This window comes from Lytechinus pictus, chromosome 19 (assembly GCF_037042905.1).
Source record: "Lytechinus pictus isolate F3 Inbred chromosome 19, Lp3.0, whole genome shotgun sequence".
Lineage (NCBI taxonomy): Eukaryota > Metazoa > Echinodermata > Echinoidea > Temnopleuroida > Toxopneustidae > Lytechinus > Lytechinus pictus.
The window spans coordinates 11,015,061-11,159,239 of NC_087263.1; the positions used below are offsets into that span (position 1 = coordinate 11,015,061).

At 36.2% G+C, this 144,179-nt stretch overlaps 2 protein-coding genes and 1 long non-coding RNA gene across 5 annotated transcripts; 1 reads left to right on the forward strand and 2 right to left on the reverse strand.

The window, feature by feature from the left end:
* Positions 1-529: 529 nt before the first annotated feature.
* Positions 530-69,122, reverse strand: LOC129282742 (centrosomal protein of 290 kDa-like). 3 transcript variants are annotated; one of them, XM_064113649.1, is made up of 49 exons: positions 68,975-69,122; positions 61,364-61,497; positions 59,025-59,161; positions 57,651-57,804; positions 56,487-56,542; positions 54,761-54,904; positions 53,403-53,456; positions 51,628-51,780; positions 50,168-50,350; positions 48,963-49,052; positions 48,406-48,528; positions 47,198-47,321; positions 46,045-46,214; positions 44,918-44,988; positions 43,542-43,719; positions 42,846-42,934; positions 41,108-41,264; positions 39,789-40,019; positions 37,932-38,096; positions 36,397-36,552; positions 35,478-35,597; positions 34,354-34,452; positions 33,400-33,549; positions 32,491-32,571; positions 29,552-29,725; positions 28,846-28,960; positions 28,115-28,314; positions 26,685-26,843; positions 26,051-26,183; positions 24,193-24,395; positions 23,167-23,280; positions 21,988-22,182; positions 19,634-19,822; positions 18,100-18,234; positions 16,773-16,994; positions 15,536-15,601; positions 14,725-14,832; positions 13,877-14,076; positions 12,785-12,998; positions 11,737-11,982; positions 10,965-11,063; positions 9,775-9,897; positions 8,635-8,777; positions 7,104-7,230; positions 4,952-5,095; positions 3,440-3,715; positions 2,263-2,424; positions 1,427-1,633; positions 530-789 (listed from the first exon to the last, which is right to left on the reverse strand). In XM_064113649.1, exons 3-49 carry the CDS (start codon positions 59,115-59,117, stop codon positions 595-597), a joined length of 6,990 nt encoding a protein of 2,329 aa, XP_063969719.1. In that variant the 5' UTR covers positions 59,118-59,161; positions 61,364-61,497; positions 68,975-69,122; the 3' UTR covers positions 530-594. The 3 variants fall into 3 exon arrangements, with proteins under 3 accessions (XP_063969719.1, XP_063969717.1, XP_063969720.1); XM_064113647.1 differs by lacking the exon at positions 61,364-61,497 and having other exon boundaries at positions 68,975-69,119; XM_064113650.1 differs by lacking the exon at positions 61,364-61,497 and having other exon boundaries at positions 68,985-69,113.
* Positions 69,123-70,417: 1,295 nt separating this feature from the next.
* Positions 70,418-73,265, reverse strand: LOC135157601 (uncharacterized). Its single transcript, XR_010296596.1, has 3 exons — positions 72,829-73,265; positions 71,616-71,742; positions 70,418-71,072 (listed from the first exon to the last, which is right to left on the reverse strand). It is a non-coding gene; the product is annotated as an uncharacterized LOC135157601 (long non-coding RNA).
* A 43,547-nt stretch (positions 73,266-116,812) lies between these two features.
* LOC129282743 (sphingomyelin synthase-related protein 1-like) lies at positions 116,813-141,966 on the forward strand. The gene is made up of 4 exons (XM_064114069.1): positions 116,813-117,192; positions 134,983-135,130; positions 136,971-137,121; positions 138,586-141,966. The coding sequence occupies exons 1-4, from the start codon at positions 116,813-116,815 to the stop codon at positions 138,909-138,911; spliced, it is 1,005 nt and encodes a 334-aa protein (XP_063970139.1). The 3' UTR covers positions 138,912-141,966.
* Positions 141,967-144,179: the final 2,213 nt, after the last annotated feature.

A 144,179-nucleotide genomic window follows, 5' to 3' on the forward strand; every position in this document is an offset into this window, starting at 1 on the left:
TTTTGGAAGCTCACATCATCAGGTACTAATGCCTTGGTCACATTTGCTCTAGGGCGGCCGTACGGCGAGTCGAATACAGCCGTTTTATTCATTTTTATACAAACCACATTATGTAGCTCGTACATAAAATGTTAAAACGGCTGTTATCGATTCGCCGTACGGCCGCCGTATAGCAAATGTGACCAAGGTATAAGCATGAATAAGCGATTCGCCGGAGCAAAATTTTTGCGTCCAGGTTCTTGTCCCTTTGAATACTTGTCACGCCTTCCAACCAATTAATTACGGCACACATCGTCACTCATTATACTAGTAGTTGCACCCTCACAACATTTCACGGCAAACAATTGAGGTAAGGAACTTCTCTACACGCGCCAATAAATTCCTCTTGGCTTGCCAGCCCAATGCCCGGGAACAATAGAAGTGCCAGAACGCGACTGCACGGGCTCGTTATGTCGCTCCGCGATGATCGCAAGGGTGCTCTATTGATATGCAAATTCAACCTCATTAACTTCGTGGCGTGCAAGCCCGTGCATGAAAAGTAATGAGGGCGTGCAAACGCGTTTGTACACCCCTCCCGGATATTGACGTCCCGCCTTATTGTACTCTCATGCATGATTCTACAGTTTTACAAAACACGGTCAAGTTTTTAACCTTTTTCTCTAAGTCCTTTTCCATGCCCCTCATCTTTTCTTCATACATCCGAGTCACGACGATCGACTTCCAGCTCTTACTGTCGGCCCCTTCCAACTTTGGCCCTCTCGCCTGCTCTATAGAGAGTTTCTCTTGGATCTGTAATGGAAAGAAGATAAAAAGTAATACATGGTCCCCATTAGAATGATGGTATTTGAGAAGAATGCTCCTCAGGGAGTGGAGAAAATGCAAGTCACGATAGACTACCAGCTTTTACTGTTGGCTCCTTCTAACTTTGGCCCTCTAGCCTGGTGGGTGTTTCAAAAAGCTTTTTGCAAGTTACAAGCAACTTTATTGACAAGTGGTGATCCTTATCTTGAGGCAAATAAATCCGTACCAAATTTTCATTGGTGTGAATGAAGCTAGAAAGGATCACCAGCACCAGTTGTTCGTAAAGTCGCTCGTAACTTACAAACTGTAGCCAAATAAAATTTGACAGCCTCTCCAAGAAACAAAGCACTTTAAATTCTTTAGTATTTCAGCTAGGTCATTGCCAGGGGGAAGGAAGGTTGTTTTGCCACGGTAGAAGGGGGGGGGGGGGGTGAGGTGAGGGAGGGGGGGTAAGATGAAGTACACGTTTGACTCATTTGACTTACAAGTAATTAGGAGTTACATGATCAAAGACCCAGACCTCTCATTTGTTTTTTTTTTTATACTTTTTTTTTCCAGGGAGCATTGCCTATATTATAAGTTTAAGTTAACACAGAATACCTGACCAAGCCAATGGGAGACTCACCTCATCCAGTTGCCTCTGCAATCTGTTCTTGTCCGTCGTGACCTCTGCCAGGTTGACCCTCATCCTCTGACCCGAGTCGACCTCTCTTTGAAGCTGTTGCCGAAGTCTTTCATTCTCTGCCATGGCCTTGGCCACGCCCTTCTGAGTGCTCTCGTATCGGGTCGAGAGCTGACCTCCGACCTGGTGCTTCATCTTTGCTAGTTCCTCCTAATAAATAAAGGAATAGGAGTAACAAAAGATCAGTGATATAGTTGCACAATATGATTATGACAGGGAGTTGGGAGTAACTCCCTGATTATGATATGGAATTATTGTGATATTGTAACTTAAAAGATTAGACAAAAATGACATTGGCATTCCTGCCAGCTCTGAAACCCAAGAATGAAAATGGGGACAATGAAGAGTTTCCTAAACATTATTACATAGAACAGACAGATTTTTCACAAATATACATGTAGGAACATGGTATGTTGAAGTGGCTCTTTATTTCACCTTATCTACATCTAATCAACATCATCTCTATGATCATCAACACCATCGTCTTCCTCCTCCTCATCACCATGATCATAATGATGACCATCATTGTCCTCATCATCGACATCGTCATCAGCATCATTATCATCATCATCATAGTCATAATGAACATATTTGTCATAATCATCAACATCATCATCATAGTCATCATCATCACCACCATCGTCTCCATCATCACCACTACCACCACCACTATCACCATCATCATTATCATCACCACCACCACCACCATCATCATCATCATCACCATCATTATCATCATCACCACCATCGACCATCATAATCAATGACATCATCCTGACCTTTAATTCTTTGTTCTGAATCTTGAGTGTATGAATCTCTGTCTGAGTGGTGACGCCAGGAGCCTTCTTCAGCTGTTCATTCTCTTGCTGAACTCTCTCTACAACCTTCTTCATCAGCCCGACGGTCCTCTCGAGCTCTGGGATGGACTTTCCACTTGTACCCTGTCGAGAAATATCCAAGAATAATAATCGATTGAGTTTGATAGGTAGGTCTGGGAGCCGTCTTAGAAAGAGTTAGGACTGATCCAATCAGCCTTAAGTATATGGAAATCCAGCAATGTCATATTTTTTTTCTGCAGGAAATTTGCACAATGTCCCTTTGTAAACAATGAGAAGCACACTGAATTTTCAAGAAAACTATGAATGTATGAATATACATGTACGTCATATCTAGAAAATATTTTGAACAAACATGCATTTTAGATGTTGACCTTGCTGGCTCTCCATATTTGAGGTTGATCGGATCAATCGTAACTCTTTGTGAGATGGGGCCATGAAATCATACAAGCATGCACTGTACAGGGGTGTTTCATAAAGGAGCTACAAATAATTACACTAAAAAACATTTAGGCAGGACATTATACAACCAAACAAGGCTTAACAAAAGTATAGTGAGGAAATATTCATCCGGGATTGTACTGGCAAGTATGATATTTCTCCCAAAGGGTTATTTTGACAGTCAAGCAAGAATAATTTCGAAATAAACGGCTGGTATACCTTGCTTTATATTCCTCAAGTATGAATGAGAAATCTCCGCAGTCTTATCCTAGGGGTCCGAATCCCCACTCCGGACCATATTCTTTCAGCAACCGAGCTAAGCAGAATCGGACCAGGGTCTGTGTCACTCATTGCCAGATTTGCTCAATAAAGACAACATGCTGGTTGTTGTGCCAGAATAATGGCGAGAGCGCCAAAAAGCTTTCAATGCATGCTCAATGATATATTGAGCATGCCCAGATCTGATCCAGCCAATAAAAAAAAACCCATCTTTGGTCATGTGAACACTGACTGACCAATCATTTATTTAGGATACCCATGAATATTCAGAGTGATATAATGTTAACAATTTAAGAGCAAATGATATATCATTTCAAAGATTACAAATTGCTTTTCAAACTTTATATAATTTGGACTTAATCATTGGTGATTTCATGCTAGTTGGTCATAATGATTTCACCTTCTTGGTAGTTCCACCGCTCGAGGTACTGGCAAGTTTACTGGCTGCAGCTCTGCTCTTCTTCCTTTCCTTCTCAAGGTCGGACTTCAGAGCTTCGTTGTATCTCTCCAGATCATCCACCCTTTGTTTCAGTCGCGGGACGTCCCGTTTGGCTTGCTCCGCCTCGAACCTCAGCTCCAGGTTCTCCTGCGACACCTCCAGGAGCTGACGCTGGAGCTCCGTCTCCCTCTCTGCCGATCTGAGGCCAGGAGCACTGGCCGAAGTTCTGACTTCATCCTGGAGAACAGAGAAAGGCACATTGAGCTTAAACAACAGAGCTACCAAATTTTATATTCACCTTTCAAAAAGAATTTACTGAGGAAGGAGGGAGATCGTTCTGTACCCCTTAACACAAAGGTCAGCGATTGATCGCTAAATGAGATCGCCTATCAAAAATACTGATGCATGCGCGTTTTGCTCAGTAGACAAACTAAGAGCCAATCACAACCGTTCTTTCAAATTAGTGATTAATCGCTAACCTTTGTGTCACGGGGCGCAGGACTACACATAATCCAAGGAAAACAGTCAGTTTATGAATAAGGGAGATATTGATCATCTGTCATTTTTCACTAAACAAAAAACAGTCTATTTTCAGAGAGTCTCCCTGACAATCAGGGAGACCTGACATTCCTGAATCAGGGAGCGTTAAAGAGGAATACGACTAAAGGACAAGTTAAGGCCCTGTCACATCATTCCATGCAAGCCTTGCGGGTGAGTTGCAGGTGATTGCCCGCAACTCACCCGCAACAAAGTTTTGAGCATGTTCAAAACTTTTCTGTGTGCAAATAAGACTTGCATGCTTTTCTGCGGGCAACTGCTTCTGAGATACGTGCAAGATACTGTCAAAGCTGGCGACCTCCTGATAGCTGAAATAGTCATCCACAAGCCACACAAGGGTTGCACGGAACAATGGGACAGGACCTTTACTATAAAAGGGAAAAAAATAGGAGCAGGTTGTTAGAAGTTAAGACAAAATAAGACAAATGATAAGAAAGCTGTGATTTTTTTAGAAGTAAAAATATTGTAATCATTATGCACATGGGGATTTTGATTTAGCAGCATTGATAATGTCATTGTGATGGAGTGTAGGGAATACTCACTTTGCTCTAATACACAAAATGACTTAGGGGACGTAGCAAGAAAATATTTGCAATCAATTGTAAATATTCTGGTGATCCATTTTAGTTGTAGCAAATCACACCACACCCCTTGTTTGAAGAAGCAGATTAGCAATCAATCGCAAATTGTTATTTAATTGCAAGACATATAATTGATTTAGGGACCAAAAATAGACTTATAATTGATGGCAAGTTTCTTGTAACGCCCAGTAAGATATCGTTTCCTTCAAAACTTTTACTCAGAATCAAAATTTTTCTTCCAATAGAACATACATCATTATACTTTTGATGTTATATTTGATTATTTCCATCGGTGTCACACCAATATACCTTCAAGATAATTTTTTGTACTTACTGTTGCAGTGATTCTTTCTCTTTCAGAGATATCAAGTCTCCTCTGAAGGCTATCTAGCTTCTCATTCAGAAACAGGTTCTTCTGTTGCAGGTCTTGGACTACCGATCCATGGCCCAGGGCTTGCTGTCTTCGGAGGGACGAGATCTGTGAGAAATTATCCAAATTAACAAAATTGATTCAGAAATAAAGGAATGAGAGCAAGTTGAAAGAAAACTTGACCCCTAGATGACCTTTGATCCCATCATCCTCATGAACACACATGTGGTATTAACCCATGATTATTTGAACCATGTGTAATCATAATTGATGCAGAAATGAATACATAAGAGCAAGTTGAACCAAAGTTTGATCATTTGACCCCTAGATGACCTTTGATCCCATCATCCTCATGAACACACATGTGGTATTACCCAAGGATCATTTGAACCAAGTGTAGTCATATTTGACGTAGAAATAAAGAAAATGAGAGCATGTTTAGCAAAACTTTTAAAAGGATGGACATGACCTCAAATCATTTTGGCCTTTTGAACCCTAGATGACCTTTGACCCCCATCATCTTCATGGACACCAATATGGCATTACCCAAGGATCATATGTACCAAGTGTGAATATGATTGATGCAGAAATTAAACAAGTGGAATGCCTCTGGCCGTCTCACCTGCATCACGCGATTCAATATAGCAGCAGTGCTGATTTTGAAAACTACTATAACTCGCACAAGATGTTCAGTGATACTTGGTTACTCTTATTTCCACGTTTTATGAACTAGACCAATACACTTATAGAGATATGATGGCAATTCAACAAATACCCCCAACGTGGCCAAAGTTCTTTGACCTTAACATGACCTTTGACCTTGATCATGTGACCTGAAACTTGCACAGGATGTTCAGTGATACTTGATTACTATTATGTCCAAGTTTTATGAACTAGACCAACACACTTTCAAATTTATGGCTGTAATTCAACAAATACCCCAATTTGGCCAAAGTTCATTGACCCTAAATGACCTTTGACCTTGATCATGTAACCTGAAACTTGCACAGGATGTTCAGTAATACTTGATTACTATTATGTCCAAGTTTCATGAATCAGATCCATAAACTTTCAAAGTTATGATGGTAATTCAACAGATACCCCCAATTCGGCTAAAGTTCATTGACCCTAAATGACCTTTGACCTTGGTCATGTGATGTGAAACTCAAGCAGGATGTTCATTGATACTTGATTAACCTTATGTATAAGTTTCATGAACTAGGTCCATATATTTTCTAAGTTATGATGACATTTCAAAAACTTAACCTTAGGTTAAGATTTTGATGTTGATTCCCCCAACATGGTCTAAGTTCATTGACCCTAAATGACCTTTGACCTTGGTCATGTGACATGAAACTCAGGCAGGATGTTCAGTAATACTTGATTAACCTTATGGCCAAGTTTCATGAACTAGGTCCATATACTTTCTAAGTTATGCTGTCATTTCAAAAACTTAACCTCAGGTTAAGATTTGGTGTTGACGCCGCCGCCGCCGTCGCCGTCGCCGCCGCCGCCGCCGTCGCCGCCGTCGGAAAAGCGGCGCCTATAGTCTCACTCTGCTATGCAGGTGAGACAAAAAATGAGAGCAAGTTGGGCAAAAACTTTTACAACACTTTTGTATCAGACTTACAGACCGAAAAACTAACAGACTAACTTTCTTGATTGTGATTGGCTAAGAAGCACTGTTATGGTAGCTGTAAGATAAAACGTCTGACAAGTCCTTTCATGAAATGCTCCCCCGATAATCAAAGATTCTTTATAGTTTGAACCATTCGATTGTTTAACCTGGCGAACAATAGAATGTGGAAAATAATGGTATCCATTCCAGGCCCCCATCTTACAAAGAGTTACGATTGATCCAATCAATCATAACTCTATGGAAATCCATCAGTATCATAATTTTTTTCTCTAGGAAATTTGCACAATGTCATTTGAAATCAAAGAGAAGCATACTGAATTGTCAAGAAAACAGTTAATGTATGAATATACCTCGAAACTAGAAAATATTTTGAAGAAACATGTATTTTAGATGTTGACGTTGCTGGCTTTCCATAGTTGTGATTGATTGGATCAATCGTAACTTCGGTCTGGTATGTCTACAATTTTTTTTGGTTACCTCTTCTTCCAAGCGATAGTTCTTCCGTCTCAGGTCCTCCATGTCCGCCAGCGTTGCGGATGAGGTTTCCACTGCTGCAGGTTTCTTGAGTGTTTCACCGCGGACACTTGATTTCTGCCTCTCACTCCTTTATAGAATACAAGACAAAGTGAGAGATAGAAGGGGAAATGAGAAGAGAAATAGATGAGGGAAAGGGGGAAGGAGGGATGAAGGGAGAGAAAGAGAGACAGAGACAAAGCAGGAAAGAGTGGGAAAAAGAGAGAGAGAGAGAGAACATGTTAATATCTACAAGTTCAGGGTTAGGTCTATCTGCTTTTTAATCTTGGACTCTTGTATGAAAAGCAGACAAGGGGGATTCTGTATGGTGACACAACATTTGCTCCATCGACAATTGCCTTGGGCTTTATTTTGTCTAAGATATAGGGTAAGGGTTAGTATTGCAGTAGGATTTTATGCTAGGTTCAGGGTTAGGTTTAGGATAGGGTATAGCGTCATATCTAGAGTTGAAGTTGGTCATTTCATTAGTGTGTGGGATTTACAGTGAAGCAACTGTCGCTGGAGCAAATGACATGGAACATTCTGTATAACCAAGATCCGGTCCTGGTCTTACAATAAACATTTGTCATCCAATAGTAACTACCTTGATGACAGTGCTCGACAGCTAATCAAAGTCATGGTTTCTGTGCTAGTTATCATGGGATGGCAAAGTTACTGTAATAGCAACTTTTACCGCTCTGTCACATGGTTCCGTGCAAGCCTCGCGATGAGTTAATCACTCACAGCAAGTTTAGAGCATGTTGTACAACGCCCACTTAGCTTGTTGTCCGCGAGCAAATGAGAGGCTGAATGTCAAACATTCGTACCGTTGCACACAAGACGTACCGTTGCACGGCTTTAGGAGGTGACGTCACAATACGATTTAATTCATTGCGCTCAGTAAAATGAAGGCCTGTAAAATATAAGCCTGCTGGCTAAATGCGCAATGCTGCCCAAGGTCATGTGCGCTTGTGGGATTTTGCTTTTCGCTTTCAATTTTTTTGCTCCCTTTTCATAGATGACTGCAGGGAAAAACTTTTTTTTAATATTTTCGCTAAATTCCGAGGCGTTGTACAACACAAATAGCGAATATTCTTATTCGTGCAATGGTGTGAGATTTTGCATTCGGTGAAAGAAAGAGACGCTCTATTCAACTCGGCAAACGCCTCGTTGAATAGAGCATCTTTCTTTCACCTCATGCGAAATCTCGCACCATCGCACTCATGCCTATTCGATATTTGTATACTGGCAAATCAGACTTGAGCACGCCCCTGCGAGATGCTGTCAATGCCGGCGACCTGCAAGTTGTAAATTAAAATAATCATGCGCAACTCGTACGCAAGGCTTGCACAGAATAATGTGACAGGGCCTTAAATGCCATGGGGCCATGATCAATTAAAATCAATGTGACTTTAAAATTGATCTTATCATTGTGCTTATGTGCACAAATCAACTCCAAGATTGCTACACATGATGAAAGATTTCTGTAACTCACCTACTGAGGGTTTCCTTCATCATCTTATTGCTTTTCTGCAGCTGTTCGATTTCTTTATCCTTTTCCCTGAGTTTGGCCTTCAAAGATTCTAATCTCTTTTCCCATTTCTTGCTTTCCTCCCATTTCGCTACCTCCACAGCCGACTGCAATCAGAGAGAGAAGGAAACAAAAGGCATTGGGTGATTTCAAGTTCAGTGTCGACTTTTGGTGTTGGTGTTAGGTCATTTTTTACACGAGTATAACACCATTCATAGAATGAAGATGGTCCTGAAAAGTCACTCACTACATGTAGTTGTTGAGGTGATCTGGATCAGTTCTACAATCTCTGAATAAGTTCTGGAGCTACATGTAGGGGAAGCAATCCAAATTGTGCTTCCACAGAGATGCCAACTTCTTTTGTTGATTTTCTGCCATTTCGTGTCAATATCAACCCATCAATACGCCGAAATCACACACCGATATTCCACCGCACGACTCAACAAATCCAGCTGCCGCGAGCGGCCGAGCGCACACGCCTCGCGAAGCTAGCCGGGCCTACCGGCCTGGTGCACAGTGGATTCCCGTTGGGCATATCACATGCACCAGCTTTTCGCTGCTCCTTATTTGTCTGCCTTACACACAGAATTTAGTAGCAGCGAACGTAATGGAGTTACTACATGCTAAAGTTAGCAGACGATACATGTACCTCCAATCCAATTTGATCAATGCAAAAAAATTGTAATTTCGGGAGGATAAGGATGGTTATCGTAAGGGCGGGAGTTGGGATGAATTTTCGGGAGCCTCCCGATTTCATCGGGTGGGTTGGCATCTCTGCTTCCAACACCAACACCAACACCGGACTTGAAATCATCCAGTGAGAATGTAATTAAACATTTCAACAATTTCTGACATTCTAGGACCCCCAGAGCAGAATTTTCCATAATGAATGTATGCATCAAATAAAGAGAATAAAGCCTGCTCTGCAAGGTTATGAGCATGTGCATGTTGAAAAATAGTCAAGTCCAAGATTCACATTGTATATGTGCCAAATGTGCACTTTATGTTCAAGACCTATGTACAAGATTAATGTTTGTATGACACTTACTGTAGCCATCTCTGTGTTTGTTTTCCTTTTTCTGGAAAGTGATAATAAACTTTTACCTGTTCTTTCTTACTGCCCGTCTCTGTCATTTTCTTGCTGCTGATGAGCTGAGCTTCAAGGTGGCGGACCTTCCTCTTCAAAGCAGATACCTCGTCAATATCTCCCACATCTCTCTCTGGTTCCTTCATATAAATAAAAAATTTTAAAAGGCATGACATAACGAGAGCTGCCAACCTAAGTGGACAAAATTTTCTGTGAAAAATACTATTTTTGCCACACATACATCACTAGAAAAATGTTAACAAGGAAACTAGCATGCCAGTGCTAAACATTACTACTAACTTTAAAATTTACATTTTACAAAATATACATGCATGTATATGTGCATTATCTATATTAGCTTCTTGTCCATGTGTCCTTGTTATTACTGTACCTTTGAATATTTGATGCAAATTCCTTTGCTATTTTGGCTATCGAGAAACATTTCACTTAGATGGTCTGCTCATAAAAACGGCAGGACACGAAATCTAAATAGTGTTTTACACATATAAATTACGGCATACATAACACACACAATTAGAAAGGAGAAAAATCAAATTTTATTGAGATAAATCCTACTGTCCTATTCTCAAGCAAAAATCCTACAAAATAGGATGATGGTGATGATGATGATGTTTGTCTTTCGCCGGCGAAGACGACCACACCTTCAAAAATTTTGTGGGTATGAAGATGGCTCGATAGACCACTCTTCACCCGAAAAAGTATGTTGCAGTGTGGGTAAGCAAAAACAAGCAGTGGGGCAGGCACAGCAATGGAGCTTGCTTTGTCTTCTCGAAGCTGGCCTGTTTGTTCTTGCTTGTCCACATGTCTCGACTCATAGCCACACACACCAGCCCTAACCATGGTGTGCCAGGCAGAATGGCTGATTCCTCCCAGGTGTCGGGGTTTATGCCACAGCACTTCAGAGAAGCTTTTAGAGAGTCTAAGTCACTTCTTCTGACCACCATGAGAGCACTTTACTTCTATTAGCTCGCCGTAGAGAAGTCTCTTTGGCAACGCTCGTCTGCCATTTTGTGGACATGACCTGCCCATCTGAGCTGAGAGCGCTTGAGTATTGCATGAATACTTTTCATCCGAGCTCTCAGCAGAACTTATGTGTCTGGCACATTGACAAAATAGGATAAAATTCTACTGGTTGGCAGCTCTGCATAAAACTTATACAAAACATACTAAGTAAAGTAGACCCCACCTGTTGTGTTGTTTGAAGCTTCAAAACCTCAACTTCTCTGTCCAGATCATCTCTCTCTGACTCCACCTTGGAAACTTTCTTTGTCTTCTTTACTAAATCCTGTAAAAGAACCATCACACATAAACAAGTGAAGGTTTCCATGGTAACAGGAAAGTGGCGTCACACTTTCCTGCTATAACTCTTTTGCACTCTCATTACATAATCATACAAGTAGCTATGGTGACACAACATTTGCTCCGGTTTGAGTTTCGATTGTAATAGAGTTTTGGGTTCAGAATAATGTACAGATAAGGATTAGGGTTTATTTAGTTTGGGAGGACAGGTTTTATGTTTGGCTTTTCGAGCAGATTTTCCATCAGGGCAAATGTTGTCAGAGCACATGCCATTGAACCGTAGCTACAGTCTACTATAAATGGCAAAACTCTCTAAAACCATTGAAGTTAGATCTCCAAATCAATCACAAGTTTTGCATTCACATGATTGCTGCTTACAACTAAAGGACATGTATGAAACTAATGCTACAGCCATACTTACTGTAAATGAAAATTGCAATCAATCAAAAATAAGTTTCTTGCAAAACCTCCTTTAGCACCTGAACACTCCAAACTGGGTTGTCTTTTGGCACAATCCCAGCTAAGTTCTTTTCTCTTATCCTCTCATTTCAGCTCAGACAAAATTAATGTGTAATGCGGAAGGTGAAAGTCGCAGAGTGGCAATCCAGACAAACGGACGGGAAAAGGCATGTGTAAAGGTGCCTCAGATTAAGACTCACCTCTTTGACCTCATCCAGTTCTTTCGTCAGACTGGACACCTGAACCTTGAACTTCTTGACCTCTCTTCTAGCCTGGTCAAGTCGGCCCTGGGTCTCCTCCAAGACGTCTTTAATCTTCTTGGTTTCCTTCTCAATCAGCTTCTGGACGTTGATCTGTTGTTCCTGCTCCGAAGCCTGAGCCTTTGCATTCTGCTGGGCCGTGTCTACCATGTCTGCACGTAGCTGCAGCAATGCCTTGCTGAGCGACTGTAGATTGAAAACACCACACAGAAATGAAGGCATGGGACTAGTTGTACAAGTCCACTACAACAACAAATCAATTACAGTGAAGGATCAAATAAGCTTGTCGGACCTTCGAGCTTCAACCCCATTACCCCCAAAATCTGAACAGTTCTTCAATTAGTGCAAAAAACAAGATATTTTAACGTGTATATAAACATTTGTGACCTTTGACCCTGATAATCCAAAATTTATGAAAACTCTGCTATAACCACACTTGGGTCAAGCTTAAAGAAGATCCCTTTTTTACTCATACTTTTTTTATATACATGAATCTCAAATGAAAATGAGATTGGGATATCAAAACATAATGTGCTTATGATAATAATCATGATGGTCTTGGAGATATGAATCGGACGGTAAACTGACGATTTGTCTATTGCCAACTGGTCCACTCATCGAAGGTCTACCTTCATTTAGTCTAATGCCATTCTGTCCGTCAACATTTCGTCTAACAGCCATTTGGTCCATCACTTTGTCTAATCACCAGTTCGTCTATGACCCTTACGTCTCACAACCAGTTGGTCTAATACCAATTTTCTTTTCATTTGTTTCGCCCAATCAACACTTAGTCCATCTAGACCAAATGGTATACGGACTAAATGGCTACTGGACCAACTGGTTACTAGACAAAATGGTGAGTGGACCAAATTGGCAGTTAGACCATGTGGATAGTGGACGAACTGATGGTAGACCATATGATAGTAGACGCATTGGTAATTGGACGAATTTGTTTTAGACCAATTGGAAATAAACCAATTGGACAAACCTTATGCTGCTTCTCCTTGAGAGAGAGCTCATTCTTCAACCGATCAACCATGTTCTTCATGGTGGTCGTAGGTGCCTTGGAGTTTGCTGCCCTCTGTTGTTCAAGCTCCGTTTCCAATCGTTCAATCTCGGCCTCTTTGTCTTTGATGGTCTCGAGATGGTTGGAGATCTCAGATTCTAGCTTCGTGGTTTGTTTATTGTGCTCTGCAATGAGCCTAAAACAAAGATGATATAAAGATATTATAATAATAATAATAATAATAATAATAATAAAAATAATAATAATTATAATAATAATGCTAATACTTATACTAATAATAACAATAATAATAGTAATAATAATAATGATAATAACATAGCATTTATGAGGCACCGATTATCTGGTTACCTATTCAATGGCACACTATATATAAATATATTTATCCCAGTTCTAGCTCCAGCCACTGCTAAAGGCACTTGGTACATTCAAGGAATTAATCCTGCCAGGTACCCAATCATCTCACCTGGGTTGAGTGCAGCACAATGTGGATAAATTTCTGGCTGAAGGAAAATACACCATTCGAACCCATGTCCCTTTGATTGGAAAACCAGAGCCGTAACCACTAGACCATGGGATAATATGCAATGTACATTGTACAGTCAAGACACCCGCTTCAAGATATGCTTTTTACTAAATTAGATATAAGTCCATTGTTACATTTTTAAAAAGCTATTATACGAAACCTGGTTACCGCAACTGAAAACAAACACATTCAATTCACGATACATGAATAAGTATAAGGGAATTTTGTGTGAAAAAAGATTTCAATATAGTGCTATTATACCAAGTTCAAGACAATTGTTAAACAAATACCATGCAAATCAAGTTTGTAATTGTAGAACAGCTGGGCAATACTGTGCTATATAGGTTTTTATCCCTAATATCTCTATCATACTATCTTTAACTGCACATACCAATATGTAATTTTGATCTTCATTTCTGTATATTTAATGTGGATCTTAATAATTTGTTGTATCATATTTTACTGGCATTGTGTAAACATGTACAATTCAGTCAGTGACTACCAATTCTTTTTTTTTGTTGCAAATTTACTTTTCAGTTTTCCTCTGGAAGTCCTTGGTCTTCCTGTTGAGGACATCCTTCCATTTCGCCACCTCTGTATGTGCAGCCTTGAGCTTTACTGACATAGCAGCAAGGGCATTATCCTGCTGGGCAACCAGGTCTTCCAACTCCTGCAGTCGGGCAAACTCCCTGCTGCCAGGGACCGGAGGGGCAGGCTTGTTTGCTAGGTCCTGAATTAAATTTATCGATCCAAAAATATGAATAGATAAACTAGCAATATATATCTTAGCAAGAAGTTCTGCATTTCAACATCAGAAACTCTTCCCCAAATGCAGAGCTGATAAAAAAAATTGTGAAAACATCCTATTCTTTATTTTTATACTAATTTCAAGCCACAAATCCTATCTTTCTTTAAAATTTTGAAAAAAAATATACCAACAATCATCATTCTTATAAGCCTCAATAATCAAATTTTTACGGTAAAAATCATATTTAGTGTCACTTTGCCCTTAAAAATATAAAATATTACTAATTGGAAGCTCTGCTTATGTCTTTGCAAAATTATAATAACTTAGTCTTTCTAATGAGGTACATTGTACGGGTTAACATCGGTTTTATTTGGATAATTCCTGTCAATTTCCAATACTGCTTCCTTTTTCAAGAACTCAAATCATTTCTCTCTAATTGTATTGCAGTGTAACAATGTCGACATAGCCCAGGCTATATACATATGTAGGGTTAAATTGAAAAATGAAATAACATCTTATAGCAGCCTTTTTATACTTATTAAATGCATGACCATTCATTTATTGTTATGTATGTTCTTTAATCTTTGAATAAAAATTAGGGGAAAATTCAAAACAAAAATTAAAACATACCATAGCAGCCTTCTTGAACTTATTGAATGCAAGATCATTCTGAGCATGTAACTTGAGTTGAAGATCGTGTATCTCAGACATATACTTTCCGCTCTCATCAGCAGATTCCTAAAATGAAAATAGTACCACAAAGGTTAGTGATTGATCGCATTTTGTAGTCAATGGAATCAGGGAAGTCTTCCATGACAAGTTTTGATTTTCATTGATTTTCATCAACGGATGTTAAAAGTTACCAAAATCCTTGCATCTGATTCGCTAAGAGCAAATTCACCAGTGAAAGTCACAGACAGAACCGGTCATGAAATGCTCCCCTAATTCCTTCCCGCAATGAAGCCAATACACCCATCCCACCTCAGCGACCTCCCCTTCAAGTAGCAAATCATTTAACAGCCCCCATTCAACATGTCACCCCCAAGCAGCTACCCAAACAAGATATAGTGGATAAAATAGTTCCATGACCATTGCTCCGGCGACTATTGCCGTGATAGAAAATCTGCATGTTAAGCCGGACATATAACCTAACTTCCGAAACGAAATAAACACTTGTCATTTTCTATACATTATTCTGAAACAAAAACACTATTACATTTCCAACTCTAACCCTATGGCCTCTGAGATATTAGAACACGAGTAAATGTCGCAGGAGAATATGTTGTGTTGCTGGGCAAAATATGAGCATGCACTGTGCAGTATAGTCTACAGTGAAGCTGTCGTATTCAACATCCCCACTTTATAAGCTCATTAATACTATGCATTAACATAGAAAAAAACACACACAAAAAGATATAAAAATTTCTTTTGATCTTCTTACCTTTCTTGATTGTTCCAAAAGTTCAATATACTTTTGCAAAGCTTCCTCCTTTTGCTGTATGCGATTCTGCATTTAAAAAATATGAAAATGGATTGCACATGTGATACCATCTAAATGCAATGGATTGTCCCTGCAAGATTGGAAGTTTCAACTGGAAAAGTAACATCATCATCATCATTATCATCACCACCATGATTGTCACTATCCTCATCATCACTATCCTCATCATCATCATCACCACCCTCATCCTCATCATAATCATCATCACCATCATAACTATTATCATCACCATCATCATTCCCTTCATCAACATAACTATCATCATCATCATCTTCATCATCATCGTCATCATCATCATCATCATCATCTTCATCATCAGCATCAACAACACCATCATCATTCCCTTCATCAACATAACTATCATCATCATTGTCATCATCATCAGCATCCTCCTCATCATCACCATCATCATCATCATCATCATCATCATCATCATCATCATCATCATCATCATCATCATCAACATAACTATCATCATCTTAATCATCATCACAATTTTTCTATTATTTTATATTTTTATCATCATACTAATGACCACATCTGGGTCCCATTTACACAAAACTCAGCAACTGATTGTGGTCTTGATTATTTTTTTTTTCACATGTTAGTCAATGCAATCAATCATAAAGATATTCTTCTATGATGATTGCGAAGGTTTGTGTTACGAGGGCCCTGGTTGTTTTTACCTGTAGACCTTCTATCTGGGTCTGGGCAACTTTCCGCGCTTGCTTTGTGTTCACACGTCTCATACGCTCACACACATCATTATTTATCATCACCATCACAACCATCACTAATATCTTCACCATCATCATCACCATCAACATAACTAATGTATCATCATCACAATCATCATCATGATTTTTTTTTATTATTTCATATTTTTATCATCATCACAATCATCATCATGATTTTTTTCTATTATTTCATATTTTTATCATCATGATGGGGCTAAGAAAGCATGAATGCTTGTAAGCAATCAACCAGAGGACAGACGGCTTAAGATTCTCTCTAGGGGACCTGGTAATGAGGATTAATGCCTTACAAAAGGGCACTAGTAAGCGCACCAAGTGGGAATCGAACCCGGGTCACCGGAATTCAAAACCCCCGCTCTACCGACCATGCTATTGCGCCTCCATCATACTTCAGTATTAACCACATATGGTTGAGTTCATACCTGTAGACCTTCTATCTGGGTCTGTGCGACTTTCAGCGCCTGCTTGTGTTCACACGTCTCGTGGATCTCCTTGAAGCGGACCCCTTCTGACATAGCATCCTTGATGACCTCGTCTCGGTCTGACGATGCTGGTAGTCTCATTCTCAGCTCGTTGATCACTCGGTCTCTGGCAAGGAGATTGCTCTCAGTCTCGGTGAGACTCTTCTCTTTCTCCAACAGTTTCTATGATAGAGTGTGATAGTGGAGACAGAGAGTGATATACAGATCAAGATAGAGAGAATGGAAACATAGAGACAGAGACAGACAGAAAAAGAGACATGTATTCGGTGACAGAGAAGACATACACAATGAGATAAAGGGATACAGGCAACTCAAACTTTTACCAAAATAATTGTACTGATAAATGTTCTCTAAAAATGGTCACTACACTTCCCGTTACATTGGAATTGTAGATGATAATAAAAAATAAAACACATTACTTCAACCTTTACCACAGCACAGAGGTTTAAAAATAACATGACATACAGTACATGTAAGACATGTGGATACTTACACTGTATGACAAAAAGAATTGATGCAGCAGCAGAACACAGTGCTAAAATTGGATCACACTTTGAATTTACTTACAATTAGATCATTCATCAGCAACCATACCATCTACAACAAAGATCAGTTGAATGTAGAATACCAGTTTGGAAACTTTAACTGCAATGCTCCCCAAGGAGTGAAGAAGGTGCATGCATTGTAATAATAATCCACTTTTATATAGCGCTTAATACATCAGAATGACATCTCTAAGCGCTTTACAGATAAATTATAACCCCGGTCATCGGATCCTGGCATGCCCGCATACAATGTATGCACCTTCTCCACTCCCTGGGGAGCATTCCAACAAGAGTTCCAAGACTCAATTGCTAGGCATACATGTACTACATAGGCTTTCGCATCCTACCGGGTACCCATTTAACACCTGGGTGGAGAGTAGAAAAGTGTGGATTGATGCCTTGCGAAAGGATGCTAGGCCATGGTGGGATTCGAACACACGACCCTCTGATTACAAGGCGAGTCAGAAACGCTACACCCCAACGCTTCCACGTTGTGTGTAGGTAAGCAAGAATCTAATGACCAGGGTAATAACAGAAATGTCAAGCACTTAGAGATATCATCCCAATGCATGAAGCACTATCTAAAAGTGAAATATCATTATAAGTAAGATTTTCAGCCAGCAATTTTGCAAGCTACCTTTTACTGCCAAACAGGTAAATTTCTTCCTGATTATGAAGGAATGATGTTTGTGGGTGTGTCTGAACAAGGCTTTAATACTTACCTTTTGCAGTGCCTTGATCTCTGCCCTTGAGTCTAGGATAGTCTTAACATGGGTCTTAATGGTCCTGATGGAATACTCCAGCTGATTGGCTACAGGAAGACTAGGGTCTGGTAAGGAGCCTGTCACCTCCTCAAACTGAAACAGAGATATAAGAGAAGAGGGGGAAAAAATTGTGAAAGTTTGAAAATGAGAATATTCAATATTTCATATAATAAAATACAAAAGAAAGTGAGTGGATGACGTCGTCAGTCTCCTCATTTGCATACCGACCAAGATGTGCATATAACTGTTTTGTGTAATTAAGTGAAACTTAAAACTAGCACATCAATGATGTGGAGCTTATCCGGCATCTCGCAACAAAATTTAACACAATTTTAATTTCAGCCCAGTTGACACTGTAGCGAATTATATTGGTGACATAAATTGAGGATATAGAATTGAAATTGATGAAGAAATGACATAGAAGCATTTTTTGTGATCTATGAATAAATTTCATATAAATAAAGCATAAATAACTTTCTAGTCAAAATTTCTCAACTCTGTGTAGAACCTTGATGAACCTCATGTAGCTCTCAGATGGAACAAAAATAATTAAATCAATCAACAAATAAATAAGTATTTTTTGTGAGTTTTGAAAATATATGAATAAATTAGCATATTTAATGAGTTTCAAAATTATGTGTTCAAATTTTGTATCACCACCTTGAGCTATCATATAAAGCAAACAAAACTGAAATTGATCAACAAAATGAAGATTTTTTTTTTGTGATTTATGAATAAATTTTGCATAAATTAGCAATAAGTTTCTAGACAAAATTTCAAAATTTTGTGTATAAATTTAGTGAACCTCATGCAGCTCTACCAGATGGAAGAAAAAAAATCAAAATCGGTCAATAAATAAAGAAGAAGAAGCATTTTATGTGAATTTTTTAAAATATGCATAAATTAATTTCGCATAATTTAGCATAAAAATTGTTCTAGTCAAAATTTCAAAATTCTGTGTAGAATTTTGGTGAACCTCATGAAGCTCTACCAGATGGAAGAAAAAAAATCAAAATCGGTCAATAAATAAAGAAGAAGAAGCATTTTATGTGAATTTTTTAAAATATGCATAAATTAATTTTGCATAATTTAGCATAAAAATTGTTCTAGTCAAAATTTAAAAATTCTGTGTAGAAGTTTGGTGAACCTCATGAAGCTCTACCAGATGGAAGCAAAAAATTCAAAATCGGTCAACAAATAAGAAGAAGCATTTTTTGTGAATTTTGAAAAATGTGCATAAATTTGCATATTTAATGAGTTTCAAAATTCTGTGTAGAAGTTTTGAATCCCCCACCTAGTGCTATCATATAAAGCAAACAGAATTGAAATCGGACATGAAATGGCGAAGAGAAGCATTTTGAAATTGTGGACAGACGACGGATGCCACGCCACGGCATAAGCTCATCTGGCCCTTCGGATTTTAGTCCGTTCTCTTCCTTTCCTCATGACATCTCAAGTACATTTTATTTCTGTGCTTTCATTCAAGCTTTACCTTGACCGCAGCATCAGCAATCTCTCTCTGTTGCTTCTCGAGGTTGTCAATCATCCTTTCAAGCTCCGCCTCCCTTTGTTCCCATAGCAACTGTCTCTCCTCGGCCTGTCTGTTGATGTGGACGTTCTCCTGCTCCAGGCTCGTGACGGTCTGCTCGTGGGTCGTCACCATGTTCTCAAAATACTTCACCTAGAGGGGGATGCAAAGAGAATGGAAGTATTAGACCTGTCCAAGTCTTACACATAATAACAACGATGCTAATCAGAGAGCCCCTCTTTCCTTTATTTTTTGCTACACCCCCTCTCTATTCTCACCTTTTCACATCTTACTCTTGCCGTTTTTGCTCCCCTTTCTTGCTCCTCACCTGCTTTTTTATATATATATATAAATTTAATCTGTCTTATTACATGCATCTGCTCATTCTATTTCTTCTAATACTATTATTGCATTTTAAACATAATGTTTTTTTTTTTTTCTTCTTTAATGGTCACTGCATGTTATGTATTTATTTATTTCTTTGTTATGTATTTAAAAAAAATGTAAACTCACATTGTTAGTCTTCGGACTTTTTGATGAGTATTGTTTAATAAAACCGAATTGAATAGTCAAAAGACTCTCTACGCACTCTAAAAATTTCAACAGTGGGGGGAGGGGTCTGACCATGCAAAAAAAAATCACAATCAGGGTCCCTTCACACAAAGGTTAGCGATTAATCATACACTTCATTTTCACAATTGATTGTACATTGTAGTCAATGCAATCGATCGTTGAAAAATGTTCTACAATCATTGCTAAGCTTTTGTGTCATGGGCCCCTGATTTTTACGTTTTGTACTGTTCTGGACAAAAGTGGGAAGGGTGGGGCTGAAGTCCTCCCCAGTGCCATGGTCCCTGCAGTGTATGTATTTATATTGGTGGAGGGAAGAGTGAGGAGATGTTGTGAGGATGATCTAAAAGTTGCATCTTGGTTTATATGGTTATATGAGTTCTTATATGTACTGCAGGGAGAGGTGATTCCGGAGGGTGTTTCATAAAGCTGTTCGTAAGTTAACCCTAATTCTCCCGGGGGGGGGCCATAATGGCCCCCCCCTCGACAATTTTCGCGATATATCTGCTGCGCAAAATTTTTTGACCTCGCCGCTTACCGACTTTTTACTTTCAAGTCTCGCGCAAATTTTGAGACCAAATTTGTGACACCCGGGTACACGGTTACGACATTACGCAACATTATGTAAGTGCATGTCAGACCCAAAATTGCTCATAAACGTGATTTCATGTACAAATCCAATGCAAATTGTGTATTTAGCCAAAATTCATAAATGTATCATTATTTCTACTTTTACTGATTAAACTTAATTAATTTTGCCTTGTGTATGGTCAGAATTAAGTCTGGAACGATTTCCATTGAAAAAACAATAAAAAACAAAAAGTAAAAAAACAAAGAAATACATAAGAAATTCATAAAACAATAAAATACATAAGAAATTGATTTCCAAACCAAAGTTTTTTTAATTGCGATTGTTAAGAATGCTACAAAGAATATTTTTACCAAAAATTAGCATTCTAGGAGCTTTATTTAGTGAATTAGAGCAAAAAGTATGATTTATGCATAAATTAGCATAATTAATTTATATAAAATAAAATCTCATTATTTTGGAAAATTTAACCATACAGCCTTGTAGATTACATCGCAAACTACCAGCATGCAAATTTTTGCGTCGCTCGCTCGATCGGTGGCCGAGATCTTAGGGGGGGGCCATAATGGCCCCCCCCGGGAATGACAAGAATCAAAATACCCCGGGAGAGTGAGGGTTAAGGGTGACTTTAAAAACAACTGTTGAGGCTTTCTAAATGATCACCAATGAACACTATAATGGTGAATATCATTTACCACAAGACAGGATCACCAGTCGTTCTTAAAGTCGCTCTTAAATTACGGACAGCTTCATGAAACAGCCTCCTGGACTATAAAACAGAATTGTGATTGGTCCAACCAATCTTAACTACGGAAAACTGTCTCTATCACAAGACCAGTCACTTATTGCAGCTAACAGGTAAATTTGCGGATGACTGGAACTAAATGACTTGTTCTATTGACCAGTCTTGGTTTTGAGACGAGGATGGTTTATCAAATAACAAGGATTCCTGTCACTATCATATAAAACAAATAATGCACATCCATTTTGATCAGGTATTGGAATAATCGCGTCCTTTGAAAGAGTCCAAATGCCATTTGCTATGCCTCTGGCATGTTAGAGCTGTTCCAAAAGTAGATGTGTACCTTGTGTATTAAATTCTTACTAATGACCTCGAAGATGTGCATTATTTTATACTATTGTACATTCAAATAGATACCTGCTGCTGTAGCCTGGTAATCTGTCTATTTAGTTTCATATCTTGGAGTCTGGTCTCTTGCATTTTAGCGTGCCACTCTGCCACTTTCGCTGCTCCCCTGCTGTCCTTGAGAGTCTGCATGAGTTCCTGCAGTCCAGAGTGTTTCAGCTCGAGGTCAGCGAACTGCTCAGACACCTTTTCCCTCTCATGCTTGAGCTAATAGGATAGAGATCATATTGTAAAAACTAGAGGAAAAGCATGACATTTCAACATGAGCAAATGATCAACTCACCTCATATTTATAGTAAAAAAAGACAGTGAGCAAAGCTGTGCAAAACAAGACAAAATTCACTGCTTTGTAGCCATTTTTTCAGACAGGGCTGTGTCATTACAACAAAACATACATGTACAGTTGAGGCCATAAATTTACATACACCCATGGAATTCAGTGAAATTTGTTTGCTTGCCAAACATCGTAAAAAAATTTACTATATCTTCAGAAATATAAATACTACCATGACGAATTTGGTATCAAATGAAAGAGTGTATTAAGCTCTTTCACATGATTGGGATTTTGTTGGGATTAGGGTAAATTTCAGGTGGAAATTTCTTTAAAGAAAAGTAATATTCATAACAAATGTAATCGATTGTTTATTATATTTTCAAACATTGATTCATACAGATATATAAATGTCAAATTTATGAATTATATTACATTTTCTATCATATGTCACCACTGAACAAAAAAGTGTAATCTGAAATGTTTGTGTTGAGAAGTAACTAGCACAAATATGAAATGTTTTTGTCAAGTTTTTATTTCCAATTTGTCTAAAATATGAAGATTTTTTGGAAAAAAAAACCACATAAATATTTTTCAGCTCCTGATGACAAAGAAATGTGATGAAGGGGGATGATATCAAAATTCGTCATGATAGCACAAATATTATGTAAGATTAATACATTTTAAGATGTTTGGTAAGTGTCAACTTTTCTTTGAATTTCCTGGGTGTATGTAAACTTCTAGCCTCAACTGCATATGCATATCAGGGCCCGATAACAAAGCTTTTTTTAATAGAGATTGATCTACGGGCTGATTTCTATGGTGGAGTGCACTGACTATGTCAATCATAAAACAGCCCGACAATCAGTCCCTAAGCTTTATGTTAGGTAGATTTATGGCACGTTCGGTTGGGCACTTACGACTTTCATTTCTTTTTCCATCCTCTCCTTATCCAGCCTGAGTTGGATCATCGCTTTAGAAAACTTTTCCTGTTCTTCCAGGGGAACGGCTCCACTGAACTGTCTTCTCAAACCCTGTAAAGTAGAGAAAAGGAATTTCCCTCGGAATGAATCCTCTATTTTCAAATTATATTAATTTCACTTAGCTGTCTACATTTATTCAGCACAATAACCATGGCAGAGCAGCCGTTATACACTCAGCTTTTCAAAGAATAGGAGTGAATCTGTGTCAGATCCTTTTTGCTAAAAGAAATTAAAGCCGTAGGCTTCAAACACATAACCCTCTGATTGAAAGAAGAGTCGAGGTGCATCATATCTGACCCTTCCTATTTAAAATGAAAATCCATATTAAAATTGTTCAAAATAGAAATGTGAGAATAGAAATATTCCGAATATTCATCTTGCCCAATTGATCGTGGGCCCGGCAGCTACTGTGCAGAGCCATATTAACGAGGCTCTATCCCTTTAATGTCAAACGTCAGAGTAGCGGCAACTCCCATCTTTTTTTTTATTTTTGTATGATGTGGCCAGGGTTTGAACTCCCGACCTCCCGGTTGTGAGACGGTTGCTCTACCAACTGAGCCAACACGCCTGTCATTTATCTCCTCCATATCTACATCGTATTCCTCCAATCACCCTATCAATCTGATAAATTCTGCTTAGACACCCAAATGCTCCTCTAATCTTAAACCTAACAAAATAGTGAACATGCTGACAAGTATATTCTGTTATTTCCACAGGCTTCGTACAATGACTGTTCCGTTTCATTAGGTACAAGGTAAAGATTAATAATTATAAAAAGTATATAGTAAGTGAATTAATTGAATGGCTATCCTAAGATGTCTAGCTTCAGTCCTTGAACCAACCCAAGAAGTGGATAGATTCGTTGCAAACATCCAGAAGTTCCTCTAATCTTAACCCTGACACTGTTTAGATAGGGGGGGGGGCTGGTAATGAATAACAAGAAGTCTATAACAAATGCATTACTTGGACGGTTCTCCTTAGATGTCTCGCTTTATTCCTTGAGTCAACCTGGCAATGGTAGAGACTCTGCGCTTTCTCATCAAGCTGTTTCTCCAACCTCAGAACCTTGGCTTCTAGTTGTCTGTTCTTCATGGTAGCAGCCTCCAGCTTCCTGACCGCCGTACCCTCGCTCACCTGAAGGGCTACGATGTGATGGTGAAGCTTACCTGATGGGAAGAAGAGAGGATAGTAGAAAGATGGATGGATAGATAGATAGGATTGATTGATAGATAAATAGACAGACAGACAGACAGACAGACAGACAGACAGATAGATAAATGGTTTGAAATATGAATCAAAACATTTGCTAGAAGATTGTAACATATTAACTCTTCTTGCGTTGACCCGTTAACCCCTCTGTGTGTTGCATTATTTTAGCAGTGAAACCTTCTACGTGGTATAATTCCCTCTTTTATATACATGTAGAGGGCTAGGCGTACAACTTTTATCTGAATATTCTAAAAAGGAAATGTTGTGTATAGCAAAATTGTATAGTTTTTCTTGTAATGTATAAATTTAGTGCGTTATTAATGTAATCTGGGAATGCAATAAAGCATAGTATACTATTTTTTTTTAAACTCTTTCTTCGAACATTTTCAACAAAACTATAATCCTTTATTTTGCTTCTGCCAGTGGCATGATTTTTTTTGTATTCACCTGGACAGTTCATTACACAAGCTATCTATTGATAGCAAAATCATGATAATCCATTCAAAGTATATCTGATGAAAGCACCTCTTTCACATGAGTCATAATATGATCCTGACCATGGTATTGTTTGTAAAGAGGGATTGATTGATTTTCTTCTCTCTTCTTTTTAACACTTAAAGTTTGTCACTACGCTGCTGAGAATTTTCTTTTTTACTCAAGTCACAGTTCTTTCCTAATACACACAGAGTGCATTAAGTCTACTGTACATACACACATACACAATAGTGATGCGTACATCACATTGTACAGTGTTCACACAAAGCATTTCTTTACAATAAACCAATCAAAAGTTACTGTGAGTTGAGTTAGCATAGTCCATGCAAACCACTCTTAAAGGACAAGTCCACCCCAACAAAAAATTGATTCGCATACAAAGAGAAAAATCCAACAAGCATAACACTAAAAATGTCATCAAAATCGGATATAAAATAAGAATGTTATGACATTTTAAAGTTTCGCTTCATTTCACCAAACAGTTACATGTATATGCACATCCTGGTTGGTATGCAAATGAGGAGACTGATGATGTCACCCACTCACTATTTCTTTTGTATTTCATTATATGAAATATTCTAATTTTCTCCTCATTGTCAAGTGAAACAGTTATTAATTCCTCCCTGAGCATTGTTTAATACTATATAATTCAAACAATAAAAAACAAAAGAAATAGTGAGTGATGGACATCATCGACTGACTCATTTGCATGTCACTTAGTTGGGCAAATCACTGTTTTGTGAAAAATAAGCGAAACTTTAAAATGCCATAACTTTCTTATTTTACATCCGATTTGGATGAAATTTTCAGTATTATGCTAGTTTGATTTTCTTTATTTATGCCAATCAACATTTTGCAGGGGGGAATCGACAATTAAGGTGGCACCTTAAAGTTAATGAGGCAAAGGAGGAATCATGACCATGGCAGACAAAGAGTATATTATCAACCATTGGGAATGAGTTATATATGTCAGGGTAGTTCATGGTTGTCGGCTTTGCCGATGAAGTTTTTCAGGGTAGTCGGCGCCAAATCACCATGACGCGTGAAAGAGTTTATTATCAATCATTGGCAATGAGTTATATATTATTTTTAGGTAAAGAACCTCAGTGCTCGTTACCTATAATGGCTTTCTCATCACTTTGGGTCTGTATGTCTAGGAGTTGTTGCCGTAGCGATTGGACCTCCTTGTCTCTTGAGACCTGCTGTGCTTCCAAGGCCTTGGACTGGAAAGAGGCTACATCTACCATTTCCTATAAACACAAGAAGGGCATTTTAATTATAAAAGCATAGACCTAGTCCATACTCAACAAGAAGTGAGGGTAAATTGCCAATTCATCTACTGCCAACTCGTCCACTCATCATATGGTCTACCTTCATTAGGTCTAATGCCACTCCATCCATCAACATTTCGTCTAAAGGCTGTTTGGTCTAATTATCACTTCGTTGAATCGCCTGTTGGTCAATGACCACTTCCGTCTCATAACCAGTTGGTCTAATATGAATTCAATTTTCATTCATTTTGCCCAATTAATAATCAGTCCAATTAGACCGAATGGTATGACTAAATGGCTATTGGGGCAACTAGTTCATAAACAAAATGGGGAGTGGATGAAATGGCAATTAGACCATGTGGATAGTGGATGAACTGACGGTAGACCAAATGACAGTAGATGAGTTGGTAATTGGACGAATTGGCATTAGACCAAATTGAAAATAAAACAACAAAAATTTAAGGCCTCTCAAAACCTTACCTTCAGCTTATCATTTTCATTTCTTAGTGCGGCTGCCGATCTTTCCAGCTCAGTGATATTTCTCTTGTCGATGTCACTAGCTGCTTTGGTAACGCACTGCGATAGTTCGTCTCTCAGCTCCTGTTCACTGCGCTGCAACTCAAGGTTAAGCTTCGTCAACTGGAAATAACATGGAAAATCAATGTTACAATGCCAGCATCTGGAGACTGTTGCAGAAAGATTTGCAATCAACGCAACTCCCAAAATCAATGTGACTCAATATCAAACCAATGAAACGCGAGTCATAGGGACTTGCGATTAATTACATGCACTGCGTTTGCTAAATATAACAATAATATTTGAAGTTTATATAGTGCATAATAGTCAAAACACAATAGTTTAAACATAACTTTTTCTGCAGCAGGCCTCAGGTCTGAGAAGAACTCAACAGGGACAAAATATTGCCACTAGGGTGATGATGACACAAGGAGGATATGTGTGTATGAATTTGAATTGTGTGGATTACCAATGAAAAAATCCGCTTATAGAGAGTTTTCCCGTAGTAAATGCGTAAAGTTCAGAATAAAGTATAAGAGGGACATATCACGCTGTTTGGGTATGGGAAAAATTAACAAAGAATAAAAATACAATTACTATGATCATATCCCTATCATCACCAGCCCAAAGACCACTCCACCATTGCAATCTGAACAATGGAGGCATCGTGGTCTAATGGCTATGACTTTCGTCTCTCAATCTGAGGGACGTTGGTTCCATATCAAGCCATATTGTGTTTTCCTTCAGCAAGAAATTTACCCACACTGTGCTGCACTCAACCCAGTCGATGTGAATGGGTACCCGGTAGGAAGAGATTCCTCGAATGCTTGAGCGCCTAGGTAGCCGAGCTAAGGCTGGGGTAGTAATAATAGCAGGGACCTCTGGGAGAAAAATTTTCTGAAGGGTGCCTACCCTGGGTAAATATACATTTATTATTATTACAATGACAACCACCATGACAACCATCAACATTACAGGGTTCCCAGCTTTTCAAGAAAACAAAATTCCCTAATTTTTCCCAGATGAAGTTTAAAAATACCCTGATAATTATTTGAACCCATTCCCGGTTTCGCATGCTTTTTAAGTTGTTGCAGTGAATTACATGTATTTTCAGTATAAAAACAATAATGTAAAACTAATTAGTACCACCACAACCAGTCATTCAATGGATGTTGTTTTGATATGCAACAAAATATAACTGAGTCTGACTGACTTCTGTGCTTTCGACTTTGGGGCTGATCAGAATTTCCCTGATTTTTCCCCCATTTGAGGCATTTTCCCCTGATTTGAGGTATTTTCAAAATCAAATTCCATGACTATTCCCTGACTGGAAAAAAGTAAAATCATTTTCCCTGATTTCCCTGATGGGCTGGGAATCCTGCATTATGACTCACATCAGCAAACTTCTGCTCCAGCTCGGTGTTCCTCATCTCCATCGTATGCAGACTGTTCCTCATCTGATTCTGCATCCTGACAGCATGCTCCGCCCTCTGCCTCTCATTCAACTCCTTCATCTCCATGGTAGTCAGCCTCTTAGCCAATGAGAGCGTCTCGCTCCCAGGGTAAACACTTCCTCTTTTCTTCCCAAGAGCCTCTGTTTGAAGACCAAACAGACAAAAAATGATTTAGTGATTCTTCAGGTACCGAGACATACATTTTTTTAATCTAAAAAAAAAAAAAAAAATCCAATAGAGAGAATCACATAGTAAAAATCATAATATATTTCCTTGCAAATAATTTTAACAAAAGTAAAGATGGAAACAAAATAAAAATTGCTTGTTCTAAGTATGAATTATCACATGAATTAGAAACACATATCTGCATGAATCTGTCGCCGTATGGTCATGCAGAAAATCAGCTGCAAGCCAAAATTGGTAAAGTTACTGAAAAGTACATTTTACATGTATCAGAGATATGAGCAATCACAAATAAAAAGAGCTGAAAAAAACCTAAAGACTATTGAAAAAAAGCAAAAATTGAAGATCTCTCATACCTTTTGTACAAAGCAAAGCTAAAATAAGCTGAAAATCAAAAGCAAAATAGCTGAAATAAGCTAAAAGCCAAACTCTTACACCCCGGATTCATGCAATGGGGCCCAGACCAACATTCCATCCAGGATACATACCTTGTAAGTTTCCGTAATCTTGCATTGCTTGCTCTAGGGTATGTAGTTTCTCTTTCTCCATCGTGAGTTCTCTCTTCAGATTGTCAAGATCATCTTCAAGCCTTTGGTTCTCACCCTGAACATAATAATAATAATAATAATAATAACATTCATATAGCACTTAATAAAATGTTTCTAAGCTCTGCATACCATTAACCCAGCTTTCGCATAGCTTCCCTGCTCGGACGCTCGAGCATTCAAGGAATTTCTTCCTACTGGGTACCAATTTACTACACGTGGGTGGAGAGTGGCAAATGTAAAAAAATGCCCTGCCAAATGATGCGATGTGATTCGAACCCTACACTTTGTGGTTCAAAGTGAGTAGACTTATCCACTAAGCCACAACACCTCTACAAATAAGATACCAATGTTTGATTATACAATGTGTCTCAGAGAGAAAATAAAGGAAACCTGTTTTCAGAGATAAATATCACAATCAACAAACATGTTTCGATTACCATTTTGACACTAATACTAAGAGTGAAATCTTCTCTTTGATTTGAGACCAAATACTCAATGAATCATTCACGCATGGGATATAAAAAACGATAAATAATGAGGAACATCAGACCCAATTTCAAAGTAGGGCATTAACTATATTTAACTTTGAACTTTATAAAATTGGATCTCAAGATTCTTAAAGAGTGCAGGGAGCACTAAGTCTCACCTCCAGCTGGTCAATGCGAGTGTTTCTAGTAACCAATTGATTGTCAGTCTGTAGTAAGTCTCTGTACTTGGCAGCTAATTCATTGAACTGCCTGTTGGCGGAGGCTAACTCGGATGCAGGCACGCTGTCATCGAGAACCCTCTGCAAAGCAGCAACTTTGAACTGGGAAGCCTCCTGTCAAGAAAGAAGAGGAAACCATAAATTTCTGCTTTGCCTGCACTCACTTTTTGCATAATGGGGGACCTAAGGCTACACACTCTGTTAATGAATAAACTTAAATATTTGTTTCCTGATCACATTTTAAAAACATTATATTCTACACTTGTTTTATCCCATATGAATTATGGAATATTGGCCTGGGGTAATTGCAATACAACCTTAATTAATAAAATATTCACGATACAAAAACGAGCAATTAGGGTGGTTAATCAAGTTGGTTTTTATTCCCATACAAACCCATTATTTTTCCAAAATAAAGTACTCAAAATTTCTGATATATATGCATTTCAAGTTGGTATATTTATGTTTCAGCTTTCAAGAGGTGAATTGCCTGATACATTTGTTTCTATGTTTCAAAGGAACAATCTAATCCACACATATCCCACCCGGCTAAGTGACTCCTATCACCTTCCGCGTACTCGCACTCTCCTTGCTCAAAGAACTATCGCATTTGAAGGGCCCAGGTTTTGGAACGATCTTCCCGATGATATGGTATATAGTGCATCACTTATTATATTCAAACGTAAATTGAAAGCGATGCTTATCAATTCTTATAATTTCCCTTTGTAAACTTTTATATTCATGCACTTTGTTAATACGCTCTGGCCGAGTAATGAGTAATAAATAATTGTCATAGAGTGGCGGACTCTTTTTTATTTATTTATTATTATTATTATTTTTTTTTTTATTCCTTACACAATCGTCACATTTTTGGCATTACCTTGTTATAATCAATTTACTTACCTGTCCTCTCCTCATTAAGACCGATTTTTTTTCTGGATCCTGCAGACTTAACAAGCCTTGCTTTTTTATGCAGGTTCCCTCATATTTCACTCTTTTAAATTGTCTTTAATTCCAAATCGCTATTTTCTTTAATTTGAATTAATTGTTATGCCTTGTCTGATTTGTATTCTCATAGGTTTTCTGATATTGTTTCCTAATTTTGTTTGTACTTGTGAAATATGTGAAATAAAATAAAATCAAATCAAATCAAAATGAACGATAAAAACTACGGCAATTTCAATATTGGAACCGACTAACTTACTCCAATTTGTGATAAACATTCTAAAGATCATTAACCAAGAAGAAAATATAATGAAACTCAATAAACGAAAGTCCTGCCATGTTATCCGAACACCTCTTGATTTTGCCCCCCCTACTTAGAAGGGGTCCTAAAGCTCCGCACCTGATTTATCATGCAAACGAATAGTATTTTCCTGTTCCTCAATTTCTTAAACAAAGTATGTATTACTATAGGGAATTATGTACTTAAAGTGAATGTAACTCCAAAATTAAAAACAGCTGTGGGTTTTCTCTGCACTTCAGAATTCATTACAGCCTCTGTATAAAAATTGAATAGGAATCATTTGTCACACTGCAGTCACAGCTCTACACAGAGAGCTTTAGGTCCCACGTAGCTTTAGAACCCCCTACCATATATACATGTACATGTACTTTTCATCTGATCTCACCCCAATAATAAATTTAATATCCATTTGCATAGTCAGAGATACCAACCCTACAGGATGGTTGTCAGTATAAACATTTACCACATTTGTCAGGTGCAAATGAGGTGTTCTCAGCAACACATAACAACGCAGAAATTTCTCATGTGAAAATGGTTAAAAATGCACAAAAAACATATTACATGTAGTAACTCTATTACAAGTGGAACGCCTCTGGCCTGCATTATGTGATTCAATATACCAGCAGTGATGCCTTTGAAAAAAAAAAAAAAAAAATCAAGCCCTAGGCCGGGCGTCTAAGATAGGTACGGACAATACAATATAGCGCTCACTCTTCGCCCACTTCTACCACCAAAGTCTTATTTGCTTGAATGGATATTGGGGGCGTCTCGAACACGATTATCCGCCATCGAACTACCCCCACAATGCATAGCCGTGTGCATGATATTTAAACATCAAATACATCAGCCACATGTTTTTGTACGACACAAGACGCCGGCAGTCCGTCCATTCGTGGCATCAGTGATTAGTGGGCGAATGGCGTGTGTGAGTTTGCGGAAGTGCCACCCATGAAAGGGAGTATTTACGCTATTGGCATTACAACATATTCGAATTTTCGTTGACCAGAACTATGTGTTTGTATACCGCATTTGCGGAGTGATATGTGTCAATCCGTAGAAAATACGGACTGAGAGACAGGGACGGATGGCATCCCTGGCATAAGTACATCACAAGAAGCTAATAAAAACAGTTGAAATATACAAATAGCGAATAGGCATGAGTGCGAGATTTCGCATGAGGTGAAAGAAAGATGCTCTATTCAACGAGGCGTTAGCCGAGTTGAATAGAACGTCTCTTTCTTTCACCTAATGCGAAATCTTGCACCATTGCACGAATAAGAATATTCGCTATTTGTGTTGCACGCCTCGGAATATAGTGAAAATATGAAAAAACAAGAGTTTATCCCTGTAGTAATCTATGAAAAGGGAGCAAAAATACTGAAAGCGGAAAGCAAAATCCCACAAGCGCACATGACCTTGGGTAGCATCGCGCATTTAGCCAGCAGCACCTTCATATTTACTGAGCGCATTGAATTAAATCGTATTGTGACGTCACCTCCTAAAGCCGTGCAACGGTACATTTTGGATGGTACAGTACGTCTTTTGTGCAACGGTACGAATGTTTGAAATTCAGCCTCCCATTTGCTCGCGTACAACAAGCTTAGCAGGCGTTGTACAACACTGGTTAACATACCTTATGGCGTTGAAGATATCCCATTCTCTCTGTGATGGCGCTCTCCATCTGAACCATCTCATTACGAAGCTTGTTCACTTCCTGACAAAGCAGAGAACAGTTGCATATAAGGGTCAGTAATATCAATCAATACCCGAGTATTGTCTAGTGCTAAAGTATCACAAATGTCTGGGGATCATTGAATATTTTTTCAGTCATTAGATTTTATACTTAAACATTTTGAAGCCATTGGAATTCAAATTTCAGCCATATCTAGCGCCTTATCTCTGTCATTTTTGTTAATTTTATTTAAAATAGCCCCTTCGGCATTTAATTTACAAATGAAGTAAATGTATATAAGAAAGCTACATACATGGAAGGATTATACCCGGACATTTTCAGTCCATTATATGCTTGAGCACAGGTATCATCTAACAAGACCCCCCCCCCCAAAAAAAAAAAAATCAGACAAAATAAATGTTGATGTAAAATTTGCTAAGTTATCCAATAAAACACATATAAATTTTGATCCCTCACTTAATAACTTAACTGTTTTAGGATACACACATTCATATAATCTGGTAATGAATCGGAATAGTGACAGACACATTTTATTTTTCACTTATTTTATTTTTTTGTTTATTTTATTTTTATTATTATAAATTATGAATAGTGTTTTTTTGTATTTCTATCTTTCATTTTGTAAATTCTACCTTATTTATTTATTCATCTATTTATTCTGAATTTATTTTATTTATTCATCTATTTATTATCTTATTTATTTATTTCATTTTATTTATTATTTATTCATTAATTCCATTTTATTCTTTATTTATTTATTCATTTATGAACTTTTATTCATTTACTTATCTTCTTTTTTTTTGGGGGGGGGGAGGGGTTAGCAACGCTAACGATATGCTTTAATCTCACCTTCCTTAGTGTAGCCTCTCCCTCCTGGCAGGATGTGAAGCGTCTGGTCAGTGCTTTCTCATTCACCCTCAATACAGTGACCTTCCTAGTCGACTCTGCAAGTCTCCTCTGCTGCTCGTCACCGTTAGCTTCTAAAGATTCCAACAGACGCTGTGAGATTGTGATGAGAACAGAATATCAAAATTTTAGCTTCTTTCTGGGGAGCATTCCATAAAAGGAATTGTCTGACGTTTTAACTGACAAGTCCTGTTGTATCCAGTAGTTACCATATGATAGTAACAGAGATACTCGGCCAATGAAAATCAAGTAAAGTTGTCAGGGGGGTGTTTCATGAAGAGTTACTTATGACTTAGAGTTGCACTTAAATGCCTAGTTCCATGTGGTATAAAAGGCATGACTGCATTGGTCAGATCATGCCAAGAGGATGCGCACTACTGCTTAATGATCAACAAGGTAGCTCATTGGTACATATCGGCATTTAAGTGTAACTTAAAGTCCTACATGTAATTAAATCTTTGTGAAACACCTCCCAGATCTGACAAATAGTCGGACAGATGAGGTTAATGAAACACATTACTGGCAGTTATAATCTTTATGAATTATCATGATCACCCAGAAACACAGTGGCCCATATTCTTCTGAAAACTCTTTTATTCAACTCTTAGCTCTTTATGCGCCTTGAGCACTCTACAGAGTGTATTTGGCGCTTCATAAGTCACATTATTATCATTATTATGAAATCTGGTTTATTAAGTCCGGCCATGGTCTAACCTTGTGTTAAACTTATGGGAAGCTGAAAATTTTCTTCACATTTCATGTTTGTCAATCATGCTTATTTTGTTCTATCACCATACCGTAATGGTATCCAAAAATAATTAAGTTGCATTCCCAAACAGCTACAAAAATATTGAGCCAAAAAAAAAAAACATGATGGGAATTAATAAAAGCACCTACATTGAATTCTTGTTGTCTAGCTTCAAGGTCCTCTGCACTTTCCATTAGCTTCTGCTTCTCTTCCTTCCAGGATTTATCTTGCTGCTGCCATCCATCAACCTAATTCAAATTCAAATTCAAATTCAAATTCAATTCGGTTTTATTAAACAATACTCATCAAAAAGTCCGAAGACTCACAATGTGAGTTTACATTTTAAAAAAATACATAACAAAGAAATAAATAAATACATAACATGCAGTGACCATTAAAGAAGAAAAAATATACATTATGTTTAAAATGCAATAATAGTATAAAAAGAAATAGAATGAGCAGATGCATGTAATAAGACAGATTAAATTCATATATATATATATATATATATATATAAAAGCAGGTGAGGAGCAAGAAAGGGGAGCAAGAACGACAAGAATAAACATGTGAAAAGGTGAGAATAGAGAGGGGGTGTAGCAAAAAATAAAGGAAAGAGGGGAAAAAGGAATGAATGAGGAAAAAAAGAAAGACCCCCTAGTAAACAATAAATTGCAGATTACAAATATAATAATTATGTGTAACAAAAAAAAATAAAAAAATAAAAATAAAAAACCTGAAAAGGGCATTGAATTGACTCCTGTTAATGTAAGTCTCCCTCGGCTAGACTGATCTCCCCGATCAGGATATCTAGGGCCTGTTGAAATTTGTAACTATACGTTTGTAACTTGGCAAGGTAATCAATGTAAATCTGCCATACTTGGCGCCAATCTATCTTGCTTGACATTAATTACTCTGTTTATCTACTCAAGCATTTTCAACTAATTTAATTTGCAAGTAGACGGCCGCTCTACCAACTGAGCCAACAAGATGCAGGATAAGAGGAGAGCAAGACTCCCCATCTAAGAAGCTGGCTGGCCAATCTAAGGCTGCCTCCCCGAATCCCTACGAAACCATTTACAATACTTTATCCTGGTACTCCTGATAGAGTAAGCCTTGTTGATGGCGGAGCACCTACTCAAGCATTTTTAACTATTTAATGTGCAAGTGAGCCAACAAGATGAAGGATAAGAGGAGAGCAAGATTCCCCATCTAAGAAGCTGGCTGGCCAATCTAACGCTGCCTCCCAAAATCCCTACGAAACCATTTACAATACCTTCTCTTGGTATTCCTGATAGAGTAAGCCTTGTTGATGGCGGAGCACTGCAAAACGTCTTCTGTACGTCTGAAGAGCTGTCTCACACTTCCCTAGCTGGTCTTCCCTGACAGACAACTCCTTTATAACCAAAAACAAAATATGAAATTCAAACAGCAAATTCAAAGAAACACTTTCACTGATGTACCTGTCAAAGATAGGGGACTACAATCTACAAGCCTGGCTTTTCAGCAGTCCCCTCCATACCCAACCTGTTATACAAATTGCCTGTTGTACATTACGAATTCATTGTATGCTGTACATTTGTTTTAAAATGCATACTATGTTACTTGAATTGAATTTGTTCGTTGGATATAGAAATAAATGAAATCAAATGATCTAACAGATATATTGGGCTCCGTCTAAAGCAGTATATACACAACAAAGAGTTGGGATAGATTCATATGAAATACAAAATTTGATTGATTTTAATTGTAAAGGTTTAAGAGACAGAAATTCAGATAGATTTAGATTAAGATTGATTTGTATTCACTACAAAGCTTTGAGAAACGGGTCCTTGGTTGTTCAGCTTTGCTCAATGGTTCAAGTCCCTTAGAATGGCAAAGGGGTAAATGGCATCATAACTGTCTTAATCACATCATCTCCATGATCACCACCACCACCACCGCCGCCAACACCACCAACACCACCACCACCACCATCATCATCCCCATCATCACCATCATTGTCATCATCATCATCATCATCACCATCATCATCATCATCATCATCACCATCACCATTACCATCATCATCATCATCACCATCAACACCATCACCATCACCATCAACATCATCATCATCACAATCACCATCACCATCAATATCATGACCAGGACACCACACTTTGCTCTATAATTTCAAATCAAATCTGACTTGCCTGCAACGCATGCACAAGTTGTTCATTCAGAGAAGCGATGATCTCTGCACTGGACACAGCCAGACCTTGCGGTAGAGCCGTTTGATGAAGGGTCATGACCCCTGCCCCTTGACCCAGGTCACGAAGGTCCTTCAAGTCTTGCTGCAACCTTGTAATCTGAAAAAAATAGAGATAAATATATATAATTTGTATTGCATATACAGTATATAGCTTGATATTAATAATTTGGCCCAATAATTCTATTTTTTTCAGCATTCTGTCTTTGTCAGTTTACAGTATGTGTGTGTGTGTGTGTGTGTGTGTATAAAGATATATATATATATATATATATATATATATATATATATATATATATATATATATATATAAGTGTGATCAATCTTGGTGGTGTACGTAGTATACAGGTCTCCTTCATAATTATATTTGCGATCAAGAGTATGGAGGGGGCCGTAGCAAGATCAGTACCAGTCTTGGTCTATAAAGCAATAAAAATTCTAAATTTTTGGGGAAAATTAATAGGAAACTGTTTTGAGTGCCACATTCCCACTGATGTTAGGAAAAAAATATGAGAACTTAGACCAAGGAATTAGTTGATAAATTGGGTATATTTTAGAGTTGAAAGTAGTATCTATGACCCCCCCCCCTCCCCTCTCTCTCTCTCCCTACAGTCCTAAAACTAACTTTGTGGGAACCAGTTTAGTGGAAACTAGTTTAACATACAATAAGAATGGTCGAAACGGTCTTGGAAACAATCTTCAAAATCAGTTTGACAAACCATCTTGCGATGTAATTTTTCAAGACCACTTTGCCTCGTTGGGTGAGGACACCAGACCTGCCAACCTCTGGGAATGAAAAACTGTATTCTGTGATAAAAAAAACTGTATTTTCCCCCCCAAAAGTGTATTTAATAATAAATTGCTTGGCGCACTCACTCATCGCGGCGCTCAAGCTGCATGCAAGCTTAAATGCGCATTGCTCTTGCAGATGAAAAAAAAAACATTAAAACATGTGTATATCTTCAGCCTGGTTTTAACAAAATGATTGAAAAAAAAAACAAGTTACCTGAAATTACATTGATCTAATAACCATATTTGTGCACGTTTTATGAAATAGAGACATATAGAGATTATTTTTGTCAATAAATTACGATTTAGTTTTACAAAAAACGTATTTTTCAAAGAAAAAACGTACTGCCGTATTTTGGTTGCAAACACGTACTAAATACGGCTAAAATGTACTGGTTGGCAGGTCTGGGACACCACCATTCTTCTGGAAGCGATCTTTGCACATTCTAGGGTCACTACTCTACACACACAGTGTATAGAGTGCCCACACTGCGATGTCAAATATTGCGTGGAATATCTGACCCCCCCCTGAGAGCGTTCCCATTGAAGCAAGACCGCTTTACGTGAAGTGGTTCTGAAAACATCTCTCGGGCAATCAGATGGATTGCTAGTAAAGCAATCTCCCAAACTGGTTTACTGAACCGGTCTCCACGAAACAAGTTCTCGGATTGTAATGAGGGTCTATCATACCTTAGTTTCTGCTCTATCAAGAGCCACGCTGGTTTTCTCTGCCTCATTCCTAGCCTGTCTGAGTTCTCTTCTAAGTTCCTCGTTTCGTCCGGTGAGTTGATCGACTTGGGCCTTCAGGTACACCTGGGCTTCATACGCCTCCTTGGAGTCTTTCGATTCGAACAGCTGTATGCACAATAGTGAAACACAGTTACCATAACTAATTATGATGACTTAACGGATGATTATAATTGAAAGCAATTGCTGTAAAATAGGAGACTTGACAATTTTTTAAAATTTGAAACTGAAAATGACTGTGCTCAGAGTTTTAATACTCACATTCTGTTTTTAATATTTGAAAAGGACACAGTAAAACACAGGAATCATGAATGTAATAAATTAAGAATTTGGATGATGATTATAATTAATAACAATTACCATAATGTTAGGACTTGCAAATCTGTGAAAATTTCAAACTGAACATGACTCTACTCAGAATTTAATTAGGCATATTCTTTATCATTATGATATTGATGATTTAAGAGTCGGTAACAATGACGAAAATAATAATAACGTTTCCTAGCTCCAAAACCTATTCTGAGTTTACACATACAATCTAGAGGTTTCATGACATTTGTTCTGGCAAAAATTGCTCTGCTCTTAATTCCACACACTAATCAAACGTCCAACTTCAACCGTGCCATTAACATTATACCCTACAATAAACCTGACCTAATCCTTAAACAAGTGGAACGCCTCTGGCAGTCTCGCCTGCATTACGCAATTTAATATAGCAGCAGTGCTAACTTTGAAAACTACTATAAAATAATCATTCACAAAAACATCATTCATATAATGACATAATACCACGTTCATTGACCATAAATGACATTTGAACGGAGACTTAAGACTGTCAACTACACCCATGTCCACATTTCATTCACTCTATCCATAAACTTTCAGAGTTAGGATGGTAATTCAACAAATACATGTACCCCCAACACGGCCAAAGTTCATTGACCTTTAACGACCTTTGACCATGGTCATGTGACCTGAAACTCGTACAGGATGTTCAGTGATACTTGATTACTCTTATGTCCAAGTTTTATGAACTAGATCCATAAACTTTCAGAGTTAGGATGGTAATTTAACAAATACCCCCAACACGGCCAAAGTTCATTGACCTTAAATGACCATTGACCATGGTCATGTGACCTGAAACTCGCACAGGATATTCAGTGGTACTTGATTAACCTAATGTCCAAGTTTCATAAACTAGATCCATAAATTTTCAAAGTTATGATGGTAATTCAACAAATACCCCCAACTTGACCAAAGTTCATTGACCCTAAATGACCTTTGACCTTGGTCACGTGACCTGAAACTCGGGCAGGATGTTCACTAATACTTGATTAACCTTATGCCCAAGTTTCATGAACTAGGTCCATATAATTTCTAAGTTATGATGTCATTTCAAAAACTTAACCTTCGGTTAAGATTTTGAAAATAATTTTCCCAACATGGTCTAAGTTCATTGACCCTAAATGACCTTTGACCTTGGTCATGTGACCTGAAACTCAGGCAGGATGTTTAGTAATACTTGATTAACCTTATGTCCAAGTTTCATGAACTAGGTCCATATACTTTCTAAGTTATGATGTCATTTCAAAAACTTAACCTTAGGTTAAGATTTGATGTTGACGCCGCCGCCGCCGCCGTCGGAAAAGCGGCGCCTATAGTCTCGCTCTGCTATGCAGGCAAGACAAAAAACCCTATTGCAACCTTAACCCTATATCTTAGACAAAATTATGCCCCGGGCAGTTGTCGCATGAGCAAATGTCGTGGTCACCCAGAATACGGGCCAATGGCTTTACTCACAAGACATAGTCTCTCAAGGGTTGGTCCCAAGACCTCTGGATCCACTGCTCCTCCTCCGCCTCCTCCTGCCTGTCCCTCTTTCAAGACCTGGAGAATCTCCTTCATACTCTTCTCCACCCTCTGGTTGTCGTCGGTGAGCTTCTTGTTCTCCGCTTTCATTTCGGTCAGCTGGGTCCGTAATCTCTCCATGGCTTGCTCCGAGCGGGCCACTTCCTGCTCTAGCTGGTGGGTCTAAGATTATAATAATAGCTGGATTTATAAAGTGCTTTTTGCCTGAGGATACAAAGCGCTGCTATTATTACCCCGGCTTTAGCTCGAGCTACCGTCACCGGCGCTTAGTGCATTTAAAAAAATTATCCTGACGGGTACCCATTCACCTCACCTGAGTCGAGTGCAGAACATTGTGGATAAATTTCTTGCTGAAGGAAAACACGCCATGGCTAGGATTCGAACCCACGACCAACAGTTTGAAAGGCGAGAGTCAGAACCACTAGACCATGGCGCGCCCACATAGATAAGGTTATTACAGAGAATGAATACTTAACTTAGCAATGGGTATTGCTATCATGACGATGGCTAGAAATTATGAACCATAATATTACTGCTGTAGAAAATTCAAACGATATCAAATTATCCATCAAATTATGAAACAGTACTTTGACCAATAATGATATCGCTTTCACCTTGATTGTAACAATTGTTTGCAAATCATACAATTTCTTACAAAATTCCTGTAGACGGAAAAGGTGCAAGCATGATTGATCTAGACTCATGATGGCCTTTTTGGGGTTTGATCCCAAACCTTTGTGATAAAGGGTCCTGAATAAATGTGACCATCCACCCCAAAACCAACAATGTGTCACAAAGAAAAATCCTCAGTAAATAAACTCAATAGTAATTTGGTCTTTGAAAAACAATAATCAGAAAAAAAGCTGATCTTAAAGAGAAATTTTGCTTAATCATAGTGTAAGTCGTAAAAGTTGAATAGAAGACAAGATACAAGAGTTTCTTCGACATCACTTTTTGTGGGACGCTTGGAAGTTTCACAGACATTGCAGTGTGCATACCTGATGCTTGAGTGAACTCCTAACTTCAAACCTTCTTTTCTCCTCATTTTTAAGATCTCCATGAATTTCCTCTGCATTCAATCACATACTCATGTGGGTTATTGTTGATGAATTTTTACTAGTTGATATCATTTAAAGCTTAATGTGTGTTTCAAGCACAGTGAAAATCTCAAAATTCACTTTGGGTGACTTATCGTTGGTTTCGAAGTGATTGGTCAGAAATTCACATGGGCAAATGAAATCTGCTTTTACCCTGACACGAACAGAATCCGACGGTCCAAGGCCCTTGTCTTTGATGGCTTCGGCAATCTTGGAAGGACCGCTACCAGGCTTCCGACTATTCTTCAGTTCCTCCGCAAAGTCATCGACAGCCAGCATCTCATCCGCTGTGAGACCGAGAGCAACACCCCTGAAAGAAAAAGAAGTCATGATGATTTTTCTAACTTGACAATTGCAATGAAAAACATTGAAGGGGCTGAACCCTCATTGACACTCTAGCCCTAATTTAACTGGGGTATTCAGACCAAAATATACTGGGGGGGTGTCAATTTGCCTCCCCTTCAGATCTCGGCCGCAGATTACGCCACAAAAATTTGCACGCGCATAGAGCCGGATATAAAGAACTAGACTGTATAGTGACATTTTCAAAAAAATAATTGTTTATATCTCCTTCTTACTTAAAGGGGAATCCAACCCAAATAAAAACTTGTTTTTATAAGGAAAAGAAAAATCAGACAAGTTGATAGGTAAAAGTTTGAACAATATTGGACAAACAACAAAAAAGTTATGAATTTTTAAAAGTTGTAAATATTGGTAATCACTATACCCATGGAGACTTCAAATTGGCCGCATATGGGATGTCATAGTGATGTAAGGCAAGGGCTACTCTTCCATGTACTCCGATACATATTATGGCTAAAATGTCATTTTTCCCAAAAGTTTTATTTCAAATTATATTTTTCTTTCATGAGGACATAAAACAATATACTACCTGGGTTATATTTAGATTACTGCCCCAGAGGAATGGGTACTTAGGAGAAAACCACAAATCCCTGATAATAAAGTACATGGCCTATGGGAAAGTTGTCCTTGCCCCTTGTCATAATTTACCTACCTAGTTGCCAATTTGAAATCTACATAGTATTAGTGATCTCAATTTTTAAGCAGCTATAACTTTCTTATTGCTTGTCCGATTTCTTTCAAACTTTCACCATTCTGTTTAATTTATTTTTCTCCTTCCCAACACAATATTTAATGGCCAAGGCTGGATTCCCCTTTAATTATGCAAGTTAGCATATGAGATGAAATGAATATGAAACCAAATGTGTTTTTTGTGTATGTTTTTTGCTTTCACTTAATATAGCTAATAAAATACTAATTTTTGGTGAAAAAAAATTATTTCTGACAAATTCCTTTAAAAAAAAATTCTAAAACAAAATTAATTTCTTTTTTACTTTATTTTTTTGATTGATTTTCATACATTTCCTTGTCTTTCGAACCTTTGTTTTTAAATTTTCTTTATATGAACTTTGTCGAGGACCCTTTTGCAATTGTAAATAGTATGAAATAAATTCATTTAAACCAACAAAAGTAAAATAATCATACGTTTACGATTTTTTGGTTGAAAATACAAATTGCAATGACTATGTACATGGAACCACGCTTTTGAGCAATTATGGGTCTGACATGCGTTACACAAAAAAATGGTGCATAATTTCGTAGCCGCGCACTCAGGCATCGCAAATTTGGTCTCAAAAGATGCGCAAGACTTGAGAGTAAATCGTCACCAAGCAGCGTAAAACGATTTACACGGCAGCATAGTGACCAAATTCGTTGAGTTCAATAAGGGTTCGATGACCCCCCAAAATAATGTATATTCAAGTGTATTAGCCAGAAACAGGCTCTAATCCTATGCATCTCTTCATAATACACAAACATTTTGTTTCACTTATTTTCATTTCTTTCTTACAAGGAAGATGGGGGAACGTACCTCTGTGCTCGTTGAGTTGCCAAGGATCGGATCTGTTTCTTCAGAGAAACCCTTTCCTCTTCCAGTCTCTCCACTTCTTTAGCCAAAACCTGTGACAGAAGCAGCACTTTGTTAGGGTCTCATCACATAACTCATAACTGGCATTCAGCATCATCATCTTAAAAATGCAACTTAGTATATCTTTATCCTGGAAAGAGATTTATCAGGGCCCCGTCATACAAAGAGTTACAATTGATCCGATCAATCGTATCTCTATGGAAATCCATCAGTGTCATAATTTTTTTTAATGAAAAATATGCACAATGTCCTAATTATGCAAAGAGAAGCGCAGTGAATTTTTAAGAAAACAAAGAATGCATGAATAGACATCACAGCTAGAAAGTATTTTGAACAAGCATGCATAATAGATGATGACGTTGCTGGCCGTCCATAGTTGCGATTGATCGGATCAATCGTAACTCTTTGTAAGACGGGGCCCTGATTGGTATAAATCAATTTCAAACAAATTTTTTCACAATCAATTTGTATTTTACCGGTTAGAAGCTCACACGGTAAAAACAAAATGGATTGTGAAAAGATGAAAATTTGTTTGAATAGATTTTGTTCTGCTAGAACGCAAATGGCTAAAATCACTTTGAAAAACACCCCACAATATTAGCAACAACGCCTGTATTTCAAGTCTAATTTCCATCTCACCTGATTCAATGCCCTGTCCTGTTGGTGCTGCTGCCCTCTATAGAGACGAGCTTGTTCCATATCGATGGGCTGCTTGGGATCGAACCCCAGCCTGCTTCTCAATTCTTCGTTCTCTTCAAGGAGTTCATTCAGCTGGATCTCGGCTTTGTTTACATTCTGCGTCAGCTGCTCGATGTTTCTAAGTGAGATGATACAGGATGAAAATTATTATACAAATATCCAATGTCCATGTGGATAAATTGCCAATTTGTCTATTGCCAACTCAATATTTTGTCTAACAACCATTTGATCCAATAACCATTTGGGCCAATCACCACTTTGTCTAATCACCAGATTGTCTTTGACCATTTCGCCTGAGCATCCGTTTTATTTTCATTCATTTAGGCCAATTAACACTTAGAGGGTGTTGCAAGAAAATATTTGCGATCAATTGCAAATATTCTGTTGCAATTTTACAAATGATTGATCACTTTTAACTGTACCAAATGAGATTACACTTCATTTTTCAAGGAGCAGTTTAGCAATCAATCACGAACTTACAATTAATTGCAAGATATATGATTGATTTAGAGACCAAAAATAGACTTGCAATTGATCGCAAGTTTCTTGCAACACCCCTTTAAGTCCAATTAGACCAAATGGTCAATGGACTAAATAGCTATTGAACCAACTGTTTATTAGGCGAAATGATGAGTGGACTAAATGGCAATTAGACCATGTTAATAGTGGACGAACTGATGGTAGACCAAATGATAGTCGACGAGTTGGCATTAGACCAATTGAAAATAAACCTTTTTGAGTGTGATCGCTCTGAATATTACGTGAGAATGCAAGTTGAAAGAGTTCATTCACAGACTTGAAGCGGAGTTGCACTGACTTACTTGAACTTGTATTGAACGTACGATGTCAAAACATTAAATACTTGTTTCATAAAACACACGATATAGACCAAATAGCCAAACTAGATCAAACATTGGGTTTATGGAGGAGTAGCACTAGGACTATATCTAGAAGAAGTAGTACAATGCGGACCTAACTTTGGTCAAATTTCTTATAAGGGGAATGTCACAAAATTGTTAAATAACAAGTGAGAAAATATTCAAACTCAAATTTCAGAAAAAAAATATCTGAGTTAAGCTAAGGTTACAACGGAACCAAATCAGCTGTGAATTAATCCAAATACAAGCATTCGGGTGGTTTTGGGAGTATTCTGTTCTCCATCCACGAATGCGAGAAGATTTGGGAGAGATTTGGGAACATTTCGAATCCATCGAAACCATCCGAATCAGGCTGCATTCAGGCAGAATCGGTCCAAATTTATTCGGGAGAATTTGGTTTTAGTGTAACCCTAGCTTTAGCTATATGGATATATTTACCTTTCTCTCAATGCAATCTGCTTCTTGCCAAGTTTAATTTCTTGCACAGCTTCAGCCAATCCATATTCTCCCTTAGAATAAAACAGAAACTCAATTATATTAATTTTTTTTCTTCTTAAGGACGTTCCACAGTTATGTTTGTGCGCATTATGATCTGCGCATAGTTTACACTCTGCGCGCTGACGTCACAATGGATGAACAGGTGATTAATTAGCTGTGGGTATGTGCTGATTTTTCTCATCTTCTGTACTTTAACTGCAGATCCGATGCGTTATTTCATGAAGCTAAAAATTGATTGACAGAAACTCAATTATATCAATTTTTTTACTTCTTAAATCAACCCATATCACAGGCCTGCCAACATTTGAAAATGAAAAACGCAAAATTTTCTGCTCGATGTCGGGTGTGTCTCCCTCACTTTTATTTCAAATTAAGACATGTTTAGCCATCTTATATTTAAACATTGAGAAATTACAAGTGTTGACAAACTATATTTCTCTTAAACCCATACCTCACAACACAAATAATTATATGGGCTGATTTATTTTTCATTTTAAATGAATTTAATTCAACAAATACCCCCAACTTGGCCAAAGTTCATTGACCCTAAATGACCTTTGACCTTGGTCGTGTGACTTGAAAATAAGGCAGGTTATTTAGTAATACTTGATTAACCTCATGTCCAAGTTTCATGAACTAGGTCCATATATTTTTCAAGTTATGATGACATTTCAAAAACTTAACCTTAGGTTAGGATTTTGATGTTGATTCCCCCAATATGGTCTAAGTTCATTGACCCTAATTGACCTTTGACCTTGGCCATGTGACCTGAAACTTAGGCAGGATGTTCAGTAATACTTGATTAACCTATGTCCAAGTTTCATGAACTAGGTCAATATACTTTCTAAGTTATGCTGTCATTTCAAAAACTTAACCTTCGGTTAAGATTTGGTGTTGACGCCGCCGCCGTCGGAAAAGTGGCGCCTAGTCTCACTCTGGTATGCAGGTGAGACAACAAAACCTGCCTATAACTGTTCATAAATGCTCATTTTTCTTGTCTCCCTGGCATGGTCATCTCTCACTGTATATGTTTCACAGGAATAATATTATCATAATTATTACTATACCTCTTCATAATCCTTCATTCTGTTAATGGCTTCGTTCAATTCTTTGTCTTTCTTTCTCGCATCGGTCTCCGCTTGCAGAACCCTCTCCTCCGCCGCTTTCATCTCTTTCTCCTGCTCCTTCAGCGTCTCTCGCAATTTGGTAACCATGTTCTGAAGACGCACAGTTGGAGCTGAGAGACGATAGAACAGAGGGTTTATATATCACAAAGTGTTGAGTGAGACATAGGAGGCGTTGCAAGAAAATATTTGCAATCAATTGCAAATATTCTGTTGCAATTTTACAACTGATAGATCAATATCAACTGTAGCAAATGAGATTACACTCCATGTTCCAAGGAGCAGATTAGCAATTAATCACTAATTTCCATGTAATTGCAAGACATATGATTGATTTAAGGACCAAAAATAAACTTACAATTGATCGCAAGTTTCTTGCAACACCCCAACAGAGCAACACAGAAATGCTTTGTTGCAGTTATTCGACAGCGGTAGGGCCAACTAACTGGTTTGGAAAAATTTAACTTTAAACATGTGACAGGCATCTACATATTCAACTTTTAAATTTTTACTGAAACACAATTTTTTGTGTGTTTCTCAGGTGTAATCTGTCATATAGTTTATTTAAATTAATTAAGAACCTCATTCAAACCAATGCATGCTGCGGGACAATCACATTTCACGCTCAAGCAAACAATCCACTGTTTCCCTCCCTAAAAAATAATTCAGCACAGAGGATTTCACGGCCCAGCGGACAAAGAGTTACTGAAGCCCTTCACTTGCATCATTAAACAATTCTTAATGACTTGTTGTACTGTAATGTAGGCCTATATAAACTTATTGCTTTGGTTTACTATAATTGCGTTTTCTACACTCTAAAGCCCATAGGGGCAATTCCATGAAATAGATATGTCCGACCCCCTATACATGTATGTGGGACCTTCATGAAATTTTCTGTCTCTGATTTCTGGTTCTTTTGACAGTCTGTAATGCCCTCAAATGACCATGACTTGGTCAGTTAAGAAGTGAAGCAAGACTTGAGAAAAACGGAGGTCGGAGGTACAAAAAAGGTCATTTTATGGAATTGCCCATAGACAACCATTCCATTTTTCATATTTTTTTCTTTTTATTCTACAGTTTGCAGCTCTGCACTAACCAGCCCCACTGGAAGCATCATTCTTCAGCATCTCAAGCTCCTCGGCTCTCTCGTCCATCTCCCTGGCTGACTCTTCAAGCTGCTGTCTCAAGATGGTCAACTGAGCCTCCTTCTCTTGCAAAGCCTGAAAATACAATCATTAACATAGGAGAGATTCTCACTCAAGAGCTATTGGAATCAAAATACCCTAATAAAGCACACATTTTCAGAACAGATGTATTGTTCAAGTCAATATTTTTTTTAATATTGTCAAATTCATGTGAATGTGAATACATGATTGTTTTCATGTGTTTTGTCTGGTGACAGCACCATGAGTCTTTTTTTTTATTGAAGAGTAAATGATCAACAGGAACAAAAAAGATAGGTAAAAGAAGAGGAAAAATAAGAAGAGAAATGGGAAAAAAATATTGATGAGGTGGAGGATGGAGAAAAAGAGAAGAAAGCAAAAGAGGGAGAGAAGGAATATTTATCTGATTTTGAATCCATTCCACACTTCATCACTTTTCTATAAACTCTACTCATAGCTGTGCTAAAAATATCCTTTCATTTCTCCAAATCTAAATAAATTGAAATTTGAGGTAAAACACGCAAGCATCCCTCATCCCCTTAGGAAAAAATTTGTAATGAAATCGGGCCCTAAAGAGAAACTTGAACGTTCAATTATAAGTCATGAGTAGTTCTCAAATAATGCATATCGTTTGATTAAATACAAATCTGGATTTGATTTGCGTTCACTTGAGAGTATTTGCATGTTATTGCAAATACCCAAGATGCCTGCATTGTCAATATCACAAATTAAAAACTGTGCATTATTTGTTTTATAAAAAAGGTTGGCAGTATGAATTTGTAGTGGAAACATTGTTCGAATCCCTCCAAATTTTTGAGGGATCGCACTGATGAAAAGGTCACAGAAATACAATGTACCTGCTTTCTATTATGACATCACAGAGTTATCTAGTAAGCTCATCTATTAAGCGCCAGCACTAATAGCCTTTCCTTTGAAAGAACATATATTTCGGATTGCGTCTCAATTTTATGTGCTATGGGTAAAATGATAAACCCAAAGTGCACAATGTTACACAAAAAATGCACAGCTGGGAGGTTGCATAGAATTAAAGCATGAACATGTGACTTGCATACGCACTCACTATTGGCTACATCCTTCATCCCGTTTTATAATATAGGATAGCAAGAATGTGACAGCATACCTTTGAGAGGGCAACCACCGATGTCTTGTCAGTATCAATCTCACTGGCTGTTAACTGGTCCTTCTGCTGCTGTATGATCATGTTGAGGCGGTCAATCTCCCTGTCTTTCACTTCCAGTGCAGACTGTGGACAGATAATGAAATGAGAAAAAAATATATCCATATTCTATTGATCGAAATAGAAATCTAAAATGGAAATACTCTGAAAAATCATTTTGCCCAGCTGATAGTGGGCCCAGTAGCAACTGTGCAGCAAAAGATTGTATTGTATTGTTATTTAATCATGGTTAAACTTACATTCGGTCAAAACAGACTGCTTTTCAGCAAGTTTGTGAACATTAAAAACCGGTAAAAGTGAGACAATACAAATTTTTTCAAAAGTATTACAATTAACACATGAAATGAAACATACATATTAAAAATAATGATAAGTAAAACTACATAAAACCACATCGATTGTTCACTCATTGTCACTAAATCAACCAATCACAGTGAATGTTCTATATACAGTAATGCCAGAAGATGGTAATTCAACCAATCAGAATGCTTGTTACATACCTTCCACACCTCCACCTTGCTATTAAGTTCAGTCATGACCTCATCATCACCTTGGATCTGATTCTGAAGCTTTTCAGATAACTCTTTGATCTGAAATGAGAACAATAAGCATAGCATGATTAGTTAATTTCATCTTGTTCGGTGATTGGTCAACAAAGCATCATGTGACAACTTACAATAGTCTGCAAGCAAAGACTCAAATTTGACACTTTACCAATTGTACCATGTCTAGAAGGAAGGCTACACTCCAAACTTTCTGTCTGTGTCATGGTTAATCTAGTCTCATTACTTCAGACTCTGCATTATGCGAATTGAACAAAGGTCTGTACCTGATGACAAAAGTACAATTTGCGATCACATTACCAGTAAGAAAAAAACTGCTAGGTAATGATTTTAGGTGATGGATCTCAATCACATAAATTTTGTCATCAAGTGGAATATGCGATTACCAAAGTGTAGTTAGCGTAGTCAGCATGCTTGCATCAAACCAGGCAAAAGCATTCCCCCCCCCCCCATTTTGGGGGCTACTTATCACCCCCTAATGCATAAATCTGCAAGATTGAACAAGCTTTAACATATAAGTGAATGGGGATTTTCCAGGGCTCCTTTGAGCATTTCGGCGGCAAAATGGCCCCAAGCCCGTGTAATTGTTTTCATTGTATCAAACGATGACCTCCATGTATAGTACGCAACACAGACATCAAGAAATTTCGATATGAAATTGTGTTGCTAAGACTTGTTTCATTTCGCCCATTTCCTTGGTTGTATACTTCCAATTCAACCATATTTTTAAAATCTGACATATTTCTAAGATCTTTTAAAGTTTTATTCATTTAAATTTTTTTTTTACATGTTGATACTCAATTATCAAAGAATTTGATATTGCATAATTTATGTAGGTTTAATACATGTATATTGCAATTTGTTTTTTTGTTTGTAAGAATGTGGATATAAATTTGAAACTGTGAAACTATGGAGAAATGTTTATCATAACAGAATCGCTTTGGTCTGATTCCTGTTTACCAGAACGACCGTCTCAAGCATATTAGTTAACCTACTGATAGCTTGATTATTTGAATGCAATTAGAATTTTCTTAAGAATGGATCACAATAACTCTTTTAAAAAATGATTGATGTGACTGGACTCTGATAAATTGCCTAAATCAAGTGTAAAAATCAACACTTTTTATGTTTTTCTTAATCACCTGTTCTTTTAGGACATCATTTTCATGCTTGAGACGGGTAGCTTTGGAGTCCAATTGTCCGGATAGTTTCTTGATCTTCACGTAGTCTTCGGCAATCGCATCCATCTCCTCGGCAGCATCCTTCAACTTCTTTTCCATGTCCTTCATATTATCATTCAGGAGCTCGTTGTTATCTGTCAAATTCTACAGAAAAGGAGAGAGAGGGAGAAAAGGAGAGAGAAATGTAGTATCTGCCTTAAACCACCATTGCAATTATGTTTTATTGTTCTAGTCATTCACGCGATCTAGCCATTCTAGCGTTCTAGTCATTCATGCGATTTTCCTCTGATGAGTGCATGTCAAATAGCTTCAGCATGTCCGTTTTTAAGGCTATTTTACAATTTTGCAGTACCAAATACTTATTTATAATTATGTTTGTTGGTCAAAGTGAAAGGTGTGTGTTTTTTTTTTTTTTTTTTTGGGGGGAGAGGTTATCCTTGTCATGAGGAAAATCTGGGTCCCATTTCATAAAGACTTGTTACAATAACAAATGCACAATTTCTGTAACAAATTTACTACCAACCAATCAGATTGAAGGATTTCAGTGGCTTTTAACTTTTATTGCCAAATTTGCTATTGTAAAGAGTTTTATGAAATTAAGCACTATGTTGCATATTATTATCATTATTCTTATTCGTATTATATATTACAGAAGTACTGCATTATGGTGTAAGTGTTGTGATAGCACTGCCACGATCTACATGTATAGTCCTGTACTTGAAATTTGGTGGGTGTTTCATAATGCTGTTCATTTTTGTTCACAAACAATTTTGCATACTCCTGGAATATGTTCTATGCTGTACTTGAAATCGCTCAATGTCTATTCTACTTCTGTCATATCTAATAATGATAATAATAACAATAATATGCAACATAGTGCTTAATTTTTTTTTTTTTTACTTCGCAAATAAGGTAATAACACAAAGAAACATCAGATGTCAGTCGATAAAAATCAATTTGCATGGCTTTTCATGAAGGACTGGATCGCCAAATACAATGTTTCCAATTGTGGCATACTATTAGCCCGGCTTTATTAGCACATGCAGCTGCCATTATCAGGGGCCCATTTCATAAAGCTTGTTGCAATAACAGTTAAAAGCTACTGAAATCCTTCAATCTGATTGGCTGATAGTAAATTTATTAAAGATATTGAGCATTTGATATTATAACAAATCTTTATGACATGGGATGTAGGTGCTAAACCATCCAAGAAATTCCTCCCCTACACCTGGGTGGAGATTGGCAGATGTAGATAAACACCCTGCCAAAGGACGCAGGTGCACTGGTGGGATTCGAACCCCAGACCTTAGTGGTTCAGAGTCTTGAGACTTATCCACCTAACCACAACACCTCTACATATTCATTTTTCTGAATATCAATCCGTAAGAGAGGATTAGTCATACCGTTGAGGAGCATTTTACCTTTATTTCTTCCAGTTGACCGTTAATCTCACGGTTCTTCTGGCGGATCTTGTCCTGGTACTCCACGTCGTCCCCGCGGCGCATCTTGAGACTCTCACGCTGAGATTCCATCTGACGCTGGTAATCACGCAGATCCTGACGAAGGGCATCATTCTGGGAGGGGGGGGGGGGAGTGATATATATTAATTTATTTCATTCAATTTAGTTTCATTCATTTCCGATTCTCATTAAAACATGTTGAATAAAATAAATGATACATTAAAGGATACACAACTTAAAATAAAATACAAGTAAAATGGAGCCAACAGATAATGATCCCATAATAACTTTTCTGGATCTCATTTTGATATGTGGTATGCTCAGTGTGAACAGTCCCTTTGGAACACATGAATTTAAACTAACAATTCATTTCCATTGTTCTCCTCTGCCTGATGTACCAAACAGGGCCCGTTCTGTTGCCTTGGACCAGTTTGGGGTCCAAGGACCAAAAATGTAGGGGTAATATGCACCTTTAATAAATATTGCTTTTTGGGGGAGATACTTTTTACAACCTACTGACCAAATCTGCAATAAATTATGGAGAAGCTTTAACATTCTAGTGAATGGGGACTTTCCGGGGCACCTTTTAAAACAAATTCAGGGCTCTATTGAGCCTATTGGGGGCAACATCGCCCTAAAGCCTGCTTTTGATTTTCATTGTACCCCTCCCTCTCGCTTCCCCTTTAACAAAAACAGCCACTTGGGGGGGGGGGCAAAATGCAGAGGAAAATTCTTAACAAGTGGAATGCCTCTGGCTGTCTCACCTGCATCACGCAATTCAATATAGCAGCAGTGCTGACTTTGAAAACTACTATCAAATAATTATTCACAAAAAACACCATTCATATAATGATACAATTCTACGTTCATTGACATTTGACCTCGATCATGTGACCTAACACTTGTCAGCGAAACTTGATTACCCCTATATCCACATTTTATACACTATATCTATAAACTTTGAAAGTTATGACAGCAAACTAATAATTACCTCTAAAATGGCCAAAGTTCAATGACCTTTGATTTTGGTCATGTGACCTGAAACTCGGCCAAAATGTTCAAAGATACTTGATTACTCTTACATGTATGTCCAAGTTTCATGAATCAGATCCATAAACTTTCAAAGTTATGATGGTAATTCAGCAGATACCCCCACATTGCCAAAGTTCATTCACCTTTGACCTTGATCATGTGACCTGAAATTCGCACAGGATGTTCAGTGATACGTGATTACTCTTATGTCCAGGTTTTATGAACTAGACCAATAAACATTCAAAGTTATGATGGTAATTCAACAAATACCCCCAACTTGGCCAAAGTTCATTGACCTTAAATGACCTTTGACCTTAATCATGTGACCTGAAACTTGCACAGGATGTTCAGTGATACTTGATTACTCTTATGTCCAAGTTTCATGAATCAGATCCATAAACTTTCAAAGTTATGATGGTAATTCAACAGATACACCCATTCGGCTCAAGTTCATTGAACCTAAATGACCTTTGACCTACGTCATGTGACCTGAAACTCAGGCATGATGTTCAGTAATACTTGATTAACCTTATGGCCAAGTTTCATCAACTAAGTCCATATACTTTCTGAGTTATGCTGTCATTTCAAAAACTTAACCTTAGGTTAAGATTTGGTGTTGACGCCGCCGTCGGAAAAGCGGCGCCTATAGTCTCACTCAGCTATGCAGGCGAGACAAAAACTTGATATCCCAATGGACAACTTACCTCTCGCTTAATATCTCTAACATCCTTTTCTGCATCCTCTGCTCTTGTGTGGAGCTGTCATTTTAAAAGGGTACAGCAAAACAACATGGGTTAGCAATCAACTACATTATGAAAATTTATAACAATTATTTTTAGTGCTGTACTCATACATCAGCGATGTTAACTGCAAGAGGCGTAAAGTTTGATGACACTAAATTAATGTCACAATTCAATTTGATGATGGGCAATGAAAAAAGGTGCATAAATTATTCAACTGAATGTAATTAAAGGCTAAAACATATAAACACATATAGTTCAATTTTAAATATCTGAATGCAAAAGTTGATACAGTGGGAAAGAATTTAGATCATGTTCATATTTTTAATGAAAATTTATGAACAAAAATACTGGTTCTTCTATTGTATCAAAGTCATTAAACAAAAAAAAATCTGCAAGAGAATAATCATTCATATTTTTTGTCAATTCCTTTGAACCTTTGAATACAATGTCACATTAAATGCATTTTTTTCCAGTTCTCTTTCAAACACAAGTTTTGATGAGAGTTCTTTCTTTTCTTGATGTATCCTCCTAGTGCTGGTCAAGATCTGATTTCAATGTTAGCCGATTATCGCCAGCAAAATATCGCAGATAAAAGGATACATCACCAACTCTGAAAATTAATTTTATACATTAATTATAAGCTGCCATGCCATGAGAGCAGGAAGGGGGAAAAAAAAGTGAGGCTTACATCATGTGCTTGTCCATGAAAAACAGGTATTTGGATACCAATTATATGAAGTTCAGAGTTGGTTTAAAGTAATACAGAGTAGCATTTGTGGTAGGTAAACCTGATTAAGTTTTCATAATCAAGAATATTTTGTTCATATCATTGTTACCACGGTAAATCAACATAATCATGAAAACCTTCATGGAATATTAAACATTGTTTGAAGCATAACCCAGCACTTATCAGGTCTGCTAACATTTGAAAATGAAAAAAATGAGTCCTAATCGTGCGGTGCAAATTTTTCTGCTCGATGTCAGGTGTGTCTCCCTCACTTTTTTTTTGTTCAAGACATATTTAACATTCTTATATTCAAGCATTGAGAAATTACAAGTGTTGAATAATACGTCCCGTAGGACGGGCGTATAAAAACTATATTTCTCTTACACCCATACCCTACTACACAAATACATGTATGGGCTGATTTTTTTTTTTTTCTTAAATACATGAAAACACGGAGTGCTCCTCTTTTGGGTTGATAAAAGATCTTACAAACGGGGTAACTCTTTTTAAAAAAACGGTGTAGTGGGCAGGCCTGACTTATCAAAATTAATACATTCCAGACGGGTATGGTGAAATGATCTCATCAACTCACTCTCTCTGATTCAGTCTTCTCCTTGTAAAGATCCCTCTCCTTCTCCTTCAGCTCCCTCTGAATTAGATCCACCTGTCGGCTCAGTTCATGGACCTCATTCTGGAGCTGACGAGTGTCCCGAGATCCGCCGGATCCACCCATGCGCTAGATAAATAAATAATAATAAAAGCGGGATTTATATAGCGTGTATTGCCTGAGGATACAAAGCGCTTGCTATTATTACCCCAGCTTTAGCTCGAGCTACCATCACCGGCGCTCAGTGCCTGCAAGGAATTACTCCTGCCAGGTACCTGGGTCGAGTGCAGCATGGTGTGTATACATTTCTTGCTGAAGGAAAACATGCCAAGGCTAGGATTCGAATCCACAACCCTCTGTTTGAAAGGCGGGAGTCAGAACCACTAGACCATAAATGGAAATAGACTGTTAAAAACTGTGCTTCTACAGCTACTTGAAAAGAGATGAACCAACAAGGTATTTCAACAAATCATAACCAGTAAAACAGGAAAAATACATAAACAATATAAGAGGGTGATTTAGCCAGTCATCAACTACTCATGTTTGATAAATATATATCTCAAAGGTACAATTTAAGATTAGCTATCTAATACACAGAGCCAATTAGAAACCACGTACAGTGTACCTACATGAAAGTCAATTCACTACCCATTTAAACAAATAGTAACTACAATAATAATTCAGACACAATATGTGACTTGCCATCTAAAAACAACCAATAAGTAGCCAAAAACAAATTTCAGAATGAATGGAGAAGATATTCAAAGGGTGATTTTAACTTTTTAAGTACGGTGTTGGTATTGTGACAACACTGTACTTGAAATGATGCTGGTGTTGGGTTTGACCTCAGAAAATATGACGTAATTCCGGCAGTTAATGTTGAGCGATGATGTTGGGTGTCATCTGCTGAACCAAGCATCACAGCCGATGTTGATGATCTACGTGTCATTTCCCCATTCACCAACACCAACCCCCCGGGATTGGAAAAATTGTGATTTCAAGTTTGGTGTTGGTGTTGGTGATTTGAAGCCCACGAACAGGTGGCAAACAGGATGAAATATCCCTGTAAAATTAGATTTTTACAGTTAAGACGAGTGCAAATCATTGAAGCCTTAAACAATTTCATGGAAAATATTGTTTACTCTTTTGGATTCTTAAAGTGACTTTAGCCTTTGCATTCTGTACGATGAGATATTACTTTCGTCGTCGAGAAGTTCTCGCATGAAGTTGAGATGATCAGCAATGCAGAGGCGTGACATCATAGGCTATTGATAACGCGATCAGTATTGTTCCTCTAAACCAAGCTCGGTGTTGGAGCTGGGTTCAGCAGAATTTTCACGCTCTCAACACCAACACTGAACACCGAACTTGAAATCACCCAATGAGAGCATTAAAGAGTAGGAGAAATACAGTTTGGAGGTCGCTCACGCGTGGGATGTGCACAATGAACAAATCTCATTGAAACTTCCAGGTAGTCCAGAATAAATGGTTCAGACAAGCTCTTGCATCTCTTTTTAAAACTAAACTTTACAACAAAACTTTTGGACAGTAGGAAGAATAAGAATTTCTCTTTCAGATAAGCTAATTTTCTCATTTTCACTTTCTGAAGAACAAATTTCTATTTTGGCTATTTCCAGAGAATCTTCCCTAGCGACTTATTGTTGGTTTTGGGGTGGCAGGTTACATATAGTGTACAGAAAAAAAATCTTACCTGTAACCTCTTATTCTCCTCCTCTAATTCCCTGATCTGATCAATCAATCCTTGCTCTGTCATTTGATTTAAAATTAAAAAAAATATATATCAATAGTTCAAACAAAGAGAACAAATAAAACTTTATCTCTCTGTTCAATGTAAGATATTAAAAATATTTTATTCTTTACTATTACACGCAAACAAGTAACTTCCAATAATATTTTGCACTAATATTTCAATGACCACTGAAGATTCTCGTGAATATTTATGTCATGTAGGGCCCCCTAGTATATCAGTAGTCTAATTACTGATGGGGCTGCCAAGTCAAATTAACACAAAATAAATAAATGCAAATAAATAAAAACAAGAAACTATCGCTTCCCTATTACTTCTCCTACTCCTCTTCGTCCTTTTACACCACCCCCTCCTTCATTTCATCATTATCATTTTACATTATTTTCATATACACTTCATGGTGATGATTATGATAATCGTGATGATGATGACAACGATGATGATGATTAATGACGACGATGATGTAGATGATGACGACGACGAAGATGATGATGACCATGATGATGAAATGATGGTGATACCAATGATGATAACAATGATGATGATGATGACTGACGAAGAAGATGATGAGGAGGAGGAGGAGGATAATAATTATTTGATGGTGAAGAAGGTAAAGATGAGGTTGAGAGCAATGGTAATGACAATGATAAGAATGACAATGATAACGACTGATTGATGAAAAAGATAAGGTATGATGATGATGATGATAATAATAATGATGATGATAATAAAGATGATGACAAAGATGATATTGATGATGATGACGATGTTGATGATGGTGGTGACGATGGTGGTGATGATGATTACTGATGATGAAGAAGGAAAATATGAGGCTGAGAACAATAGCAATGATAATGAGATTGATGATGTAATGATAATTATGGTATGGATGTTGAAAATGATGATGATGATTGGCAAGTTACAAACTTAAAACCAATACAAGGAGCAAAACAGGGGAGTCTCTCATGAAGCAAATAGTCAGTGATTTCTCACTGATTCAATTGTTCTGAACCAATCAGATGCAAGGATTTCAGTAGCTTGTAACAATTATCAGTGAAAAATCACTGACTAGTTGCTTCATGAAATGCTCCCGGAACTCTGGCCCACCATTGATAACACCCTCCTTCCCCTGCTGCGTGGCTAGCTGTTCAAGCTCTTCCAGTGCAACATTAGCCTGGGCCGCCTTCATCATCATGATAGCCCTAGTCACATCAAACAGCTGCTGCCATTGGTCATCATCTTTCGCATCAGCCTTGTCAACCTGAAAATGTCCAATCAGAACAAAGCTTACAAAATAAATTTCAGAGAAACAAAATATTGTGGACCATTCAAATTCTTTGAAACAGAATGCAGAAGTTAGCTCAAAGTAACCTGCGGAGAGTTGTGTGGACAAACTCATGACATGATAATTATTGCCACATCAAATGTCTTGTCAATATCATACCAATGATATAGAATTACTATTACACCAAGCAACTTTAGAAAATATGTTTCAACACTGAACTTAATCAAAGGCAACGGCCATAGACGCTCTATTGATTGTCCTTAATGCCCTCTCATTTGCCTTGGATATTTAGGTGCTTTTTTATTTCATTTTTTTTTTTTAGTTTGGCTAAATTATAGAAATAGATCTGTAAAAAAAAGAAAAAAGAAAGTGGCCATGTTGTATTGAGGTTTGAGAAAATTGGTCTCATGATGTATGAACTGAACACCTTTAAAAAAAAATTCTTGGTTTTTTGTCACATCATATCTTACAAGGCTTTACTGTACCGGGTTTTGACGTTTCAGCACACTTAATACCAGCTGTGGGAACAATCTCGAAATAAGTTCGAACAGAATCCAATAAAATTACTACCCAAGTGTTTGTGTGTATAAATAAAAAAAATATGTGCCAAGTGGCTCTGGAAGAAAATGCGTTGTTGAAATGATACAAATGAGCAAAATACGCACGGAAGTCCATCAAATGTCAGGTATTTTTCCCAAGCAAAATTAATACAATGTCCCACATATGCTTTTCTGTGTTAGTGATCATCAGAGTAATCAGTTTTGAGCTATTAGATTACATGATTTCACAAAGAAAAGTCTACATTAATGTACCAGATCAAGATATATGATAACATGGTGACAATTAACCTGGATTTTAAGACTTTCTCATGAAATAATTGTTTGCTGCAACTATATTTTACTTTGTTAAACCTACCCCCCCCCCCCCCAGTCTGCTGTGCAAACCCTTCACTCAAGGATCTGAATTACAGCCTACTCATGCCTTGTGTACTGAAGGCCCTCTCACTCAGGAATTGAAACAGCAAGTTTTGTATGTGCTAGTCTTTGCGTGGAGACGCACTTGTTGATCAAAGTTTCAATCAGGGTCTGTGCCTGCAGACTACCCCCTCCTCCGGCCCTAGATTGTATCGTGCACAAGGGATGCTCAGGACAGCATCACGTCAAAAAGGGGGGAAAAATGAAGGATTACATTCTTACATCAGCTAACTCTTCAAAGAGCTCATCAGCCAGCTCATCCGACATCTCTGTACTCTCCACGTCCATGATCTTGTCCCAGTCGATGGGCGCCATGGTGAAGGGTCAGTCCACTCTCCCACAGATAATTATAAACAGATCTGCAAATAAGGAAGACATACAATAGGGTATACTGAACGTGCAGAAATCACTAGAGACACAGATGGTGTATGTGTCCTATTAGCGAGCACCTTTTATGAATTCAATCCTATCAAACATAGTAATTCCTTTAAATTTATCAAACTTCTACCATGACTGCTCAATTACATGTATGGTTGGAACTACCCCTTATCGACCACCTAATCTTCTAAGCATCGTATCTGCGAAAATATTCATCAATTTTACCCAGTTTTCGTCTCTTTTGTGCAGAAAATTGAGCAGATCAGATTCCCATGTTTCGCTCGGCGACTCCGATTCAATCCGCGTATATATCGACGAACAACGAATGCGACGATTTTCCATTTGCTAATTTGCACCCGTCTTTTGAAACCGACCACCCGCGATACACTAAGTTTACGGCCGAAATATTTTTACTCTTTCAAATTAGTTGTATGACGTCAACATGCTAAATGATCGCCTCACTACTTCCACTGCGAGCTCCAGCGCATGATTCGACTATTGACGACGGATATTTGTTCTAAAGCCGTTTCCCATTGGATTTCTTGGTTTTTCAGCGGGGTTTGAGTTTGGTCAATACAATTTTGATTAATTCTACTAAATTTTTACTTTTTGTTGCTTCTTTTTTTCTCGTAAAATCGATTCTTACCGTTTTTATGGACACTCTCCCGCGTGTATCGTTTGTAATTTTAATAATTTTAACGCGCGAAAGGTGGTCGGTTTCAAAAGAGGTGGTCCATATGTGGTAGTCTCACCATACCGGTACTTACACAACATTACATTACATGTACATATTTTGCAGAGATCAATTTTCTTTTTTTACGATATCATATCAGTGATATAATCCGTTCGACATGGCAAACTAATTTCACAAGCAAGCAGTCAATCACCACAACACACACCAAAAATGCACAGGCACTATCACTCACATGATTTTAACTCCAAAATCCCCTTTGTAAAGTCAAATTTCGCCACAACAAATGTGGATTCTGTGCCATATTTCAAGAGCACACAGTGGCAAAGCTCAAATTTAAAACGCGGCGTCGCCGGTGTGCCCCCGCCCCCCCCCCTTAATTGAAAGTGAGGACCTTTTTTTTTTGCTTGTCAAATTTTCCACAAAACATGCAAAAGAAAAGAAATGATCTAGACCTAGGCCACGTACGTGCAACCCGGAAATCTTATGGGCGCCGCCATTAATTTTCCATTTCGTCAAACTTCGCGCTGATTGCTGGATCCTTTTTTGGTCTCATGAAATCTGAGCCAATCACAACCATCGTTTCCTTACAAAATATGAATATGCATGATTATAAAAGAGATTTTCACCCTCTTTCATATCATTTATATTTTGTTATGGTTCTTAGTTAAAAAATAAATTAAAATATCACTTTAAATGACCCATTTTTCTCATGAAAAAAATTAATTTAAAATAGATATATTTTAGTCAATCATATAAAAAAACTGCAACTTTTTTATGAATTCTTTCAAAAAATATATTATTCTAAATGATCATCCCGATCTTTTTCTCATTTACAATTACAAGTGTTAAATTCATCCTGAGGCTGCAGTGCCATGTGAAGAACGGCAAATTCAGAGTGAAATATTGTGAGATTTGACATATGTATCTCTGGAGGACGATTTTTTGGAAAGTAAGGGATATTTAGAATTATCGCTCGAAGGATTCAAAAGAATACATTTCAATCGTTAATATTTGGGTGGCTTTTGAAATAATGTTGCTAATAAATATGTTTTTTAATAAAAACTAACGATAGATAAAGCCGCCAACATGTGAATTTCACCGTACGCTGCCTTCTTAGGCGCCCGTGCGTAGCGGCCTCGATTTTCCCTGGAACGCGGTGGCCTGTGTAGTCCCATATTGGACTTTCCGCGTTACATTGAAATTTAACCTACTCATAGTTATTCATGATCCTTTTAAAATATAACTAAATGTTGTAAGATTCAAATCTGTAGGCATATCAATAATATATGTATTCATGAATATCATTTGTGAATTTTAACCAGTTTGAGATACAAACACGCTTTCAAATTCAATTTTTAAAGTGAGTGACTGAGCTGAAATAGGTGAACAGCTCCAACTCACGACTGATTGTGCAAGTCAAGCCAAGGCAATTGACTGTTATTATCTTCCATTATGCCGATTAAAAAATGTTCAGTTAGATCCATCTTACCTTTGTATTTTTGTGCTCAACGCCAGGTCAACGGTACTTGATAGTTGAGTTGCTCGCTGACCAGGCCAGGTCCACGTCCACACGGGGGAGGAGGCGGGGGTGGGGCATCAGTCCGGGGCATTTTCAATGATTTTCTTTAAAATTAGACAACCCCATATCTGCATTAACATTTAATGCAATTTTTTTTTTATAGATCTTTGATACAAAACTTTATTTATTTCATCTCGATCACTACCATCTCTCTCGCTCTCTTTCTTGGGGTTAAGGCCAGAAGGGTACATGTACGTGCGTTGAGGGCTCTTCTGTCAAGATAGCCTATTCATCATGATATACGCACATGTTTCTCATTGATATCTTGTTCTTTGGGTCTGAATCAAAATTACCTCATCAATACAGTGAATAAAGAGATTGATCTGGGTACATATTGTTGCCTTGACTAGAGATCAGAAATTGATTTATCAGCATTTTCCTTTTTTCACATATATATGTTTCTGACATCTGCTAAATCTTGAAGATTTTGCAAAACACACGTAGTGGACAGCATGAATTGTGATTAGAAATGATTACAATTATTTTGCTCTTTTCTCATCGAATATAAATTTTCTTTCAATTAGTTTCGTATGGTTATTTACTGTAATTGAGATTGTGGTATGAACAAGAATATTTTTTTTTTTTTAAATTTAATATTACTTCATATTAATTTTCTTATCATGACCGCTGAATCCATAATCATATTCGGTTCAGAGTTTACCAGGAGTAATCTGTCTAGCCAGGAGCAAGCAAACATGGTTCGCATGCTTCAGAAACAGATTTTGTTTCAGGTAAGAATCTTCATGCCCTGGCTACTGATGAAGAGCATGCATGTTTAGTTTTGTTTTTAGTTTGATAAAAATTGTATTTTAACAAGATTACCGCAATGAGCATATTTTCCTTGCATGTTGAGAGTTAATCAGAATGTGTAGAAATGAGGGGGGGGGGGCAACATTATGATTGTCTACATTAAAAACTCAATGATTGTATTAAAACTTAAAAGACCAGTAACAGTGAGAGAGAGAGAGAGAGAGCATAAAGGAAGATTAATTTGCTTTTTGAAATTGTGTTGTTCACTTGCCTTCAATACAGGTCTACATTGTACTGTTTACCTTTCGTATAATAATATTTGAAATTCAATATCTATAATTTTTTTTAATAGGGGCCAGCCAGATGAAGAGTTTTAAACATTAAATTCATTTAATAAATTTCTCCTCAAAGTTTCCAAGGGAAAATAAGAGACATAAGCTACCTCCAACCATGGGCGGAAATCCCAGGGGGGACAGGGGGGACGTGTCCCCCCTACCAAAAATAGTAGGGGGGACACAATATCAAATGTCCCCCCTACTATTTTTGGTCTTTTATGATGGAGAAAAATGCATCATTCACATTCGAAATAATACATGTATTTTGGACTAAATGACCTTACATTTTGAGTGAAAACCTTTGTTTTTTTTGCTTGTCAAGTTTTCCAGAGTGAATAAAATAAGATGAGGGGAAGACTTGGAAAATAAAAAGAATATTTCATGTCACTATATAAAATTTTCGCTCGCATTGCCTGTTAGATGATTTTTCAATATGGAGCTTATACAGTGCGTATCAAAAAAAAGTTTACACTTTGAAAAAATCCTGTAAAATTATACACTTGTAATATCCTGAAGATTTTTCCACATTTGAACATTGGTACAGATCCATTTAAGCAAATGACAATATAACTGTCGAAAAATATTTCTGCTTGAGTGAGCACCACTTACTTTTGAAAAGTTAGTGAAAAATGATTTGCGCAGAACTTTGAAATAGTTATGCGAATAAAAGTAGACCTTAATCATGAAGAACAAGTGGAATTTAGCTAGTAAAATTGATTTGAAGATATCTTTTACCTTTCTTGACTTGTTTCTTTGCCCAAAACACTTCAAAAAGTGCATTTCACCCCACCCCACTCCCCCACACATCGAGGCCATCGTGACGATATTTGCTTTACACTGAGCTGTGATTTACATGAAATGGCTTAGGCTTGATTTTCATTTTGTTAATCATTGTCAAGCTTGGGAAAAGTGTGGAGAAACAAGTATTAAATGAAAAATGAAATGTAAACCCACTTTAAATGATAAAAACTTAGTGAAAAAATGCTGGAGATGTCTGATATAAACTTTTGTTCAGATTCAGTTATGTCCTCAGATCCAGCTGGCACAAAAAGGGTAAAGGTTGTGCTTACTAAGTGTTGAAATTTCAATTTGGGTGGCAAAATTGTTACAAAATGCTTGAATGTATCCGTTTTATTTCAATTGACTAAAAGTGCAAGGGAAATGTATGAGAAATGTTCAGCAGGGTAAGTTTGATTTTGCCCTTTCCCCTTGACACAGCGGTGAAAACAAGCATTTCTGCGCAAACAGATTTCTGCGAGCTTTACAAAAATGGACAGTGCTCATTCAAGTGTAACATTCCGTCAAAACTTTTACTTTCATTGGATAGATGAGACCCAAACCCAAGATTATATGTGAAAAAATTACCCACATGTTGTATATTTTTTAATTCCCAGGGCTTTTTCAAAGTGTAATTTTTTTTTGATACGCACTGTAGATCAAGTTTGGAAGTCAACATACATTATACATTTCACCTCGGAAATCGAACTTTCATTATTTTGTGTGATTTACAAACTGATTTTTCAAAAAGTGCTCTGTAAAAGAGACAGCTTTATGGTCTGAATATTGATATTTTCTACTTGCACCGAGCGCTTGCAAAATTCGATTTATTCAGAACCTATTATTTTTGTGTATTCCATTTAGTATTGAAAAATATCCCTTTTCAAGTCTGATTGTCAAAACGTAGCAGATAGCGCTACTCGCATTTTGATTGGCGATTTATGTATGTCTCAATATTGATTTTTATGAGAGCTTATCAAAGATTTTGGCTCGCGATTTGCGCTCGCATTAATGGTTAAAAATATTTTAACTGATGCATTCTGTTCATAATTACTAAAGTGCTTGAAAAGTCCAGTTTTCAGGCCATAATATCATCAGATTTCTCGCCCTCATTAGGCATTAATAAATAAGATATTAATTTAATGATCCATATCCACCTCACAATTTTCCTACAAAGTGCTTGAAATATACAGCTAAAATTGACTCTTTTTCAGATCGGAATATCAAATAGTTTAAGCTCGCTCCGCGCTCGCTGATAGATGTGTAGAATGCCGAGATTCTAGGTCTAAATCTGAAACACGCGCATGTTTATTCAGATATTCAACTTGTTCTCTATTTCAATCATTATCCAGTTTTTATCCATTATTAATGTAGAAAGATCCCCTATTACTCACACTTTTCATGATTTACAAAACATGAGTGGAGTGTCACGTTTTTAGGTCTAAATCTCGAATTCTTCTGCTCACGCATCAATTGTTTAGTTATATAGCTACCCTGTTCACGATTACAAAAATTGATTAAAATTTTCGATTCTTTTTGTAGAAATGTCAAAAATTTTCAGCTCGCGATTCGTGCTAGCATTATTTGATTGTTGAAATATGTAACGTCTTCATGACTAAGTGCAAGCAGTCCTTAACAAGTACCTTTTCGATCGATTCAAATTAAACGTATAAATGGTATATGAACGTTTTCTGGCTGCATTTTGCACTCGCATTATTAATGTAAGGACCGGGTGTAAGGAAGACCCCCAATTACTCAACCTTTTCATGATTTAAAAAACATGAATAGAGTTTCTCGTTCTTAGGTCTAAATCTCAAAATTTTTCGCTCGCGCTTCGCATCAATTGTTTAGTATTATACCTATTATATGTTTAAGTTTTACAAAAAGTGCTTAGAATTTCCAGTCTTTGGGTAAAAATTTCAAAAATTCAGCTCGCGCTTCGCGCTCGCATTATTTTGATTGTTGAAATATGTAACGTCTTCATGGCTAACTGCAAACAGTCTTTAACAGGTACCATTTCCATCAGTTAACCTCTGCTCGCACTTCGCGTTCGTATATAGTAAATATTTATAATTGTATATACATCTTTTTCAGGATAACAAACATTGCCCAGAATGTTCAAATTTTAGGAAAAAATACACAAATTTGCCCAAAAAATTATGCTCACGCTTCGCGCTCGCATTATATAAATAAGGACAATGATATTATACATTTATGTTGATTTATAAGAATAAAGCTAAAAAGTGACCCTGAGGACTACTCCTTCAATGAAACAGACAAAATTACCTTCAAGCGGCCGATCGGGGATTAACATTTGGCTGAAAACATTTCCCCCCCCCCCCCCCCCAATTGGCGAAGGCTGTTGTCCCCCCTACCTTTCGGGACAGATTTCCGCCCATGCCTCCAACTCCACTCGTGATAAACATATAACATTACCATGAAAAACATTTTATAAATACTAACACAAAATAAAAAAAGAATCAAATTACAAAATTGCAACATTTACATTATAATAGCAATGAATAATAAACATGATTTTTACATAAACAAGTACAAATTGGCAAAATGATTGAAGGAATAACAGCCAGTGGAAGAAGTTACATTGAACAGCCATTATAATTATTATTATCATTACTATTATTATTATCATTGTCATTAATTTATTTATAATTATTATTAGGAGTGGGCTATAAATGGGTGATTTTTGGTTTTACTGTGGGAACAGTTTTTTTGTGTTCCTTTTACCTTATCTCAACATGAAATGAAAATATTTTTTGTCTCGGGTCCGAGAAAAAAGTGTGCCGGGCCAAAATCCAAAATGGCTGCCAAAGCCCCCCAAAATCACAGTTTTGGCCACAACTTTTTTATTTGGTGGTAATTTTCTCTGGTTTTGGTGTCTATTCATATGTTTTTGGGGGCAGGCAATTTGTTTTTCCTATAATTAGTACTTTTAAACCATTATTTGTAGAGTTAAAAGGTAATTTTACCTAAATTTTCCCATTTTTGTAGCCTTTTTTCAGCCAAAAAGTAGGTTTTATCATCCTGGGGTTCTGGGATATTGGATGGTACGAGGTCAACAATAGCAAGCAGCTTCATGTAGCTATATTGCTTTTATTCCTCCACTTTGGGTTTTACTGATATTTGTGAAATACATCTTATCAAATAAAAGAAAATTCATTTATCCATAGGGGCTATACGGTGTACAATCGGCACTGTACATACTACAATGTATATATCCATGCATTGACCACCATGGCATATGACAAGGCCTGTATATAAACTATAGTGTCATAGAAATGAGCTTCAAAGGTTTAGAATTAGATTGTGAATTTGATTCCTTGTCAGCTAGCAACGTAAATTACACTTACATGTAAATATCACATACAATGTATATATACGTACATCACATTTTTATCCATATCTTCTTCATTTTGAGGCTTTTATTTTAACCTGGTTCTGGTGTCTAACTGGACTATGTTTATGGGGTCAGGTAACTACTAGTATCACGGTAACGCTGATCAACAGCCAATCAGAATAAAGGATTGCATGCAAGTTACCATTAAGTTAAGTTAACATAATGGTAAAATTTTATGCAACGGGGCCCAGAATAGCTACAGTGTAAATTACCTCTCTCCGCCCCCTGAATTAGCATATTTGACAAAACATGTCCTCAATTTCTGAGACAAAACAAATCTTCAATTTCTGAGGCATCTAATTCTAAACCTGAGAGCTCATTTCTATGACACTATAGTTTATACAAGCCTTGTTATCTGTCATAGTGGCCAATGCATTTATGCAGTGCAGTATGTATGTACAGTACATTGTACATACTGTATAGCCCCAATGGATAATTGACATTTTTTTATTTAATAAGATATATTTCACAAATATCCATAAAACCCAAAGTGGAGGAATAAAAGCAATATAGCTATATGAAGCTGCTTGCTATTGTTGACCTCGTACCATCTAATATCCCAGAACCCCAGGATGATAAAACCTACTTTTTGGCTGAAAAAAGGCTACAAAAATGGGAAAATTTAGGTATAATTACCTTTTAACTCTACAAATAATGGTTTAAAAGTACTAATTATATGAAAAACAAATTGCCTGCCCCCAAAAACACATAAATAGACACCAAAACGAGAGAAATTGACCACCAAGTAAAAAAGTTGTGGCCAAAACTGTGATTTTGGGGGGTTTTGGCGGCCATTTTGGATTTTGGCCCGGCACACTTTTTTCTCGGACCCGAGACAAAAATTATTGTCATTTCATGTTGAGATACATTACAAGGAATGAAAAAAAACTGTTGTCATATTGAAATTACAAAAAAAGTATTTTTGACCCATGTATAGCCCACTCCTATTATTATTTTATTTTAATTGTTATTATTATCATTATTATTATTTCCTGCTGCAAAACTATAAAACCAATCATATCATTTCTTTGTGATTGAGTATATTGGCACAGCTACACATGTGGGGCAAGGGGAGGGGGGGGTGTACATCCTTTTCATCACAATATTGCTCTTTTAGCTTTAATTTTCTGGTAAAATTTTCAGGAAAATTCAAAACTGGAACTCTCTTTGTCTTACGAGGTATTTTAATGCCACAGAATCAGCACGATTTTGTAAGATTTGGGATGTGGTGCTCCATAGACACACACATAATGACACAGTACACACTATAGGGGCCTGTGGACAAGGGTAGATTCAAGACTCAATAGCGGGAAAGTTTGAAATTAACACTTGTAATTGTCAATGATGAATGAATAAAGTGTTGCAAATGACCTAAATAATACAAAAAATCATGAAATTAGGATACAATAAGTTGCAGAATCGAGATATTATTGATGATTTGAACTATACCCAAAATGTGCAAGAGCACCACCGTAACTCGGGAGGACGTGCGACGCCGGGGAAGAAGGCTTTGTTAAACATTAAACATCATGAGTATTGATGAATTTTATATGTATTGATTCGTTATACATTCCTAAATTCGAAAATCGACACGACTTATTTTCCGAACCATCCCTAAATTAATTATTGTGGCCTAAAGTCACCTTATAATTACGAGCCTGTCTCTTACGATTTTTTTTGTAAAATTTGACGAGCGCCCTCTCGCAACGTAGTGGTGAAATTAACCAAGATGGCGCGACACATATACTTTCCATTGACTGCGTGTAACGTGCACGTACGTGAGGCCTAACTGTTAAAATTTGAGGTGAACTGAAATTTTTTTTTTTTTTGCTTGTCAAATTTTCAAAAATGTGCCCTCCCCCTTTTTGGGGAAAACCTGATCCGCCCCGGCCCTGCTTTCTTATTAGAGCTCAAACAGTAAGGGCATCCTTTCAAATGCCAGTCCTCGTTCCCTGTCGTTTTAAGCCCTAGCCTAGCCGGCCAAGCTTTGCCTTTGTCGGACTCGGAGACGGAGTACGAGTTTGGCCTTCCCGACGTCCGACTGAGCAGAGACACGCAAGCTGGCCGGCTGACCTCGGGAAGCTCCGGGGTAGCGTGCAGTCAATGCCGCCAGCGCACACAGCCACTTTTCGCTTCGAAGTGGAGCAGCCTAACTAAGATTTTCAGCCGCTAAGCACAACGTTAGCGTCTTCACAAACAAAACAATAGGGCATGAGAAATTGAAACCATGTCAAGAGAAATTACCGATTGTTACCAGTTACAAGCAAATCGAAAAAGGTATTCTTGTTTTCTCAGCCGAGCTTGAGACAGCTACTGAGCTAGCGAGACTGGCGCCTTCTTTCATCCATTTTTGTAAAGCGTCCATCACAACGCATTTTGCAACGTAGATGGCAGCATGCAAAGGCGGATTCAGGGGGGTGAAACTCCGCTTCTGCATCCGGTCAGAATTGGGGGAAATTTTGGAGGGTCAAAAGTGCACACTGCTCCCATTTTTCGTATACAAGCCTATGGACACCGCCACTGTCTTGGTACACCAGCGAAATGAAGGCGTGGTCATGGAACGTCCTTCGCGCATAGCGTAAAATATGTAAATTAGTATTTTGTCACTAATTAGCATAATGCGCGACCTGATTTAATATCGTTGGTGTCTGTGATTACATCATGTCAGATCATTCGTTTTTTTCCTCCTCAGAGTTTTATTATTCATCTATTTTAATGATCTTTTTGTTATTGCCTGTTAGATTATTACTGCATCGTTGCTTTGTTTTAGCTGCAAATGGCCAGGGTCTTTGCTAAAAAATATTACAGAGGAGGTTCCCAAAGAAAATGTTGCCATATGCGATGACATCTCTTTATGTTTCTGGAGCCCTTTTTTCTTTTTATTGCAGAAAACGAAATGAACCTTTTTTTCATAATATAAACAAAGATAATAACAAATCAAGTTCTTTTCCATAATTTTAGTCTCCAATATAAGTCCTATTATGAATAGCAGTCCTCGGAGCACTTAATTTTAAATGGCGACTTCTATGTCAAACATCAATAATCATGACCTAGGTATATACCATATTTTAGGGGGGAGGGGGTTCTCAAAATTAAATAGGCAAGAGAGCAAACCAATCGTAGGCTATAGGGTATTTCTTTTTTATTTTCAACTGAAAATGTATCTGGTGTAATTTTCATATGGAAAGAAAAAATACATTTTATATGTATGTTTCAAAAATTTGGAGAAATAATTATAGCCCCCCCCCCCCCCCGTTGCCCGTCATGAACAGTAAGGTCTTATAATTGCTTCTTTCAAAACAAACTGAACTTTCACCCCCCCCCCCATCTCTCTCTCTTTCTGTCTTGTCTCTCTCTCAGAAACTGACATAACTATATGCATACAAGCAAATAATTCTCCTGTCATTTTACTTTCTTTCCCACTCTTATCCTTATTTTTCTTGAATAATATTTTAATTGACTGCTGTTTGATCTCATGTAACAGTGGCATCATCACATTTCAGTACAGTGCAACATCTTGTGCCATTTGTGCATAACAGCTCAGCAGCAATACATCATCACAATTAATTGATAAATGAAAATTACCAAGATAAAAAAATTCAATTCAAAATTAACATGTTTATTAAGGAATGCATTTTCTAAAACATTGACATTAACATAAAAAAAATAATTAGCATCTACCAAGCATTAAATTGTATTTTAAAAAATGAAGGCAATGCATAGCTAAAAAGGGCTGTTACTGGGTAAGGGTAGTATGGGGTGGGTATATAAATGTACAAAAATAGGATTAAGTACATTTTTCTACATTGTACAATGTTTGTTAAAATTTCATTCAAAGGATCTCGATGAGCCTATAGTTAATATTCCATAAAAGAGCATAAAAACCTTTGATATTCGTTTATTTTCTTCCACAAAAGTTTGTCACTCAAAAAAATTGGTAAATTCCTTTCAAATTTGCTGACAAGAAATAGTCTACTGATGTGAGAGCACTCCTCATAAGGGGGGGGGGGGGTGGGACACAATGCCAGAATCCTAAAGAGTGCCTTCCCCAATCAATACATTAGCGAATCATTAACAAAATTTGATTTGTCTACTGTCACTGTGGTTAGAATTCAATCTATTTTTGAAATATAGTCTATTTATATATTATTGCAGTGGTAGCCCATTTCACATAACGATAAATGCAACTTAATAACCCTACATAATTTATGAAGACTTGCAGTGGCGTACCGTGGGTCACGGCATCGGGGGGGCACCAGCAAAAATTTTGAGACCGTTTCATATCTCTTCTTGGCACTTATGTTGTGATACCAGTACTTAAACAGCTTAGGAAGTGGGAAACCTGCATGGTAAAAAAGAGAAAAGAACATAATAAGCTGTAAATTATTTTTACTCATCTAGTCCAGTTTAGTAAAAAAAAGATGTAAACTCTATTTTATATCTTCAGTGATAAAACAAGTTTAGCACATGCAGTCACTTTCGTCCCACATCCAGATAAATTCATATATCAATATAACTATCTACAGTATGTTTTGAAAATAAAGAGTGCAAATTAATTCAAATATTTATCAGAATTTTGTGATAACTGTAATAATATCTTGGGTTTTTTATGCAAATGCATGTATAGACAGGAGATATGGATAATTAGTATGCAGTGTTAGAAATGGAAATACTGGTGAATCTGAATTCAAACAAATATTAACTTACAATGGAACTTTAACATTACATGATATCGCATCATGTTTCAGCACAATTGGCCATAGCCCACCCCCTCCCAAAAAAGGGGAAATATTCTTTTATTTATTTATTTATTTATCTTTTTTTTTGGGGGGGGGGGGTGATGAGCTTGGATACAGCCTGTATATTATCAAAACAGTAAGCATACCTTGCAATTTTTCCATTCAGATATCCTGTTCCTCATTAGATTGTAACTAACACTTGCTGATCGGCATGGTTCCCAATTTTGTACTTCTGACTAGGTGTGAACTGCTAAGAACTTGGTCCCATTGGATCTGCAATTGACAATTTAAATTTGAGAGTTTTAGAGATAATAAAATTACTCTTCTTAAACAATATTTTTGAAATTTCCAGCTGCCCATATCCCAGGTCTATGAATGAATATTCCAAACTAGAACAAAAAATTTATCTGGACCCGAAACTTCATTCTCTATCACATAGAGACATAGGCCTACCTCACTCTGTTTATAAAAGTAAAATGATTCCAACCACATATTTCTACAGCTGTATATAGCTGAATCTGGTCTATGCTGGGCCTGTATAACTTAAGAATCACATCACATTTGAATGAAGTAAACACTAAGAACGTTTTCAAATTACCACCCAAGGCCGGGCCCAGGGTATCCTGTTCAAATAGACTTGATTTAGGTCTAGGGTAGGCTATGCCATTTCATTCAAATCTAAGACTAAGACAAGTGACACTTAACATAACAGACATTAATGCTAAGACAATCGTATTTCAACACTGATTATTCTGAAGTAAAGCGTTCCTGAATAAAAGAAACTGCTGAGAATTATACTTTTTCATATGAAGATGAAATAGAGGGGACGGACTAGGCCTATATAAACTTCAACTTTCAAGCTTGAAGTTTGGGCCTAGTCCGTCCCCGCTATTTTCATACCCCATGACTACATCGACAATCTCGCTAGCCGGCTAGCACCGGCGATATCAAAGGCCGGATCCCGCGCGCTCTGACCATATCCCTACATTGACCTAAATTTGAATAGGCCTAAAATCGACAGTTTGTCGTTACTAAAAAACAGGAGGTCGGAAACAAGTCCACATCTACCCCTGATAATTGTCTAATCACAATAAAACTGAAATAAAGGTTTACTTTGGACCTACATGAAGCATTCCGATGAATGTCTAGATCTACGACAAACTATAGACCCCTAGTCCTAGATATACCGGTAGTATTTTTGATAAACTCAATGATCACACTTATTTGGAAGTCAGCTCAGGCAAAAGAAATATTGAAATTGAGGTTTACATAGTGCGTAATACAGGATGAGCCCCGAACCCCGGCAAACACATTACAATTTGCAAGTGAGATCAAAACATGAAAATGAGCGTAACTTACTTTTATTCCTATGGAATGTCATTAGAATAGTATTGATGTTCCCTCCAAGATTTTCCGCTCCAATGAAGTTCACTCAGAAACCATGATTTCGAACATCAATTCTATAAACAGATAATTAGTCTAGCTATTTCGTTTCAGAAACTTCAAATTTGCAGAGTCCAAAAGAACGACACTTCGCACAGATATCGTAGGGAATTGTGGGACGGAAAAAAATGTTTAATGCATGAGTACATGAATAAAACATTAGCGTTTAATCCAATCATACAAGTGCATTATGCGTATTTTGACGTCATTCTCATGAATAAAACATTGACCCTCCAAAATCATCCTTCAAATTGTCCGCCGGCAGCCATGTTGGCTATGTACAAAACCTATGGGAAATAAAAACGCGCGGAAAGAGTTCCCTCTCTAGCTCCCTTCGGGAGCTTATACGTAAGATCGTATCTCTGTGGGCGGATTCTTCTTCTAGTACGGTACCGGTACTTTGGGCTATCAAGTAAAAACAATGACTATTTTTTGTTACCCGGTTTTGACTTTTGCCACTGCTTTTTTGAGTTTTTTTTTCTTTGCAAGGATGAATAGCTTCTTTCTCCTTCATTATTGTTTTTCTATTCTATATTACTTTCTTTTTTCTTTCGTCTTTTCCTATTCTTTTCTTTTTCTCTTTTTTTCACTATTTTGTTTTCTTTTCATTTTGTCCCCTCTATTTTTTCTTTACTGCTATTTTGCTTTTTATCTTGTCTTTTTTTTCTTTTCTTTGTTTCTTTTTTTCTGTATTTTGTCTCCTTTTTCTTTTTACTTTTCTTTTCTTCTTTTTTCCTTTTCTTTTTTTTTCTCTTCTATTATTTTTCTCTTTTTTCTTGATTCTTTTTTATCTTTCCTTTTCTTTTCTGTCCTTTTTTTGCTTAATCTATGATTTATCTTATTGTAATAAATAATCCTTTTTTGCCTTTGTTTTGAATGCAGGAATTTCTGTCTGTACCTGTCTTCCTTATCTTTCTTTGCTTAAGTTTGTGCCCCTGAAATAGGCACATGCCTACTTTGCCCCCACACAAAGTCAGAATATAGTCCCTGAACATGAGCTGATGCTATAAAAAGCGATTGTGCATGGAACTGAGGCTTTGTATCAATAACACCAATGTGATAAATGGGGTGATAAAATCAAATCAAATGGGAAGGTATAAAATACAAAAATTGTACATTGGTAAACTGATACAAGTTCTTGAACATATGGTGAATATGAATCTCAGTAAGGAGCCTGCACTGTAAAAACTGTGGTGCTAAAACTGGCACCAGTGGGTGTTAATAGAGGACCTCACCCTCTGGTGTTAAAATGACACCGTAGAGATTTAATATAACACCAAAGAGTGTACATGGAACAACCAAAGGTGTTGCAATAACACATATAGGTGCTAAACTAACACTGTCAATTTAACACCGGTGTAAAATAACTGGTGTGGTCCTCTATGTACACCGGTTAATACCGCAGATTTTGCTGTGTGTATTTATTTATTTATTTATTTTATTTATTTTGTTTTATTTATTTTATACTGCAGGGTAGGCCTGTTCAGTTCTTAAAACTGCTTTACAAAGGCGCCATGCAGTTTAAAATACATGTCAAGATAACTATGAACAACAACAACAAACAACATCAAAAATACAAAATACAAAATATCTAACATCAGAAACAATTAACACCAAAATATAGAGTGGGAAGTGACAATTTAAACATACATAGCATTGTAAATCAATGGAATATCATTTCGCTTTTTATCAATTCGTATGAAAGGCTTTGCATAATTTTTTAAAAACTAACAAGGAGGTACAAACTTGTAAATTTGAAGGAAGTGCATGAAATAATTTGGGTCCGACATATGCGAAAGATTTTATTTAATGTTCAATTCTAGCTTTGGGAAGCTGAAGGGGGCATCGTAAAGAATACCGTGTCCTGTATTTCACGGGCCGTTTACATACTAAAGGTTTTAAATAATTTGGAATCAAATCATTCATTATTTTATATACAAGAACACAATACTGATATTTTATACGCTGATCTACTGATTGCCACTTCAGTGACTGCAACAAAGAAATTTGTGATGTATTATAATCTTTTTTCAAAAGCATTCTGGCATATTTATTTTGAAGTTTTTGTATCTTATCTAAATGTATTTTTGCACTGCTTCCCCAAGATGTAATACAGTAATCAATGTAAGGTAAAATCATAGAAAAGTACAGCTTCTTCATAAAATCAAAGGACAGTAAGTGCTTAATCCGCCTTACACAACCTATTGCCCGAGATATTTTACAAACGATATTAGTAATATGTTCGCACCAAGTCGAGCCCGGATCGAGCATGACACCTAAGTATTTAATCTTTTTTACATTTTCTAATTGTATGTTCCTGAATTTCACTGACAAATGAGCACCCCTCAACTTTTTCTTTTGACCAAATACCATGGCTTTTGTTTTTTGCGGGTGTAAATGCATATTATTTAAGTCTAGCCATTTACTTATTGAATCAAAATCATCTTGCAAATACTTTTGTACCTCCTTAATTGATTCACCGTGATTAAAAATGGCGGTATCATCAGCATAAAGAGACATTTTAGAATGTACATGCAATTTCAAATTACACATGTCATTAATAAAAATACAAAATATCAATGGACCCAGTATAGGTCCTTGTGGGACACCTGATTTTATCTTCAAAAATTCACTGCGACAACTGTTAATCATTACAAATTGCCTTCTGTCTGTTAAATACGATTCCATCCAGTTGTATTCATTGCCAGTAATACCATAGTACTTAAGTTTTGCAAGTATAAAATTGTGAGGAATAACATCAAAAGCTTTGCGTAAGTCCAAGAAAATACCACCAGTAACATGTTTTCGGTCCATTTTATCATACAAAAAGTCTGTAATCTCAGTTAGACAAGTGACAGTAGAATAAGACGGTCTGAAGCCAGACTGACAATTTGCAAGTAGATCATTTACATTTAAGTACTTATACAATTGATCATGTATTGCTCTCTCTAGTATTTTGGACAGGACTGGAAGCACAGAAATTGGTCTATAATTGTCAATATCAAATGATCCTCCCTTATGTACAGGAGTAATTCTTGCTGTTTTAAAATCTTCTGGAATAACACTAGTTTGTAAAGTTGCATTAAATAAATGGGTTAAAGGGCCAGCTATACTCCCTGCTGCCAGCTTAAGAAACTTAGGGTGAATGCCATCTACTCCGACCGCTTTCGAACAATCAATATGTAATAGTTCTTTCAAAACATACTCCTTTTTGATTGCATAAAATTTAAATTCACAATCTGGAATAAACAGAGTTTGTAAATTGTTTAATAAATCTTTCGAGAAATTACCCGAAGCGGCTTGCAACCTTGAGCCGACTTCATTAAAGGCTTTGTTTAGAACGTGAGCTATTTCATTGTTAGGTATTTGATCATTATCAATTGTTAATTTAACATCATGACTCGTGGTTTTATTTTTCTTAGGTATAAGCTTCGATAAAATGTTCCAGGTTTTTTTAATGTCATTTTCGCAGTCCTTAAATTTGTCCTGATAATACATCTTTTTCAAATTTTTAATCAAGTTATTAGCTCTGTTACGGGAAAACTGAAATTTATTCCACCAATAAATTAATATTGTTTTTCTAAATTGCTTTCGATAATAATCCCTTTCGCGCGCTAACACAAAAAAAATCATCATTTATCCAAGGTACCCCTCTTTGTTTTTGCCGCACTGATATCACGGGGGCATGCCTGTCACAAATGTCCAGGAGTGTGTTTTTAAAGTAGTGCCACAATTTTTCAACGTCAGTCCCACAGGAATAAAACTCATGCCAATCAACTTTCCTTACATCATCTTTAAATTTCTCACTGTCAAAGTACTTGAATGAACGACATTTAGTTATTTTCGGAGAAAGGGATTGATGTTTCCCTTTAATTGCAGTAAAAATCACAGAGTGATCACTAAGTCCAGCTGACTGCACTCCTGACTTAATAATATTGTCAACAAGTGCATCAAAAATACATACCAAATCGATTACTGACTGGCTATGTGATGAAATTCTAGTGGGTTCAGATATAACCTGTGTCATTTGCATTGTAGTAAGGAGACTGGAAACTTTTCTAGAAAGATTATTTATGGTTTGCATATTACAGTTAAAATCACCAAGAAGGATGACGTTGTTTGTAACTGTATACAATTTCTCAAGATTACTTTCAAGACTGTCAAAAAAATCTAAATGATTATCCGGTTTTCTATACAATATACCAATAAATAATGAGCTACTATTGCTACGTTGCAACTCCAACCAAATTATTTCTAAGGCAACAGATTCAAGATCCAATCTCCTTATATACGATAAATTTTCTGATATAAAACATCCCACTCCACCTCCATGAGTACATTTATCCTTCCTCTCAAACTTATAACCTTTAACATAAATCAAGCTATCAGAATGTTCTTTTGTTAACCATGTTTCTGACACTCCTAGTAGATCATAAGGGTTATTATTCAGCCAACATTGTAAATCAGCAACTTTATTAACAATGCTTCTGACATTAAGATGAGCTAATTTTATACCTTTAATATCTTTTAGAGCAAAATCATTAGTTTCGGTTGACCTATCATCATGTGCGTCGACAGAAATATTATTACAGTTATACACGACTTCAGTAGATAGATCAGGATCATTCCAAAAAGGTAATACACTTTGGAGAATACATTTCGGGCACTGCCAATTTTCAAACAGTTCATCTGAATCATAGGTCTCTCTTGAGACCCCGCCACAAACTATATGCACCCACTGTGAACATACAGTGCATAACAAAGCCTTTTGATTTATTTTAACAGATTTATTACAAATTGAACATGGGTATTTAAGCAACTGATCTGAGAAAACATAAGTACTCATGTATCAATTCTATGAGATTCAATGGGTTAAGGTGGCATGTTATAAGTGATCATAAACACGCCCACGCTCCAAGGCATCAAATTTAATTGCGACTCCAATGTGAGAAGTAGAAGAGAGAGAGAGAGAGAGAGAGAGAGGGAGGGGGAGAGGGGGAGAGGAAAGAGGAGGATCGAGTGTGATGTGATAACAATAATAATAATAAAAAAACTACACCTGTCAAGCGGCGCAATGTAAGGTTTGTCCCCCCGGTTGCGACCCCCCCCCCCCCTCCTTTCCCCTATTCATTAACATAATGGAATATTTTCCTGGTGAGGGGTACATTGTGCATGAGTCTATACTGCCTTCATTTCTATCTATTTATTACTAATTTATAACTAATTATGTACCCCGGCAATCGAGTCCTGCCGCCACAATGTATATATGCACCTTGCCCACTCCCTCGGGAGCATTCCGACAAGCTTCCAAACTCACTATTGCTCGGCATTCAACCTGATTAATCATCAACGCAGAGAATGCAGTGAAAGTTCTCAGCCTACACAATAAAAATGATACCCCCGTACCAATTCAGTAAGCCCTGTAACAAAATTTTGTTATTTGATCGAGTTTTAAGCTTACTGAATTTCAAGTGCCCATTTATCATTTTGCGGAATATGGCGGAATGGTAGAGTAAAGGGAGGCAAGGGGCGTATCCAGGATTTTTTTTTTCGCTGGGGCCGTGGCAACTGCGAACCTTAGGTCAGCCTATATTTTTAAGATTTTAATTCCTAATTTATTCCCTTTCCCTTTCACTTTTCTCTCTCTCTCTCTTTTTTTATATATCCTTCCTTCTCTTTACCTTCTCGCTTTTCCTTCCTTTCCCCTCTCTCTCTCTTCCATTCTTTTTCCTCCTGCCCCTTTTCATTATTATTTTTTGGGGGGAGGGGTGGCGGTGGGGTTCAAGTTTGTGTGGAGGTGTTCTTTCTTTGTTTTCTCTTTGGATCATTTTACCGTTTCTGAAATGAAAATGAGTTTCCATCCGATTTTGTATAATTGATTTCCTAAGTACTGGCGACGCCTCTCCCTAATTCTCTCTTTCCTTCTCCCTCTCTTCCTTCTCTGTCTTTTTTCTATCTACCTCTCTCTCTCTCTATCTTTCTCGACCTCTCTATCCCCCCTTTATGGGGAGCTCTCTCAAACCACTCCATACTCAACCACATACATGCCCACTAGTCTGCTGTGCAAACCCTTCACTCGAGTAAACCGGGTCTGCAAATTGCAGCCTGATCATGCCTTGTGTACTGAAGGCCCTCTCGCTGTGCTAGTCTTTGCGTGGAGACACACATGTTGATCAAAGTTTCAATCAGGATCTGTGCCTGCAGACTACATGCCCACACCCACGCGCACAAACCTGCATACAAAGGGGATGGTCCAGTGATTGTCAGGGGAGGGACATCCATAAGAAATAACAGCATAAACAAATGCTTTTACCATTCTTAGCCCCCCCCCCCCCCCAGCACCTGCGCCATGCCCATACTATCGACCTAGTCATGCGCATCGGATAAATCGGATCCATGGGCCGCGGAATCGGGGAGGGAGGGGGGTCCACCCCCCCCCCTTCCACACACGCTTATCTTGAAACCGTGTACAAAACGTAATAATAGTAAAAATGATGATACTACTACTTCTACTGCTATTACTACTAATGATAGTAATAATATTAATAATAATAATATTGATAATGATAATAATAATCTAATAATAATAATAATAATAATAATAATGATAATAATAACGATAATAACAACTCTAATTTACACAGGGTAGCCACTCTCAGGTGTAAGCTATATTTCCAGCGGGCTGTAAACGTAAACATATGAACATCTGGTTGTGATTGTTTGCTTGGTAAGCCCTCAATTTCGGCTACCCCCCACCCTCGGCACCCCCCCCCCCCCCCGGGGGCCCACTTACACGGCCGCTGATCAAGTACTCCTCTCAGTTTTGGTTTTTATAACGTCTATTGAAAAAAAATTATTGTATTTCCTCTTACCGAGGTAACAGTACTATCTTCTAATATAGTCTTGTTTGATAAAATCTGATTAAAACATTCCTTAGTCAATAATACGAATTATTGGGCCATGGTTCGCCGATCATCATTGGGTAAACATTCCATCGCATTAATTTGAACCGAGATTTCAGAAAATGGTTTCAAACAAATTATTATGTAACATGGCTATATCAATGATACGTGTGAATAATAAACGTAAAGCTGCGCTGAAAGTTCCTGTTAGATTGTAATAAAGAAGAAAAATACTGCCCGTAGAAGTCTTCCAGTTAAATATTGTAAGCGCTTTTGGGCTAACGACTACTTCTGCTGCTACTACTATATACTGCTGCTGCTGCTGCTGCTGCTGCCGCTGCCGCTGCTGCTACTACTACTACTACTACTACTACTACTACTACTACTACTACTACTACTACTACTACTACTATACTACTACTACTACTAATACTATTGCGTGTCAGCAGGAACATCCCGACTCGTTGCAATTATGTTATTCTATGTTCTTCATGTCACTCCCCTCTTCTTCGCCACTTTCTCTTTTTCTTTCTACCTCACTCAATTTTCTACTTCTATTTTTAAGTCCTATCACCCCTCTCTCTCTCTCTCTCCATTACTCTCTCTCTGTTCTCCTGTGCTTATCCCTTTATGAGATACATCTTTTAAGTAGACCTATATGTGTTGATATACATGTAGAATATTGTAATTATGTTTTCGTTATATTGTACTTCAAGATTTTTTTGTGTGACTTTACCCTTTCAGCATGTGATGCTAGTCAATTTCCATGTGCATATATACCTATATAAATAAATAAGTAAATAAATGAATAAAGAAATAAATGAATAAATGAATTAATTAATAATAAATAGTACATGGTAAGAACTATGTATTTTCTTTCATTGTCAAGTGTTCTGTTTATACAGTATTACAGTATGAAAGTTTTTTTACCTTCTAAACTGGCAATATACACTTGGACTATTGGGGTTGAAGACTTTTTTTTTTGCTTGTCTTTTTTTTTTTTGGTACGAAATCCTTTATTTGTGGTTGAAGACCTTTTTTTTTTGCTTGTCAAATTTTGTGCGCGGACGAAATATCCTCCAAAAAATTTGCCCCCCTTTTGGAAAATCCTGGGTACGCCGCTGATGCGCATTTTTTTTATTGTCTTTAAAAAAAAATTTCAAACAGCTATGTCACAAATGTTTCTTTTCTTCAGTTTATGTATAGACTATTTTTAGATTATTATTTCATTTTTATTCATATTACCCCAATTTCAATACTTTATAAGTGGTTTTATGCGAAAACCGGAGGAAACTACCTGAACGAGCTAGACATTATACACTTACCATTTTTCTTCAAACTTTGACAAGTTGACTGTTGACCGTATAGTCTAGTAAACATTGTTGATTGGCTTCAGGTTTGCATAACATGTGTTAATTTCACTTCATTTTTTTTTGAAAGAGGGGAGCTCAAATGAAGCAAATCCATCTCAAAAGTAATCACAATTTCGAGGTGAATGATTACGTGGAATGAAATGATACGAGTATTTTGCATTTATTCAATCACATTGTTGGGCATACAATTACGGTTACTGAAATGATTTCGATTTAGACTTTCTCCGAAAAAAGCACCCTTTCTCTTGTTAAATCCTTCCTTCCCCTCCATCGTACACAGCAAAAAATGCGGTGTTAACCGGTGTACATAGAGGACCACACCAGTTATTTTACACCGGTGTTAAATTGACAGTGTTAGTTTAGCACCTATAGGTGTTATTGCAACACCTTTGGTTGTTACATGTACACTCTTTGGTGATATATTCAATCTCTAGGGTGTAATTCTAACGCCAGAGGGTGTGGTCCTCTATTAACACCCACTGGTGTCAGTTTTAACACCACAGTTTTTACAGTGTAGGCTCACTGGGAACTTGGTTAAGGGGCCATGCTCCAAGCCATGCCCTCATCCTGATAAAAGATATAAATGAAAAAAAAATCATGAGCAAATAAAAAACAAAAAACAGAAAAGAAGAGAATAGAAAAGAAAAAAAAATGAAAAAGGTGTGAGGCACGATATAATTTTCTGAATAACACGTAAAAATCTATCACAACATAGGATTTTAGTATCATATACACTGTAAAAACTGTGTTGTTAAAACTGACACCAGTGGGTGTTAATATAGAGGACCACACCCTCTGGTGTTAAAATTACACCCTAGAGATTGAATATAACACCAACGAGTGTACATGTAACAACCAAAGGTGTTGCAATAACACCTATAGGTGCTAAACTAACACTGTCAATTTAACACCGGTGTAAAATAACTTGTGTGGTCCTCTATGTACACCGGTTAACACAGCAGTTTTTGCTGTGTATAAATGAAAAAAAAAATCATGAGCAAATAAAAAACAAAAAACAGAAGAGAAGAGAATAGAAAAGAAAAAAAATGAAAAAGGTGTGAGGTATAATATAATTTTCTGAATAACACGTCAAAATCTATCACGACATAGGATTTTTGGTTCATATATGGGTCAAAATATTCGCTTACGAGCTTCGTTTTTTTATCGCAGTTTTGCCCATGCACCATGTTTGGCCTCTTACACCTTTACGTTTGAAGGGAAAGTTCACCCTGACAGAAAGTTTGTTCTAAAAATAGCAGAAAAATAACTTGCCGAAAGATTGAGGAAAACCCATCAAAGAATACAAAAATAATTAGAATTTTTATTATTTCATTCATGACGTCATATGCGAGCAGCTTTCCTTCATATCTAATGGTAAAAAAAATCAGTGGAATGTAATTTCCTCAGAAAATTGAAAATGGGTTTTACTGAACCTTCAGAATATCAATTTACAAATCATTTCACGCCCATTCTTGAAAAGAAAACAAAAATAAGTCATCAGGGACCATTGTAAATAATGAAATTTATGCATTTTATATTACATGACATATCGGGCAGCTCCTCGTTTATGACGTCACAAGTCCAAACCTTAAAATGCTAATAACTTTCTTCATCCTTAACACATTTTCCTCAAACCTTGACCAATAAATTTTATTTTTTCCCTTATTTTGTAAAACAAACTTTTCTTCGTGGTGAACGTCCCCTTTAAATGAAATAACAAGAGTATCTCGCCTTTATCATGTTTATTACATTTTTCGGTGTAAAATCGTTGCAATAAGAATCAGTGGCGAATCGGGGGGGGGGGGGGGGGGCACAGCCGTCCCCCCCCCCTGAGAGCCATAATCAAAATTTTTAATGTAAATGTACAGTTTTTACCAAAGTGTGCCCCCACCCCTTTTGAAAGTAAGGACCTTTTTTCTAATTTTTATCGGGAAAATGTGCCCCCCTGGAAAATCCTGGATCCGCCCCTCATTAGAATGATGTGTATGTTGTTGTTTTAGACGTTTTCTGCGCACTACCCCTCCTTTCCAGACCCCGGGTCCACCCCCTTGGAAATGAATGTCAGTGACTGTGAACCCGTTGGTATTTACAAGGTCGGCGATGGCATTCCGACAGTGGCCCCTTTCCTCCTTCCACGCTATAAAGAAATTGCGTTCAGCCCAGTACGGTGGCGGCTTCGGGTTAAAGTTAATTCGTGCACCGAGCGGCACCGTAACATTCTCACCATAAAAGGGCTTAGAGAGCGGACGACCGTTAGCCCCTGATCTTCCACCCCTCTTTAAAAAAGATCAATAAATAAAATAAAAATAAATTTAAACTAAAACTGTGATCAGGGGACATGTAACACAAAGCTTAATAATTTGTATGTTTACAGTTGATAGCGCGTATTAAGCACGGTCATTAATGTAATGTAAAATCAATTCTTCAAACAGCTATCAAGATACGCCTTACCATGGATGGCTACGGGGTCCACTGGCACTGGTAAACAAGTGGGGGCCCTTGGTGCCATACCCCCCCCCCCCCAAAAAAAAAAAAAAAAATAATAATAATAATAATAATAATAATAATAAAAAATAATAATAATAATAATAATAATAAATAATAAAAAATAAAAAAAATAATAAAGTTTCCCCGACCACTAAAAAGAAAGACAAAGAAAATAAGACAGGGAAGGGGTGATTTATTACATTATTGCATCTAAACATTAGGCCCGATTTCAAAATTTATAATTTTTTCCCTATTCATTTTTTTTTCTTGCTCACCTCTTCGGTCACTCGCAACGTGTTTTATTTTTTGTTCCTTTTATTTTATCAATTTTCTTAAAATGTCGCGTGTGCCATGTCTCTCCCCCCCTTTTTTTTTTGGGGGGGGGGGGGCTCATTATATGGCCTGCAACTGGTGGCAAAAAGTCGTAACATTGTAATTGTGCCCCTGCTTAACAAAAACAAAGACAACGAGAAACAAACACATGAGAAGGAATCGATCATTCCCCCTCCGCGTTCACACAAATTTACCTGATTGACCTCACATCTTATTAGGAATGAAAAAATACATGACAGCATTGCTGAAAATAGAGCGTTCTCATTAACCATGTTAACAGAAACCACGGATGTGATGTGAACTCCTGTATGATGGAATAGGTGTCTGAACGGTCCTTAGGCTCTAATTCGAAAACGCGACGTACGTGCCTTGGGCTGTGTGAACATTCTCGCACTCCGTTTCCTATAATAGAAATGCTCTTAACGCACGAGTCTGGAAAGTCAATGACTGAATTGCTGATTGATTCCCAATCATATCTGCTCCCCATGACCAAAACATGACATACCGAAACAATTTCAAACTAAATGTTAAATTTTGATAAAAGTCGAATTAGAGCCCATAGACAAAATACATCGGATTTAAAAACAAAAATATATGTTTATGATAATAAATAACTAAATCTCCAGTTCACTTCCGAATGAATATGACTTTTTAGCATGAAAATTTTGACACCCCTGGACTAGTCCCCCCCCCCCCCACCTACAAAATAAATGAAATGAATAAATAAGAAAATGAATAAACATAAATTTAAATAATGAATGAATAAATAAAGTCAAATTAGATTAAAGTAATATTCGATCGGGAGTGAAAAATCTATTTAATATATTCTTCACTCCCAATCAGGCGCGTAGCCAGTGGGGGGGGGGGGGCGGTAGGGGCTGGTCTAACAAATTAGAGCATGTTAAATTTTCAGAGAAATTTGTAAAAATAGAGCTTCAACGCCATTCGCGGGAGGGAATATTTCCTCCCTGCATATACCCGTCTTCTACTCTGTTTTGCGAGATAAGGAATCGTGATGTAGCTATAGATTTTACAATCAAATTTGATGTGACAAAAGTAGTCATTTTATACCACTTCTGTTCTCCATGTTATATTCAAATTCAAATTCAAATTCAAATTTATTTATGTCACTTCCATCAAACAAAAACAAATATATTACTTTTGTTCTCATTTTTTTTTGTAAAAGGTTTTTTTTAGCTTCCGCGCTTCGCGCGTTAAATTTCGAATTCCTAAATCCTTACCAAATTTTGGGCGCCCATTAATTTTATAATCACAGCAAGTCATCTGAATTCGAGTTGATAAGGGTGCTAGAGACGCAAGAGGCGACTTTGATTGAAATTGATGAGATAAAAAAAAAACCTTCGTGCTTCGCGCGGGAGGTGGGAGGAGAACCCCCTCCCTGCACCCTCCTCCTAGGGAGCGCGCTTTGCGCGTTCTGTAAGTGTTGGCCATTTGTCTATGGTGTTGGCATGCTTCGCGTGCACTTACCACCCCCTCCAAAATTAGATCCTGGCTACGCGGTTGCTCCCGATCGAATATTACTTTTGTCCGGTCAAAAAAAAAAGCGGTTTGACAAGCTAAAAGGAAAACCAACTAAAAATCATTACCAAATGAAAGTGATTATTGTCCACCCCCCCCCCCCCAAAAAAAAGGGAGAGATATGTGACTCAGTCCTTTGTGTTGATGGTAAACTAAGCTTATATAATTATTGTCATGATTGTAGTGTACCTATCACTGGAATTTCCAGGCGATGCGCTGAAAACAAGGGTGATGGAGCTTCCCAGAGCCATGGAAAAAATGTCAACATTCAATAAATATTGACTAAAATTGATAAGGCTGATTAGGGTCTGAATTTAAGTTAAATCCTAGTTATTTCAAAAGAAGTGCTATCCAAGTGTGAAATTGAGGAATTTGTTTGTTTATTTTCATCGCTTAACTAGTCATTTATTTGAAGTGATATCACTACTGAGTGCCAGGCATGTATTTGAAGAATTGTATAGCGATTTGTAACCACAAGGAATATGTGGTATATACCTATTACTCAGTCGATTGGAATCGTTAGGGGTTTTCAGCATGTAAAATAATATTCACTATGGCAACAATGTTACATTTGCAGATAATAGTAAATCGAATGAACAATAAAAAACAAGTTTTGCGCAAGGGTCCTTCATATGAACATTAGAGTAGTTGTTTAACAGTGCATGTAAACAACCATGCCTAATATACTGAGAACAAAGAATTAGAAATAAAAATTGTTTGCTTAAGAATATACTATTTAAAATGTCAATGCAACGACTATAACGTTCATATGTAGTAAACAGCTTCATTTAAAAGAAAGAACGTTTTTACTGTGTTTAATAACATCAACAACAAAACAGATGATTAACTCATTCAAGAAAAATATGGCTTGAAAACGAGCATTCCATACTTTTTTTTAAGGAAAAAAAAATGAGTTTGAAAAATAAGTTGGCCCTATCTGCATACACACTATCCGAACAGAGAAGATTAAGTGAGAAGCGAAATTCCCCAATACAGAATACAGTACACGCGGGATCTAACTGTATGATATGTTTCATGTCAAATTTGACAGGTGGCGTGTCTATTGCCTGACAATATGACCCCAAATGGTAAGTATTTTCATAAATTTGCCTAGATTTCATATCTTACATCATATTCAATTTGCGTTTCTCGTCCTGTTCTCTTTACATCGGGGCTTGTATTCTTGTGGGGGCGTCAGGTCTGGTAGTCTTACTCTCCAGGGTCATGGGCAGGGGTGGATCCAAGATTTCTGTTTTTCCATTTCAAAGGGGGCGGTATTTTGTACAGGAAAAATATTGACACCCTCCAAAAAAGAGTTATTCCTACCAATTCGAGCTCATTTTGTTCCAGGAAAAAAATGACAAGCAACAAAACGTATATACATGTATATATATATATATATACCAAAGGGTAGATAGCTCTGGGGAACCTTGATTTAAGCTACGCCTACCATTGTTCTCTTCATCCATTTCCTTACAATATTTAAATAAAAAAAGAGTTGCCAAAGCTGTTGTACATGTATAACTTTACACACATATATATATATATATATATATATATATATATATATATATATATATATATATATATATATATATTAATGAGGCAAAGTGGTAATGCATTGTACTTAGTTCCAACAGTTTATTTTGAATTCCAAATTTTCGACGTTAAACATACGTCTTCCTCAGGGATACAATAAAGCTCACAGAGACAAGAACTGAAATAATAACATTCATGATTGTGGTAGTCATGGAACCGCGCACAAAACAGCATCACCATCATAATAATAATAAAAAAAGCATATTGGAGGCGCAGGCTGTAAAAGTTATCGCGTGAGGATATCATTGTTACGTAACAATCACTTATTATGACGCCACCACAATCATGAAAATGCAAGAATAGAAAGGATAAAGGCTTATATATCAAGATAATAAATTGAAAATTTGGAATTCAAAATAAACTGTTGGAACTAAGTACAATGCATTACCACTTTGCCTCATTGATATCTTCTATGTCCAACACGCGGAACGTAATATCGTTATATATATATATATATATATATATACATATCATATACAGTGCGTATCAAAAAAAAGTTTACACTTTGAAAATATCCTTTAAAATTATACATTTGTAATACCCTAAAGATTTTTCCACATTTTAACATTGGTACAGATCCATTTAAGCAAATGACGATATAACTGTCGAAAAATATTTCTGCTTGAGTGAGCACCACTTACTTTTGAAAAGTTAGTGAAAAATGATTTGCGCAGAACTTTGAAATAGTTATGCGAATAAAAGTAGACCTTAATCATGAAGAACACGTGGAATTGCTAGTAAAATTGATTTGGAGATATCTTTTACCTTTCTTGACTTGTTTCTTTGCCCAAAACACTTCAAAAAGTGCATTTCACCCAACCCCACTCCCCCACACACCGAGGCCATCGTGACGATATTTGCTTTACACTGAGCTGTGATTTACATGAAATGGCTTAGGCTTGATTTTCATTTTGTTAATCATTGTCAAGCTTGGGAAAAGTGTGGAGAAACAAGTATTAAATGAAAAATGAAATGTAAACCCACTTTAAATGATAAAAACTTAGTGAAAAAATGCTGGAGATGTCTGATATAAACTTTTGTTCAGATTTAGTTATGTCCTCAGATCCAGCTGGCACAAAAAGGGTAAAGGTTGTGCTTACTAAGTGTTTAAATTTCAATTTGGGTGGCAAAATTGTTACAAAATGCTTGAATGTATCCGTTTTATTTCAATTGACTAAAAGTGCAAGGGAAATGTGTGAGAAATGTTTAAAAGGGTAAGTTTGATTTTGCCCTTTCCCCTTGACACAGCGGTGAAAACAAGCATTTCTGCGCAAACAGATTTCTGCGAGCTTTACAAAAATGGACAGTGCTCACTCGAGTGTAACATTCCGTCAAAACTTTTACTTTCATTGGATAGATGAGACCCAAACCCAAGATTATATGTGAAAAAATTACCCACATGTTGTATTTCTTTTAATTCCCAGGGCTTTTTCAAAGTGTAAACTTTTTTTTGATACGCATTGTATATAAAGTTTGGAAATCTGATCAATAACCCCTCCTCGGTTTTAGTAAATATTAATGTGTAATTAATATCAATGAATAGACCATTTAATTCTCGTTAAAATGATACCCTACATGATATGATTATGGTTTATGTGGAGGTGCAGTGCCTTGAAATGTGGGGCAAAAGTTGCACAATGACACAATATTGAAAGTCACTGTTCTTTTTTCCGTGGTGATGAGTGAGTTTCTCAGCGGTTTCTTTTGACTTTGATCGATAATTCCTCATGGATTTGAGAAAATATTAATGTGTAATTACTAATAATGAATAGATCATTTCATTCTCTTTAAAATGATACCCTACATGATATGATTATGGTTCACATAAGGTGCAGTGCCTTGAAATATGGGGCAAGGTCAAAATTCAAGAGTTGCAAAATGACACAATATGGAAAGTCACTGTTCTTTTTTCAGTGGTAATGAGTGAGTTTCTCAGCAGTTTCTTTTGTTTTCATGCACCTTATCATCAACATTAACATGGAATCAAACACACCTCTGCACAAGCAAACACACAACAAACAAACATGCATGGGCATTTCAAACCATGACTAAAAGTCTCAAACCGTGTTATCTCACAGAACCATCACCACTGTACAGAAGCAGGGGCTTGATTTGAATGGATTTTCATCTCTATTGACACTGACAAAAAGAATCATGTTCTGTAATTGACCCTTCATGACTATTTCTGCTCGTTTTGCAGCTTTTCAATTCAGACCTCATCCAACACTTTTGAATCCTGCTTTTTTCGTGATGGCATGATCTTAACAAGCGGTATCAGTTTAAAGTGAATTTAATGATCTTTTGAATAATATCGAATATGCATTGTGTAAAATTGGGAGTTGGGAGAAATTAATGGCCAAACTCAGATTTCCAAACTTTTTTTGCTCGTTTTGCAGCTTTTCAATTCAGACCTCATCCAACACTTTTGAATCCTGCTCTTTTCATGATGACATGATCATAACAAGCATGGTATCATTTTATAGAGAATCAAATGATCTTTTGAATGATGTAAAATATACATCGTGTAAAATTGGAAATTGTGAGAAATTAAAGGCCAAACACAGATTTCCAAACTTTTTTTGAGGGGTTTATTGTATCCCTGAGGAAGACGTATGTTTAACGTCGAAAATTTGGAATTCAAAATAAACTGTTGGAACAAAGTACAATGCATTACCACTTTGCCTCATTTATATATATATATATATATATAATCATAAAAGGTTTAGTAAATGCCGTAGAAATAAAATCATAGATTTTGAAAGGATTTTTTGCTCCTTTTAAAATCTATGATTTTATTTCTATGGCATTTACTAAACCTTTTATGATTATTTTATTCCATATGCCGAAGCAAACTATTTCTATTATATATATATATATAGGCGGCATCAAACAGCAGGTGAGTCTAACGCCTTGGCAATAATCATAATAACGACCCCTTATTCCTTAAGCAAGTTACCGAGTATTTCTTAAATAATGAGAACAGAAAACTGTATAATGATATTCATTTCCTCTATATGCCGGAAGAAAATATGTTTATACTTACTTCATCATTTGACATGTTTGACAACGTTAGGCTTTTATACATATACGTATCCTATCTGAACTGGCGTACAGATAGGGGGCATGGGGGCGGACGACCCAACATTTTCACCACCAATAAAAAAAAAATTAGAAAAAGTAGGAACAGGAAAGGATAAAGGTGGAATGTCATATTATTTTCAGAATATTATGTCAAAATCTATCACAAAATTACATTTTTTTTTTCTTCAACAAGTCATCTTTTTTAGCGGCATTTTAGAAAATTTGCCCAATATGCCGTGTCTGGCCCCTTAATTTACTTTGGGCTCTTTATGCCACTAAACTGGTATACACCATTGAAAGACGATGCTAGATTAAAGTTTCCAGCTAGGACAATTTCAATGAAATCATTGGTTTCGACTGGCTGGGGAGCACTCTTCTCTAACTGTTTCCATGGTAACTGTCTGAGCTGACAATTGTAGTATAGTGCTGACAACTTTCATGAAACATCCCCGGCCGGTTTAATTCATTTCATTTTCATGTTTTTGTGCATTGCTTATTTTCTCATTTCACTGCTTTCCAGTCTGCGTCATGTATCCGCATATCTGAGAGTAAGAATATTAATATCAGAGCAGCTATCTATCATTCACATTTATGATAATTTATGACCAAGTGAGAGCCAAAAAATTCCCGATTATAAACAGCCATCAGGAAGACGTGCACCTTGGTGAGAAAATTGTGTGCTCATTGTAATAACAATCACTGTGCACAATGTTCATGACCTTATTGCCGCTGTAAAACAAGATTGAAAATGTACGTTCTTCCACTCTAACTATATAATGATAATAATAGTAGTAGTAATGATCATGATGATAATAATGATAATAGTAATGATGATGATAATACTACTACTACTACTTCTGCTGCTGCTACTACTACTACTACTACTGCTACTACTATTACTACTACTACTATTACTTCTACTACTACTACTAATACTACTAATACTATCATTACTAATAATAATAACAATAATAATAATGATAATAATATTAACTGCTAGTTTTTATATAACGCTTTTCACAGTGACGGCTCAAAGCGCTTTCGAGCTTACCCCGGTCATTGGATTCAATTTAATCCCGCACGAAAAGTGCACAATTTCCACTCCCTGGGGAGCATTCCTTGCATTCATCGCAGCCTCATAATGGCGCTGGCAAATTCAAACATACAATAACTTTCGCATCCTACCTGGTGCCCATTTAGCACCTGGGTCGAAAGGGGCAAAGTGTGAACACCTTTAGCGCATTGCTGAAGGACGCTAGAGCGCGGTGGGATTCGAACACACGACCCTCTGTTTACAAGGCGAGAGTCAGAACCACTACACCACGGCTCTTTCATACACACTTTCGGAAAATGTTTTTAATGAACTTAGTTGGGTGGTTTACATATGAATCTACCAACTGTTGGTTACGAAACATCTGGCTTCCTTCCTTTGAGATGCAGTTTTATTTTAACCAACAGTCAATAGAGGGTATAATATAGGTTCATATGTTAATCAACCTTTTTTTTCGGAGAGTGTACAGTCTGGACAGGTAGCCAACATTAAATTTGCCATCCCTGTGAACTATGTTTACATGCAGAATCATTATTTAAAAATATTATGAAGACATTATATTTGGCGTTTATCTTCATAATCCCAAAGTAATATGTTCATGATTATAGTAAAAATAATCAATTCACTTGATTTACATTCACCAACAAACCGTAGTGAAGTAATGTTCTCGCGTGGGTAATCTGGCAGCTTAAACATGGCTTAATTGTAGATGATTTTTACTCCGAGGTTAATATTGGCTACTTCCAAATCATTTCTCCGAAAGGCTAATTTTCCTTTAGTTAATAGTAAACACAAAGCCCGTTGTTTAATTAGCTCATTTTATAATGTGAATTGGTGCTCAGGGCATGAGGCAATAGAGAGTTTTCGCATGGACCTATTATGGACCTATCACCACATGATCTACTTTCATTAAGTCTAATGCCATTCCGTCTAATAACCAGTTGGTCCAATAGTCATTTAGTCCATATACCATTTGGTCTAAGTAAACTGAAGTGTTAATTGTGCAAAATGAAGTGATAGAAAATGGGTATTGGACCAACTGGTTATAAGACAAAATGGTAATAAACGAATTGCTGATTAGACGAACTGATGATTGGACCAAACGGTTGTTAGACGAACTGTTGATGGACGGAATTGCATTAGACTAAATGAAGGTAGACTATGTGGTGAGTGGACGAGCTGGCAGTAGACGAATGGGCAATTTGCCCAATTATGTCCATGGTTTTCGCAATCGCGACGCAGATCGAATTCCAGAACACAGTAAATGTATACAAAGAAACAGCTGGGAGGTCTTTGTCGAAAATTAGTAAGCCTGAACAGCAATTTCGTCCAAAGTTTTGGAGCTAATAGAAAACATGCAAATATGCCGTTTGTCCAGAATCCAGCACGGAACTGCTGCTTTTAGTCGACATAGACTTTTTGGTCGTGCTTTGTCATAAATGGTATTCGACAATGGGTGATTTCAAGTTCAGTGTTGACCTTTTGGTGCTGGTGTTAGGTCAACACCAAAACATAAAATGAAGTTGGTCCCGAAAAGTCACTCACTATAGTTGATGAGATGTCAGTAATGTTATCTGGATCAGTTTCACAAATTCTGAATAAGTTTTGAAGCTATAGGGGAAGCAATCCAAATTTCAGCACAAACACCAACGCCAACACCGGGCTTGAAATCACCCAATACATTTTCTATATTCTTGAATCCGTCGTGCTTAGTTTGTGAAAGCAAAAAACTCCATGTTTCTCTCACTTTTCGGTTATCATGGTTATATCCACTGTAAAAACTGTGATGTTAAAACTTACACCAGTTGCTGTTAATAGAGGACCACACACTGATGTGTTAAAAATACACCCTAGAGATTGAACATAACACCAAAGAGTGTAAATGTAACAACAAAAGGTGTTGTAATAACACCTATAGGTGTTAAGCTAACCTTGTTATTTTAACACCGGTGTAAAATAACTGGTGTGGTCCTCTGTGTACACCGGTTAACACCACAGTTTTTGCTGTTTATACTTAAAAGGGGGATCCAACCTTGGCCATAAAATGTTGTGTGGGGAAAGGAGCAAAATAAGCCAAACAGAATGGTGAAAGTTTGAAAGTAATTGGACAAGCAATATATAAGAAAGATATGGCGATGGCGGTCTCCTGCGTTCATTTATTACATTATATATATATATATGTTTACATTTATAAAATATTAATTTATACTCACGTCCTTATTTATATTTATTATGTAATATGACTACATTGTTTATATTGTGAAATAGTTTGTATATTGTAATTGTAAATATTTTGATATCAGGATATAGGGTATTTATATTGCGCACATATCCACCTTGTTAGGTGCTCAAGGCGCTCCTATATTACCCGGCTAAGCTATAGGCGTTCATAGCGCACACAGCTTTTGCATTGTGTTTTTGAATGCAGAAATAAACGCAAGCAAACAAACAAGCAATATGGCTGCTTTAAAATTGAGATCCCTAAGACTACGCAAATTTTAAATAAGCAGCTGGGTAAGTGAATTATGACAAGGGGCAATGACAACTTTCCCATAGGCCATTTAATTAATCATCAGGGACTCCCGAGCATCTATTCCCCTTGGGAGTAATAAAATATAACCAAGGTAGTATATTGTTTTATGTCCTCTTGAAATAAAAATATAATTTGAAAAAAACTTTTGAACAAAATGACATTTTAGCCATTATTTGTACGGAGTATTAATATGGAAAAGTAGTTCTTGCCTTACAGCTCTATGACATCACAAATGCAGCCAATTTGAAGTCTCCATTAGCATCGTGATTACCAATTTTTACAACATTTAAAAATTCATTTTTTTCTTCTTTTTTTTTTCCGTATATAAAATAACAAATACAAAGTACATACGAATACATATAACATGAGGTGATGAGGTCAAAGTTAAGATACAATAATAAAAGATAAGGAGTAAAGTAAATTATACGGCTGGTAGTCCATATTCAGCTGCAATAATGCATTGCTGCTGATCTTCCATGGAGCCAGTTTACTTGCAAAAAAGGCTATGATTACCATAATGTCAAGGACGTTGACCATCAGACATCAAAGTGAAATCATTAAAAACAAAGAAAAATCACATAATCTACACCTACCCCCCCCCCCCCTCCCCCCGGTACAAATCAGTGATTTAATTTCATTTAGCACAGATATATTTCAAAAATGTATTTTTAAAAGAATTAAAAGTGGTGACATTACGCACGCACAAAGGGATTCTGTTGTATTCAAAGGCAGCTCGGGAAGAGAAGGATCTTTTACAACTATTGGTTCTAGGTCTGGGTAAACATATATTATTTTCATTTCTAAGAGGGTAAGGAGTAGCTTTTGTACGAAACATATATATCATATATTCAGTGGACATGTTGTTAATACTAATCTTATACATGAATAATATCAAGTGAGTATACTGTCTCTTTTGAATAGTGTCCCAACCCAGAATAGAATGAATTTGAGAGGTTGAAGTGTGTAAATAGCTAGGGGTAAATTTTCAAAATTATTCTTCCAGCTCTATTTTGAATTTTTTGAAGTTGGTCAGGTAGAGATTCGCTTGCAGATTGATAGATAAAGTCACCATAATCAAAATGAGGTAAAATTATTGAGTTATATATTAACTTTAATTCTGACAAATTTACAAAATGCTTTAGCTGTGCAATATAGCCAACCATTCTCCCCAGTTTTTTACATAAATAATTTATGTGATAGTCCCACTTCATGTTTTCATCCACAAAGACACCCAGATAGCTATTCACTTGAGTCAGTAAATGACAGTCAATTTTAGTTGTAAATGTTGTGACATTTTAAGCATTTTAGGCGTTCCCATCAACATGCTTACAGTTTTATCATGGTTTATTTTCAAATTATTCCCGTTCATCCAGGCAAATAGACTTTCCAGCTCCTTATTAAGGACGAGTTCGATAATTCTAATATCTTTATGTGAGAAATATATTACTGTGTCGTCAGCATAAAGGTGTACGGTGCACTCTTTAAATACAGAAATTATATCATCAATAAATAAAATGAACAGTAAGGGTCCAAGGATAGATCCCTGGGGTATACTCCCTTAAAAATTACCCTTTCTTCTGATAAAATTCCATTAATGGATGTACGTATTCTTCTAATAGTCAAATAACTTTTGAACCAATGCAATTCATCACCAGATATACCAATATTTTTAAGTTTGGATAAGAGCATTGCATGATCGACCAGGTCGAAAGCCTTTTGAAGGTCTATAAAAATAGCCCCTGTATACTGCCCATTGTCCATAGAATGAAACCAGCCATCCGTTACTTTGGCATGTTTAGCAAGAGCAGTAATGGTAGAGTGTTTCGGACGGAATCCAGATTGAAATGCAGAAAGTAAAGAATGAGTTTGAATATAACGAAGCAATTGCTTCTGCACAATTTTTTCCATTAATTTAGACACACAGGGTAGAATCGATATCGGTCTATAATTGTTAAATTCAAACTTATCACCTTTCTTGTGAATAGGAACAATTTTGGCTACTTTCCATTTCTCAGGTACAACACCATCACATAAAGATTTATTTATCAAGAAGGTAATAGGTTCAATTAAAACTGAAATTGATTCTTTGATTATATATACTGAAAAACCATCTAGACCAACAGACTTTGTATTCTTCAAAATATGAACCTCTTTCAAGACCTCGCTTTCAGAGACAGGCGATAATTGAAAGTTTTCATGCAGAGTGGACGCTTCATGATCATGGTGTACATTTGTTGACTCATCAGCAATTTTTAACGCCACATTAGCAAAGTGATTGGTAAAACCATTAGCCACTTAATCTGACATTACTTTTGGAAAAGTGCTATTAGACGAGTTGTTGTTTTTGCCCATAACGGATTTATATTTACCAAGAGTCATTTCTATTTGTTACATTTGATAATTTGTCACAACAATATTTACGTTTAGATTTCCGGATGACAAAAGTAACCTTATTTTTCAGAGTTCTATACAATTTCCATAAATCATTATCGTTTTTAGTTTTGGCCTTTCTTTTAGCTTTATCTCTTTCTTTCATTAAAGACAAGATCTCATTACTCATCCAAGGAGAAGATATTTTTACGAATGCGCTTAGATTTTAAGGGCATATGTTTCTTAACAACTTCTAACAGCATTATTTCCCACTTATTGACAGCGTCATTGATATCATCAAAATATTTTATTATCCTCCAGTTTTGATTACGAAGGTCATTACTAAAAGACTCCAAATCAACATTTCTGAATTGAAGGAGAGTGAGAATGAAAACACAAATGAGATTGTTAAAAAAGTATGTGAGGAGAAACTGAAAATAAACATTCAAGATGGCGACTTCGATAGGTCCCACCGATTGGGCGCCAAAAGGGAGAAGTCACTTGGGATCATCGCGCGCTTTACTAGCTACGACGTTCGAAACCGAATCTACCAAGCAAGGAGGATCTTGAGAGGTCTCGAAGGAGACCCCATCTTCATACAGGAGAGCCTGACTAAGTCGAGATCTATTCTGTTATGGGAAATCAAGTCCAAATACAAAAAAAAATGTAAAAGTATATGGACTCCTCAGCTTTCTTATTGTTTGTCCCATATTGTTCAAACTTTCACCTCTCAACTTGTCTGAATTTTCTTTCTCCTCCAAAAGCAAAATTTTATTTGGGATGGATTCCCCCTTTAATAAGAAAAAAATAAGTCTCATTCGATTTCAAGTGAACAGAGAGCACGTCGGAATGTAAATATGGGTTCAGTCGGGGCAAACCCAAGTAGGATTGAACGTGGCAAGAGCGGCCTCCTGACAGGGATGGCATGGGGGCGTCGATGCGTCGTGGCCCGTTGGTTCGCCTTTCAATAAGCGGGTTATTGTTTGGAATCACAGGAATGGCGTGTTTTCGTTCAGCAAGATATTTACCATTATTGTCCTGCACTCAACCCAGGTTGATAGGTGAAAGAACAGAATTAATCACTGGAATGCACAAAGCTGGAAACGAGGATTAAACGGACACCTCCTAGCTGAAGATATTTATAACTACATCAACAGAGTAAAATTCACGGTGATGATGAAAACTTCATCAAAATCGGATAATAAATAACGAAGTTATGGAATTTTAAAGAATTACATTATTCCGGTGAAACAGTTCCAGGCATGTCGTCATGAATATTCATTAGGTGGGCTGATGATGTCACATACACACTTTCCTTTTTCTTATGTTATTACATGAAATCAATATGAAATATAAATGAAATACACATGGAATGTGTAAATGATGTGTATCCATTATAACGAAATAAGTTGCAGCAAGAAATAACCAATGCACTTAATCAGTTGTCAATCCAATTGCTTTAGTTCTTGGTAGAAATTTTTTCAATAAACCCAATTTTATATAATGAAATACAAAAGAACAAGTGAGGATGTAACATCATCAGCCCATCTAAGAATTATTCATGAAGACATGCCTAAAGCTGTTTCACCGGAATAATGCAAATCTTTAAAATTCAATAACTTCGTTATTCATGTTATTTGTTTTCCAATTTTGATCAAATTTTCAGCACTTTACTTTTGTTATTGAAATATAAATATCTTCAGCCTGCAGCATCCCTTTAGGTGAAACCGGGGACATAATGATAGTGTGTCACTAGATATGCTTGTTACGAACGTCTGCGTTCGCGGAACGGGGATGGGGCGGTGGGGGCCGCACCCTTTAAAAAAAAAACCATATGAGGTTTTCTCGAAAGGGTGGGTTAAGGGAGAAGAGTCAAATTAACACACGCTTTCGGAGCAACTGGGGAGCTTTTCTTCACGAAAGGCTGTGATTAGTAGTTTTCTTAACCAGTCGTTTCATGAGAATTACTCGTCAAATAATAACAATGAAATAATTAATAGATTAATCTGAGAAAAGTATTGCAGTTTTTGTTGATTTTGAATGAAATTGCTACCCCCTCACCGGTTGTCTCGAAAAGGTGCGTTAATTTGTCTCCCCTCCATAGACCCATCACCCTTTCGAAAAATGTTCCCCAGGTTTTCTCGAAAGGGTGTGGCCATCCCCGTTCCGCGAACGCAGACGATAGTCACAAGCTCTCTAATAGATGGCGCCATGGAAATTCATATTATTCATTATTATAATTATTGATTATTATTATTCAATGTTATTGTTATTATTATCATTATTATTACTTCCATTGTCATCGTCATCATCATCATCATCACCATCATCATCACCATCCTCATCATCATCATCACCATCATCATCATCATTGTCATTATTATAAGTACTATTTTTATCATCATTATCACAATCATTAATTGTACAATGAAAAACAAATGGCAAGGGGAAGCAGGAAATAGCACGAAAAGGGAAAATAAAGGTGTTTTAGGAAAATGGTCTCTTTACCATATTTCTTCACTGAAAAAAAAACTGAAATTGCACTCGATCAAAATACAGTATTGAGCGTTGCACATGGGTTCTACTATATCTACGGCTAGATTAAAATAAGGAAATAATGTTTTGCGTCATTTTATTGATCAAAGTAGAACTAACAGAACATTATAAAATGCAAGACAAATAAACTATATAGGCCTAAGTTTCGGATTAGGAATTGGAATCAGTTATTATAAATAACATAAACTTGCAGAATACGAGAATATATTGTGTGCATAAAATTGCAGACGAAGGAGGAGAAGACGAAGAAGGAATCATTAATCCATGAAAAGAACAAAACTGAAATCAATGAAGCGAAACCCGGGAGTTCTAGATTCAAATGGGTCAGAAAGAAATACAGTTTCGTGTCATTGTATCAATCATAGTATGAGGGCACATTATAAAGTACAAGACAAATAATTCTGGCCTCAATTCGATAACAAATATACATCAAAATATAACATTTATTACATTTATAAAAACAACACGAAATAGCAGAATAGATGCTAAAATGAGAATTTATAATTTGTAAAACTGTTTAAGACTAAAGAACAAAAAAAAAAAGAAGATGAGTAAGAAGAAGAGAGAGAGAATAAGAAGAATGACTGAAGGAATGAATGAATGAATGAATCATACATCCGTGAACAGAACACAAACTGAAACCCGTGAGCGAGAAGATATAGTCCATCTATGAAAGTAATATGAGCCCTTCCCACTCACATGACTCGCATACGCCTTCAAATTATACTGGCAGCGAAATTCCCTTCGTGGTTGTCAATACCCTTTTGAACCATTTTCTCATTATTTTACAGATTTCAACAGCCCCTCTCAATACGTGGGAGGGGCGGGAGTGCTTAAAGGTCAAGTTCACCCAAGAAAATTGTTGATTTGAATCGATAGAGAAAAATCAAACAAACATAACGCTGCAAATTTCATCGAAATCGGATGTAAAATAAGAAAGTTATGACATTTTTAATTTTCGCCTATTTTTCACAAAACAGTTAAATGCACAACTCAGCGATATGCTAATGAGAGAGTCGATGATGTCCATCACTCACTATTTCTTTGTTTTTCATTGTTTGAATAATACAATTTTTCCATTTTTACAGATTTTACAATAAGCACCAACTTTACCATAAACTGTTAAAATAATGGTAATTCCACATGTTCAGGAAGAAATAAAACTTATTTCACTCGAAAAGGAGGAGAAAATTAGAATATTTCATATTTCATATAATAAAATACAAAAGAAAAAGTAAGTGGGTGACGTCATCAGTCTGCCAATTTGCATTCCGAACAGGATGTGCATATAACTATTTTGTGAAATTAAGCGAAACTTTAAAATGTCATAATTTTCTTATTTTACATCCGATTTTGATGAAATTTTCAGTGTTTTGCTTGTTGGATTTTTCTCCTCTTTTTCAACTAAACTTTTTGTTGAGGTGGACTTGTCCTTTAAGGCTCTACGCGCCCCAACAGCACCGCCCCTTGACTCCTTAATCATTTGAGTAGTGAATGAATACAACTGTGACCGAAGTCATACCGACAGCTTATACCTATCCGAGAGTGCTATCTACCGATACACAGACAGACAGCACGACCATGATGTTACCAGACGTTTTGTCAGTCCAAATACATTACTTTCACCACATGGATTCATAATAAGCTGTTATCCTTTTACCAAGCGATTGTACACTCTCTTTGTTCATCTTGTTACACCATTCTATTTATAGTAATTATGGTATCAAGGAAATAACTCATTTCATCAAATCGTGTGTTATTTGGTAGATCTGGTAAGCGTAGGAACGGATTCGGTAAGTCTATATATATTTTTTATACTTGGCTGAATGTACATGGACACAATATGTAAACATGCATGTGAAACATTGTAATTTTTATTATTATCATTATCATTGTTATTATTATTCAACTACAAGCGGCAGCACTATGATTACTGTAATTGTTGATGTGGTCTCTTTCCCTCTCTTCTCCCCTTCTTTCTTCATTTTTTCAACATGTTTTATTAAGGATTTCATTCAAATGAATTACATAAACTCCAGATAAATACAAAAAAAATACAAATCTTCATTTTATATCAACAAGGATATGCAAAAAAAAACATATATATTTACCAAAAACTGAAGCAAGTAAGGACGGAATGAAATTCCTTAAAATTATACTTTTATATCTAAAAAAAACCAAAAACTTACTTAACTGAGCCCCCAACCCTCTATGTATTTTAATAATAATCAATATTGAATGACTAAATGATTTTTCAGGAGAACAGAAATCAACCTACATGTATTGTCATTGCATCCCATTTTACATCAAGCTTCAACATAACTTTACATAATTATACACACATACACACCCTCCCTAACACCAATGCACATACCATGCATACGTAAACAAACATAATATACACAAATCTGCATATGAACGTTTAACATTTTGGCGAAATAGGATACAGAAAGAAAAGAACCTGCAAATCATATTGATACAAGAGAAGGGGAAATTGAAAGGAACTAGTAAAAATAAAAAAAATAAAATCATCAACATTTACACCAGGATTCACACTCGCACTCATGTATGTACACCCACACCCTCCCTCACACACACACACACACCCACGCACACACACACACACACATATATATATATATATATACATATATATATATATATATATATATATATATATATATGTGTGTGTGGGGGTGTTGGGAGGGGGGGTGTGAGGGTGTGTGTACAGTTATACACTATAAAAATATTTGGTAAAGTTTTATCCAGGATGTGATGTGTCCAACCAATTCGACAGTATTTTACCCAATGCGGGAAGCATACTGTCCAGTAAGGTTAAAAAATAAGCAGCAATTACTTCAGAATGGGCAAAATTTTCATCACTCTGGATAAATCAAAATGCTTAGACACATGATTACCCTCATGGAGCATTTTTACCAAATATGTTAGAGTGTATAATTTGCATACTTTGGTTTCTCACTTTCTCTTTTCGTTTCATATATTTAACAAAATTGATTTCCCTTTTCCATTTGTGTAATGCATCAGCCCCCAATTATGAAGGTAATGAATGATGCAAAATAATGTCTGTCGTGGACCGGTGATTTTTTTATTATAAATATCTACAGAACTCATTTTATTGAACTGAACAGAAGATTCTGAATAGTAATTTGTAATAAAAACATCCAGACGAATTTTTGGTGACGCGATGGTCCTACTCCGGCGTGAATACATCATGTGGCACAGAGGCCTGAGTTAGAGTTAGGATTATGATAGTAGAGTTTTCGGTACAGAATAATGTAAAGATAAGGATAAGGGTTTATTCAGTTTTGGAGGTTTTTATCGTTTGCTTGAAGTTCAAATTTTCCATGAGAGCAATTGTCGCCGGAGCAAATTTCATGGAACCGAATGTTTAGCTGTTTAAAATTTTAGAACGAACCTCCCAGAAGGAAAAACCAGTTTCACTGGACCAGTTAGACCAGTAGAATTTTAGCTGGTAACTCTGGAAATTTGAACATCGGTTTACTGGTCTAACTGGTCATACTGGTCCAGTTAAAATTTTACTGGTCCAGTTAAAAATTAAACTGGTCTTAAATTACTGGAATTTTATACTGGTCTTGTTTCTGGTGGTTGTTACTGGTCTCACTGGTCTGCATACTGGTATCCAATTCAAGCTGGTCTTTACTGGTATTTTCTACTGGTTTGACTGGTCCTCGAACTGGTCGAACTGGTCCTCGAATTGGTCTTACTGGATCAATTTATTACGTGCATTTGGTTTGTTATATACCATGGTCAGTGAAATGTGATGGAAAAGATGGTTAGTAAATTAATCTTTCTGCTGTTATTTTAAATGTGATATATGAAATTACACATTTTAATTGTGAATTAGTTCACACACTTATTTGGAAAGTTTTTAAACAACAATGAGTGCCATTGCAAGGATATTCCATTCTAAATCCTGATTTTTCTTTTTAAAATAGGAAATATGCAAATGAGGTAAACCACGTGATCAGCATCATCAAAATTACTGGTATTACTGGTCTTGACCAGTTCAATTTCAATCAATTATTTTAGAGTTAGACCAGTTGACTATATCAGAGGAATATATCTTGCTTTGATCTTAATCATAATTAAAGGATATAATTATTTTAATGATAATGTTAATACTTGATAATTATGATAATATTAATAATAATAATTACAATATCGATAACAATGATAACAGTAATAAGAATGATAACAACAATGATAATAATAATGATAATAATAATTATGATAATTATAAGAAGAATGATGATAACAATGATAACGATAATAACTTTCTCTGAATTAAAAAGATTCATTTTCCATAATTCGTCAAATGATCTGACTTGAAATAAAGTCATTATTTATTGGACCAGTAACACCAGTGTGATGAAAAACAATTTAACTGGTATTACTTCTTTGCTTCAACTGGAATGCAAATGTTGGAACTGGTCTCCAGTTGATTTTTACTGGTCCAGTTAAAAATCAACTGGCCCAGTAAAAGTATACTGGAAACCAGTAAAAATCTACTGGAAACCATTTATTGGACCAGAAACACCAGTTTGATGAAAAACAATTTAACTGGTATTACTAATTGCTTTAACTGGAATGCAAATGTTGGAACTGGTCTCCAGTTGATTTTTACTGGTCCATATAAAAATCAACTGGCCCAGTAAAAATATACTGGAAACCAGTTAAATTCTACTGGAAACCAGTAAAAATTCTCACTGGTCTTACTGGTTTTTCCTTCTGGGCTTGCCCAAAATCGTGATGGCGATAGACAGCGTACAAATGACAATAATGATAATAATGATGATGATGATGATGATGGTGATGATGATAATGATGAAGAAGACGATGAGGATGATGGTGGCAATAAGGATAACGATAGTAATGATAACAACCGTGGCGTAATGACCCCCCCCCAAAAAAAAAAAGGGGGGGGGGAACTGAGGGGGCAAGATATAACTTATCAAACAAAATATTCGACATTTTTATTACAAAAAATTAAATTTTGACATAATACTAACAATATTATCATATCTTACCCTTATCTCCTTCCATTTCTTTTTCTTTTCTCTATTTTTTCTTGTGATTTTTTTTCACTTATTTATTTATTATTATTATTATTATTATCGATTATATTTATTCTTTAGGGGGAGCAAGAGCCCCCCAATCACCCCCTCCCCACCTGTACGACATAACAACTTTAATAATAATAATTATGTTACTACTACTGGTAATAACTACAATAATATAGTTACTGAAAAAAAAAGAATTACAAATACAATGTTCGTAACATTTGTAATTTTGGTAAGGACATTTCTACAGATGCTTACATACGATACTAGATTTTTTCCAACTCATTAATAACCATATTGAAAATATTGAGTTCCAGCTTGTATCAGTCAGTGAGTATTTTAGAACGCATGGGTATGTCCATAAATTATTTTCATCCAATGCATGGGAATTGAAATAATCATGGAGCTACTTGAAATAATGATATGAATAATTCCATTTTCGATTGCAGCAGTCTAATCACATTATGTTATTTTTCCTGGTATAGCCAAGGTTGTGGTAAGATTAGCTATAGCTGTGGTCTTAAAGGCAAAGTCTACGCAAATGTGATTTCCACTGACAAGACATGTATGCTTGAAAACAGCATAATCACATGCAACAGGATTTGATAATAAATGATGATGATTGATGATAATAAAAATAATAGTAATAGGAATAATAATGATGATGATAACTATAAAAATTATTACGATGATGATAATTATAACGATAACAATAATAGTTATGCCACCAGTGATACTACCACTACGAAATACGACAACTAAAATAGGAAACCATCACCATCATCATCATCATCATCATCACCACCACCACCATCATCATCCTCATAATAAAATGATAATAATAATGATGATGATAATGATAATAATACTAATAACAATAATAATGATAATAATATTAATAGTAGTGATAATAATGATAATAGAAATGATAATAATGATAATAGAAAAGACAACCATACTTAATATCTAAAGTCCCCTTTTGATATGGAGGTTCATGAATTTACAATATTTTTGCTTTTACAGATGGTTTTATAATAGTTTGACTACAGTTATTCCATTAGACTGAATAATACATGTGATATGAAATGCCAAATGTTACCTTCCTTGCCGAATGCTATAAAGATGACGTCCAGGCATATCAAATAATTCATTGACACTTTTTCATAATTCCATTCGATTTAATTTTTATGATTTAACTGCACGATATATATTTTATATATTTTTTTAATGAAGGACTGAATCTCTGTAGGTTCCAAATTTGTGTATAAATGGCACTCAATAAACCTGCAGTCTTACATAATGGTTGCTTACACTCTAAAAAAAGATTGAGTAAAATTTACCCAATTCTAGGTGAAAACACAATATGTATGTTGTTGGGTTAGATTTTGTCGCAGGTCAGTCAGGAAAAATCAAGGTTTTATATGAGTAGCTTTCAGGGCAACGTCGGACATGATGTTGGATAAGGTTAACACAGTATTTGCTATCATTCTATCAAACAAACCTGCATGCTCCCGTCTTACCCAACATTGCACTGTTAAAAATAATTCAAACAGCGCTGTTTACTATGTGAATCGCACATTAGTTGTTTAAACAGTTTAAACAAGTGTTTAAAATCTTAAACAACCATGCTTAGAGTATTGATAATCAAATATTTGAATTCAAACTTTGTTGTTTAAGATTTTAAACAACAAGAGTGTGGGTTTACTGTTTCAGGGTAAGAGAACAGCCTCATGCCACAGTCCCATTGGTTGAAACTGATTCCACACCGACCAACTTTATTACGTTATATTCAAAGACATTTTGGAGTCGGTCTCGTTGATGTGACCGTTACATGAATGAAGATAATGGGGAATCTTGCCTTTTTTATTGCTTTTTTTCCTCTCTCCTTTCCTTCTTACTGTCTTTTGTTTATCGGGGATGGGGGGTTAAGCTTGCCTGAGTGTGTGTTTTTGTGTTTTATTTTAATCATAACTTACTCAAATTATTATGTGGGGGCGTCGTGGTCTAGTGGTTAAGACTCTCGTCTTTCAATCTGAAGGACGTGGGTTCGATTCCAAGCCATCGCGTGTTTTCCTTCAGCAAGCACATTTTGCTGCATTCATCCCAGGTGAGGTAAATGGGTACCGGCAGGAAGTAATTCCTCAAAAAGCTGTGCGCACCGGAATCAGTAGACCAGCTTAGCCGGAGTAATATAGGAGTGCCTTGAGCACCTAGCAAGGTGGATACATGCGCTATACAAATCCTATATTATTATTAGCATTCTTGTTATTATCATTAATATGATTTGATGGTATTGTAAAGAAAAAAATCATCTTCAACTTGAGATATATTTTAGATTATAAGTATGTTTGTGTTTATAATTATATTTAGAGAGATTTCTAGAACATGAATTCGTGTTATTCATTATTTTCACATGTTACATATAATGAGGAAAAAATAAAAATATGATTAAAAAAATCATGAAGACACAAAATCTTGCTTCTTGCCTTTCTGATGCAGGAAATGTGTTTTGAATTTCAGTGAATTCCCCCCCCCCCAAAAAAAAAAAGAAGAAGAAGAAGAAGAAGATATTTTACAGTTTCATAGAAAAAGCAATTATGGAAATTCCTCGGATTTACTGCGTACCACTCGACATTGATGAAATGTTCATTCTTATTATCAATTGCATTTTCATGAGAATATACTCGATCGGTTCAGCTATTTGATTGTGGAGCGTTGTGGTCCAGTGGATTAGTCTTCTGACTTTGAAACAGAGGGTCGTGGGTTCGAATCCCAGCCATGGCGTAATTTTCTTCAGCAAAAAATCCATCCACATTGTGCTGCACTCAACCCAGGTGAGGTGAATGGGTATACCTGGCAGGAATTTATTCCTTGAAATGCGTGTGCGCTGTAATCTCAGTAATTACGGCTGCCAAGCTGCAACTGGGGTAATAATATCCAAGTCCTTTGGAAGCGCATAAAGACATTATTCATAATGTGATATGCGCTTTACAAGAACTGTATATTATTATTATTATTTTTTGATGGTCTGCGCCTAAAGTTTAAAAATAGGCGTGACCAGTTGTGGTAACGTACGATCTCAAAATAACTGCAAACCGAATCCAATTAAATTACCACCAAAGTGTTTGTATGTATATATAAGAGTATGTGCCAAATAGCTCTGTAAGAAAATGCAATGCGTAACTGCTGAGAAATGAGCAAAATGAGCACGGAATTCCATCAAATGTCGGGTATTTCTCGAAGCAGTATTGATACATTGTCCCACATTTGCTTTTCTGCGTTAGTGATAAATAGTATCGATTTTGAGCTAAACTTTCATGATTCAACAAAAAAAAGTTTACATTGATGTACCAGATCTTGATGTGTGATAGTATTTTAACAAAAAGACTTTCTCATGAAATAATTGTTTGCTGTCTTTTACCTTTAAATTTGTTTTATTTCCGTTTCATCCTATCCCTATTTTCCGGAAGACATAGTAAAGAATGTGGTACCGGATAGAAAACTGATCTCATTTGTGCAAAATGATTATTACCTGATCGCCTATTGTACAAATTGAAAGAGAAAAAAAATCCCCATTTCAGATAAAGAACTTTGAATTTCTGCTAATTTTTTAAGTCTAAATTGACTTCCAAAATACACAGAAATACCAGCCCCCCCAAAAAACAATGTCAGATAAAGATTAACGTAATATAAATTCGGATGATAGTGCACGCGTTCGATTAGTATCAACAAGAAAAGTATTGAAAGGTCATGATTTATTCCTAACGAAATTTACACTTGTAAGTTCAAAGATTTTCGACGAGCAGTGGTAGATCAGGGAGGGAGGCATTTTCGGCCCGTGCCCCCCTCTCTTGAGAGTCATAGCCAATAGTTTCTAATGTAAATATGTCGTTCATAGACAAGTCCCCCCCCCCCCCTTTGAATCACAGCAAATATTTCTTACGGGAATATGTTGTTCATACACAAATGAGCCCCCCTTTTTTTTGGGCTTGTCAAATTTTCCTTCGGAAAATGTGCCCCCTCCCTTTGGAAAATCTTGGATCCGCTCCTGAGGACGAGAATATACATTCATTTGATGAAGACCATGGCATGCATGTTTTCAAGGGTGAGCGAACTGACCAACACATTGTGTGGTCTCTCTTTGTCATGAATATGCATTTTGGGATAAACATCCATAATCCAGAGAATTAATTAGCCTATAATTTCATTCATACAGAGAAACTAATTTTTTTTTTAGAAGAAATCTCTTGTTGTGCTACTTGGTAACATAATTATTGTGATATGAATGTATTAAGTAGTGAACTAGTGTTTTATCAATCAAGTGGGTCTATATTACAAGACTACACTCCTCATAATGTTGCATTATGGGTAACTGATATAAGAAGCTCTCCATTCTTGACTCTCTTCAAATCAAAATTAAAAACATCTCTTTAATTAAGAAAATATGCTGTGTAGACGTAAGTAAAAAGAGCTCTGAACAAGCGCAGCTGAATAAATCCATATAAAAGCTGCGCTATACAAATTAATGTTTATTATTATTATTATTATTAATATTAGTTGAGGAATTGAGGTGGCGCTATTCAGGCTGCTGGTTCGTTTCTCATTTAAACGTAAATAATGATTTTGCTTCAGAAGAGTGTGAAAGATTAAACCTCGCATTAATAGAAATACAGGAAGATTCAATTCAATTCAATTATTTAATTCCAATAAAACATACACATATCATACAATTGCGTGAAAACTTGAGCAGTGAAAGATTTGAAATATAATATTAAAATATGATATACAATATAAAAAGAACACATCAGTATTTGAATAGGGCGGTCATAAAAAACCAAAAGGAATTTTCTGGATAACCACCCTTGATAATACTATATAGAATTAGGTTAAATCCATTTATAAATTATATTTAAGTAAAGAAAATTTATGAATAGGTAATGGACATAATTGTACAATGAAAACAAAGCAGAACACAACAAGATACAAAGTCCGCACAAACCCAAAACAAAACAGGCAGTGCAGTAAAGACAGAATTTAAGTACTATTGATTAAATACAATTTCAATTTTCTTTTAAAAGCATACATTCAGTTGAGAGACTTTATTGCAATGGGGAGATTATTTCACACAACTGGTGCATGATGTCTAAATGAAAATGATACATACTTTTTATCAACAGTCCATTAATGATATATATTTTTATTTCTTGTGTTATAATCATGCACAGATGAATTTACAATAAGCATCGAAGATAATGATTTATGAAGTAAATTGTGTTTATGTTTAAAAAGTAATATTGCACAGTGATATGAATTCAGTTGAAATACAGTAAGAATACTGAATTTGATAAATAATTATTTTGAATGGGCTAATCTAGATGAGAATGAACATATGCGAATAATCTTTTTTTGTAACATATACATTGGGTTCAACTTCGTAGGATATGTGTTAGCCCATACTACATTGCAATAAGATGCTCTAAGGAATAACCAAAACCTAGTACCGTTTGTTAGAATGATTGATTCCTTTTCATCATGTTTGTGTTTTTCGTGGCGCATATATCACCAAACCACTTTAGTTAAGTAGGCGTGCTTGAATAAATCACAATAATCATACCCGGCGTACGAACTCCAGAATCCAATCCACACTATACATTACGCTGTTCAACAATGTATCCCTTTTATTTTGTAAACACGGTAAATTGCCAATTCGTCTATACCCAACTCGTCCACACATCACATTGTCTACCTTCATTTAGTCTCATGCCATTCCGTCCATCAGCATTTCGTCTAACAACCATTTGGTACAATAACCATTTGGTACAATCATCACTTCGTCTAATCACCAGTTCGTCTATGACCATTTCGTCTCATAACCAGCTGGTGTAATATCTGCTTTATTTTCATTTCATTTTGCACAATTAACACTTACAGTAGTTCGACCAAATGGTATATGGACGAAATGGCTTTTGGACCAATTGGTTATTATAAGACGAAATGATGAGTGGACGACATAGCAGTTTGACCATGTGGATATTGGACGAACTGATGGTAGACCAAATGATAGTAGACGCGTTGGTTATTGGACGGATTTTCATTAGACCAAATGAAAATAGACCGTAAACACAACCTTGCGTTTCATATGTGGTGTTTCAAGAAACGTGCAATTGACTGCATAAATTTTTGGTCCTAAAATTTATCAGAATTTGTTTTAATATTTGCAGATTTGCAATTAATTGTAAGTTTGTTTCTTGCGTCAATAAAATATATTTATTTGCTTCGTTTAAAATCAATCTATCACCTGCTAATTCACTACTGAAATTGGAAATTCATTGCAAATATGTTCTTGCATTGTCATTCATTATAATCTACATGTACATTACTTTTTGGACTTTTGAACTAATTAAATTGAAAGAAAAGTTCCATAGTGTTACAATTTGCTCATTATGTAGGCTACACCTCTTTTCACTTCACCATGTTCACTGGTGCTCGATTTTTCTTTCATTTTATCTTTCAGTTTATGTAATTGACTTTTTTTTTCATTTTCGCGTTCTAATTTAGTATTTGTGCAGCTCATCGTCATTGGGTCAAACCATGGACCTACAATGGTCAAACCAACTTGTCAAACACCCATCTCGGCAAAAAAAACTAGATCCGCCACTGCCTACAGTATGTATGTAGTATTTTCTTACCTGAGGGTCAATTGATCTTTCCCGGATGATCCTTCTTTCGTTCTATAGTGATATGTCTTATGTTGTGATATCAGACATTATAGCGCAGTACCTAAATGCGATTCTCGATTTTGCTAAGTACTCGGTATCATACCATACCCCGGCTGTCATTGGCTGTAGCAGAGCCGTAATCTAGATCTGGACGTGAGTACTTTTTTGTTCGAAAAACCCTACACTCATTCATGGCATGGCATGTAAGTAACCTCCTGCCGATACGACAGATGGCGAGACAGATGAGCAGGAAGAAAAGTCATTTACCGAGGTGGGTCCTAATATGAGAGTGAAGACCCATTTGCGATGCACACAAACGACTACAGCTGCTGCAACGGAAGGAATCCAAAGAGTTATTCTGTTTCCTTCTTTCCTTCTTTTAATGGACGACAGCTGCTGTATTCATTTCAAATTCCCTTGTGCCTTCTGTGAACTAGTACCTCTAAAGAGCTCTGACGTGGGCCGTTGCTTCTCAAGAGTCTGTATAGAGGTTACAGTTCTTAAGACTTGCCTTAAGTGTGTGGTTGTACCTCTTGAGGGCCTACATGTACGTCCCTAATTGCGGTGCCCCTGCTCCGTACAGCTCTGAGTGCTAAGGATACTCCACTTAGAGGGGTTAGAGGGTAGACACTCTCTCCTGCCACTTGGTGTTGCAAATTCTCCGCGGAAAACGTTGGTGAAACTCTTACAGCAGTTTCATGTGTCGGCGGTTAATTGGTTAAAGCCTCACAGCAATGGAGAAGTGCACCCAGGATTACTGCTCTGTGCACGGCAATCTTAATTGGTGGGCAAATGGATGCCATGGACTTGCCAAAGTCTCTTTGTCAGTCGGCCAAGGCCAGGGATCCGCTTCTTGTACCGGTGCTACCCAGATAGCAGAACCTTTCCACAGCCTCGATCTTTGTGTTGTTGATGATGATATGAGAAGGTAGAGGCGCTTTGGCAGCATGTTATAGTAACGGCTGAATCAATGGATTCTGTTTTCTAAGGCTTATCGTAACTCCTTCAGGCAGCTGCAAAGTGGTTAGTCAGGTAATTTATATCTGCGTGGGAATTAGCAACCTGTGCGCGGCCGTCTGCCAATAGGAATGCACGTATTGTGGCCTCAAAACTTTGGTTTTGTCATGAAATCTTGGCAGGTTGAAGAGTTTTCCACCAGTGCGGAAATGGAAGTATACACCTCTGCCACATCAAGCAACATCACCGAAAACAGAACTGATAATAAGATCGGGGCAGGTACACGGCCCTGATTTACTCCGTTGATCACCTTGAACGGATCTGAAGCGTCATCGTTCTCTTGGACGTCATGGCAAGAGGTGATTCGTGTTACCAGCTTCTCTAGGCAACCAAAGCTTTTTGCTTAATTTTCCACAGCCCCGTCCGGTTCACGGTATTGAATCTCTTGGTACAGTCTAAAGATATTACATGGAGTTCCTGTTTCTACTTGCGGTATTTTGTCTTGTAGCTGACGGACAGCAACACAATCGTGTCGTAAATTCCTCTGCCTGTGCAATATCCGCACTGTGATTTAGGGACGATGGTCTCATCACTGTGTGGAATTAGTCTCCTGAGGAAGTCCCTGGTAAGATTTTTGTTAGCGATGCAGATAAGTGATATCACACGGTAGTTGTCACAAGATGTCCTGTCTCCTTTCCTCTTGTATATGTACACTAGCTATGAATGTATCTTCTGTGACTCTTTCTGTTTCCCTGATAGACCTGAACATGGAAATCATTTGCTCAAGCAGCGTGTCAACTCCTTACTTGAATTTGTAGCTCAAGTTTTGTCAGCAGTAACCACTAGCGTACCTACGGGGGGGGGGGGGGGGGCAGGGGGGGGCACTCTGCCCCCCCCTGACGAGTCAAAACCCATGCAAAAACGTATCTTTGCTCCCCCCTGACGGGCTTGAAAAACATTTTTTGCCCCCCCTGACGAGCTTTAAGACCTTCAATGCCCCCCTGACGAACTTGAAGAAGACCTTTTTTTTTTTTTTTTTTTTTGCTTGTCAAATTTTTTGGCGGACGGTTTTGCCCCCCCCCCTGTGGAAAATCCTAGGTACGCCACTGGCAGTAACTCTGCACCAGGTACCTTAAGGAGCTGTCTGTTTCAAAGCCTTGTAAATGGCAACCTCGGCAATGAGGAGGTTTGCAAATGATTTCTTTACTGGTATTTGGGGCAGAGATGTAATTGCATTTTCAGCAATGTCTGACCTTCTTTTAAGAACACTCTTAAAGTTTTCTGCCCAGCGGGCAATTATGTATGCCTTCTCAATTAGCAAGGTGGACTGCTCAGCTGACCTCATTGGGGTTTAACCAGATGCCTTAGGTCCATGATCATTGTGAAGGCCATCATGATTAAGTGTCCTCATGTCTGCATTCTTTGCTGGTGCTTATAGTTCCTCAGCCTTCTTTTCCCCACCATTTTACGCAATTTCAGCTGGCAAAGTTGCTTTGCTCGCTGGTAGTCCCTTTTCCCTTTGGTTGCTCTTCTTGTCATCAAGGTGGTCCTTTTTGGGTCTTGTGCAGCTTCTTGATAAGAACGTGAATGTCTTGTTCGTTTTCATCGAACCAATCACTGTGTTTTATTCCCACGAAACCAAGAGTATCAACAGCAGCACTGTAGATGCCCTCGCGGAAGGACCCACATTCATCTTTGAATCAACCATGCTCCTGATCAATGTTTGACAGGCTATCCTCAAGATTCTGCCGCATTGCTCTCAAGTGGGAGGTTAGCTGAGCATTGTTCAGCTACCTGACTGGCTTGAATCTAGCTATATTTTTTCTGGGTTGCTGTATGTTCATTAACTGCAAGTATCATCGATACTCTGCCACTTCCCCGCACCACTTCTCCATCGCACAGGGCTTGGTTCGGTACTAAGCGGTGCCTAGTTTGATATTCGGCGACCTGTATGCATACCTGCAATTCTTAATGTGAGGAAGGGATGTATAGGCCCTTCGCCATCCTCTAGTCAGCCCCCCCCCCCGTTCCCGTCTCCTGGGAATACTTCCACCCAAGAATAATGAGGTCTTTGTACCCTGCTAGATGGCCGTCAAAATCTTTCCCATCAGGATGTCTAGTCCATATGCTAGGTTACAGACCCCTACTAAAAAGGCCCCTGTGGACATTTGTTCACATTCTCAGGAAATGGATATGATATTTTATTGATAAGGGTATGAATTTTGTCATTATTAAGACTTATATTTGGTGATTTCATGGATTCTCATTTATAACATACGGATAAATAATTGAGTGGTGGGCTTCCTCATGTTCCTGGAAGGCATTTCTTCCGGTTGTTCATGTAACCCCATTTGGTGAGGCCACGATTAATTAAGTTCGATTCCGAATATTTACACAACATTATTGCATTATATTTTGAATTTTTAGTTGTTGTTTGTGATTATCATTATGCAATCAAAAATAAAGAATAAAAACTACCTATATTCTTAGCAAACGAGACTTAGTTTAAAGGCAGGATAATACGTCTAGTATTTTTTTTGTATAATGTTATTCCTCTGATCATGTTTCCCTCTCTATTCAGTTCTCCCCCACCCCTCTGTTTTTCACCACCTCTGACTCTTTCTCTCTAGTTTGCCTTCTGTCACGTCTGTTCTTTAATTTGATGCTTGCATCATTGTTTCTATTAGCCATTGTAATCTTTTGGACATCGTTCTCAAGCTCATAGAGCTTATGCTGATCCCATCATGTTTGTATCTTTTCTTCGTGATTATACCAATGACAAATGTTGTTTATTGTTGACAATGATTTATATAAATGTATATACGAATAAAATCAATCAATCAGTCAATGAATGAATGAATGAATGAAAGCATCAATCAATCAATGAATGAATGAAAGAATCAATCAATCGATCCACCCATCCGTCCATCAATCATTAAATCAAATCAATCAATCAATCAATCAATCATTATACCCTTACTTGCCATTAATATATTTACATCTTTTTTACGAATATTTGATTTTTTTTGGTACATTATTTTTTGGGTGATGTGGCATTTTGTCCTGAATCATTCAGATGTGGACGTAAATTCGATAAAAAGGAAAATTGGTACCGCCCAATTTATCCAGTCATGTGCCATAAAGGCGATTCAAACTCACTTCTTTACATATCGCAAATAGTGTATATGTGGTATTATGACAAGTGATTGTGTGTGTCTGCGTGTGGGGTGTGTGTGTGTGCTTGAGGGTGAGTGTGTGTGTGTGAGTATATGTGTTGAAATTTTCCGGGAAATTCCTGTGGCAATAGGTTGAAGAAAATTGACATCAGATATTACCTGCATTTGTAAAGCTCACTTGCAAAAGGGGTTAGGTCAATTTTTCATCAAATTTGATTTTTCTTTTGTCTCAATGTATAGATTGTTTGATTTAATTGATTGAATTGGAATTTATTCTTCATTTCAAACAAATTTACAAAGTAGGAACAACTCATAATATGAATAACAGAAATGAAAAAAGGAAACTCACTGGAAAGCATCGCTTGTTTATGTGAGTCCCCTGAAATAAATAACTGATTAAAATTTATCAGATACAAATAGAAATTAACAATGTTCAATAGAATAATTGAAAAATACTTAATGGGTTCAAGCTTCGTATGTTTTTAGTAGCTCTATAAGATGATACCAAAGAAAAGTTGAAATTGCCATTAAAAATTGAACTAAAATGGCAAAGAAAAATCACTTTCTTTTCAAAAGGGGTTAGGTCCACACAGAATGTTTTTGGAAAAGAATATTTTAAAAATTATGAAGACAAGTAGATTTCCATTATACCCAAATATATGTTCTCATGGTAGGGTATCATGAAAATTCAGTTTCGCATAAGAATATTGCAATTTGGGAGAATAACAAAAAGTGAATTTCTTGAAGTAGACCTAACCCTTTTTGTAACCAAACTCTTCTGAAGAGCTCATTTGTCTAAAGGGGTTAGGTCAATTTTTCACAAATTTTATTGTTTTCTGTCTCAAAACCTCGAAATTTTTAGTCTCTCTGATGATACCAAAGAAAATTTGAATTCAAATGAAAACGTGAATAAAAGTGGCAAAGAAAAATCTTTTTTTTTTTTCAAAAGAGATTGGATTCACTTCAGTTTGCTTGCACAAGGGGTTGGGTCCACATTGATATTTTTTTTAATATATAAAAAAAAATTGAAGACAGGTAGATATCTTTTATACCCAATTTTATGTTCAGATGATAGGGTAGTACATCATGACAATTTAGTTTCTCATAAGAATATAGACCAGTTCGTAGTTACTTCAGGGACAATTTTGGTCATATGACCTTTCAGTTCTGTCATTAATGATGGGTACTTTGATAATATGGTTTTCGCAGTTTGATAAGCGGTCTTTATCCATGTTATAATGTGAAATATCTTCTAGAGAGATGCACGCACCGTGAAAACTAGGGTTCAAAATTGGCACTACTTGGTGTCTCAAATCCTGAGGTGTAACACCAAAGAGTGTAAAAAAAGACCAAAATGTTGTTATAACACAAACATATGTTCGCATAACGCCAAAATAATTAACACCGGTGAAGAAAAGACCGCATTTTACTCTATGAACAAAGGTAAACACCAATGGTTTTCGCTGTGTATCTAATTACTCTGGTAGTAGTGTATACAATGCATTACGTAGACTACTTTTTATCATTTACAATTTGATATGCAATCATTTTGTCTAATTTTGATGAATTATTTTAATCAAATAAAGACCACCCCAAAAAATATTGATTTGTTTCACATGACAATGAAAAGAAAATTAGAATATTTCATATTTGGTATAATGAAATACAAAAGAAATAGTGAGTGGGTGACGTCATCAGTCCCCTCATTTGCACACCGATCAGAATATGCATATAACTGTTCTGTGAAAAAAGCAAACTTATAAATGCCATAACTTTTTTATTTTACATCTGATTTTGATGAAATTTTCAGTGTTATGCTTATATGATTATTTTCCGTTTGATTCAAATCAATTTTTTGTTGGTATGGACATTTCCTTTATATTATCTTATCTATACTTACGCCATGTCGGAAATGCAGTGCACGCGGATGAATTTTAATTAGTCATTTGTGCCCTACGCTGCTTCTGAATGCGTTCCCATGCGACTAGGCACTCCCCTTATGCACGCCCTATCCATTCGCATGTTGCTGTAGTATTATGCATGATAGTATGTTCCGCAGATGTCGATCTCCATCTATTTCTCAAACCGTTTCCCTTTCCTACGTAAACTGCACAGATTCGTGATGGAAAAACCATCGCACCAGATGTCGAACGGCGTACAAAATGGCGTCGCAATCAAAATGCCTTCAGAGTTCCTCCAATCGAACGGGTACCACCACCACAACCACCACCACCACCGCCACCACCAAGAGAATGAGAAGCCCCTCCTCCCGGAATACTGGAAGACATTGATAAGCTGCCTATACCTGAACTTGGTGTCTTTCTCCATGTGCTATGGTGTCATAGTGGCCCACCAGGAAAGGCCAGACAGACATACCCACCCGCCCCTGCCAGATCTCATGGATCACCTACCCTTCGGAGCTTGGGGGACACAGGGGACAGAAGCATGCACCATGATTCTCAGCATGACCTTTCTCCCTTTGGTCATCGCTCATAAACACAGGTAAACACCAGCAACACATCTTCTTGAAAAACCAAATGGAGTAGAATGTACGCTGTATAGGCCTATGTTTTATCTGAGCAAAATGCTTGTTCAAGATTTCATATTCAGTAAAAATAAAAATTACTGATATCGACTTCCTGTTGAGTCTTTAGAAAATGTTCTTAAAATCTTTCTTTTTACTTTTTGATTTCTTTATGCGCATTGAGCACTCTACAGAGTGAATTTGGCGCTTTAAAAGTCACATGATTATTACTATTGTTAAATTAGTACACCTTATTAAATGACTAAATTATACAACACTATTATATCAGTTATTTATTATTTTTATTATATTAATCATTATGGTAATGTTTTGTTAATTCATATTTATTAACACACCCTCACACACACATACCCTCGCACACACACACTCACCCACACACCCACACACATACACGCACACACCCACATATATATATATACATATATATGTATATATACATGTATATATATATATATATATATATATATATACATTATACATATATATATATATATATATATATATATACATATACATTATACATGTGTATATATATATATATGTATATATATATATATAAATGGGTGTGTGTGTGTGTGTGTGCGTGTGTGTGAGTGTGTGTGTGCGATGGTATGTGTGTGTGAGCGTTGTTATGAATGAGCAAATGATTATCATAATAATTTATATATATATATATATATATATATATATATATACATATATACGGTCAATCGGATCGGGGTCGCCCTAGCCACTAACCCGTCTCTGTGGTCTAGTGGTTAAGGCACCGGCGTTCAAAGCTGGGGGCCCGGGTTCGATTCCCGGCAGAGACATTTTTTCGGCATCACCAATTTTTCCAAAGGGTAGATAGCTCTGGGGAACCTTGATTTAAGCTACGCCTACCATTGTTCTCTTCATCCATTTCTTTACAATATATATATATATATATATATATATATATATATATAAAGTTTCCAAACGGTAGGTAGCTCTATAATATAGTATAATATAATAGCAAAATAATTCAAGTAAATAAATAAATTTGTAAATAAATTTGACAGCATAATTTGAAAATGATGGCACAGATAATGAAAAGGTTAAGAGGAAGTTTGCTGATAAGCAAGAAGTCTGATCATCATATTACTCATATTCTGCCATTCTGGCGCAAGCCTCTTTTTGGACCCCCCACAAAAACGTTCCGTGTTCGCTCAAGCATGAACAATTTTTTTTAATTGCATTTCAAAGATAAGATTTCAGAGCATCTATTAACATCAAAATATAGATATCATAATTTGAAACAAATTTTGTATAAACTTTGCAAAACTGTCCCGTTTTTTTATATACGCACTGTATATATTGTAGTAAATTAGATTAATACAAACAACTTTTGGTAATTCGCTTGTAAATAATAAACAGTGAAAGAAATGAAAATGAGAGAATAATAGATTTGTAGCTTCACTCAATGTCCCTCAGAGCTGCATGTCATCCATTCTGAATCAAAGGTTGAAAAAATGCCTCCTCCGGGAATCGAACCCGGGTCCCTGGTTCTGAACGCCAATCCACTAGACCATGGAGACGGGCAAGCAGTTGGGCGGACCGAGTTCAATTAACAGACAGGCCAATTTCCAGCTCTTTATATGATTCTTTGTTTTTCGGTGCAGATAATTAATGTAAATAATGAAAAATGAGTAGCCGCGTGCCTAAGTTGGATACCAGCTAATACAAGCCTGAATACATGCATTCCTCAGAAAGGGAACAATACATTGAAAGATATTGGATGAGTACAAACAACTTGTGGCAACTCTGTTGTAAATAATAAAAAGTGAAATAAAATGAGAGAATAATAGACGTGTAGCTTCACTCAAGGTCACTCAGAGTTGCACGGCATCCATTTAATACACATCTGCACCAAACGACAAAGAATCATTAAAAGATTGGTAATTTGCCTGCTGGTTAAAGAAAATGAACATATTTAAACGTGTTCAAATTATGCCATCTTTTAGATATTTAATTGTGAAGCTAGGTGATATATTTTTATATTCAATATAAACCCCTCAAAAAAAGTTTAGAAAAATGTGTTTGGCCATTGATTTCTCCCAACTCCCAATTTTACACAATGCATATTTTACATTAAGCAAAATATCATTTAATTCTCTTTAAAATGATACCATGCTTGTTATGATCATGCCATTACGAAAAGAGCAGGATTCAAAAGCGTTGGATAAGGTCTGTATGGGAAAGCTGCAAAATACAGAACATGATTCTTTTGTCTGTGTCAATAGAGATGAAAAATCCATTCAAATCAAGCCCCTGCTTCTGTACAGAAGTGATGGTTCTGTGAGATTAAATGGTTTGAGACTTTGAGTCGTGGTTTGAAATACCCATGCATGTCTTTTTGCTGGTTATGCGTTTGCTTGTGCAGAGGTGTGTTCGATTCCATGTTAATGTTGATGTTAGGGTGCATGAAAACAATTAAAAGAAACTGCTGAGAAACTCACTCATCACCACTGAAAAAAAAAGAACAGTGACTCTCAATATTGTGTCATTTGAAACTTTTGAATTTTGACCTTGCCCCACATTTCAAGGCACTGCACCTCCATGTGAACCATAATCATATCATGTAGGGTATCACTTTAAAGAAAATTGAATTATCTATTCATCGATATTAATTACACATTGATATTTACTAAAACCGATGAGGAATTATCGATCAAACTTAAAAGAAACCGCTGAAAAACTCACTCATCACCACGGAAAAAAGAACAGTAACTTTCAATATTGTGTCATTTTGCAACTTTTGAATTTTGACCTTGCCCCACATTTAAAGGCACTGCACCTCCATGTGAACCATAATCATATCATGTAGGGTATCACTTTAAAGAAAATTGAATTATCTATTCATCGATATTAATTACACATTGATATTTACTAAACCCGATGAGGAATTATCGATCAAACTCAAAAGAAACCGCTGAAAAACTCACTCATCACCACTGAAAAAAAGAACAGTGACTTTCAATATTGTGTCATTTGAAACTTTTGAATTTTGACCTAGCCCCACATTTCAAGACACTGCACCTTCATGTGAACCATAATCATATCATGTAGGGTATCACTTTAAAGAAAATCCGAATTATCTATTTATTGATATTAATTACACATTGATATTTACTAAAACCGATGAGGAATTATCGATCAAACTCAAAAGAAATCGCTGAAAAACTTACTCATCACCACGGAAAAAAAGAACAGTAACTTTCAATATTGTGTCATTTTGCAACTTTTGAATTTTGACCTTGCCCCACATTTCAAGACACTGCACCTCCATGTGAACCATAATCATATCATGTAGGGTATCATTAAAAAAAAAATTAAATGTTCTATTTATTGAAATTAATTACACATTAATATTTACAGAAACCGAGGAGGGGTCATCGATCAAAATCAGATTTCCAAACTTTTTTTGAGGAGTTTAGTTTGTTTTTCTAGACTTTCCGGACATTGTAGCGTTTTTGTTTACATTCAGCACTTAGCATTAAAGAATGCATTTTCTGGTGGGGCTCACTTACTCTTTAGCACACCACTATATATATATATATATATATATATATATATATATATATATATATATATATATATATATATATATATATATGTATTTATATATATACATATATATACGTATATATATATATATATATGCACACATATATATAAGGGAGGGTGTGGGTGTGTGTGTGTGTGTGTGTATGCATGACAATTATTGCTTCAGCTCTTTGCAGTGCTGTTCTGGTTAGTATGATGTTATGAACGCTTAAAAAGCTGATACTACTACTATTATTATTATTATTATTATTATGTTCAGATGTGTATCAGTATAGCATACAAAAAATTACAAATAAACAAGAACAAGATGGAACAAGGTGGAACGTAGTCGTATTGACATGAACAAATATTGATAGTGTCTGAGAGAAAAACATCGCAGAAAACATGGAATTATTCCGAAGCATTAAGCAAATAAGCATTTGTAACTTTAAAAAAGTCATGTGTAATATTTCTTGGAATTGATGAAAGTGAAGCTTAAGGGTGTGTTTTTTATATTATATTTCATTTCCTCCTTTCGAAAACTATTGTAATAAATCATATGAAATAGTCAATGACGACATACATGAGAAATTGAACGCACACGCATTTTATAATTAAACTAGAAAACAGGCTCCTAAATATAATTACTTGAAACGTATCATACATTATATCCTCGTCTTGAGAACTATTAAAATGAATGACATAAAATAATAGTCAATCAAAACAGAATCATGAATTTCGTAGTGACCGATAATTATGTGAATGCCGCACGTCAGGTGATGTTTTATCAACCCAAATGCATGCTAAAAATCTGGGTTACCCTACACTTTTCCTATTGATAGGTTACAGAAATACAAAACCGAAAATGAAAGCACCCTTTACAACCAGGATATATAAAACCAGTTCCTTGAATCAATTCTTAAGAACGTTGTAAACAAGGAAACTGGTATTCATACTATGGTAGTGCACACACTGTTACTCCATACTACCCCAACACACACATGACATGCATGATAAGTTCATTTATATTTGATAATACCAATACAACAACAGCCACTTAAAACGAATTAATAAATCCTTAGAATATGTCATCTTTCACCAAATCTGAAGCTACATCTCTTGTTATTGATATAGCTATGAAAAAGAAAATGATACATGTTTTGTTTTTGTTTTTATGAAGAACATTAGTTTTTCTTATCATAGAACCAATATGCTTTTTGTTTGCAAAATCTACAATTGTTTGCTGTTTTTCTTATAATGCATTGTATAAATGGAGGTTCTATGGCTATTGGACTAAAATGTATCTTCCGAAAGTTAATATATAATTTAAGAATGTCGATGCTGAACATGAATAACATAAATCATTCATGTAAATTAGTCAGAGGAGCGGACCCTGTACAATACATTTGAGGACCCCATGCCGAGATGCCGATTATCTAGAAGTAGATAATATAATATATATATATATATAAAATATCTATCCAACTATTCCAGCACGACACTCTAATGCCATAATGTGGAATTGTTGTTAAGGGTATGTTATGACCCGTAGGAAATCAATTTTTTTTTTATTAGTCGATGAAAATATTAGAGAAAATAAAAAAGGGAGAGAAGAAGAAAAACAAAAGTACTCCTTGACAATATACTTCGATTTAATTGACCTTGTTCTATGTTTTTCTTTTAAATGTAAGTTCAATATAAATTTCGATTGTTTTCATTTATGATTGTGTTGTAATCATGGCCCTTGGAAGCGTGGTTACTTCAGGATTTTCCTGGGGAAAAATTTCAAATTTTCGGGACAGAAGTAATGGCCTACATGACGTACATTTTGTAGTGAAACTCCCTTTTTGCTAGTCAATTTTCTCGGGAAACAAGTATTGGTCTGCATTTTGTAGTGAAACTTTTCCCTGGTTGTAACTTTTGTAAACATATTCAATCTTGGCCCTTGTACCTTCCAAATATAAAAAAATAAATAAATTGATTAATAACATAAGAAATTGGAGAAGAATGATATGAAGATAAGGTTGAGAAAAGATAAAGGGGGAGAACAGCAAGTACAAGGAGAAGCTTAGAACGAAGACAAATAATAATAATAATAATGATGATAATGATGATGGTGATAATAATAATAGTAATAACAAGAAGAAGAAGAAGAAGAAAAGGAAGGAGACGAAGAAGATGAAGATGAAGGAGAAGAAGAAGGAGGAAAAGGAGACGAAGAAGGAAGGTAGAGGAAGATTATGAAAGTGAGAGAGATTTATTGAAAGTATTTTAGTATTTTATGTCTATTACAAATTAAAGGCTACTTTTGATCACCCCCGAAAAACCAAATACATGTAACCAGGAAAATCCATTACCAGCGTACATGAATGCGATTTCCCTAAAGCAGCGATCATGTGAAGAAACACATAACACTGTGTTTCGCTGGAAAAATTTACAAATTAAAAATTAATTTTGATAGAGTTACCCATCAAAACATCTGCGTATGATATACCCCTGCTAATCATGTCAACATGGTCGTATGCAGTTTTTTTCTTTCCGCGGGGGCGGGGGGCAAGACCAGTTCACATTTTCAAACAAACTAGAAAGCGAGGGAGTGAAGAGACTGAGCTTGTCATGAAGGCTCTTCTGATTTTTTGAAAAGTAAAATGGGGGAAGGGGGCGGTACACAACGCAGGTTGGTTCCCACTGCAAAGGGCACAGCCAAACAAGAAAACTTTTTGTGATATATTCCCTTTTCAATCAATTTTCCACGCCATTTAACAAAACCCGCATTCACACTTGACCCAGGGAATTGTAAGCAGTTCAATGAACCACATAATGACTTTCCAATGTAATGGACTGTGTAACAACAGTATTTCAATATCAAAATTATAGACATTTTATTGTCAGGAAAAAACAATAAAAAAAAAAAAATTCCCCCATATTGTACCTGATTTAAGGGGTATTTGGAAGCCAAAGTGAATATCAAAATACAGTATCTGTCGCATACATTGCATAAGATATGATATATGTATTAAACAATCATGCTTTCAGTCAGTCCACTCTTATCAAAATTACATGCATTATAATGCTCTCGTTTCCCCATTCATTTTTATACAAAATATAATATACAGAGGTCTATGGCGACCATTTTTAATAACAAGAAAATAAAGTGTCAAAAATCATGTTTTCATAGAGTATTCACTCCTGCGTCGAAATTGCAGGTATTTTTTAATCAATGTGTTTGCAATCTGGTGATTTCCAGCATAGGTAATTTGCATATTTTGGAAGCCATATTGTAATTTTGCCATATTGCGGAAGTTACGCGAGTGACATCATTCAGAATTGGAATAAGCACCCTCGATTTGAAAATAAAACGTCAAAAACCATTGTACCTGTAAGTAAAAAAACATGGTTATGTCCGTTTTGCGTGGATTATTTTGTGTTGGTTCTGCGGCTTGCAGCAAGAAGGCAAAACCTATTTTTCAACCCAACCCCATTCCCAAGATTTTGACTGAGCTGATTGAAAAAAGAGCAGGCATGTGATTAGTTATCTACCACTGATTTTTGATTTTAGAAAGGGCAATTACTAAACTTCTCTTTTTTTCTAAAATGGGGAAGAAATATCACTTCAATTTTGGAACTATTTGACTGGCGAAAGAATTGGGGGTACTTTGCTGTCCCGTGTGATTAGTTTCAGGAGATATCATAAATGCCAACTTATTTTCAAAATGAACCGGTCGCGGTATCCTTTTCTGGTCAGATACAGAATGCCAGATACAATATCCTATCCACTGGTAGTGAACACTCGACCCTCTTATCTTATCCTTAAATTTACGAATTTTCTATAAGTGACTTTTTTTTACGAGCGTGTCTACCTGGTCAATGGAAAATGTTTACGCGCATGAGCCTCTGTATTTAACGAATGTCTAGCAGGGCCCTGGGAACAATATTTGATCACAGGGGTGCCGATGTAAATTTGACATGCAAAAAACAAACCAAAAAATCACTAAAGCTAAAAAAAAGGGGGGTTTCACTACCAAAAAAATCGCGGTCATTTTGGTCATGAGAAATTTAACTACCAAAAAAAATAATAATAAGGGGGGGGGGTTCTATACAAATGTAGGTCATTGAGGTTATATTTTTTTCTATTTTGCCACTCCTACGACAATTCCAGTGGGTGCGCTGCCTATGGAAAATAATACACGCAGCACCCCCTAGGAAAATCTCGCTTCCCAGGGCCATGGTGTCTGGACAGATGCGGTAGAGGAACAATTATGAAGCACAGACATTTTAGTATTGTATGGTATCCATAATGTTCATAGAGTTCATCCTTGTTCATTGGTCCATGGAATAATGATCATGTTAAGTCTGATGTTCATTTCCATGCTTCCCATTTTTTTCAAATGACACAACTGCATTGACATGAACATTACAATTATAGGTTGTGACCTCGTCATAATAGTGGGGGTAATCGAATTCAATACATTTCCTTCCTGCGGTTCCATGCATTGTCATGCTGTAGACAAATGATGTCTGAAACAACTACCAAGAACAGAAATGTATCGACAGGACAAGGTAGCATACAACAATGGAAAAGGTCATAAATTGGAAACATCAAAGGACGTTCATCTGTTTTACTATTTCCACTAAAATTGGCAGACAATAAATTGGTCCATGTGGTGGCAAAATAATGTATGAAAACAATATCAAACTTTATGCGCATATTTTCATTTTTTATGGGAACTTTTAAGTTCACTTATCTAATTATCAGAAAAAACTATACACTACAAACATTTATAAATTTGTAAACAAATAATGAATAAAATAGATTAGAAATAATTTTGTGATTATTTTATATTCAGAAAAAAAATTCCAATTTTTTTTTTCATTTATTTATTTATTATTATTTATTTATTTTTATTTTATTTTATTTTATTTTATTTTATTTTATTTTATTTTATTTTATTTTATTTTATTTTATTTTATTTTATTTTTTATTATTATTATTATTATTATTTTTTTTTTTTTGGGGGGGGTCCATCTGTACGCCAGTGATATGTACTTTTACGGTTTGCTATGCATCTGAGATCCTGACCGGCAAATAGTCAGATATCGAAATATTGTGACGAATATTGGGTTGGGTATGCTAAAAAGCTGCTGGCTGTCTTGAGGCAGCGCAAATTGTTATACAAAAAAAGTGATTTTTTTTTTTCATTTTGAAGCAAAAGTAGCCACAGCGTGTGTGTGTTGGGGTGGGGTGCGATAGAGATTGTAATGAATTACATCTGGGGACATTTCCTTACATTTTACCCATCAAACGGGAAGTCACTGTCATACAACCGGGGACGTCCGTCGTACACAATACCAAGCCAACAAATTCCTCACCTTATTTCAAACCGTTTCACTTATAGCGAACGCAAGATCATTGCAAAAAAGTCCCGTTTGGCAGATGAAACTTAAGATGTGTGTGTAGGGGCGAGGAAGAGTCCCCGGTTAGTGGAATATGTTTGTGTTATGTAGGAAGATTAGCCCTGTCAATGTTAAGTAAGTGCCCCATTGCCAAATTACAAGATTGTGTGACAGAGAGAGGGGAGAGAGAAACGAAAGAGAGAGAGAGAGAGATAGGGAGGGATGGGGAGAGAGTGTGTGTGCATTGGCGGCGGAAGCCAAAAATTTTAGGGGGGCCACCAAAAAATTTTGGCAAAAAAAACGCAGGAAAAAAATTGACAAGCAAAAAAAAAAAAAAGCTATCAACTAAAAATTAAGGGGGGGAGATCGTCCCCCACCTCAGATTTAGGGGGACAGAGAGAAGAGAGAGGGAGTGTGTGTGTGTGTTTATTTGTGTGAGAGAGGGAGGGGCGTAAAGCGAGGGAGGGGAGGGCGAGGGACAAGTTTCGTCCATTCGCCATTTCTCTCCTCTTTCATTCAGTCAGTAAAGTCTTTCTACAAGTTCCTTTCGATATCAGCAAAGATACCTATAGATAACCGTTAAATTTTTACATAAAAGGAAAACAATAGAGAGGAGGAAGAAGAAGAATTAAAATGAGCAAATAACGAGCCAACAAAAACACAGTGTTAACGTGGTTAAGTTGATATACATCCCACGCATCTTTAAAAAAATCACAACTAGGATACTTTAATAGTGTGTTATTGCGAAACTACAATTATATTGAAAGCGAAATTCAAATCATAATGAACTGAATACCTGAGGTCTTGTTCGAAAACTGGTGAGCCGGGCAGCTGATCGTCGTAAGAGGCGGAGCCGATAAAACAATTGCAAATATGTTGTTTGTCCTCAGTCATGGACAAAACTGCTGTTTTGATTCACCGATTTTCGACAAAGACTGCTTTTTCATTAAGGGATTTTGGCAATAGCTTTACGTTCTAAAAAGGGTCTCCGCAGTACGTGTTGCAATAACTATTTGCCTCATCCCGAATATAATCGACCAGTACAAGAACCCAGTGACTAGACTAACTTGATAATTCATTATCTATTTGTCACAAACGTAAACTACCACTGTAACTAGGAACCACCCCCCCCCCTGCATAACCCACTTGCAAGCCTAAAAGTGTGACAAAGGATAAATGGTTAACACCAGTGGTGACTGCCGGCGATTGCTCTTAGAAATCCCCCCCCCCCAAAAAAAAAAAAAAAAAAAAAAACAAGCTCAGTATCTCAATTGTTAATTGATCGTCACAGTTCTCACATCTCGTAACTTGATCTACAAAATATCAAGTTTCAATATGAGCGTGCTATTGAGTTTTCTAATAGTACAACTATGCCTATTCGATTGCAAATAACGTCTTCATATTTTTTCACATTCCGATCAATTGACTTAAAATGGCATGTTGTACAAGTTGGAATGTGGCGATATGATTACATTGTTTAGAAAATTGAAGTCAATGAATCTATACAATAATTAGAATCAGTTTGCGTAGTCACGAACCAAATCGAAACTATGCTGTAGTAACTTGGCTTCCATTGAACATGTTGAAAACATCTTAAAAACATTTAAAACAAGTATAATTTATCGTACGTCAAGGTTTTAGGAAAGTTGCTGGTAGATCACCTTCTCGTCGGATGGCAATAAATTGCATGGCACTTAACTTCAGATCCTGCGATCCGCCAGCAAATAACTGCACCTGAATTCCCAAGTCATCTACTTCATTCATCAAACATCTAAAACTACCTGGTAATTAATGAAAATCTGCTATAAAAGTACACCCACACATACACGCCCACATGCCTCCCCACGTATACTATCTATTATTCTGTGTTTTAAACCAAGCAAGATATCCGCAAAGTGGGGACATTCCCTTTCCAGGTAGTCGCGTCTATCAATTCCGTATACATTCAAACATTTCCATACAGTTAATGGATACATTGCAAACAGATACAGTTAGGCCAATATTCCAGTTGTATGTGTGTGTAGGAAGGGATGGGGGCACCCCTAGTTGGGGAATAGGGTGTTTACCACGTTCGAATATGAGCTTAATTAATGGATGGGTTAACAATTTCGAGTGTTTAATTTCACACGCAGGCACGCACCTAAACAGACTTCATATCTTGACCAAGGATTTCCTGGGTATGCAGACCCATTACTGGTTACATGGGTTATATGCTATTTCATAGGAGTACGGTTAATTGGTCCTCGTTTCGCACTTAGGCCTATATCACTTGATGTCAAAGGCCTATTACACGAGATTCCTACTACAACAAACGTTCTCGTGTCATATGTGCTAAATGTTTCATAGATGCAGGCTGTGTTACAATGTAAAACACTCCGTCCCTAAGATAGGACGTTAAATGGAGGCCCCGTGTAGAGGAGAGTCACCACCTTTGCACGTTAAGAACCCACTGCACTATTCGTAGGGGTAAACCCTGGTGTAGTGGTCCACATGCACCCCCCCCCCCCCCAATGAGTTATATCGGGAGGAGAGACGTGCGGGTCAGAGTGATTCAGTTCGCTTTTCGCCTCCCAGGCACAGGTGACGCCAAACAAATAATGATAATAGTAATAATAATAAATGTCATTAATTCCTCCATGAACTACATGCGTGTGTGTTTCAGGGGGATGTGTGTGAGGTCGTGGGTCTGAGGGTGTGTGTGTAAGTGCGTATTTGTGAAGTTGAACACTCGAAAACCCAATCATTTAATGAGGCTCATTTTCGAACGCTTTGCGCCAGCTGGGGTGCTCCCAACCCACACTACTTCCTACACACACACACATACACCCTCCCCCACATACACAAGACTGACACACACACACTAACTGTTTGAAGTGATACGGAATTGAAAAGCGTGACTACACATGAACAGGGGATTTCCCCCTTGTCAGATATCCCGATTATTGCGTTATAACACAGAATAACCCCGCGAATGTGGGATGCGTGCATCTGTGTGTATTTTTAAATCTCTATCAAAATGTTTGCATCTTTATCAGTATTCTGTGCATTCAATCGTTTCATTTATTATTTTTACTAGTCCCTTTTTTATCCTCTTTGTATTCCCCTCTTTTTTGGTCTGCCACGCACAATAACATTTTACGCTATACAGTGCGTCCCACAAAAAGGAAACCCATTTTTAGAGATAGATTTCACAATTATTAAATATGTTTTGACTATACATTTGATACTCATGGCAACAGTGGATTTTCATCTCTAATTTGAAACCAACAGCTTAGCAAATTGTTTCCGCATGGCAGATTAGAAACAATACATACTGAGGCATATCAGTAACATTTGCGCAGAAATGAACGTGTGAATCTGAATCCTTTCGCATTTCAGGGATCAGTTAGCTTAACCGCAATCTGGTTTCAACATTACAATTTCTAATTTGACTTTCACATGAATGTTTGAATTGTTCATCACATACATATTAGGTTTCAAAATAAAGAGAAATAATCTCATTATATGACTATGTAAATTAGATATCGTATTTCATTTGCCTTTGAAGAAAAAAGACATGGGAATCCCAATTTTTTTTTTTCTGGGACTCACTGTATAGAAAGAAAATGCATGCATCAACGAACCGCACAGCTATTCAGAGTGCCGCGGTTTTTTGCGGGAAATATGCATATGAACGACTGTATATTCTACTATACAATATAAAAGACAGTCATAGTAGATGAACAGTCGATCATTGAACGTATGTTCATGGTTTCCATGGTGACCACCTTTGACCCATTTTTACCACACCCATTTTGAAGTGAGTCGAATTAAATGGAATGCGTTACCAGATCTCAATGATATACTTTTTTTCTAATAATTATAACATAATACATACTATGTATTATGTTAGACTTATTAGAAAAATAAGTATTTACGTCGTATTTTGCAATTGGAGGCAACAGAATGGCAACCTGCTAATGGAGGTTACCCCCAAGTAATGATGGATTTAGTTAGAGAATTTGCAATAAGCCAGTTCGTAGTTCCTTTCTGCGCATGATCAAAAGATTCTACGCATGATCAGAGGAAGGTCATTTGTACTAAAGTGACATGGTGGTTTATAATCTAATGAGATAAGCACCAACTTTGATGTCTTGATTATTCATATATTCTTTTGAATAGTGGTTTTCATTTACATCCACAAAAAACAACAATGCGTCCACGAACGACTGGTATTTCACAGTTTGCCAAGTACATTGTGCAACATGCTATGATATGCATTCAAAGTAGGAATGCAACAAATACCTTCATAAAAGTGCATTGGTGTGCTATTCTATCACCTGGTCTATTCAATTTCTTCATCCTGCTATGTAAGGCAAGCTTACGTAATATCTTGCTTTGAAATCTGCCTATCATAATGAAAGAAATGAAAGGTCATTCGACCAAAATTGTCCATGAAGTAATTAAAAACTAGTCTATTAATTAGCATCGATGCATTACCCTCCTGGAAGAACAGTGTCCCACAGTGGGTACCACAGTGTGGAACACAGTGTGAAATCCCCTTCACAATGTTCAATTTGGGCATTTCAACAGTGTAAACACGCTGCGAACAGCCATACTGTTAAGCACTGCTGTTGAGGTGTCCAAAGTGTGAAAATATCTTCATATTGTGGAATTGGAGCATTTTACCAGTTTGAATATTTTCTTACTTAGTCCACTATATGAACACACTGCGATTACACTTCAATCATTCTGGCAGAGTATTTTCTTTATTTTTATGCATTTTATGGAACATTTGTACACTATTTACACACAAAGTCACCATCATCATACAATTAAAGGGGCACTCCAGGCTGCAAATAATACGATGCCATTGTTAAAGATAAAAAACATCAGACAAACAAAGCACAAAAAATTTGATCAAAATTGAATTAGGGATAACAAAGTTATGACATTTTAAAGATCTGCATTATTTCAGTAAAGCAGTTCAATGCATGTCGTCATTAATATTCAATGAGCAGACTCATGATGTCATGTCCCAACTTGCTCTTTTGTATTTCATTACATGAAATAATTTCTATTTAAATTTTTAAGTCCCAATTATGTTAATTAAATTTCAATTCATTTAAAATAAACATTTATTTTCTTCCATTTTTCACAAAATATCACTTTTCAATATGAATTATACAAAATATGACTAAATTTGTCATAAATACACACACCCAAATATATATATATATATATATATATATATATATATATATATATACATGTATATATACATACATATATAAATGTGTGTGTATATATATATATATACAGTGCGTATAAAAAAAAATTACACTTAGAAAAAATCCTGTAAAATTATACATTTTTAATATCCTGAAGATTTTTCCACATCGTAACATTGGTACATATCCATTTAAGCAAATGACAATATAACTGTCGAAAAATATTTCCGCTTGAGTGAACACCACTTACATTTGAAAAGTTAGTGAAAAATTATTTGCGCAGACCTTTGAAATAGTTATACGAATAAAAGTAGACCTTATTCAGAAGAACAAGTTGAATTTATCTATTAAAATTGATTTGAAGATATCTTTTACCTTTTAAAACTTTTTTCCTTGCCCAAAACACTTCGAAGAGTGCATTGCGCCCCATCCCACTCCCCCACACACTGAGGCAATCGTGACGATATTTGCTTTACACTGAGCTGTGATTTACATGAAATGGCTTAGGCTTGATTTTCATTTTGTTAATCATTGTAACGCTTGGAAAAGGTGTGGAGAAACAAGTATTAAATAAAAATGAAATGTAAACCCACTATAAATGATAAAAACTTAGTGAAAAAATGCTAGAGATGTCTGATATAAACTTTTGTTCAGATTTAGTTATGTCCTCAGATCCAGCTGGCACAAAAAGGGTACAGGTTGTGCTTACTAAGTGTTGAAATTTCAATTTGGGTGGCAAAATTGTTACAAAATGCTTTAATGTATCCGTCTAATTTCTATTGACTAAATTTTATGCCTCCTCACGGCGTTTCTATTAAGTCTTCTTTTGTTTCTACATTATGACGCCGATGCAGAACTCTTTGATTTATATATATATATATATGGGCAAAAAGAAGCTGCTGAAAACTGCTTATCTAATAAAAGAGAGCAAATGAAGTAAATTAGAAAGTCAAAAGGGGGCCTAAGCTTTCGATCCTAGCAGAATCTTCGTCGGAGGCAAAATGACAAACATATAAAGTGGAACAACCACTGGTCTATATTATGGTTGTTCCACTTTATATGTTTGTCATTTTGCCTCCGACGAAGATTCTGCTAGGATCGAAAGCTTAGGCCCCCTTTTGACTTTCTAATATATATATATATATATATATATATATATATATATGTATATACAAATATGATATATAGGAAGAAGGTGTAGTTCCTTGAAAGCAAAAGTCTGTAACGGGATGCGTCTGTAACACAAATACAATACAAATACACAATGCAAAAAAAGGAAAAAGAAGAAAGATGAGAAAGGAGAAAAAGAAAGAAAGAAAAGGGAAGGGACCAAGAGCTAGAGAGGGAGATGTGTGCGGGGAAGCGTGTATGACACTGAGCAAAAAAATAGAGTACAACGAATGTTGGTTTGGAAAGGGCATCAACAACGATTGCACACATATCATGTTATCTGAAATAAAACAAAACAAAGCAAAAAGAAGCGCGAATTTGAAGAAAAAGGGTCAATTTTCATAAATAGGATGACATAATCATTTTCTTAACCTTGTAAGCCAGTGATACAGAATTTGTTATATAATCAGGAAGATCATTCCATATTTTAGGACCTGTATAGTTGATATTGTGTTGAAAAAAATAATATTTCTATGTTTAGGTTATCATATGTATTTGATTAGATGATATGGTATCAAAATTACGTATACTAGATACATGAGTAAAAAGGTCGAGAAGTTTAGAAAGACTGATGTCTTGTAATTTTAGCAGTTTCAAGGAATGGAATTAAGATTTAGTGTCGGTTAATTGTATGTTGTTGTCTGTGGAAATGATAGGTATAATTCTATTTTTGAGAGAGCTTAATTTTTTTAAATGGCTTTGGTATGTGTTAGCCCAAGCCAAATTACAATTATAGAAATAAGGCAGGATTAAAGAGCAATCTTACGCAAAACAGTTTTAGGAAGATAAAAGCTTAGACGATATATTATTCCAATATTTTTAGACACTTTGTTCTTAATTTCATTTATGTGAGTATCCATGTTAAGTTACCTTCAATAATAACACCAAAAACCTTGTATTTTCAACTGTGGGAATAACCTGGCTATTTAACTTAACCTCATTAAAATCGATATGCCCTTTAGATTTGCGAAATATTATATAATTGCATTTTTTGTCTCACCTGCGAAACAGAGTGAGACTATAGGCGCCGCTTTCCGACGGCGGCGTCAACACCAAATTTTGTTTTTGACAGCATAACTTAAAAAGTATATGAACCCAGTTCATGAAACTTGGCCATAAGGTTAATCAAGTAATACTGAATATCCTGCCTAAGTTTTGAGTCACATGACTACGGTCAAAGGTCATTTAGGGTCAATGGACTTTGGCAAAATTGGGGGTATTTGTTGAATTACCATCATAACTTTGAATGTTTATTGGTTTAGTTCATACAACTTGGACATAAGAGTAATCAAGTATCACTGAACATCCTGTGCAAATTTCAGGTCACATGACCAAGGTCAAAGGTCAATGAAGTTTGGCCATGTTGGGGGTATCTGTTGAATTACCATCATAACTGTGAAAGTTTGTGGATCTGTTTCATGAAACTTGGACATAAAAGTAATCAAGTGTTACTGAACATCTTGTGCAAGTTTCAGGTCACATGACCAAGGTCAAAGGTCATTTAAGGTCAATGAACTTTGGCCATGTTGGGGGTATTTGTTGAATTACCATCATATAAACTCTGTAAGTGTATTGGTCTAGTTTATAAAACTTGGACATAAGAGTAATCAAGTATCATTGAACATCTCATGTGAGTTTCAGGTCACATGACCAAAGTCAAAGGTCTTTTAAGGTCATTGAACTTTGGCCATTTTGGAGGTAATTATTAGATTGCTGTCATAACTTTCAAAGTTTATAGATTTAGTTTATAAAATGTGGATATAGGGGTAATCAAGTATCACTGACAAGTCTTAGGTTGCATGATCAAGGTCAAATTTCATTTATTGTCAATGAAGGTAGTATTGCATCATCATATGAATGGTGTTTTTTTGTGAATAATTATTTGACAGTAGTTTCCAAAGTCAGCACTGCTGCTATATTGAATCGCGTGATGAAGGTGAGACTGCCAGAGGCGCTCCACTTGTTTTGTAATTGATTGTAAGTTTGTTTGTACTGAACCATTTACAGACATTTATGAGTTCAGCATTAACAGCTTCATATAATTGCTAAAGATTTTTGTTAGAATATGAATTGTTTGTGTCATTAGCGTATATGATAAAGGAACAGAGGAACAGAAGATATATGTCATTGATGAAATGAAAGTAACAGAAGTGGGCCAAGTATTGACCCTTGCGGCACACCACATGTAATTTCCCTGTATTCGAATTGTACACAGTTATAATTGGTGCATTGTTTACGATTTGAAAGATAACTACAAAAAAGGTGAATGGCAGTTCCACGGATACCAAAGTTCATCAATTTTGACAATAGTATAGTATGATCAATAGTGTCAAACGCTTTAGATTTAGATTTAATGTCGTTAATTGAATATTGATAATATGTAAAATGGCCACGAGGTGATTTATACAGAATTGTTGTTTCCATTCTGTTTTCTTACAGGACCATTATGATAAGAAGATTCTGCATTATCATGGCAACTATTTATGCAATGCGAATAATCACCGTCTTGTGTACGGCGTTGCCCGTTCTACCACCGCCAAGCGAGTGCTCTACAATAGTAAGTTACATTTCAGGCAGTTCGTTAGGGAATTTTTGCCCCTGCATCGGGGACATATCCAAGAACACAAGAAATGTGTTGAAAATGCTGGTGAAATACCGAGGAACAGCTGGAAAGTCTTTGTCGAAAATTGGTAAACCGGGACAGCAGTTTTGTCCTAAGTTGAGAAGCAATATTGCAAAATTGTCGTTTGTTCAGAATCCTGGAGGACGATTCATAAAGCTGCTTTTAAGTTAAGAGCGACTTTAAGAACGACTGGTGAACCTTTCTTACACACTAAACCGTCGCCAATGAACATTTTGGTGTATACCATTTACTAGAAGAAAGGATCACCAGGGGCCCGTTGCATAAATCTTTTGCCATAAAAAAATTCTTGCAAATAAACCAAAAGTCTGGCAAACAAAATTATGCCATTGAAAATTACACATTAAAAAACGTTTTTTATGGCAATAGTTTTATGCAACGGGCCCCAGTCGTTCTTAAAATCACTCTTAACTCACGAACAGCTTTATGAAACACCCACCAGCACATAACTGCTGGTTTGATTCAGCAGTTTTCGACAAAGACTGCACGGTTGCTCATTGTCATGAAGGGCATCTGACAATCCGTTTCTAATTTCTTGAATCCCTGGTTTTATACAAGAAGCTTTCCGGCGGTGATACCATAATATTCGTAAAGTTCAGTGACACCAAATTGCATTTGACCTTGACCCTGTCAGTGACCTGCACTTTCACCAATCCTGATAACCATCATGTCCATGTTCAGGGATTAGAATGGGGGCTAATAATTTCATAATTATCATGAAAATAAAAATATTCCCCTTTGTTGATTCTTTGTTGTTGGTGTTGGTGATACCACAACAAGGTCAAAGTTCAAAGCGACCTCCAAATAAATTCCTATTGTGTCCAATAACACAATGCTGACATTCCTTGCGGAAAAAATATATTGCCCATTTATAAGATATCGGTAAAAATCTTACTTATTTGGGAAGCCTCCCACAATCACAGTCCTAAATTAACCTTAAATAGACTGGACTATTCCGACGCCTAAGAAATCTCGGCCGTCGATCGCGCGATCTCGACAAAAATTGGCACGCGCAAATTGTGCGAAAAGTCTCATTGCTAATTAATTATGCTAATTCAAAAACAAAAGTTTGTTCTAATTAACTAAATAATGCCCATAAAATGCTAATTTCTCGTTCACAGACTCTTTATAAGAATCTGATCAAATGTATTTGAAAAATTCAACATCACGATAATTTTTATATGTATTTTATTGTTTTCTAAATGTCTTATGTATTTATTTATTTTCGACTTTTTGTTTTTTATTGTTTGTTCAATGGAAATTGTCGGGGGCTTTATTTCTACCATGAACCACATAAAATCAATAGATTTTAATCAGTAAAAGGAAAAATAATGATACATTTAACATTTGAGAATTTTGGCTAAAAAATTATTTGCATTGGATTTGTACACTAATTTACGCTTTTGAGCAATGTTGGGTCTGCATGCACTTACGAAATGTGAGCTAATTTCGGAACCGCGTACCCAGAGGTCGTGATTGTGGTCTCAAAAATTGTGCGTAACGTGATATTAAAAAGTCAGCAAGCGACACCGTCAAAGAATTTTGCATGGGGGGTTTATCGCGAAAATATCGAGGGGGCTGAATTAAATAGGGTCAAGCAGACAACAACAATGTTACTTTTTATTTTTTAACACTGTTCCATTTTTCTACTTATTCAATAAACTGAAGCAAAAGTACAGTTTTATCAAGTGATTGATTATAATTGATGGTTTTTTTTTTTACGATTGTCACTTTTATCTTGTTATTCTTTTCTAAGGAATTGGACACCCCTGCTAAAAGGCTAAAGATCGCCCTCTTAGTTTGGATGAAGTCGGGATCCCGGTTAAGCGGTATCAAGATGTGCGGTGACTACATGTTCAGTGGCCATGTGACTTCTCTTACCGTTTTAAATCTTTTTATAATAGAATGTGAGTATCATGAGAATTTCAACAAGTTTGTTTAGATTCAACAGCTATTTCAAAAATCCATCTTTTTCGTAGCTATTAGTTCTAAGGTTATTACAGTTCTATTCAGCTAATTGATTGTAAGCACTTATGCATTGATGATAACGACAGTTATAATAATAGTAGTAATAATATTAATAATGATAATGATAATAACAACAACAACAACAACTATAGTAATGATAATAATAATACCAGCACTGGATTATAGAATAGCAAGTTATTAACTAAATAAAAAATGTATCATTGTATACCGATTGTATTGGGTAGTAATAGTGTCTTTCGTTTAGATAGGCTTACTGATAAAGAATTGTACGTTTTGTTATCATTCATTGATTTATTTCTTAATAATATATATATAGAGAGAGAGAAGGCGGGGGGTATGAAGTATGATTCATTGTCTAAATCCGATACTAATTTCATTCTTAGAATTTATTTATCAATCTGTCACAAGATCTCTTTTAATCCCTCATTCCGAGCCATTAAAGTGATGGTCCGGGCTGAAAATATTTATAACTTAATAAATAGAATAGAATTCACTGAGCAAAATGCCGAAAATTTCATCAAAATCGGATAACAAATAACAAAGTTTTTGAATTTTAAAGTTTAGCAATATTTTGTGAAAACTGTCGTCATGAATATTCATTAGGTGGGCTGATGATGTCACATCCCCATTTGTTCTTTTGTATTTTATTGTATGAAATTAGGTTTATTCAATTTTTTTCCTCCAAGACCTCAAAAAAATGGATTGACAACTGATTTAGTGCATTATATATTTATTGCTGTAACTTATTTCATTATAAAGGAGACATAATTATTCACACAAGTATTGAATAATGAAAAAAATATGATTTTATGTAATAACATAGAAAAACGGAAAGTGGGATGTGACATCGTCAGCCTACCTAATGTATATTCATTCACTTTAAACTTCAATAACTTTATTATTTGTTATCCGATTTTGATGAAATTTTCGGCATTTTGCTCAGTGAGTTATAAATCAAGATATAAATATTTTCAGCCCGGACCACCCCTTTCATAGAGATTTCGCCCAACTCCGATTCAGGTATCACGCGCGCAAAACATAGACTTGTATATTTAAATGGCACTGTTAAAAAGATCATTAAAAAATAGAGACGAAATTAGAGGGTCGAATGTTATCTGACCAAAAAAGGGTACCTCGACATTATCGACATTATAATTCGATTTTTGTTTAATTTTTGCAGCAGAATATTATGTAAAAACAATTCTGTTGTGAAAAAAAACGTATGGCAACGTACAATTGATGAAAATATTAAGTTTCTATAAATTTATACATCTGTTATATCATAATGTTTTGGATTCTGAATAAAGGAAAACAAGCTTTAAAATCATTAATACTTTATTACATTGAACATGTCAAGTAAAAAGCCATGTTTTCTTTTTCAGATTCGCCAGGTAGATTATTTCCTATACGATTGTTGTCAACAGCTATCAACATTCTAGGCTCTGTATTGATGGTCATAGGAAGGGGACATTACACTGTCGATGTCGTCATCGCGATCATCCTCGTCTTCGTAGTCTTTCATTATTACCATTCACAAGCAAGCATTTACGTCCTCACGAAGAGCAGCGAGCAGCTTCGTTGGTTTCCATTCTTTTATTATTTTGAACGTAACGTTTGCCGAAAGGTTCCGAACGAGTACGAGATTCCCCGTATCTTGGATGCGCTTCGCAGTATTATAAGCCAAATAACAGGCAAAAGGCAGCAGTGATTTGATAATTCATTTTTTTAATGTACAAATCAGTGCCTGGTGTTTCCAGCGATGTAAGTCAAGGGATACCAATTAAAGGGGAAACTCACCATGACGATAAGTTGGTTTTAATACAAAGAGAAAAATGTATATAAAAAATAATGGTGAATGTTTTGATGAAAATCCATCAGTTTAATAGGAGAGTTACGATAAAAAAGTTTGTAATGTGTGACGTCGTATTCGAGCAGCTCCCTCATACATCATCTACTATGAATTCCAAATTGTTTAATTGAACATGATTAAAAAAATTTTTTCTGAAGGGAAGGGATGTCAAATGATGTGTTTAGTGATATATCCGCTGCAAAAATGAAATCACTCTCGCATGACATATGGAGGAGCTGCTCGTTTGTGACGTCACAAAAAATATAAATATGAATCGTAACTCGTGTCATTTCTTAACAGATTTTCATCAAACATTTATGATTTTTTTTTCTGACGTTGTTGAAATTATGGTCCATGTTGAAACCAACTAATCGTCGGGGTGTCTAGCCTCTGGCCGAACATGACGTTTGTGGGGCTACGTTGATTCAATTTAGCTAACGCGGTTTGATTGTCACGCAATGTACCGAATGATATCTTGTCAGAAAAAAATAACCATCAATCTAAACTTGGCGATTACTAGCATATAATATAACCTGTTTACTATTTGAGTCTGCTGCTTTGCCTTCCTTAACATGCATGTCTTGCCACAGCTGTTTTTTCTTAAAAGAAATCTAGCGAATTTCTTTTAAAACTGTCTAAACCCCCAAAACCAAATCGGAAAAAAGACGCGAGATAGAAACATATATAAAAGAAAATACACCAAAGCAACAATCGGTGTTGCGTTGCTGTACATGTTCATGTTTATTCTTTTGAAAAAAACCTATTTACCATTCAATTTCCCAAAGCTATATTTCCGTTGTTTCCAGTTTGACTCAAAAAATTGTTAGTCGATTGTAATGCTCTAAATTGGCATGTCCTTTTATTACTATTGTTCATTATAAAGGCTGCATTATGTAGAATTGTTTTGTATTTACGGTTGCTGGTAGGTAAGTATCCAAGTATTTTTTTAACATTGAGTACTAAAGGCCCGGTTCCACTGCACTTACGGATGCAAAGGGGATGTAAAACGGAAAAGAATCTGGCCATCCGTTGGAAAACGTTATGTATCCGTATCTTTGCATACGTGTTTCATACACTCTATATCCATCGAGCATTCGTCCACTGTGACTTCATTGTTCGCCCATTTTGTCTATTGTCTGGCGCGGATGAAAACGGATTGAGCCACCGCGAAATTTTGCTAGTCCCCTGTATCCGTTATGAATACGTTTTGTGTCCGTCGGCCCGTAGTAGGACCAGGCCTAATATGAATATGCAATAATCGCGAACCTTGATCCAACAAGAGAAATTTGGACACTACAGTGTACTACTCTTTATACAGTCATATTGGTACTATTTATTAGTTACATGTATATACATGCCTTACGACATCTCTAAGATTATGTACGGTTAAATGTGCTTCAGTGCTGAAAGAAATAAATCGAGCTGAAATAATTTGAATTTGTAGGTCACACTCTTCAATCATATGGTTTCTTTCATTCGATGAAATAAATTCAATTGGTTGGGTGAGCAATACATATGTCTATTAAGTGTGTAGATTAAAGAATCTTGCATTCATTTTCTTTTTATAAAATATACGATTATGATATCTGTATGTGATGTATATATATATATAAATGTAGATTTCTATTGGATCAACTTATAAGCTTTCGTATTGTTGTAATCATCATCATATTTAAAATTTAAGTATGGATTACACACTAAAAAAAATAAAAAAATGAATTAAAATATTGATAAAGATAAGCCAAGCAGCTGTTAACTCAAACACGTTTAGGAAACTGTTATATGCAGCTGCACATTATTATTTTTGAAGAGTCAAGTTTGACTAGGATAATGTCACCTGGAGTCAAATCTGTTTCCAGTCAAACAATGATCCATTCCGAGTCACTTTGACTTTGAGTTAATTGAGGGGTTTTAAGCATCCCACACCTTTCAAATTCAAATAAATTCGAAATCTGGAGTCACTGTAACTCTTGGTAGGTTTGACTAAAGGCTGAAAGTATTCAGAGTCAAATTTGACTCCGCAGGAACAAGCGTGTGACTATTTGCCAAGAAACTTTCATTTGTTTATAGTAAGAGTACTGTGCATGGATGACATCCTGTTCTATGAAAATCAGAATTGTGGAAGCTACATTCACAATCGCTTACTAATACTTTTCAAGAGGCTGTAAATTAAAATGGAGCTAAATGCGAATAAAATGTAATATGTATCTTATTCCGCTTAAATACAAAAGTGTCTTGCTCGATAGATAACATGTCTTTCTTACCTAGAAACTGATTCAAATATTGGAAAATATTGATGTGTGACTACCACTCCGATTCTTTCACTACGCCTATGACTTATCTTTCAGCACCTTTCGTGCACCTATTCTGTAAAAATTTAAGCTTTTATCTTTATTATGTAATGTAACAATTAAATATGATACATTTAAACTTAAAAATATTGGTGGATAACAGTGTTTGGTCCTGGACAAATTATTTACCAATTTATCATTCTTGCCAAATTATTTAACCTATTAAGCTATCTTTGTTCGTTAAGGAATGATGAGTGAAAATATTATCGTTACAAATTTTTAACCACGTATATACGCCTGGCATTTCTTCGTCTATGAGATGGGCATTTTAGGAAATTGATTGAATAACTTGGTATTAATGAGTCTGCCTTACATTAGATATTCTGTCAAATAATTTAATATATTAAGTTATCTTTGTTCATTAAGGAACGATGAGTGAAAATAACATGGTTACAAATTTTAAACCACGTATACGCCTCTCAATTTTTTGTCTTATATGATTGTAACTATAGGATATTGATCAACTAACTTTGAATTAAAGGGTTTGACTTACATTATATATTCTGCCAAACTATTTAATCTATTAACATTAAACTATGTTTATTCATAAGGAATGATGGGTGAAAATCATATGGTTATATGTTTTTAATGACGCCTGATATTTCTCTGTCTTTCAAGATGGTCACTATAGAAAATTGTATTTTAACGGTTTTGAACATAGATGTAGGCATAGAATATTGTGAGGGGGAAATGAATGCTCCATACCTTTTTAAAGTTTAGCCGGGGTTATTTGAAATAAAGTACCGAGCGATTTATTATTATTACAATTTTTATGATTATTTATGATAGTATCAGTATTATTATTTAAATAATAATAATAATATATCGCATAAACTATCAAATATAGTACATGATTATAATACATATATATATATAAATATATATATATATAAATATATGTATATATATATATATATAATACATAATCCGAGCCTTATTTAACTCTGGCTACCCATGTACTTGTGCGATCATGGTGAAAACACATTTATTTCTGCGAAGCCTTGTAAAGCTGCGGAGCCTTGTAAAATTGCTTAAAGACAATTTGCCCCAACCCAATTGCGTATTTGGCTCACTGTATATCGTTGTGAATAAACTATTCTGAAATAATTTCTTAGAACACCCCCTCATTTCCATACACATTTGACTTTATTTTGAATAAGTTTTTATTATCATATAACATTATTCTATTGTACAATTGTTATTAATTGACCTCTTCTTCGTTTGTAATTATATTTTATTTGTATTTGTACTTGAAAATATTCACAGTAAAAATGCTGTTCAAAATTTTACTCAACGCTGTTCACAATTATGACTATAAGCCTAAAAGTAGTTGTTTGACATTTTACACAACCAAGCTTAATTCAATAAGAATTAGATATTGAATTTTTTTAAACACTTGCTTAAACTACTTTAAAACCTGCTAAAAGGTTGATACAGATTTAGTTAACAGCGTTGTCAAAAAATCCAAATATCGTGTTTACCGTGTATATATTTGTGATGGAAATGAACTAAATTTCTTGAATCATGAATGTACATTATTGCCAAAAGATTTGATGTTCCAACACACGCTAAAAAGGAAGAGTAAACAAAAATTACCCAATATTGGGTAAAAAAGGAGCAAGCATGTTTGTTGTGTAATTTTTCCCCAATATTGGATAAAATGCAAGTTTAAAGGGTAAATTTCAACGCAACATTGCGTTGAAATATACCCAACGATCATACATGTTCCCACTTTACCCAATATTGGGTAAACTTTTTAGAGTGCACGAGTGTGTAGTGATTCTGTAGGCCCTATACTACGTACTGTCAGTGTCATCTTTCACAAGAACGAGCAGTACGCCCCCCTCCCCTTTGCCCAAGGCTGATATATATATATATATATATATGCATATATATATATATATATATATAGGTTGTGGGTTCCATATTATATTGGCTTCATTGTGAAATATGTTTGTTTTTTCCTCGATTTCTTTGATTCTTCTAAGATACTTTTTCGCAACTGTTAGGACAGAGAATTATCTCTACTTCAAACTCACAAAAAAATTACACTAAAGCAATCATAAAGTTTAAGTAAGAATGAAATCGTCCTGCTTTGGACCTTTAATCAAAACTTTGCATCTCGTAAGCAAAGTTAAAAACAACAAAAGTTTCTTCCGATTCGCAACAACATGCTTCAATTATAATTTCAGCAGGTTCGATAAAATTGTAAATCGAACATTGTTTCACAATTTGTATGACCGTCACTCAAATCCCAATGCATTCAACTCTTATTTCGGCTATTAGTGGATTATGACTATGAGCTCGCTAGTTCAACCTAAGGCTAAGCCTACTTAGATCTAGATCTAGATTAGAATTTACAATACACTCAGGCCTGTCTAACGACGTTACAAATACATGTACGATACCGGTGCAAACTAAATGATGTTAGACCCAGATTACTTAGATTTGTTACTGAAGTTTGGTTTAATTTTACCAAAAATAAATGTTGGGGCCCAGTACTAGCAGTGAGACTGAATTCAGTTTTATTCTGGGAGTCTCCATGGGGTACTCACAGTCCAGTTCGCGAACTAATTGCCGATTATTGTGTTCATGTGATTGTGAAGTTCATCCAAGGCAATACTAGTTGACAGCGTTCACTGTGCAGCCCACATTAATGTTGTGTAGATTACATCTCCGAAGCGTACTATGTGCGTGTAGTCCCAACAGTTCATTTAAATGTTATGCACAGACATTTTCGAACTCGGTTCCAAATCTCATTATTCAATGCGTGGAA

Bases quoted from the DNA above. Each gene is read 5' to 3' on its own strand.
- LOC129282742 (XM_064113649.1), bottom strand. From the start codon at position 59,117: ATGGCGCCCATCGACTGGGACAAGATCATGGACGTGGAGAGTACAGAG. The intron at 16,995-18,099 runs GTAAGTATTAAA...ACTCTATCATAG, and splicing joins AGATCAAGGCACTGCAAAAG to AAACTGTTGGAGAAAGAGAA. The intron at 2,425-3,439 runs GTGAAATCATTA...ATTTCTCGACAG, and splicing joins GCGGTGGAACTACCAAGAAG to GGTACAAGTGGAAAGTCCAT.
- LOC129282743 (XM_064114069.1), top strand. From the start codon at position 116,813: ATGGAAAAACCATCGCACCAGATGTCGAACGGCGTACAAAATGGCGTC. The intron at 117,193-134,982 runs GTAAACACCAGC...TGATTTATACAG, and splicing joins GTCATCGCTCATAAACACAG to AATTGTTGTTTCCATTCTGT. The intron at 137,122-138,585 runs GTGAGTATCATG...TTTCTTTTTCAG, and splicing joins AAATCTTTTTATAATAGAAT to ATTCGCCAGGTAGATTATTT.